Source organism: Capra hircus, chromosome 3 (genome assembly GCF_001704415.2).
Source record: "Capra hircus breed San Clemente chromosome 3, ASM170441v1, whole genome shotgun sequence".
NCBI classification, from domain to species: Eukaryota; Metazoa; Chordata; class Mammalia; order Artiodactyla; family Bovidae; genus Capra; species Capra hircus.
The window spans coordinates 17412430-17556608 of record NC_030810.1 but is presented as its reverse complement, the minus strand read 5'-3'; the positions used below and the strand labels follow the sequence as shown (position 1 = coordinate 17556608).

The following is a 144179-nucleotide window of genomic DNA, read 5'->3' as shown; positions in this document are numbered from 1 at the left end:
TGCTGAGCTAGACTCCAGGTCTCCTGATGCTAGAGCCATCAGACAGGACTTCTTACCTGCTTTCCATGCTTGGGCACAGCCTGGTGCTATTTCTCTCACCTCTTCAGATGCAAAACCCGGCTTCTGCCACAGCTGAAATGTGCTCAACATGACTTTCCCACCTCCCTGAGAACTGACTTGCTGAAAATCCAAAGATCCAAAGAAATCCCTCCATGGGGCTCGGAAACTTCCTTCTCCCCATCATCACCCCTGAACTTTCCGTCGGTCATGTTTATCAAGAGAAGGGTGAAACCACCCTCTGGGCATCCCTAGTGACCAGGGAGGCAGGTTTCTGGCTTTCTGTACCTTGCCACTTCATTTTTTTCTTTCTTGCAATGAATACTTCTGCTCTTGTTTCTATAGCTTTTGCTTGAACAAGGAAGGCTTATTTGTTTAAATCTTGGTGGATACATAGAGAAGGAATAATAATACCTCTTCGTAGGAGTTGTTGGGAAGATTAAACAGGACGCTGTCCCAGCACAAGTAGATGCTTGATTAATGCCAGATTGTTTCCAAAGTCTAAAAAGCTATGTAAACACAAGGAGTTACTTTCTAGGCAAGGAGCATTTACAGACTGTTCCTTTTAAAAATGTGTGTCTAGGCCTTCTGAGGAAAGGAGGCAGAGTCCCTTTTAATAAGAGTTCCCCTGAGGTTGGCTAGGCTGAGAAGTGTTAGGTGTTTTTTTTTTCTATTCTTTGCAAAATAATGTATATTCCCAGGTAAGACATGAAAGCAAGCAAACGAAGTAGAGATGAACAGGTAAACAGGGTTGATTGATACTAACACCAGTTCCCAAAGAGACAAAGAAACAGAGGTGCCTGCTGTGTTCACTGCATTCCTCTGAGGCTCCTGGATTTATCTCTTATCCCAGGCTAGTAGAGAGGACGCAAACAGATGGACTCTGTGCCTCTAAGCAAAGCAAGATAGAGAACAGATAAAATTCCTCCCAGATAGACTCAGATAAGCAGCTAGTAAGAGATTTAACCACCACCCACCATCCACCCCGGGGTGGGAAAGAGGGGGATGCAAGAGGGCTCTTCTCCCTCCTCAAGTGCCTCTCAGAAAACCAAACAAAGAACTGTGATTTCCCACCTGAGAAGGAACAGCGGTTAGATTTCAGCCTCAACCCTCGAATTTGCCATGGAGATGCAGCCTAACCTGCAAGGGGCCTGTGGGTTTGCAGTCGCAAGTTCAAAGCTGCCTGTGATTCTTCCAAATCAAAACTAACGGCGCATCTCTTTACGCTATGCTGATGGAAAATTCCAGTCCCGTTATCAGTGGGAAGGTCTTCCCTGTTGTAAGGAGGCACAAGGGTCTGAAAGGCTTAGGTTATGTCCAGAAAACAAGGGAACAACCTCTGGAGCTCTTTGTAGCTCCAAGTGTAGTCTGAGGACAGGCCTTATCAGAGTCCCAGGGCGCCTGTTAGAAGAGCAAAGTCTCAGGATCCACTCCAGGCCTGCTGAATCGGAATCTGTGTTATATCAAGATCCCCAGGTGATTCACATGAACGTTAATGTTTGAGAAGCACTGCAGACTATCTCCAAATACCCACCAGAGGCTGACAGCACTGTGGTTTTGGTGGATCAAAGGAACGTGGATGCCTGGGGCTGGGCCTCCTTAAGGGAACACCACAGCAGACACTGCCCTCCCTAATTCTGCTGGTTCCTCATTCCTCCCAGAACCTACCCAACCACCTCCCTTTCACTCCTCCTTCCCTGTCTTTCATCACAGCCCTCTCCCTAATCTCAGGCTTTCAATCAACAAAAGCCTGAAAGACCAGTTATCTACTGGGGACTTGGAACTGCAGCTTCACCAACACCCCCTGAGGTGATGGAGCATAGAGGCACTGGCTCTCTGCTCTCTGCCTGGCAGGGAGGATGGCCGGATAGGGAGGAGGGACGAGGAGAAGAAAAACCACCAATACAAATAACACCTCAATCCATTATCCTGCCAGCCTTGTCATTCTTTAACTCTCGCTCTCAATTATATCTAGATTTAAGAGTATAAAACAAAGGCTTATGCTGTAATTTTACTGGACTTGTTTTTAAGGGAAAAAATGAGTCCCAGAATCCTAGAAATGATTACTTCTAAGACTCACAGGGACTTAATGTGCTCCTAGTTTAAAGATTAAAAAAAATTTTTTAGCATCATTGGAACGTGTCTCCTGCCCTTCTTCTCTTTCATGCAGAGAATCCCACTGTGTAAAGCAGAGATGGAGTTGCTTTAGCTGTCAGGTGGGGAGTACAGAACCCCAGCTAGATGGTTTCTTCTCCCACAGTCCCAGCAGCCCTTGCAGCAAGGAAAACAGACCACAGGATCCATGGAGCAAGGGCTGAAGAACCAACCTCAGCCCTCCCTCTACCCAACGCTGGAAGTCCCCTTATGGCCCCATTCCTCCCACCTCCACTCACTCACAGAGAAAAGCCTCACAGGCAGCCAGACCCAATGCCCAGCTGTATCCACTTCCTAAGTGATACCCCAGTTCACTTCTCTGTCACTTTCACCCAGAAATCCCAATTCTGCTTAGGGGACTGCAAGGAAAAGGTCTAGTTCCTCTCTCATATGATTTACAGAGCAAATCTCTCCTGGAGTCTCCTAACCAGATGAAACAGGTGCTTAAACCTATGATAAATGGGCCAATGGATGAAGAAATAACCAAATGACAGAGTGGATTGGAGGTTGGAAAAGGAAGAAAGAGAAAGAACAGCGGAATGAAATACCCTCCCCATTCTCTTTTAGACATCCTGTCACTTGAAAACAGTCCTCTTAAAACGTGACATACATAAGAAAAGTACAGCTTTGGGATCTGAACACAATACTCCAGAAAGACCTTAACCCAGTGTTTTTCAAATCCGTGTAACTAGTGAAAATCAATTTAATGGTTCTCAATCTTCAGTTTGTTTAACGGAAGAACAGAATGGAAAAGAGAATACCATAAATCATCAACTTTTTCCATTTATACATACACGTGTGTGTGTGTGTGTGTGTGTATGTGTGTGTGTAGGAATGTGTGTACTGGGTCATGATGTAGAATGTATTTCTTACTGTCGGTCACAAGTCAAAACTAAAATGAAAACCAGCGCTCTAACTCCATGAGTGTGTGTGTGTGCTCAGTCTGACTTTTTGTGACCTCATGGACTGTAGCCCACCAGGCTCCTCTGGAATCTTCCAGGCAATAATACTGGTGCCAGATGCCGTTTCCTACTCCAGGGGATTTTCCCAACCCAGGGATCGAACCTGCGTCTCTTGCATCTCCTGCACTGGCCGGCAGATTCTTTTACTACTGTGCCACCTGAGAAGCCCCAACTCCATGAATAAGGCATCACAATGATCCCCATTTTCAGATGGGAAAAACTGAGACACAGGTCAATTACTAACTTGCCTAAGGTCACCCAGCCAGTAAATGGCAGAGCTGAGACTGAAACAGGATGGGAGGGTGAAGGTTAAGAGGCGGTGTGATCCCAGAGCATGAACTTGGAACCTCTCCACTCCATGGGCTCCAGAACAGGGACAAGCATGCCTGGGGGAGGATGCAGTCAGGGGGAGGATCGTGCAGGAGCAAGCTTGGACCAGGGGCACCTAGAAGGACTTTCCTCTCACACACTAGACTCACATTCTCTTCCTCTGCTTGGGGCACTTGTAGACACCAGTGAGCTCTGTTGGAAGGACCATACTGCTGATACTCCGGGTCATAAGAGGCAGTGTCCTACCTCACAGAATCAACCTGTTCCTTCGACCCTGGGCAGAGGGCTTCAACCAGCCATGTGAAGGCTGAGTTACCCTACGATTTGGTCCATGTTCCTCCACTGACTGGCAAAGATATGTGTGGAAGGCATTTCAAAAGCCTCATCAACAGCAAAGTTGACCTCAGTGCTACTGGTACCTGACGAGAAAATCGGCTCCTCCATAATCCATGTCCCATATTCTAAGGGATTCTTGATGCTTTAGTCTCATGGACATGCTAAGACTTTCTAGATCGTAAGCACTCTATCAGACAAACACTGTAACTGTCTCTCAAATGCATGTTACCGACAATCATCATCTCAGAACGTCTCAACTTCTTCACTCGTGTGTCCCAAGGCCCCTCCTCCGTTGTCAACCACGAGATAAATTTTAACAGCACTTGAATCTACTCCGCTATAAAGAGAAGCCTACGATTTCAATGTATAAGGAAATGGGGTGCGGTAGATTCCAGACCCCGGCTGATGAACTCTTTTTTTCTTCCTCAATGCAGTTCTTATAACAGCAAAGTCTTATTTTAAGATTCTGTGTCTGTGGTGCTTTTCCCGCAGTGTGCTCGGAGAGTCCTTCCTAGAGGGGAAATCTGGAGAGTTAGGTATGCCTTGACCTACACGAACCCATGTTGGCTTCCAATAATCCCTTCTTAGAAAAGGAACTTCTGGAATTTTGCCTAGGATTATCATAAGCTCAATGTACCATATTTTTCCCATGCTCAAATTGAGGCAGCATTTTTTTTTAAATTCCTTCCTGGAAACTCTCACCTCCCCAGAAGGGCCCCTAGAATGACCCATCTCTGCCCAGAGGGGCCTGGAACAAAGCAAAGGAAGCTGGGGGGTAGCTAAATCTTGAACTTACTGGTAGCCGGGATTGTTCAGCTTCTCTGGTTTGAAGAGTGTTTTTCTTCATAGAGAAGGCAGGGCCCACTGGGTTCTGTTCTCTTCTGTAAAGATTAAGCCTGAGCCTTTTTTTTTTTTTCTTTTCCTCTCTCTTGTTCCCAACAGGGTTCAGAAAGCCTCTTCCATCTTCTTTAGGTCTCAGTGGTTCAGGGAGATGGGCCTCAGCTATACCTAGGAAGGGTTTATCATTTCCATAGTCTAAGCCCCAAATCTGGGGCTGGCTCTGAGGAGCCCGAGCAAGGGAGGAGTGGGAGCCAGACAGGCACCTGGCCGTGGCACGGCCCGCTGGGGAGAGGGCCCGTCAGTCTTTATCAGGGGGAGATGCAGAGCTGCATCAAGGGAAGTGCGTGAGGGGCATCCCTCGTGGGCCAGAGGGTGAGAACCTGCCTTGCAATGCAGGGAATGCTGATTCGATCCCTGGTCCGGGAACTAAGATCCCACATGCCTCAGGGCAGCTAAGCCCATGTGCCACAACTAGACAGCCTGCGTGACACAACGAAGATCCTGCATGTTACAACTAATACCTGAAGCGGCCAAATAAATAAGTATTAAAAAAAAACAACAGGAAAGTCCATGAGCTTTGGAGCCACACAGGCCCAGACAAATAATTTGGGATAACAGTGTCTCCGCTCTCAGAATTGCTGGGAGGGTTAAATGACATCTTGTTTGTTAACCCTACACACAGTAAGGATTTAACAAATTGCAGTTGATCTTGTTTTAATTATTTTTGCTGTGATTTAAAGAGCTCTGATTATCCCAAACTCTCCAGCAAGCCTTCCGGGCCTACTGTGACTTTCCTGACCCCAAGATCTCCTCCCTCTGTCTCCTCCAGCACATAAACACCACAAGCCAGAGCAGGCTGGGCTCATGATGGCCCTGGCTCCCAAGTTCCCTAGTGATGAATCAGGCTTCTCAGATCTCTGTCCTTGCAGATTTGGGCAGGGACCTCATCCAGCCATACTTGTATTATAGGAAGAGCATTGGGCTCGGGGGACAATGGACTAGGGGCCCATCCTGACTTTCCACTAAGCCTCAGTGTGCTCAAAATAACAGACCCCACTTCACTGGGTTCCTATGAAAGTTATTAAGGGAAAGCACCCAGCTCAGGATCTGATACAAAGTGGGAACTCAGGAAAGCTGGCTGCTTCAACCTTGATGTCTGAGTGCCTGGCATCCTTCTGAGAATTATAGGAGGCAGGTATTCTGAGCTGTGGGATGGGGAGGGGTGTGTGTGTATGGAGATGAGGGGGCAGAGAGAAAGTGAGTGGTCTTGGAAATAGAGACTTTTCCTCAATAACTCACTGGCAGTTCCTGGCAGAAAATCTGCCCCTAAGGGACTCTATCTGGGCCTGTGATGTGGATGAGAAAGAGAGGGGAATTGAGAGATGATAAAGATGAGGCCTCTTCAGGAAGCCCAGAGACCAAAGCTCCATGACCTGTCAATGAAGAAGATGGGATTGGAGCCCAAGTACGTCTGTCTAAAGTCCATGCCCTTTTAACTTCCAGAGGCTGTTCAGGCAGAAGGTGTGGCCTTTCCAAGGGAGCCAAGGACAACTCTCTTACTGTCCAGATACATCAGTGGACACCAAAAACCCAGGTTGGCTGCTGTGATCGCAGACCTTACAAGTTACTCAGGCTGCTCTCAGACTGTGATGCAAACAACGCCAACACGATGGGGAGCTCCCGAGCAAAGACTGCCCATTAAAAAGAGTCCCACATTGGGTAGAAATGGCCAGATCCTAGAACCCACGTGCTTCTCATTGGCTTAGATCTGCCCAGAGAGCACAGCTTCAGCCTGAAGTCTCCACAGCTGGAAGCTGTCACCTCTCGCTCCCCTCGCAGTTCAATGGCATGTTCTTCACTGTAGGGAGGTCTGTGTACGGCACCCCACTGGCTCACTCAGTCCACCTTTTCCCTGCAGGGGATACACTTCTCCAAGCTTCCCGTGGACCGCTCCTCCTGAAGGGGAGAGACTTGGGAAAGGGAGGTTAGTGGAACAAACTTCAGCTCCCATCATTAGAGCTGATCTTAGAGCTTCAACTGGTGCTCATCATCTCCCTCCTACAATGCCCATTTTGAATTCCCTCTCCCCTCCCCTGAGCTATCACCTTGAGTGACCCAAGCCCTCCACCCTCATCCCAGGGCCTGTATTGGGATTCTTCTTCTGGGGCTCACCATAAACTTCACACCGCCTCTTTTTCTACACTGGCACCTCCAGCAGCAGATCTGCTAGATTACATGGCCCAAGTGGCTGAGCTGCTCACCCTGCAGCTTTGCTGCAGAGCCCTCTCCAGCTCTGGGCCCCACGCAAAGCTGGGAGCCTTTCATGTCACTCCGTATATGGATTGGAGCAGGATCTCCAGGTATGGAAAGTGTGCCTCCAGAGCCCAAAATGGCCTAACTGGCACTGTGCTTCCTTCTTTATAGTAAAAAGCAAAAGGCAGCCATTCATGAATCTTTGCAAGGCTTGTCTCCCACTTTCTAGAACAACAGCCTCCAGTGTACGAGCCACCTCTTGCTCATCCTCCTGGTTAGTATGACGTCGCAATCTCACAGGTCAATGTGATGCTCTGCAGGGTGCCCCAGTGGTCCACAGCGCTTTGGACTATACTGTGATAAGGAGCAAGAGAATTAACATGGCCCTGGGATAAAACTACGAATGCATATTCTTGTCTATCCCATGTGAATGTGGACTGTTCCTGATCTTCTTTTCTGATTGGAATCGAAAATAACACATTGATCAAGTCAACAGCAGCACGCCATGAACCTGAAGCCATGTTAATCTCCTGGAGCAAAGACTCCAGTTGAGCACAGCAGCGGCATTTGTAGCTACTGTTTAGCAGCACTTCCAGTTGTCTACAGTCATACTTGAGGATCCATCTGGTTTCTGCCAGGACTAGACTGATAAATTAAGCACAGAAATTGTAGGGACCACCACTCCTATATCTTGAGATACCTAAGTGATAGCATTAATATCTGCCACCTCCCCTGGGATACAATATTGATTTTGATTTACTCTCTTGGTGGGGAGTTGGGTATGGAGAAGAAGGAGGACAGATTCAGAGGCTTCCACTTGGCCTTCTCCACTGTGATAACTCTTACTCCACAGGTCAAAGGCCTCATGTAAGAATTACATTATATACCAAGTATGTCAAGCCTGGTTAAACATTCAGAGATCAGAGAATTGAGTGGTCAGTGGTCTCACATCCCAGCAGGTCTACTCTAAGCTGGACCCTGATGAGGACTCCATTATTACTTGACCTTCAGAGTAGGTCCATAGTGACACTTCCAGTTTCTGGGTGTCAGTGTCGACTCAGACTCTGGGCCCAATAGTCCTAGAAGTGTCTGGGTATTCTCATTTCAACTGTAAATTGATTCTGAGTAAATAGCCATCAGTCTCTCTAGGGAAGGACTGGGGAGATCCTTAGAGGACGTGCTTGCCGTTCAATCCTCATTTGGATCATAAATTATTGCTGCTCTCCCTCTGCAGGAAATAAAGACTTATTTGTAAACCACCCAAAAGCCCATCATGCTTCATTTTTGTTTTTTAAGTTTTTTAAGCCATCAACTTTTCATGGTCTCTCTGAAGGGTCAAGATAACTTAGTACAACCAATTAATTCCTCCTGAGGCACAATACGTTCTTCCTTCTACTAACATAAAAATTTAAAATCTGGATCAGGCCCAAAACTGGGCAAAGGATTGTGACATTTTATTGGAGCAACCTTAGACCTACTGCTTAAACACTTGCATTCCTTTGATGATACTCTTACTGATTACTCATCTATTTTGCCTGTCAGGTAACTTATTCCATTAACTGTCTCCGCAGCTTCCTGCAAGTCAAGCTCTGTTGGCTACCACTCTAAGTATGCTAGTTTAACAATAATTGGGACCTTCTGGCTTTTGTAGGAGTCATCACCCCCATTGCTCCCCAAAGGCTGAGCTCCAGGACAGTCTCTACCATCAACTCCTCTTGCAAAGGAGAGAGCCGTCATTGAGCTTAGTGACACTGGTGCCCTCCCACCAACACACTCCCAGTGAACTTGAAGGATCATGTCTCCTCTTGGTCTGCCTGTGGGCTATCATCCTCCGATGGGTCTTCTGACATCACATAATATATTCAGTCTAGCACATCTGCTTCCCTGGGACTTTAAATCCCTTTTTCCTCCATTTGTGCTTGACAACTCAAGCATTTCAATTCTGTTTGACATACACCATCGTTTTCTCCAAGTTTCCAGGAGTTTCTCAAGCAGCAAACTTGCACTCTCCCCTCAGGTCACCTTGCCAGAGAGTTAAATCCCGTACCCCAAGTAAATACACTTCCTTCCCTAGTCATCTGTTCAGCACCCTTAAAATACAGCCTATTGTATACTTCCTATAATTATTCTGGGGTATAGTCCCTTTCCTCCCATATAAGACTGGTGGGTCATGGGTATAGTCCCTTTCCTCCCATATAAGACTCTGGTGGGTCATGATGCAACTTGGTTCTGATTATCAGCCTGGCAACCAGGGAAGGAGCTAGAGGAAGAGTCTGGAGAAGACCTCTATTGCAGGGTTTGGGGAGAAACCTCTGCTGTGTCTTCCTGTATGTGGGGAGGGCTCCCTCTTATTTGAGAGGAGTGGGCCAACTCTGCACGCTCTGACAGTGCAGAGTCTAGGGAACCAGAATACACAGGTGTCCCCAACCCAGGTGTCAGGCCCCAGGTTTTCCCAACTAGGGCCCTGACCTTAGTGTAGAGACTTGCCTCAGCTAAGCATTCTTCATCTTGGAAGCTCCATACTATTCAATCCTGATTTGGATCATAAATTCTTGCTGCTCTCTCCCTGTAGGAAATAAAGGCTTATTTGTAAACCACCCAAAAGTCCCTTCATCTTCATTTTCGTTTTTCAAGTGCCCTCAACTTTTCATGATTTCTCTTAAAGGTCGAGATAACTTGTATAAGTTAATACAACCAATTAATTCCATTGTCTTTGTATGTATTGCCCCTGTGCTTTTCAAACCCCTGCATCATTGCATGGCCAGGCTGTCCCCTCTGCTGGAACATTCTTCCAAGTCATTACCAATGAAAGCTTTAGCAACTGAGCTGCCATCTTGTACCAGGGACTATTGTGCCTCCCATACCCCTGGGAGGGGCAGCATCCTCAGCAGCAAGGGATCCAGTAAACTAATCCATCTCACCTCTGAGCCAGTTTTGGTCCTTCAGCAAACACACACCGTGATGCAGCAAGGAGTCAGAATACTTACTGGGAGACAATGCCTGTGAAAGATGAAAGGAAAAGAATGGTATCAGGCTTTCTGATTGTGCTGCAGACCTGATAAGGCCTCTTCCCACTGGCTGAGAGCTGCCCAGGGAAAGTGCATCTACCCAAAAGTGCTGCAGTAAGGGGGGATCCACTAACTGTACTCCTGGTAGCTTGACATGGGTTGAACTATGTCTCCCAACCCCTCCACAGAGATGTGCTGAAGTCCAAACTCCTTGAATGTGACTTGATTTGGAAAGTGTTGCAGATGTAATTAAGAGGTCACGTGGGAGTCAGATGGGTCCCCAGCCTACTATGAAGACAGGGGCACACAAGGCACTCAAGGAGAGCGCCTCATGAAGACAGGGCATTGGAATAATGCAACCACAAGCCTAGAAGTGCCTGAAGCTTCCAGAAGGTAGGAGAGAGACTACATCCTTCCCTGGCGCCTTCAGGGAAACGTGGCTCTGGTGAGCCCTTCATTTCAGACTTCAAGCCTCCAGAACGGTGAAAAAGTAAACTACTGTTATTTAAGCCACCCAGTCTGTGATACTTCATTATGGCAGCCTTAGGAAATTCATACATAGCTGACTAGCAGGTTATCTTTTGAAGGGCAAGCTGAAAGACTTCCCTGGTAGTTAAGAATCTGCCTTCCAAAGCAGGGGACCTAAATCTGACCCCTTTTGGGGAACTAAGATCCCACACGCCGTGGAGCAAGTTCACTTACGCCACAACTACTAACCCTGTGCCCTCATGAGCCAGCATACCGCAACTGGATAGGAGCCCGCCTGCAGCGATGAAGCCCCATTGCAGCCAAATAAAAAAGCAAAAATAAAAAGAGAGCTGAGTGACGCATCTTCATGGTTGACACAAATCTTAAACTGGCTCCAAAGCCCACATTCTTTACCTTCCCTGAGGGGCCCGTGAACTGGGGGAAGTGAAGGTCAAGGCCCTAGGCTTTTGTATGAAAGCCCTCCCACCACCACTTCCCCTCCACAATGGTCCTCTGCTGTGTGGACTCAAAGACTGGGTGCTAGCAACTTAGGGCAGCCATCGTGGACAAGAGAGCTCAGGCTCTAAGAGGCCTGAGCCCCATCAAGACCACAGCTGCTCACCTGGCCCCATCCCTCAGGAGACAGGAAGGAGTCTGTTCAGCCACCTCTCACCTTGGGGTGTCTGTCTCCTGTGAGTGAGTGAAGTGTAAGTGAAAGTCACTCAGTCATGTCCAGCTCTTTGCGACCCCATGGACTGTAGCCCACCAGGCTCCTCTGTCCATGGGATTCTCCGGGCAAGAGTACTGGCATGGGTTGCCATTCCCTTTTCATCTCCTGTGAGGTTGGCCCCCAATTCCTCTGAAGTTGGAGACAGACACTGAGGGGAGGACAAATGGGTGCAGAGAGTGCCCATTCCAGACCCAGCACTTCTACAGAAGAGCTTGCTATGGTCCTTTAGCTGACATACATGTAATTTCTGAGGAGGTTTCTCAAAGACGTCTCTGATCAACCCCTCAAAGGTAGGAACCCCTGGCTTATTCCATATCCTCCTCTCAACCACATCTCTTCTGAGCTCTGTGCTTGGCTCACTGAATTCCCACCCCCGCTACCCCAGCTCCAGAGACCTGCTGTCTGGTGACACCATGGGGCCAGGTTCCATTTTTCTCCAAAGAAGACCTTGGCCACAGGCTTTTCCTGGTGCCTTTGGAGGTCTCCACAGACAAAACTCCACTTGGGGTTTCAAGGGTCTGGAAATGCCAAGTGACCAAAATGGGCAGCTTCTGCAACTGACATGACTTGAGTTGCCTTTGGGGATAGTTTTTAGAAGTGGAGAAGGAAGTCCCCATGTCCTGAGTTCCCACTTTGCGCCAGGCCTGGTGCCAGTCCTTTGCCTTCTGCAGCCTCATGTTATTGGCCCCATCGTGTAAGTCAGAAACCATTGGCTCAGAGAGAAGGGAATGGACCAACACCACCCAATGACAGAGCTGTGAAGCTGGACCTGACCCAGATCTGCTTCCTGACTTGACAGCATGCTGCCCTCTCTGGAATCATCCATAAGGAGAAAAGGGTAGAGCTCTGCAATGATAGGTCTTCCCTGGTGGCTCAGACTAAAGAATCTGCCTGCAATGCAGAGACCCAGGTTTGATCCCTGGGTTGGGAAGATCCCCTGGAGAGGGGAATGGCTACCTACTCCAGTATTCTTACCTAAGAAGTCCATGGACAGAGGAGCCTGGCAGGCTACAGTCCATGGGGTCGCAAAGAGTTGGACACAACTGAGCAACTAACGCTTTTACTTTCTTTCTGCAATGATTCATCTCCCAATCTGATGCAAATACAATCGAATTTTTCATAAAGTTCTTTGGATGCATGGGCCAAACTTATTTTTCTGATGTCAGAGCAAGCTGTTAGAAAGGCTTTGACATGGGCGTAGAAGACGACTGGGTATCCTATCCAGAGTCCTCTTCCAGGTTATTGTCACATTTTATTATCCTTGAGATAGCCTATAACTCTCTAAGTAGTAGAGAATTGATCATGCAAATTATTCTTTTCCATGGAAATGCAAAGAAATTGCATCCAGTGAAATGACTGCTCCATGGATAAACCAATTTTGTAAACATTTTAAAATATACTGGCATTCTTATAACGTATGTGTGTAAGTTCTCTTAATTTCCCTTTGAGCCAGTGGTACCATCTTACTGGTTCCCTCATTAGTGGGTTAACTGTTACATGTTCACCACGTATCTGTAAGTGGCTAGGAAATTCATGCGTATTGGGTGACTGCCTCTTGACTCAAATCTGCTACTCGTCACCTGTTATTCATCACCTGACGTGTGATAAGCTTCAAGAGGCTGGACTTTCTGTTACTCAGAACTCGCTTTTTAAGATCTCTTCCAGAATTCATAAAGAGACATTCTCTTCCTTTTCGTTCTTTGTTTTTGTTACAGTTTCCTGACTTCTTAGTATTTATTCTTGTGTGTATCATAGGAAGAGCCACAAGCACAAGTCTACCTGCGTCTCTTAGTGGGAAGGCATGTGTGCTCGCCAAGGCCACATGGGAGACATTTATTGACACTGTCACCTCCTCTGTTTACTCTCACTCCGAAGACAGACTGTAACCCAGCAGGATGGGAAGGGGCAGGAGGTTCACACTCCTTCTTACACACTTGGGCTCTGATAACAGGAAAGGCTGTTGGAGGCTACAGTACTGATAACCTCCTGGGCCAGCGGGAGCCAGACAGTCCAGGAGCTGGGGAGACCACACAGCTCTGACTAAGCTGAGGATCCACCAGCGCCTGAAAGATGATGCTTTTGGTCCCCTGCAGGGGCCCAGCTTGAGCTGAGCCCCAGAGCAGGAAGGAAGTCATCCTGAAAGGCCAAGTTCAGGATGGTTCCCCTGAGCTGTGGTCTCCTACCCTCTTTGATCTCATACCATTCCTGGTTAAAAATAATCTAAGCATGCTGTTTCAAATATGTGTGTATTTTATTTTGAAATATTATATTTGTTTATCTCTATATTAAACAGTGATAAAGCTTCCCTCATAGCTCAGTCGGTAAAGAATCTGCCTGTAGTGCAGGAGACCTTGGTTCGATTCCTGGGTTGGGAAGATCCCTGGTGAAGGAAATGGCAACCCACTCCAGTATTCTTGCCTGGAGAATCTCATGGATAGAGGAGCCTGGCAGGCTACAGTCCATGGGATCACAAGAGTGGGACACAACTTAGCTACTAAACCACTACTACCGCCAAACAGCGATAAAACTTAATGACTTTTTTGTTTTTAAAAATGCATATAAAGAGAAGTTCTCTGCAGCCCAGAGAACTGGCCTGCTCTCTCTTCGGAATCCGCACTGCCCCAGAGCAAGCCCTTCTCCACAGCACAGAACAGTGCGGAGTATGTAGGGAACTCACAGCCTGGCTTTATTGATGACTTAAGACAAGCTGTGTCTCCTCTCTGGGCCTGAGTTCCCCCATCGATTTAAAGTCAGGATTACAGTACCCACCACCATCACTGTCATGCCCCCTCTTACAGTTGTAATAGAAACACCAGCGTATGTGAAAAATGTAAGTGAAGTCGCTCAGTCGTGTCCGAAAAGTCGTGAAAAATGTAAAGTACTATAATTATCTATTGTGAACTGTCATTTCCAGGAGCCTGAAAGTCTCATGCTTTTTGGTTTTGGTTTTGTTTTTTTAACAGCACACAAAACCTTTGTGCAAGAATGAAAGCTCAGGTCTAAACAAGGAATACCCCCTGAGGGTGGCACCTGGACGCACAAGCTCACCAGAGCAAAGCCACACTAAATTACCATAAACAGATCCTCTTCCAAGGGGGAGGGACTGCCGGAAAAGCAAAGGGGACGTCATGGGAGCCACAGAGTTAACATTATTGACTTCACTTCTTTACCCCCAGCAACAGCTACAACTTTGCACTGACATTATTTGCTAAAAGTAGTAACAGTAACTGCAATTTACTGAGCACTCAGGATCCTAAGTGCTTTGCAGGTATTATTTCATCTTTTTTGGAAATAATACAAGGGGTAAGGCATGATTACCCCACTTTACCAATCGGGAGGCTGAGACTCAGAGACATGGAGTCGGTTGGCCAGAGTCACCTGGTTCTCAAGTCTGAGACTGAGGTCCTCTGTCCCCAAGGCCACCTTCACCACCATGCTCCAGCACATCACACTGCCTTCCGTGCTGGGAGCCTCCATTTTTGGAGAGGCCTGGATGATGCCCTTCTAGCAGTTTCCCTTTGTTTATTTATTTATTTTTGGCTCTGCTGGGTCTTTGTGGCTGCGCTGGCTTTTCTTTAGTTGTGGCGAGTAGGGGCTACTCCCTAGTTGCGGGATTTGGGGGAGCGGGGTACATGTGTTACCATCTGAATTTTCATCTGGATAGCTCTGTTAACAAGCCTTTGGGAAGTCACTTCACGTACGTTTCCTCCTATTTGCGAAGAGAGGGCTGGCTTAGTTATTTGATAAAGCCCCTTCCAGGCCTGAATTCCTTGACTACGATTTACTGTAGTGTCTTAACACTCTTTCATGGCACAGTTGTGAAGAGCATTAGAGAAAAGCCTAGGCTTTTAGTCGATAATGAGCCATCTTATCAGTGAGACTCCACGTGGACCCTATCATACGGCATGTGGGATCTTCCCAAATTGGGGATCAAGCCAGTGTCTCCCACATTGACAGGAGGATTCTTTAGCACTGAGCCACCAGGGAAGTCCCAGTTTCCCTGTAGACTCTGCATTAGAGATGGGGGCGAAGTGAGCCACCGGCAGCAGCCCAAGGCCGACAGAGCCCTGATTGCAGCTGCTGCAGAGCTTGCAATGGGGAGGAGGGGGGCATTTAAACTTTGGACTTTAAACTGGGACTTTAAACTGGGCATTTAAACTGGGACTTTTGGACTCCCAGCCACTGTTTGACTGACCTCTCAGACTGAGGCCCACGTAGGCAAAGCACCCTACTTGGGAACCGCCACTCTGGGGTTGGCAGGTTAAAGAAGGCAGACGCTGCCTCCTTTGTTAGCAGCACTGGCCTTACCACATGGTCACTATGCCCTTCTGAGCAAGGAGCTTCATCTCTGAGAACCTTGGTTTCCCTATTGGTAAGATAATACCTGCCTCATGATTGCTTTGCAACTTGTTCTTTTATTCATTCAACTAATATTAGGTTGAACCACTTGAAATTGCTGATATTTAATACTTTTCTTAGTTTCAAAGGCATTCATTTCATGTGGTTCAATTCTAGTATTTTTTGCATGCTGTATCAATTAAGATTCTACAGAGAAACAGAACCAACAGGTTTCAAATAGAGAGACAGATTTTAAGAAATTGGCAAACTCCCCTTCTTTTAAGGGGCTGGCAAATCTGAAATCTGTAGAACAAGCTAGAAGTCTGGATATTTAGGCAAGAATTGAGATAGCAGTCTTGAGACCAAATTTTGCCAGGAGGTGGGAAATTCAAGCAGGGATTTTGTGTGACAGCCTTGGGGAAGTTCCTGCTTCAGGGAACCTGAGTCTTTGATCTTAAGGCCATTAACTGATTGGATGAAGCTCATCCATATGTGATGAAGAGTAATCTGCTTTATGGACCATCAACCAAGTATAAATATGAACCATATCTACGAATACCTTCACAGCAACATCTAGACTAGTGTTTGACCAAACAGCTGTATCCCATAGCCCAGCCAAGTTGATATAACATTAACTTTGCAAGTGCCAATTATGTACTAGGCTCTGCTGTGCTGGAAAAAAAAAACTCTTGAGAGTGCCTAGGAGAGCAAGGAGACTAGTCAACCCTAAAGGAAATCAACCCTGAATATTCACTGGAAGGACTGATGCTGAAGCTGAAGCTCCAATACTTTGGCCACCTGATGAGAAGAGCTGACTCATTGGAAAAGACCCTGATGCTGGGAAAGACTGAAGACAGGAGAAGAAGGTGACAGAGGATGAGATGGTTTGATGGCATCACTGACTCAATGGACACGATTTTGAACAAGCTCCGGGAGATGGTGAAGAACAGGGAGGCCTGATGTGCTGCAGTCCATGGGGCTGCAAAGAGTCAGACGTGATTTAGTGACTAAACAACAAGGGTTCACAAGCTGATAAAACTGACAAAGGTGCCTGACCCAGCAGAGCTTACATTCTAGTTGAGAGACAGAAAGTCAATAACCAGAACAATAAACAAGTAACTGAGTATTATGTTAAGAGGGAAAAAAGTGGGCTAAGGAAGGCGAATGTTTGGGAACTGGCAGGAATGGCTTGCAGAGTGGTCAGGGGAGGTAGGCCTCACTGAGAGCCACGGCATGAAGGAGTGAGGGGTCAGCCACGCCAGAGCATTCTGGGCAGAGGGACTGCCAATGCGGAAGTGTTAAGGGCAGAGCATGCTGGCGTGTTCTGGAACTGAAAGGAAGCCAAGGTAGCTGCAGCAGAGAGTGACAGGAGGGGGCTTCAGAGAGATCCTGTGGGGCTTTAGAGGTTATTGTCAACTGAGAAAGTGACGATTAACTCAGAGACACCTGCATGTCACACACCCAGCACAGTGTCTGGTCTAGAAAACCTAGGTCCTTGAGTGCAGGCCACTGGACTCTGGGTGAGAGCTTTTTCTTCCCCACCTCTTGGATTCTCTGTCCCAGACTTCACATTTTACCCACCTCCTTCCTAAACAGCTATTTCAGGAGCCAGTGGACCACCATGACACCTGAAGTTCTAACAGCACCTGCCATGTACGTGGGAGCCAGGACCCACTGTGAGAGGAGGCCAGAAACACCCTGTATGATCCAGGCTGAAGAGGGCTGGTCCGAGACACACGGACCACTTCCCCTACTGGCATCCCAGCCCTGACCTATCCACCCGGCCCGGCCTGCAGCCCTGGCCAGCTCTGTCCCGGGCTTTGTTCCTGAGTTTCCAAGTCCCCTCTTCCTGCCAAACAAAGCCCCCAGCCCCCGCCTGCCGCCCAACAGGCACCTGGGGCCTCCGGGCCTGGGAATCAAAGCCTGTTTTGCAAAGGAGGCCCTGTGTTTGGAGAAACACCCATCCCCTGCTGCCCAACCCTTCAAAGAGCTCACATTGTTCTGCGCTGAGAAGGCGCCTCCTGACGCGAGGGCAGGGCCGGGGCTGACGCGGGTGGACCTCTGATCTCAGGCCAGGCCCCCCACACCACTCAGGGGGGACGCAGGGGCCAAGCCAGGGGCGGTCTGTCTCATGGCACTGTGCCCCCTCCAGTCTTCTGCCCACCTGAGCCCCCAGCCCTTGCTTCCCCACCGAGGCCAAGACCCTTCCATCTCCCCAGACAGCAAGGTGGACTGAGAGGGCCATCAGGACAAGAACTGAGGTAGGCCTCCCAGGGGAGTGCCCGGGCGCGCGTGTCAGATGCCGCATGAAAGATGCCCTCATTTCACAGATGGCGAGAGAGGCCAGAGATGAGATGGCACTGCATCTGGGGGCCCAGCTACAGCTGGAGGAGACTGGCTTCACTCCACACCCTCGGTAAGGAGGCCCAGGCCAAAACACAGACCTTCTGACACAAAGCCAGGTGCTTTTTTTTTTTAAAGAAATATTTCACATGTACTTTTTTTCCCCAACCAGCATTGTTTTTATTACAACTTAACTTCAGGTAGAAGTAAACTTTAGATAAATCCTCTTAACACAGATTGGGCCCAGGCGGCTCCCGATCACTCACTCGGCCCTTGGAGGTGTTCTCCTGCACCTGCTTTCCTTCTCCTGACGTTGACACACAGCCCAGAGGTGGCTGTGGGGCCTCTTAGTGTCACCCCTGTCGTGCTGAGGTCTCTCAAGACCGGAGAGGTTAAGTCATCTGCCTAAGGTCATCCAGGAAACCAGGAACAAGCCACAGCTCAGAAGCCCATTTCAGGGGCTTCTTCCGTATTCCTTTTTCCTCCAACTGCACTTGTGAAGCTGTGGCATCCCACGTCCCTTCGCCACAGTGTCCCCAGTACCCATGTTTGACTTTGCAGTCCTGGATACTCACTAAGATCAAGGGCACTACAGTCAGACAGAAATGAGGTCCAGCCATGGCCCCATCGCTTAAGCAAACCACTTGCTCATTCTGAGCCTCAGTTTCCTCCTCTGTTCAACAGAACAATGACAGCCCCGCTCCTTAGAGGCTACTGCAGAGACGGTTGTAAGTGGAACGTGTGAAAAGCCCCTAGCACATGATAAATAATAAACACTCAATAAGTGTTATTGTGATCATTATTATTCCTCCTACTTCCACTATTTGGAGTAGAGGGAAAAAACGAGAGCCCAGGGAAAGGTGTGGCACTGTCTCTTTGTGTGAGCTCTTCCTGAAGCAAACAGCAGCAGCCCCTTCCTGCCCCCTTCCTGCTGGGCTAAAGGGAGAGGGAAGGGCCGGGAAGGACAGGGGGTGGAGGTTGCAGAGACAGACTTCTGATCTCCAGCCTAGGATTCTTGCACTTCACCTACTCGCCCTTCTGGGCCCCCAAGTGTGATCTTCTGACAGTCAGGATATTGCTGTCCTGGTCATCTTCCTCCAGTGTCTAACAACCCGGGAGGTCACTTCCAGCCCCAGATTCCTGGAAAATTCCACAGGATTATTTGGAGGAGGTAGTCTGGCTGAGTAAAAACACCTTGAGCAAGCCACTTCCGAGACTTGCTTGAAAGGCTGGGAAGCACTGGAGGTTCCAGTCCTGGCCTTGTTATTTGCTCACTGTGTGAACTTGCGAAAGTCCCTCAACTTCTATGGGTCTCAAGTTCTCTTCCACCAAACAAGGACAACAATATCCATGCAATAGTGTGATTTAGGATATTCTATGTGCCATATTTGCAGGACCCTAAATGAAGCAAGGGGACATCATCCAAAATTATGCAAAATGCCCACTGTCGTACGTCGTATCTTAAAGATGTTAAATGGATTCTAGTTCATTTTGAAGCCAGAATTTAGATTATCCTGAAGTGTGTTAATAAGCAAGTCATTTCAGCTATTTGTGAGGTGATCCCTCATCGATCAGTTGGAGCTAAGCATTACTTCCTTACTATATTAAGAATAATAGCTACCATTTGTTGACTATGTACTTCATGTCAGGCATTCTTCGTGCTTGGCACTTTTCATATATTAATCATCTTCCTGACAAGTTCATAAAAATGTATTTTTGTCCCCGTTTTACAGATGGGGAAACTGAGGAGTGTCTGCTGGGCATCCTGAGGGTATCCTGTGGGCATCCTGGGGGCATCCACAGGCAGCCTGATGTCAGAGCAGCCCGGCTCTCTGCTACCATACATACCACCTGTTGCTCAGCACCTATGGGGCGGGTCAAAGAGGGGCTTGTGTGTAAAGTGACATGGCGTCCACCAATGCTATTGCCCTCTGGCTTTGCTAGAAACCAAATCAAATACTGAGGAGACAGAGCTAGAGATTCAGGTTGGAAAGGATTTTTTAATGTTTGCTTTTTAAATGATAGGGCTTCCCTGAAGGCTCGGCTGGTAAAGAATCCGCCTGCAATGCGGAAGACCTGGGTTCAATCCCTGGGTTGGGAAGATCCCCTGAAGGAGCGCATGGCAATCCACTCCAGTATTCTTGCCTGGAGAACCCCCACGGACAGAAGAGCCTGGAGGGCTACAGTCCATGGGGTCGCAAAGAGTCGGACACAACTGAGTGACTAAGCACCGTACTGCACATGGAATATTCACACAATGCAACATCACACAAATAGTAAATCCAAAGATTTCTCACGAGAATCCACAATGACACGGAGAGACATCCACAACATTCCAAGGTGGAAAGAAAAATAAAGCCAGTTCTCAAAATATGAAATTCCCACAACAACTGATATTGGAATGCGATTGCTTGGAAGAATGCCTGGAAGGCTCTATACAGTTATTAACACCAGTAGGTATGGCTGGACAGTAGGATTGCACAGGGTTATTATTTTTTCCTTTTTGATCAGCTGTATTTTCTAATTTTTTTTTTCTAGAAGCAACAGGCCTTTCTTTTGTAATTTAAAAATAATCACAAATGCAAGATGAATAGTGACTTAGGCTTACTAGTTTAAAAAAAAAAAGACTGAGTTTTATTCTGTCACATTCATTTATTCATTCAATAAATATTCACTTACATACTAGGTGCTTCTGTTCAGCAGCAAGTTCAACCAGTCCAGAACATCATTATGAAGGGGAAGATGGTGGGAGGCTCCGGGTAACGGGCCTCAGAAGACAGGTGGGGGCCAGCCTCGTGCTATAAAGGACACGAGGCCTTCCTTGTGACGGCCCAGCAAACCTGCACTTCTTCCTCCACAGTTACGTACCTCCATGTCAACCAAGGGAATCAGACCTCCCTCCTGAATGACTCGTTGAGAGGGAGACACGGGAGCTCATACCACATGGGAAAGGACCAAGAACAAACCTCTGTTGAGGATCTGTCACCATGCTGGAGGCTTCCAAGCCACCCAGTGAGTCCTCCCAATTACCTTGCATCTCCATTTCGGCAGATGAGGACAGAGAGGCTCAGAAAAGTAAAGTTGCTTATCCAAGGAGACCAGACTGTCAGAGAATGAGCTGGGATTTGAAGCCAGCTCCTACCCACTGAGATGCCATTACCCTTCTACTTCAGGACCCGCAGCCTCCCCCCACCTCCTTCACCATCATCAGCATTCTGGACACCAAGTTCTGGCACCCTGCTAAGGGTATTGTCTCAGATATCAGTGATCTCATTTACTCTTCCTCTGAGGTAGAGGCAGGAGGTAGATGATGTATTTACCAATGAGGAATCCCAGGCTCAGACAGGTCACTACCTGCCCCATCACATAGCACTGGAGTAGTGGAGCTGAGATTCGGAATCTGTGCCTAGAAAATTCTACGAACAGAGGAGCCTGGCAGGTTAGAGTCCATGGGGTCCCAAAGAGTCAGACATGACTGAACACGCGCGCATGCAGCCCTGCTGGGCTCCAGAGCTCTGGCCTTAAACACCTGCACGCCCCACTCTCCTCCTATCCTAGGTTAGACTCCTGTGAACAGTGTGGAACACCTTGGGGATAGCACTAGTGAACATAAACAAATGCCAGGTCTTCTTTTCTTTCTTCTTGCTTTTAAACATTCGGGAAGTGTGTAAATGGAAGGGAAAAGCAGGTAGAGGAGTACTGAAAGAGGGAAGACGTAAGAGAAATGTTTGACAATTTGGCACGCTGTAAAAACCAGCTGAGCTATTGAAAATCCTGAAAGATAATGCCGTTAAAGTGCTGCACTTAATATGTCAGCAAATTTGGGAAACTCAGCAGTGACTGGAAAAGGTCAGTTTTCATTCCAATCCCAAAGAAGTTCAGTTCAGTTCAGTTTAGTGGCTCAGTCGTGTCCAACTCTTTGCAACCCCATGAATAGCAGCACACCAGGCCTCCCTGTCCATCACCAACTCCCGGAGTTCACTCAGACTCACATCCATCTAGTCGGTGATGCCATCCAGCCATCTCATCCTCTGTCGTCCCCTTCTCCTCCTGCCCCCAATCCCTCCCAGCATCAGTCTTTTCCAATGAGTCAACTCTTCACATGAGGTGGCCAAAGTACTGGAGTTTCAGCTTTAGCATCATTTCTTCCAAAGAACACCTAGGACTGATCTCCTTTAGGATGGCCTGGTTGGATCTCCTTGCAGTCCAAGGGACTCTCAAGAGTCTTCTGCAACATCACAGTTCAAAAGCATTAATTCTTCAGCGCTCAGCTTTCTTCACAGTCCAATTCTCACATCCATACATGACCACAGGAAAAACCATAGCCTTGACTAGACGGACCTTTGTTGGCAAAGTAATGTCTCTACTTTTTAATATGCTCTCTAGGTTGGTCATAACTTTCCTTCCAAGGGGTAAGCATCTTTTAATTTCATGGCTGCAATCACCCTCTGCAGTGATTTTGGAGCCCCCCAAAATAAAGTCTGACACTGTTTCCACTGTTTCCCTGTCTATTTCCCATGAAGTGATGGGACCGGATGCCATGATCTTGGTTTTCTGAATGTTGAACTTTAAGCCAACTTTTTCACTCACCTCTTTCACTTTTATCAAGAGGCTTTTTAGTTCCTCTTTACTTTCTGCTATAAGGGTGGTGTCATCTGCATATCTGAGGTTACTGATATTTCTCCCGGCAATCTGGATTCCAGCTTGTGCTTCTTCCAGTCCAGCGTTTCTCATGATGTACTCTGCATATAAGTTAAATAAGCAGGGTGACAATATACAGCCTTGATGTACTCCTTTTCCTGTTTGGAACCAGTCTGTTGTTCCATGTCCAGTTCTAACTGTTGCTTCCTGACCTGCATACAGGTTTCTCAAAAGGCAGGTCAGGTGGTCTGGTATTCCCATCTCAAAATTTTCCACAGTTTATTGTGATCCACACAGTCAAAGGCTTTGGCATAGTCAATAAAGCAGAAATAGATGTTTTTCTGGAACTCTCTTGCTTTTTCGATGATCCAGCGGATGTTGGCAATTTGATCTCTGGTTCCTCTGCCTTTTCTGAAACCAGCTTGAATATCTGGAAGTTCGTGGTTCACTTATTGCTGAAGCCTGGCTTGGAGAAATTTGAGCATTACTTTACTCGCGTGTGAGATGAGTGCAATTGTGCAGTAGTTTGAGCATTCTTTGGCATTGCCTTTCTTTGGAATTGGAATGAAAACTGACCTTTTCCAGTCCTGTGGCCACTGCTGAGTTTTCCAAATTTGCTGGCATATTGAGTGCAACACTTTCACAGCATCATCTTTCAGGATTTGAAATAGCTCAACTGGAATTCCATCACCTCCACTAGCTTTGTTCGTAGTGATGCTTTCTAAGGCCCACTTGACTTCACATTCCAGAATGTCTGGCTCTAGGTGAGTGATCACACCATTGTGATTATCTGGATCGTGAAGATCTTTTTTGTATAGTTCTGTGTATTCTTGCCATGTCTTCTTAATATCTTCTGCTTCTGTTAGGTCCATACCATTTCTGTCCTTTATTGATCCATCTTTGCATGAAATGTTCCCTTGGTGTCTCTAATTTTCTTGAAGAGCTCTCTAGTCTTTCCCATTCTGTTGTTTTCCTCTATTTCTTTGCATTGATCGCTGAGGAAGGCTTCTTGCTATTGTTTGGAACTCTGCATTCAGATGCTTATATCTTTCCTTTTCTCCTTTGCTTTTCACTTCTTTTCTTTTCACAGCTATTTGCAAGAGAATATTCTACACATGGACATCACCAGATAGTCAACACCGAAATCAGATTGATTATGTTCTTTGCAGCCAAAGATGGAGAAGCTCTATGCAGTCAGCAAAAACAAGACTGGAAGCTGACTGTGGCTCAGATCATGAACTCCTTATTGCCAAATTCAGACTTAAATTGAAGAAAGCAGGGGAAACCATTAGACCATTCAGGTATGACCTAAATCAAATTCCTTATGATTATACAGTGGAAGTGAGAAATAGATTTAAGGGACTAGATCTGATAGATAGAGTGCCTGATGAACCACGGAATGAGGTTCATGACATTGTACAGGAGACAGGGATCAAGACCATCCCCATGGAAAAGAAATCCCAAAGAAGAGCAATGCCAAAAAATGCCCAAACTACCATCAGTTGTGCTCATTTCACACGCTGGCAAGATTATGCTCAAAATCCTTCAAGCTAGGCTTTAGTAGTATATGAACTGAGAACTTCCAGATGTACAAGCAGGATTTAGAAAAGGCAGAGAAAAAAGAGGTCAAATTGCCAACATTCAATAAATCATAGAGAAAACAAGAGAATTCCAGAAAGACATCAATTTTGCTTCATTGACTATGCTAAAGCCTTTGAATGTGTGGATCAAACAAACTGTGGAAAATTCTTAAAGAGATGGGAATACCAGACCACTTTACCTGTCTCCTAAAAAGTCTGTATGCAGGTCAGGAAGCAACAGTTAGAACCAGACAAGGAACAATGGACAGGTTCAAAATGAGAAAGGAATACAGTAAGGCTGTACTTTGTCACCCTGCTTATTCCTCTTCTATGCAGAGTACATCATGTGTAATGTCAACCTGGAGGAAAAACAAGCTGAAATCAAGATTGCCAGGAGAAATATCAACAACCTCAGATATGCAGATGATATCTGTCTAATAGCAGAAAGTGTAGAAGAACTAAAGACCTTCTTGATGAGGGTGAAAGAAGAGAGTGAAAAAGCTGGTTTGAAACTCAACATTAAAAAAATAAGATTATGGCATCCAGTCCCATCACTTCATGCAAATAAAAGAAGAAAAAGTGGAAGCAGTGGTGGATTTTAATTTGAGGGGCTCCAAAATCACTGCAGACAGTGACTGCAGCCATAAAATTAAAAGATGCTTTCTCCTTGGAAGGAAAGCTATGACTAACCTAGACAGCATACTAAAAAGCAGAGACATCACTTTGCCAACAAAGGTCCATATAGTCAAAGCTATGGTTTTTCCAGTAGTCATTTACAGATGTGAGAGTTGGTCCATAAAGAAGGCTGAGTGCTGAAGAATTGCTTTCAAATTGTGGTGCTGGAGAAGACTCTTGAGAGTCCTTAGGACTGAAAGGAGATCAAACCAGTCAATCCTAAAGGAAATCAACCATAAATATTCATTGGAAGGACTGATGCTGAAGATGAAGCTCGAACACTTTGGCCATCTGATGTGAAAAGCTGACTCATTAGAAAATCTTTCCCTGATGCTGGGAAAGATTGGAGGCAAAAGAAAAAGGGGGCAGCAGAGGATAAGATGGTTAGATAGCATCAGCAACTCAATAGTTATGAATTTGAGCAAACTCCCAGAGGTCATGGAGAACAGAGGAGTCTAGCTTGCTGCAGTCTTTAGGGTCCCAAAGAGTCAGACACAACTTAACAACTGAACAAAAACAACAAGAACCAACACCTCATTCTTCAATAGAAACAAAGTTTTAGTTTCTGAAAAACGAGCGTGGAAGCATGGTGGGGAAAGAGAAGGGACAAAAGGCTTGAAAACAAGTTCTTGGAGGTATAGTTAAAGGAACTGGAAATGCTTGACCTGGAGAAAAGTAGTTTTGAACATTCAACTAGAAAACATGTGAAAAGCTTCTCCTCTGGGGCAAGCAGTGTACAAGGTGCTGAGGGCAAGCAAAAAAAAAAAAAAACAGGACAGATATGGCCTCTGTCCCCATGGAAACCTGAAATGGTTGGGATGGTTGAGGCCTCTGCCTGCAGATATCTGAAGCGGTACTGGGGAAGAGTGAGTGGCCTTGTTCTGTGAGGGGCCCACGGACAGAGCTGGGATTGTTCTGTGGATGCCTTGGTGGGTAGATTTCCTCCCTGAAGATGCAGGAACTTACCCACAGGCAGATGGATGGCTGCCTCAGGGGACAGAAAACTCGCCATCACAAGGGGAAAGGAGGTGTGAGCACTTTGAAAGGATACAGAAGAGGGGCTGTATCTGTCTGCCCAAGTTGCCGCCACAAAATGCCACCAAGTGGCTTAAACAGTAGACATTTATTCAGCACAGCTCTGGAGGCTGAGAAGTCCAAGATCAATGTGCCAACCAGTTTGGTTTCTGGTGAGCCCTCTTTTCCTGACTTGCAAAGGGTGACCTTCTCACTGTGTTCTCAGATGGCCTGTCCTCAGTGCATGTGTATGGAGAGAGAGAGAACTCTCACTATTGTGTTTCCTCCCACAAGGGCACTAATTCCATCAGAAGGGCCCCACCCTCATAATCTCATCTAACTCTAATGACCTCCCAAGGGCCTCATCTTCAAATGCCTTTACCTTGCGGGTTAGGGCTTCAACATATGAATTTGGGGTAGGGGGGAAACATAAACATTCAACCCAGAACAGGGCCTCAGCATGAGCAGGGCAGCTGGACTACTCATTGCCGAGTCCTTCTAAACTTAGCGCTCTGCTTCTGTACAAGCTGAGGGCACGTGGACCCTGTGCTGAGGGCCAGCTGTGACTTAGGCAGCTGAACCTGGGCAGGGTGAGGAGTTGGGAACCAGATAGAATGCCTGGGTGGTACACACATCAGCCCCCTCTGCTCTGGGAGTAGAGATGCTAAGATGAGCAAAACCTCTACTCGTGGTGACTCAGTTCTGGGCAAGGCACTTGCCCTCTTGTAGTCTTAACTTCTTCATCTGATAAAGAGGGTGTGATAGTACCACACACCCAAAAAACTATTGTGAAATGGGGATGAAGTATGGAAATGTGTGGTCCAGCCCAGCACAGAGCACGATGCATAAGCAATTGGTAGATGTGAGCTGCCATTTATGATTGTTAATAAGAACAAGTGCCTGCCATGGGGTTTCAACCAGAGTGGGGAACAAACAGGAATACAGATGAGGAGATTATTTTGTGTGTGTGGGGTGGGGGGGGGGGTCCCTTTACTTCAGGTGTTTAATTCTCACAAGTATTGCTCCTGGAGTAGGAATCAGGAAATACTTCTTAGTGGAAGGGACAATGGGAGCTGAAACATGAAGAAAGATTGAAGAAGTTGAGGGGTTTGGGGCCAGGATATTTTGAATCAAAGGATGAAAAAAAGAAGACAGGCTGCTGGGCTAACTGGAGAAAGAAAATGGCTCAGGTGACCACATACCTGTATTCACTCGTTCACCTGCCATATCATTCACCACTTCCAACAGCCCCACCTGCCACAACCGTAATAGTTTCAGCTCTAAAAGATCACCACTCAAGCATCCCACCACCTGATCACAACCTCCAGTCTTCCACTACATGATGTACTACATAGGTCCCCTCCACCTGCTCATCACTGGCTTCTCTAGCCCCTGGTACTCTATTTTCTTTCAGTCCATCACCCTCTTCTTCCTCATGTCTTTCTTCTTCTCTTCCTCCTAGCCCCTCACAAGCACTTTTCTACTGCTTTAATATTTTGACTTTGTTGTTTTATTCTATTTTTAGATTACTCACATAAGTGATACTGTGGAATAATTGTCTCTTCCTGACATTTCATTTAACATGATGACCTCAAAGACCATCCATTGCCATCACAAATGGCAGGATTTCCTTCTTTTTCATGGCTGAGTCATATTCCGCTGTATATATACCACATTTTCTCTATCTATTCATCCACTGACAGGCACTTACCCTGTTTCCATATCTTGGTTATTGTGAATACTGATGCGCAAACATAGGAGTGAAGATATCTCTAAGATCTTGGTTTTGTTTCCTTTGGATATACACCCAGCAACAAGATAGCTGGATCATATGGCTGATCTATTCTTAATTTTTTGAGGAACCTCCACACTATTCTCCATAGTGGCTATGCCAATTTACATTTCCATCAAGAGTGGACAAGTGTTCCCTTTTCTCCACTTCCTCACCAACATGTGTTGTCTTTTATCTATTTGATCATAAATTCTAGTAGATGTGAGTCATGTCCTTTATTACAGCTCAGATGGTGATCCAGCATTTTAGTAACAGCTTATTGTTGCTACGAATTCTCTTGCTCGTTGGTCTTGAGATCTCACTGGTTGAGCAAACCTCTCCCTTCTGTTCCTGCGGTTTCCTTCCTGTACCTAGCAGCCAAACGCTGTTGAGAACAGCATACCACAGGGCAGAGGGCTTCCCCTGACTCTAGGTGTTCACTTCAAATGGGCCTTGAACACTGCCCATAACCATCCACCCTCCGTGGCCACTTCATGCTTTCATCATGCTCCTCAAACCTGCTTCCTCATTCTCAGCCATGACCCCACCTTCTCCTTTACAGAGAAAGAAAATACCGCCCCTTATCTTCACACACACACACACACACACACACACATGCACACACAACCCCACACCCATCCTCTTCCCTTTCCCCTTCTATTTCAACACAGGAACTAGTATTCTCACCTAAGGCCAGTTCAGAGAAGGTGATGGCACCCCGCTCCAGAACTCTTGCCTGGAAAATCCCATGGATGGAGGAGCCTGGTAGGCTGCAGTCCATGGGGTCACTAGGAGTCAGACACAACTGAGCGACTTCGCTTTCACTTTTCACTTTCATGCATTGGAGAAGGAAATGGCAACCCACTCCAGTGTTCTTGCCTGGAGAATCCCAGGGACAGGGGAGCCTGGTGGGCTGCCGTCTATGGGGTCACACAGAGTCAGACACGACTGAAGCGACGCAGCAGCAAGGCAAGTTCTCCACCTAGATTTTGGTGCCCTGCCTTCTCCCCTTCTCAGGAATCTTGTATTTTTCAATTAATTTTTTAATGGAGTACAGTTGCTTTACAATGTTGTGTTAGATTCTGCTAAACAGCAAAGTGAATCGGCCATACATATACATATATCCACTCCTTTTTGGACTTCCTTCCCATTTGGGCCCCCACAGAGCATTAAGCAGAGTCCCTGTGCTAAGCAGTATGTTCTCGTTAGTTACCTATTTCATACATAGTGTTTTTAGTGTACGTGTGTTAATCCTAATCTTCCAATTCCTCCCACCCCTTCCCTTTCCTTCTATCCACACATTTGTTCTTTACATTTGTCTCTATTTCTGCTTTGCAAATGCGATCATCTATACTATTTTTCTAGATTCCACATTTATGCATTAAATTTACAATACTTGGTTTTCTTTCTGACTTACTTCACTTTGTATGACATACTGTAGGTTCATCCACTTCTCTACAAATGACCCAATTTCATTTCTTTTTATGGCTGAGTAATAGTCCATTGTGTACATGTATCACAGCTTCTTTATCCATCCCTGAGTCGGACACGACTGAAGTGACTTGGCAGCAGCTGGACATTTAGGTTGCTTCAATGTCTTGGCTATTGGAAATACTGCTGCTATGAACATTGGGGTATATGTATCTGTTTGAATTATGATTTTCCCAGGATATATACCCAGAAGTGGAATTACTGGGTCATATGTAAATCCCATGGACGGAGGAGCCTCATGAGCTACAGTCCATGAGGTTGCAAAGAGTCAGACACAATTAAAGCACACTATCTGTATCTGTATGTTAGTTCTAAATTTTAGGGACTTTTGTCACTTTATTTTTTAATTGAAGGACAGTTGCTTTACAAAGTTTTTCTTTCTGTCAAACATTAACAAGAATCAGCCTTAGGTACACTCATGTCCCCTCCCTCTTGAATCTCCCTCCCATCCCTCTCCCCATCCCATCCTTCTAGATTGTCACAGAGCCCCTGTTTCAGTTCCCTGAGTCATACAGCAAATTCCCATTGGCTGTCTATTTTATATATGGCTATATTTTCGTTTTTAAAGAACCTCGACACTATTCTCATAGTGTATCACTCTACATTCCCACCAACAGTGTAGAGGGTTCCATTTCTCCACACCCTCTCCAGCATTTATTGTTTGCAGATTTTTTGATGATGGCCATTCTGAATGGTGTGAGGTGATAACTCACTGTAGTTTTGATTTGCATATCTCTAATAATCAGTGATGTTAAGCATCTTTTCATGTGTTTGTTGGACATCTGTATGTCTTCTTTAGAGAAATGTCTATTTAGGTCTCCTGCCCATTTTTTAAATTGGGTTGTCTGTTTTTTTGATATTTAGCTGCATTAGCTGCTTGTATATTTTTGGAGATAAATCCTTTGCCAGTTGCTTCGATTGCAAATATTTTCTCCTATTCTGAAGGTTGTCTTTTGCAAATCTTGTAATTTTTTTTATCCTATCTTCCCCTTGGGTTTTTTTTTTTTTTTTTTTTTTTTGGCCACACCACATGGCTTGAAGAATCTTAGTTCCCCAATCAGGGATCAAAACTGTGCCCCTTGCGGTGCAAACATGGAGTCCTAACCATTGGACCACAAGGGAATTCCCTAGCTCTGCTTCTCCATCACATCTTTCCTGTTAGCTTTTGAACAAGATCAAATCGCCTGCTGAACAAAGAGAAAAGCCAACATCCTCAGCCTCACATCTCCTCCTGCACGCACCCTCAGCCTTTCCTGCTGAACTTCTCAAGGAGGCTGCCCGCACTTCGCCTCACATCCTCACTCCACTCACCTTTTCGACAGCTTCTGAGATATAGCTGACCTGCTATAAACTGCACTTACTGAAAGTGTGCAACTTGGTAAGTTTCATGTCTACGCCCATGGAACCACCACCACAATGAAGAGAATAAACATCTCCATCACCATCACGAGTCTCTCTGTGCCCCTTGACAAGCTTCTTGCTCCATCAATCACTGAAAATGCTCTTGATAAATGTGCGTGTGAGCTGCATCTCACTAGATGCAGTGAAAAATGGTAACTGCTTCTTAGACGTCTCAGAAATACCTCAAATACAACCTATCCAAAACCAGACTCAAGGGCTTACTCCTTCAAACCAGCTGCTCTTCTGGTAGTACCATTCAAGTGCGCATGCAAGCCAGGAGTCTAGATGTGTTCTTGACACATGTGGGCAACACTGCACCAAGTACTGCCCATTTCTAACCCTTGATTACCTCTGCGCTCTCCTCTCTGTCTCTGTCATCACCGCCTTAGTACAAGATTCCTTCCTCAGTTCCACACCATAGCAAGGGTTCCCCAACAGGCAACACTATCCATTTCAGTGCTCGTACTTCACTTCCCAGCTGCAGCCAGAGGGATCTTTTTTGAAAACAAGAATGAGGTTCTGGAGTAGAACCAAGAGCCTGGGGCTGTGGAGCTGCATGGGCCTGACCCTCGCTGTCCGCCCTCTGGTAGGTGGGAGAGGCACGTCAGCTGCAGCAGCCTGCACTAAGGGTGGGGCTCCTAGGAAGAGCTCCCTTGCCAGCAGATGACAAAACCCTGAGTGGCAGGATGGACAGTCAGCCTCCCAGGGCCTCCCTGTGAAGGACCCGCTAGCACCACCACGGTTTCCTTCGCTCTTGTCTTAATACAAGAAATAACCAAGGACATTTCTCCAAGGAAGACAATGTTGTTGTTGATGTTTATCACTGTCATGTCTAACTCTATCGTGACTCCATGCACTGTATTCCGCCATGCTCCTCTGTCCATGCGATTTCCCAAGCAAGAGTACTGAAGTGGGTAGCCATTTCCTTCCCCCACAGGATCTTCACAACCCAGGGATGGAACTCTCATTTCCTGCATTGGCAGGCAGATTCTGTACCACGAGAAACCAGGCAGATGGCCAACAGGCACATGAAAAGATGTTCAACATTGCTAATTACTAGCTAAATAAAAATCAAAACTGCAATGAGGTATCGCCTCACACTGGTCAGAATGGCCATCATCAAAAAGCCTACAAATAATAAATCCTGGAAAGGGTGTGGAGAAAAGAAAATCCTCCTACTCTGTTGGTGAGAATGTAAACTGGTGCAGCCATGGTAGAGAACAGTATGTAGGTTTCTTAAAAAACAAAAAAATAGAACTACTGTGTGACCCAGCAATCTCACTCCTGGGCATATATCCAGAAGAAAACAGAATTCGAAAAGATACATGCATCTCAGTGTTCACTATAGCCTGTTTCAGATAGCCAAGACAGGGAAGCGACCTAACTGTCCACTGACAGAGGGATGGGTAAAGAAAACGTGGTACAGATACATGATGGAGTATTACTCAGCCATTAAAGAGAATGAAATAATGCCATTTGCAGCAACATGGAAAGAGAGTATCATCTTGAGTGAAGTAAGATAGAGAAGGAGAAATATCATATGATATCCCTTACATGTGGAGTCTAAAAAGAAATGGTACAAATGAACTTCCTTACAAAGCAGAAACAGACTCCAGACTTAGAGAGCTGAACTTAGGGTTGCTAAGGGGAAGGATGAGGGGAAGGGATAGTTAGGGAGCTTGTGTGTCAGTACGCACTGACATATTTAAAATGTAACCACCAAGGACCTACTGTAGAGCTCATGGAACTGTACTCAATGTTATGTGGCAGCCTGGATGGGAGGGAAGTTTGGGGGAGAATGCATATGGCTGAGTCCCTTCACTGTTTGCCTGAAACTATCATAACATTATTTGTTAATCAGCTATACCCCAATACAAAATAAAACTTTTAAAAAAAGATAACAAAGATCCATGCACTCCAATGTTCATAGCAGCACTACTTCCCAAAGCCAAGATATAGAAGCAACCTAAATGCCCACTGGCAGAAGAATGGATAAAGAAGCTGTGGTACGTATATACAAGGGGATATTATTCAGCCATGAAAGAGTGAAATACAGTAATGCCACTTGCAGCAACATGGATGGACCTAGAAGTTATCATACTAAATGAAGCAAGCCAGAGAAAGAAAAATGTCATATTATATCACTTAAATAGTAAAACCACAAAAAGATACAAATGAACCTATTTACAACACAGAAAAAGACTCATAGACTTCAAAAACAAACTTATGGTTACCAATGTGGAGGTGGGGAAAGTGGGATAAATTAGGAATTGGGGATTAAAATATACACACTACTATATATTATATTAGTATTATAATATAAAATAGATAACCAACAAGGACCTACTATTTAGCACAGGGAACTATACTCAATATCTTGTCATAACCTATAAACGGAAGAGGATGCAAAATATTTTTTTAAAAAGAGATGACCAAAAAACAAACAAACAACACAGAGAGAGAGAGATAACCAGATAGAACTACACTTCTCAAATTATTTACAACATATCTCAGACCTATCTTTTTGTATGACCACACTTGGATGTCAAATTGTTGCAAAATTTTTCTAAATGCTTACTCAGAATGTTGTTACTTAACACACAATGGACTGGTAACAAAGAGTTTGCAGACCCAGCACAGTTTGTGGACCACACTTTGAGCAGCACTGGAATAGAGGACCCATTATGGGCTAAGATCTGGAGGGGGCATGCAGGGTGAGATCCCAAGAATGAGAAAGACCCTGCCCACTGACATGGAGGAACACAGATACAGAGAAAATTCTGGGTTCAAATTCTGCCATACCAGACGTAGAATAAACTTTGGCAAGGCACTTTGTTGTTGTTGTTGTTGTTTTTTGTTTTGTTTGTTTGTTTGTTTGTTTTTTGCAGAGCCTCCGTTTCTTTACCTGGAAAATGGATAGTGGGGGGCTAGGATAGAAGATGTCTGTTTTTTCTTTTTGTTCCATGTCCAGAAAAAAGATAGCATCTGACTTCCCTTTGGGTTTGGATGGGCTTACCTCTTCTCTTAGTTTCAAGGCTGGGTACATAACCTAAATGTGACCCATTACCAGGTTCAATCACCCTACATATGATAGGCTTGGTCCAGAGATGGGCACATAACCCACCTGAGCTACTGAAAGTCTATCTTGGACCCCTTGCTGGATGTGTTAGGGGAAAATTATCTTTTTGTGTGAGCTGCTAAGTACAAAGGGAACCCCCTGAAAATGAAACCAATACCGAAGGGAGCTGAGACAAAAATTGGAGAGAAAAGCTTCTGATAACAGTGTTTGAGTGCCTGGTCCCAGGTCAGCTTCCACCCCCTCCCTCCTCTCCTTCTCCCAGTCACTGTCCTTGGTCAGACTCCACTGGCTCTCCCTCCCTTCTCTGACCTCCCTGCTGACCTGTGCGTCCAGGATGGGAAAGGTCCAAGAATGCGATTCGGGTTAAGAGGCAGAGACTAGCTATGTGACCGAGAAGCCACTTCATGTCTCTGGACCTTGGCCTTCCCATCTGTCCAATGGGGATGGTTGTCTGTCTCAGACTCTCAAAGTTCTCTCTGTGACCTGGCACACTCCTGAGCAAACATGATCTGGAAGCGTAAAGTGCTGCTGGTTTCACTCATTTCCCTGAGGCCAAGTGTCATGCGCAGATAGATGAGGTATAGAGAAAGGGCTTTGGCGAAAAGGTTGGTCCCCACTTACTAGCTGTGCGGCAGGTGTGAAAGGGGCACGTCATGTATGTGCCCATGACGCAGCTTCTCCAGGGCTTTGTTTACCCGCTTACTAAATGAGATGACGGTACCTATCTGCCAGTATATCTGTGAGGCAAGAGCGACGATATAGACAGAGTGCGTCAGTTCAGTTCAGTCACTCCGTCACGTCTGACTCTGTGTGACCCCATGGACTGCAGCATGCCAGGCCTCCCTGTCCAGCTCCAGCAACAACTCCTAGAGTTTACCGAAACCCATCCAACCATCTCATCCTCTGTCGTCCCCTTCTCCTCCTGCCTTCAGTCTTTCCCAGCATCAGGGTCTTCTCAAATGAGTCAGTTCTCTGCATCAGGTGGTCAAAGTATTGGAGTTTCAGCTTCAGGATCAGTCCTTCCAATGAATATTCAGGACTGATTTCCTTTAAGATGGAGTGGTTGGATCTCCTTGCAGTCCGAGGGACTTTCAAAGGACTTCTCCAACACCACAAAAGCATCAATTCTTTGGCACTCAGCTTTCTTTATAGTCCAACTCTCACATCCCTACATGACTATTAGAAAAACCATATCTTTGAATAGACAGACCTTTGTTGGCAAAGTAATGTCTCTGCTTTTTAATATATGGCACATAGAAATTACTTTTAAAATGGACTTTTAGGGACTTCCCTGACGGTGTAGTGAATAAGAGTCCATCTGCCATGCAGGAGACACAGGTTCAATCTCTGGTCCTCAGAGCGACTAAGCTTGTAGTGACAACTACTGAGCCTGTGCTCTAGAGCCCACAAGCTGCAACTATTGAGCCCAGGAGCGGCACCTACTGAAGCCTGCATGCCCTAGCGCCTGTGCTCTACAAAAGAAGCCACTGCAACGAGAAGCCCATGCACCACAATGGAGAGTAGCCCCTTCGCCACAACTAGAGAAAGCCCGAGCAAAGCAATGAAGATTCTGCACAGCCAAAAATACTTTTTTATCTTCTTAAATAAAAAACAAATGAACTTTTAAAATTAAAAAATGTTAAGGATGCCAAATATAGGTGGAACCCAGCTGACTACCTCAAGAGAGGACTCAGAATATTCCCCTGGCTTGCTATTGCCTAACAAGTAAACAGCAAATCTCTAACAGGGAATGCGAGGCTCCCATGAACTCTTTTCAGCTTTCCTTTCTACATCAGATGCTACCGGCACACCCCGCCCCCACACCCCCACCTCCCCCACCACCACCACCTGTATCCCTTTAGTGCACCTTGAACATCACCTACAGATTTGGGGAGGAGTTCCTGTACACACTGGTGGTTCCTACCCCAAGCACCTACACTTCTTTGTCCAAAAGTTTTCTGTGGTGGGTTCACCCATCTCGGCAGGACAGCGAAATTGATCAGATTTGATGGACAAATACTCCAGCTTTCTTGTCGCTCTGTGAGACATTTCTTCCTTTTCTTCTCCTTCTACTTGGCCTCACTGTGTGACTTAAAGGATCTTAGTTCCCCACCAGGCTGGGGCCCTCGGCAGTGAAAGTTCAGAGCCCTAACCACTGAACTGTCAGGGAATTTCCTATGGGACGTTTCTGATGTGTGTCCTACACAGTCTTTCAGGAGGCTCCCCAGTGGTATTAAGCCCCAGTTCCCAAAAAGTAACATTCTCATCTTTTATTGGTTTTCCTCTCTTTTCTTTCTCCTCCACCACTTCACTATGCTTCCTGGGGACATCCTCTCAAATAAAGTACTTACACCTAAATCCTTGATCCAGCATCAGCTTTGGAGCATACCCAAATTAGGACATTTTCAAAGCTCAAGTCCCATCACACCCTACTATGCACCCTTAACTCTAGCCAACTTAAACTACAAACCAGATGCCCACGCCTTCCCTCTCCCACGCCTTCCCTCTTTCTGGGCCTGTTACCCAGAAGCCCTTCTTACTTTTGCATCTGTCATCCCCTATTTTTCAAGAACCAGCTCAGGTTTCACTGATTTCACGATAAGCACAAAGAATGATTGCTTACCCTCTGAATTCCTGAGCAGACTCTCAGGTCCCTTGGAATGCAATTTGCCCTCCAGGTTTCTTAACCTAGCCTAGTGTACTCACAGTCTCCCCACCCCCTCTACCCCCTACCTCCACTGCCCCAGTTTGGTTCAATGGCTTACTCCCATGGCCACAACTAGACCTTTTCATCACCCAGCACTGCACAGGCTCGGTTCAGTTCAGTTCAGTCGCTCAGTCGTGTCCGACTCTTTGCGACCCCATGAATCGCAGCACGCCAGGCCTCCCTGTTCATCACCATCTCCCGAAGTTCACTCAGACTCATGTCCATCGAGTCCGTGATGCCATCCAGCCATCTCATCCTCTGTCGTCCCCTTCTCCTCCTGCCCCCAATCCCTCCCAGCATCAGAGTCTTTTCCAATGAGTCAAATCTTCCCATGATGTGGCCAAAGTACTGGAGTTTCAGCTTCAGCATCATTTCCTACAAAGAAATCCCAGGGTTGATCTCCTTCAGAATGGACTGGTTGGATCTCCTTGCAGTCCAAGGGACTCTCAAGAATCTTTTCCAACACCACAGTTCAAAAGCATCAATTCTTCAGCCCTCAGCCTTCTTCACAGTCCAACTCTCACATCCATACATGACCACAGGAAAAACCATAGCCTTGACTAAACGGACCTTAGTCAGCAAAGTAATGTCTCTGCTTTTGAATATGCTATATAGGTTGGTCATAATTTTTCTTCCAAGGAGTAAGCGTCTTTTAATTTCATGGCTGCAGTCACCATCTGCAGTGATTTTGGAGCCCCCCAAAATAAAGTCTGACACTGTTTCCACTGTTTCCCTGTCTATTTCCCATGAAGTGATGGGACCGGATGCCATGATCTTGGTTTTCTGAATGTTGAGCTTGAAGCCAACTTTTTCACTCTCCTCTTTCACTTTCATCAAGAGGCTTTTTTGTTCCTCTTCACTTTCTGCCATAAGGGCGGTGTCATCTGCATATCTGAGGTTATTGATATTTCTCCCGGCAATCTGGATTCCAGCTTGTGTTTCTTCCAGTCCAGCGCTTCTCATGATGTACTCTGCATAGAAGTTAAATAAGCAGGGTGACAATATACAGCCTTGACGTACACCTTTTCCTATTTGGAACCAGTCTGTTGTTCCATGTCCAGTTCTAACTGTTGCTTCCTGACCTGCATACAGGTTTCTCAAGAGGCAGGTCAGGTAGTCTGGTATTCCCATCTCTTTCAGAATTTTCCACAGTTTATTGTGATCCACACAGTCAAAGGCTTTGGCATAGTCAATAAAGCAGAAATAGATGTTTTTCTGGAACTCTCTTGCTTTTTCCATGATCCAGTGGATGTTGGCAATTTGATCTCTGGTTCCTCTGCCTTTTCTAAAACCAGCTTGAACATCAGGGAGTTCACAGTTCACGTATTGCTGAAGCCTGGCTTGGAGAATTTTGAGCACAGGCTCAGGGACCTTAAATTCCAGTGTCCCCAGGGTGACCACAGACGCTTCTCACACTCTTGCTTCAGAGGCATCTGCTGTATGAGGTTATCAAGATCTCCAATCTCCTCTTCCCTGTCTCTCCATTCCTCCAAGCCACACAGACCCTGCCAGCCCCATAGATCTTTCCACAAACTCACCAATCCCTTGACCCTTACACCATTCCAACTATACAAAATCCAGTTCTGGGTCAGTTTACCCCTGAGCCTTCCTGGATCCTTCTCCCTCAGTGGACTGAGAAGAGGGGCAAAGTGGTTAAGAATACCCACAGGAATCATCAGGGTTGCAATCTTGGCTCTACTACACGCTTATTGTGTAACCTTGGGCAAATTGCCTAAGTTTTTGGTCTGCAGGCTCTTCATCTATAAAAGAGAAAAGTAATAAAACATACTCCTCAGGTGGAAGGTTCAATTTTTAAATGCCAGAGACATGGCAAAGCCTCAGTATCTGGTTACATGTTAATACTGCTTTTTATTACTGTACATCTCCTTCACTGGGAGGAGAAAGTCAATGAAGCAATGCACGAAGGCACTGAGGACCATGCCAGGCCCAGGATAGGCACCCCATAAGGTTGGGGGCTATTATTATTACTGAACTGAGTTTCCTTCTTTAAAACTTTTGCCTGCACTGGATCTTCACTGTTGTGTGAAGACTTCCTCTAGCTGAGGCAGGTGGGGGCTACTCTCTCTTTGTGGTGAGCAGGCTTCTCATTGTGATGGCTTCTCATTGTGAAGGTTTCTCTTGCTTCAGAGCACAGGCTCTAAGCGCGCGCTCAGTAATTGCAGTTGGGGGGCTTTAGAGAGTGGGCTCAGTTGTTGTAGTGAGTGGGCTTAGCTGCCCCGAGGGATGTGCGATCTTCCCAGACCAGGGATCGAACCCGTGTCCTTTGCATTGGCAGGTGGATTCTTTACCACTGGGAAGTCCTGAACTGGTGGGACTGCTGTCATAAATCACCACAACTAGGAAGCTTAAAACAATAGCAGTGTACTGTCTCACAGCTCTAGAGGCCAAAGTCTAACGCATGAAGGCGTCTTCCAGGTTGGCTCCTTCTAAGCCTGAGCCCATCCCCTCATGCCTTTCTCCTTGCTTCTTACAGCAGCTGGCAATCCTTGGTGTTTCTTGGTTTCTGGGTGTGAAAGTCCACTCTGTATCTCTGCACTCATATGGCCTTCCTGTCTATGTCCCAGTCTCATAACTCCCCTTGACCTTCTCTTGTAAAGATACCTGTTGTTGTATGTAGGGTCCACCCTAAATCCAGGCTGATCTCCTCTTGAGGGCCTTCACTTAACTGTATCTGCAAAGACCCTTTTTATTCCAAGTATGTTCACGTTCACAGGCTCCAAAGGTTGGGAGTTGGACATATCATGTCAGGGGCCAGCATTCAACCTTCCACAGTGATCTTTATGCAGTTTCAGGAGAGGGGTGGGAGTGGAAGCCAGGTTGCAAAGAATTAAGAGACAAAGAGGAAAGGAAGAGAAGAGGGAAAAAATTCTTTTAAAAAGGACAGTGGGGAGGTAAAGAAATGTAGATAATTATTGACAGAGATTTGGTGAAGGATAAACAGAGAGGAAGCTGGAGGGGGAGAAAGTAGAAGAGGAATTTTTGTTCCTATTTTAAAATACTGTAGAAACTTGAGTCTCTTGGGGGCCAGGTGAGTAACTAAGGAAGGGAAGATCTTGAAGATCCAGGAAAGAGAGCATTCGTGGCAGTCTTGTGGTTAAGAATTCGACTGCCAATGCAGGAGATATGGGTTTGATCCCTGGTCCAGGAAAACCCCACATCCCACGTGCCACAGGACGACTATGCCCACGTGCCACAAATACTAATCCAGCGCTCTAGAGCCTGTGAGCCTCAACTTCTGAGCCCGGGTGCTACAACTCCTGAAGCCTGGGCTCCCTGGAATCCAAGCTCCGCAACAAGAGAAGTCACCTCAATGAGAAGCCCACACACCACAACAGAAATCTCACCACAGCTAGAGAAAGACCATGAGCAGCAGGAAAGAACAGCAAAAAATAAAAAAGATCTTAAAATGTTTAAAAAAAAAAAAAAAAGAAGATGCAGGAAAGAGAGAGGAGGAGGAGGAGAGCAAGGAGCAGGCCCCAGAGCAGGGTCACCTTCAACACATCAGGGCTAACGTGGATGACTCAGTAAAGCCAGAGATAGGTCAATCACAGACCAAGAGCAGTCATAGAACAAGTCAGAACAGACATATCGCTGGAGGAGAAAAAAGCTGAGCCAAGGAGCTCTGTAGAGACAAGAGAAAACAACCACTGAGCCTCTGGAAGAGCCTAAAACATAAAGGGACTGAGTCAGAGATGATGGTGGGGTGGTTGATGAAGCACTTTCTCCTGCTTTTTCTCTTCTGAAGCTCTGTCTACTGCTGGAGGGCAGGCAGAATTATGATGCCCCTTGGGTGGAGAAAGAAACCAAGACTCAGAAAGCCCTTGGGGTTACTGAAGGACATACAGGTACTTGGGGTTACCAAAGGACACACAGACGTCCTGAGTGAGGAGGCAGGGGGCCCAGAGAGGGTCTGGGGGAGTCTCCACCTGCACATAGGAAGAGACATCCTTGAGGCCTGCCCAGAAGTGGGCACCATCTTATATACTTGCCTGTACTCTCCTTCCACCCTCCTCCCTGGGCTGATCTTCCTAGCTTCCTACCTCTTGGATCTTTCTCAAGGGACTTTCCAGCATACCTCTTCTTCCTCCAACCCTTTATAGATCTAAAACTGGACCTACCTTTTTCCCTCTAAACTGACTCCTCCTTCTATATTCCCTACTTGGCAGTTGGCACCACCAGCCACAAATCTGCCTCTCTGTAACATCCAACCAATCACCAAGTGCGGTGTCTTCTGCCTCCTAAATATCTCGTGAGCCTACCTGCTCTCTCTCTCCCCAGGCCTTGTCTCCCTGTCTTGCCTTAACCCTACCACCTACCACAGGCTCCCACCTGATCTCCCTGTCTCTTGGCCTCCCCAGTCCATCCTTCAAACTGCTACAGCCCAAGCTTTGAGAACCATAAAGATGATGTTCTTGCTCAGGCATTTAAAGAGCTCTGCTCACTTCCCACCTCTGCTGGGTAAAGCACAAATTAGTATTCAAAGCACTTTATGATTTTGCCCCTGCCAGATTCTCCAGCCTCAATGACTGGAGAATCTGAGCATACTCCACCCTCCAGTCACACCTACAATCTGATGTTTTTCAAATGCTCCTCACCTTTGTCTAGGTTAAATCTGTACTGCCTGGAAAGTCCTCCTTCCCAGCACCATCTGCCAAAGCCAGCTCAGGTATCTGCTCTGCTAAGAAGCTCTCCTGCCCCTCCATCCCGTGGGGTTCACCCTCCCATGTGCACTTTCCCTCACTCCCCTCATCACACGTCTCACCTTATACAAAATTGTTTCCCTGCCTGTCTACCCATCAGATGAGATGGAGATTCCCAGGTGGCCCGGGGAGGCTTCAGGGGCTGACACATGCTGGTGCTCAGTCATGATTTGCTGGACCGCGCTGATGGCCACAGCGTCCACCAATCCACCAGAGTTTGCCGTTTACTTAGTCATTGTCCCATTATTGCCACTCCTCCCCATGATGCATAGTCAGCTCAAAACATCTTTACAAATAAGAGTTTCTTTCCCTTTCCATTATTCATTTGGAATACATTCTGCAAACTGCTTTTATTGGCCAAAGTTTATACTTGTGTGTGGCTTTTAATAGGCATGGCCAAATAGTTCTCTAGAAAGACAGTGTTGATTACATCACTACCACATAGTGCATGGATCTCTGTAACACTGACAGCACTGGCTTTCACCATTTTCATTCAGATTTGCCACTTGAACAGGTATGATTGGTGATGGTCTCTTCCTTCAAGGAGGCTTCTCTAGTTCTAGAGAGGCAGTTATAACACCATGAGAGAGGGTAGCTGAGGGCACTGTGTGAGCCTGGATGGAGTGGAGGTTCAGTGAAAACCTCCTAAAGGAGATGACATCTAACTGGGACCCAACCAGTTGATGTTTCCTGTTGGCATGCCGTCCGTGACATCTTCCCCTGCACTGGCTTTCTCAACCTCATCTTCACCCATCTTCATTCATCTCCTGCTAAGAGGTTCTCAAGTCCCAGAATCAGTAAAGTATAATAGGTCAGTGGGAATAGATGTTTCTTCCATCTCACAAATGAGGATACTGAGGTTCACGGGGATCACACAGCTAGTGAGTGAAAGGACTAGAACTTGAACCAAGCCCCCTGGCTGTCTCTGTGCCCATGCTCACCCAGCTACCTCCACTGAGAAGGGGGAAAGAGGACATTTCCTGGAAAGACCATGTGCTAGGCCCCATGGAAGCCGCTTCTCATCTATCACTCCATTCACAACGGCCCTGTCAAGTAAGAAAATACCAGCCACAGTCTACAAGGGAGCAAAGTGAAACCCAATGATAACCCTTCCAAGGTCGCACAACAGGGCAAGTTCAGTGGGACCCAGAATGTCCAAGAGCATAGCCTCTTCCTCCTAGGGACAGTCTCCCCTACCCCCACATCCCAGCCACACTGATCTCAGAGGGAACACACCAGTTCAAGGGTTACAGGTTAAATTGTGTCCCCCCATCCCCAAATTCATGTGTTCAAGTCCTAACCCCTTGCACCTGAAACTGTGGCCTTATTTGAAGGCAGTGTCTTTATAGAGGTGACCAACTTTAATGCAGTCATTGGGTTGGGCCCTAATTCAATTTGACTGGTGTCCTTATAAAAACAGGGCATCTGGACAGAGACAGACATTGCCGGAGAGAAGATGATGTAAAGTCATACAGGGAGACGCTAGACAAAGAACACCAGAAGCTACCAGAAACCAAGAGACAGACCTGGAACCCATCCTGCCCTCACAACTCTGAGAAGGAATCAAGCCAGCCAACACCCTGATTTCAGACTTCTGGCCTCCAGAACTGTGGAACAACAAATTTGGTGTGTTCGTTTTTTAAAGCCACTGTTGGCAATGTTTGTTACAGCAGCTCCGGAAAATGAACACAAAAACTGCTACCCGTCCCCAAAAGAAGAGATCCTGAAGATGTTTTTGAACACATGATCTTTGTGATTTTAAAATTTCCAATGTTTTTATTATTCTTATATTTTTATTGAAGAAAATTTGGAAAGGATGAGACAGTATAAAGAAGAAAATTAAAGACCCATGCCCTCTTTGGAAGTGAATTCTTGGGACAGGTGTGCAGGAGCTGAATGGAGAACTGCACGCCCTCTTCTTTCACTGTTGACATTTTAGAGAATTTCCTTTTAATCTGTTTTTTTTCTCCCCTTGCAGTTATTAGAATCTCCCTTGCAAAGCTGCATGGTGCTTGACTGAGAGGCTGAGTGAAATTCTTAGCACAGGGTTGAGCACTAACAACAGTAGATACTGGGACTTCCCTGGTGGTACAGTGGTTAAGCCTTCGCCTTCCCATGCAGGGGTACAGGTTTAATTCCTGATCAGGGAGCTAAGATTCCACATCTTACAGCCCCAAATCCAAAACATAAAAGAAAAATCTGTATTGTAACAATTTTAATAAAGACCATTAAAATGGTCCACATCCAAAAAAACAGATATTGTGCATATTTATGTAGACATTGGATAAAACTGGAGTCATGCTGGTTTATAACCTCCCATCTCCAGTGTTTCCTCATATCTTTAATGTCCTTCAACAGCATGATATTTAATTTCTGTACAACCTTCCACCTATGAATGTAGCATCTATTTACCCAATTCTCTGTCACTGAACATTGAATTTCCCATTTTTCCCTTTTATAAATAAGATTGGGGTGAAAATCTTTAATTTTAAGGTACATCCTGCTAGTAGAATGGTTAAATCAAAGCATAACCCTTTTAAAAAGCTTTCGTGCAGACCCACACATACAAAAAAAAAAAGTGCAAAAATTCCTGAAGAAACACAGTACAGTTTACTTCCTCAGTAGAGAAAAAGGCACTGACTTCCCCACGCTTTACCGACATCTGGTGTTTTCATTATTGTTTTTATCTTGACCAATTCTATAGGTAAGAAAAGCCGGAATCCTTTTCATTTGTACTTTGGGATTTCTAACATTTTCATAAGGTTTTTGTATTTCCTCGGCAAATTACGTTAATCATCCTTTGCTTCTGGTGTCCCAGGTCAGTTCCTTTCATTGTTACGAGTTTAGCAGGACTTGAAAGGGCTGCTGCAGATGAGGCCCCAAGAGCAGCTTCCTCCCCGCCCTACTGACCCTCCTCTCCCCACATTCCCACCCTCAGAGTGAGCTTTCCTCTGCCCCACCCCCCAGCCCCGGGGAATCTTTGTCATTCAGACTAGCCCATGCTTTTCCCAGGGCTCTGGGAAAGCAACTCCACCACCTTTTGCTGCCTCCCCCTCCCCCCTCAACCCCACATTCCTGCGGCTCCCACCTCCCTCTCACCACACCCTACACTTTCACCCCTGAAATTCCTCAAGAAAGCCCCAAACCACAAGGGACCCAGACTGACCTAGCGCTAGAGCAAGCATCCCAGCCCTGCCCGGCTCAGGTCTGAAAGGGGGAGAAGGTGGTGACCTGGGGAGTGGTTCAGAGAAACAGTTGTCCCCAGAGGAAGGCCTGGGGGTGCCAGGCAACAGTGCAGGGTGGGAGAAAGCATGTTTGGCGTGTTGTTTGGTGTATGATGTCTTTCCAGCGCGAAGCTCAAACCCCAGCTCAGCCACTTGCAGGCTGTTCCCTCTATCTCTCTTGCAGGGTCACCAGGAGGGGGAAATGCCACATGCTGGGCACAGCACCAGGCACACTAGTCGGGTGCACCTATGACAAAGCCCCAGGGATCAGGTACTACTTCTGCTGGAGAGATGGGTCTTGGAAGGGTCGGATTTGCACTTGTGGCTGAGGGAGACAGAAGGAACAGCTTGAGCAAAGACTGGGAGACCAGAGGCATGGTTGAGCATGTCGTGTAAATGGGGGGTACGGAGGAGGCCCCAGGGTCAGTGGTCAGGGCTGACAGGGAAGCTCGGACCTCAGCTCTGGCCATGGACGGGCCCACGCTGGGCTCCTTCCTGCCGGCCTCCAGCTTCTCTCCCTCACTCCCTCGGGAAGACACTTGTGCGGACGGCGGTCAGGCCTGTGCGGGGCAATGCTCTGGGCCCCACCCTGGATCTTGAGAGCAGGCGAGCCTCGACTGGAGGGATCAGGGCTCTGGGGGCTCGCCGAGGACAGTGACTAACACTGAAGAGTCTGAGCGGGCTTCCCGGAAGCAGCGTTGGAGCCGGGCCTGGGGGGTGCGAGTTGGCTAAGCGCTGGGAGGGGGAGACGAGGCGGGCACCGCGTGCAGAAGGGTCGCTGGAACCCCGACTGGCCGGCAAAGCCTGGCTCAGGTGATGGTCTGTGAGCTCCACGAGAGTGGTGCGCGGGCGAGGAACGGAATACAGCTGGTACCCAGAGACGCCCTGGAGGCCCCAAGCCGGCGAGGTGGAGGAGGTGGGGTGAAGGGGAGGTGGAGGGGGCCCGGCGCCCCCCGCCCCGCCCCGGCGGGCTGCAGCACGTAGCGCTCGTAGCTCGGCGGCTGCTGGTCCCGGCAGGTACAAAGGAGGAGTGCAGAGGGGCGTGGCCTCCCCGCTACCTGCCGCGCCGCCGCCGCCTCCATTCCCTCCGGGGTTGGGGGGTGTGCCCCAAGAAACGGAGCGGGGGTGGGGTGGGCTGGGGCCCAAGGGCACCCTGTCATTGCCTGGGCGGTCTCCTCCACCCGCAGCTTCCCCGCCCTTCGGCCCGAGAAGGAGGCGGGGTCCCTGTGTGGCCGCCTGGAAGTCTAGGGCCCAGACAAAGGAAGGGGCTGCCCCAGTTCCACAGGGATTGGGGGCAAGGGGACTTACAAAAAGTTCCATCCGGTGTTTTGCCGGAGAGAAGAGAGGCCAGGGTCCCCTTTTCACTTGGGCTGACCTCCCTCCTACCCCCGGTCTGAGGCCGGGGACTGTGCCCCAGGCCCTCTAAGGGAGCATTTGACGTACAAGAACCCTCAAGTATACTGGTCTGCGCTCCGGAATGTCTTATCTAGGAGTCAACCTAGATGGACCTGTCTCTAAGCAGCTCTTTACCCAAGATTGTCCAGTCCACATCAAAGGAAGCGAGAGGCGCCGATAGAGGTTAGAGGGAGACCAAAGTCTTCTCTAGCCCATCCTTAGCTCCACTTCTGCACGTACCCATGCCCAGTGGATGCCCTCGTGGGGACTCATAATCCCGCAAATACGCAGATAACCACGCACGCGGATGCGCCGGTGTGTTGTTCCACAGACCCCGCGTTCCCATGATTTCATACATGCACGTGTGGGTTCCGGCTCCCCACGAGCCACTCAACAGATTCTGACAGTCAGGGAGGGCTGCAGAATGAACCCTAACTGATACTTTGGGATTATCCTTCCTATTCGCTTCCCCGCCCCTCACCTCGCAGCACTTTGTTCCTCCGTGCTGGGCAATTCTGGAACAGGTGGGGGAGGAGAATTGGGCCAGGCTTGTTGGAAATCAAAAGAGGGAAAGTCCTCTGGATGGGAGCGGCTGCCCTCCCCCACCACACCCTCAGACCAGCCCAGTGCAGAGGGACTTCGCATTCCTCATCAAAGCAGGCCAGGGGACCACCCAAGATAGGTGTGCAGGCCGCGGGAGAGCAGGGAGCCAAGAGACTAGGGCCCCTGCCAGTTGGAGGGGCGGGGAGGGAGTGGCTGCCTCAGCTTTCTAATCACTACAGTGGGGGAAGCCAGCTGTTCCCCGTGATTGGGGCCCCTCCAGTTCTGCCCTTCTGCTCTGGAGTTGATCATCAGACCTAGGGAGTGGGGCTCTTGTGCTCACACGCATCTCCACCCCCACCCCTGCAAGCTGGCCTAGAGCCCCTATTCCTGGAGGAGGAACCCTGGGAGCAGCAGACAGAAACTCTGAGCAAGGCGCCAGCTAGCCCCGTACAGTCTCCCCTTTGTCAACTAGAGAGGAGTGAGACCAGGCCCCTGCCCTGCGGGTATCTAGACCGTGAGTAACAGTCACGTACACGCAGGCAGGCACGGGACTGCAGTCCAGGTGCCGAGGGCTCAGGACTGGTGTTCAGAAAGGGAGGGAAGCCAGGGTTGGGAATGCAGATGTCCTCAACACTATCTGGTTTCTGAATGAAAAAACAAATGAGTGGATGCATTCAGTGGATAAATGAATGAATGTCCGAGGCCATGAGTGCATTTGGGTGGAAAATCCTCAGCCTGCCCAGGCTAGGAATTCTTGTGGATTGTCACTAGTGTGTGTCATCACCCCAGCAGGCTGCAGCTCCCCAAGAGCCAAGGCAAGGAACACCTGCAGCAACCAGAGGGTAGGAGTAGATTCTTCCCCAGAATCTGGGGTGAGGAAGTGGGTGGGGGTGGGAATGGGGGTTGGCCACAGTGGCAGCGGAGCCTGTTGACAACTTGCTTTCAGACTTCTAGTCTCCAAAACTGTGAGAGCACATTTCTGTTGTTTCAAGCTACCCAGCTTATGATAATTGCTTACAGCAGCCACAGGTTACTGCTGCTGCTACTAGGATAGGTTTATTGGTTCTAGCTTCAACTTAGCCAGTCTCCTGCCTCTGTACCTCTCACCTCCTAGCCACATCTGGACCTGGACCCCCGGGCACTTGCACATTAAGCCATAAAGCCCAGTCCTAAGTGGGATGAGACACCTGCCACCCACAACCTAAGCAGAGTCATAACTGCCACCTGCCTCTGCTGGACTCAGCACCAGTCTCTCTGCCCCATTAGACCCCAGTGGGAATGGGAGGTGTTTTGCCTCCTGGGGTCAAGTACAGGTTAATAGGGAAAATATACCAACTTGGGAAAATCAGGAGGTCTATATTTAAATTTAGACCTCTCTATGAACTTGAGCAAGTCACCTGAGCTCTGCAGACCACAATTTTCTCACCTGCCAGATAAACTGCATGACTTTTCTGGGTACATGAAGGAGCAGAGAAAGGGGTAGGAGGGCTTGGGAGGGGGGAGGAAGATAACCAGTGCTGAGCATAAATGTGTTCGAGTCTATGAATGAGGTTTGGCTTCTCTCATGGATTGGATGAGAAGCAGTGTCACACAGGGATTCAAGGCGTGGGGTTGGAGGTCTGCATTAGAAGAGTTCATCACAGGCCAACCCAGTCACACCCCTTTCCAGGGAGACTCCTCTGTCTCCAACCCCCCAGCCCAAGTGGGTACATTTAGACCGTGGAACTTTGTCTCTTGTGGACAGAATCAACCTGAAGAATCAACTGGAAGAAAGGGGGACCTGCCTGGCAATCAATGACATGGAGGGAAAAGATGAGATAGGCCACCACATTTTCACACTTGACTGGAAAACATAATAAGAAAATAGAGACGAAGAAGTTCACAATATGGAGAAGAGCAGAGATCCAAGCCTGATCAAGCCAGTGACTGAAAAGAAAAATTAAAAGAAGTGAGTTAGTAGCTAGCTGGAGAAGGAAATGGCAACCCACTCCAGTATTCTTGCCTGGAAAACCCCATGGACAGAGGAGCCTGATAGGCTGCAGTCCATGGAGTCGCACAGAGTTGGACACAACTGAAGCGACATAGCAGCAGTAGCTAGCAGAATGAGGTGAGGCAGCCTAGGATGGTAGTCAAATAGTGTTAATGTTGAGCTATAGAAGTCTATGCAGTCCCACTGCTGGAGGTCCTAACATGTCCTAAAGCATCTGCAGGGAAAGGCCCCAGACTTAGAATTAGTAAGCACTCAAAATTTATTAAAAATGCTCTGCAGGAAAGGAGGAAAAAATGCTCACCAACCAGGAACTAAGGACTACCATGCTAGCTTGTTTTTCTTCTTTCTTTGGTTGAGCCACACAGCTTGTTGGTTCTTAGTTCTCCATCCAAGGAATGAACCTGGGCACTTGGCAGTGAGTATAATACAGTATAGTATAGCCAAAGCTATGGTTTTTCCAGTAGTCATGTACAGATGTGAGAGTTGTACCTTAAAGAAAGCTGAGTGCTGAAGAACTGATGCTTTTGAAATTTATTGCTGGAGAAGACTCTTAAGAGTCCCTTGGACAGCAGGAAGATCAAATCAGTCAATCCTAAAGGAAATCAATGCTGAATATTTATTGGAAGTACTGATGCTAAAGGTGAAGCTCCACTCTGGCCACCTGATGTGAAGAGCTGACTCACTGGAAAAGACCCTGATGCTGGGAAAGATTGAAAGCAGGAGGAGAAGGGAGCAACAGAGGATGAGATGGTTGGACGGCATCATCAACTCAATGGATATGAGTTTGAGCCAACTCCAGGAGATAGTGAAGGGCAGGGAAGCCTGACATGGTGCAGTCCATGGGGTCACAAAGAGTCAGACAGAACTAAGCAACTGAACAAGAACAACTTGGCAGTGAAAGTGCAGCGTCCTAACCACTGGACCATCAGGGAATTCCCATCCATGCTGTTTTCTTAACCTATCAAATCTACAGACTTCTAAGTTCAGCAAGGTAACAGGATATAATATCAACATTCTAAATTCAATTATACTACTATCGACTACCAATAAGCAATTGGAAACTGAAATTTTAAAAACGTCTTTTTAAATGACATCAAAAACCATTAAAGACTAGGTGATACATTTATCAAGACAGAAGTAAGACATATATGCATGCGTGCTCAGTCCTGTCCAACTCTGTGACCCCATGGACTGTAGCCCTCCAGCCTCCTCTGTACATGGAATTTTCCAGGCAAGAACACTAGAGTGAGTTGCTATTTCCTACTCCAGGGGATCTTCCCAGCCCAGGGATCAAACCCTCATCTCTTGTGTCTCCTGAATTGGCAGGGGGATTCTTTACCAACATGCCACCAGTTATCTATTGCTATATAACAAACTACTCCAAACTCAGTGGTTTAAAACACTAAACTTTTCCTATGTCAATTTCCAGCGATCAGTTTAGCCGCTGGATGATTCTGGCTAAGGGTCTCTCAGGAGGTTGCAACCTAGATGTTGGCCAGAGCTTCAGACATCTGAAGGCTTGATATGGCTTTTAGCAGGAAGCCTCAGTTTTGCATCACATGAAACGCTCCATAGGATTGCTCACAACATGACAGATGGCTTCTTCCAGAATGAATAATCCAAGAGAGAAAGGGCAACCCAGTTAGAGAGCCACAGTGCTTTTTATGACCTACTCGCCAAAGTTCCACAGTCACTTCCGCTTTCTTCTCTTAGAGCAAGTCTAAGTCTAGCCCATACTCCAGGAGAGGGACAGTCATCTCCACCTCTGAAAGGGAGGTACCTCAAATAATCTGTGAATGTATTTTTACAATCACCATAATCAGTACACTGGAAACAATAAAACATTGCTGAGAGAAATTTTTAAATGAAAAGATAAGGCAAGCTCATGGATGGGAAGAGAATATTGTTAAGACATCACTTCTCAGATTGATCCATAGATTCAACATAATCTCAATCAAAACACCAGCAGGATATTTTTATAGAAATTAACAAGCTAATTGCCAAATTTATATGAAAATGGGAAGGTCTTCACATAACCAAATGAATTTTGTAAAGGAAGAAAAGTTTGAGGATTAGGCTACTTGATTTCAAGACTTAATATAAAGCTACAGTGGTCACTTTAATCTAGGGATAGACGTTGATGGGATGTAAGGATAGATATGTAACTCAATGGACTGAAACAGAGTCCAGAAATAAATCCACACATATGTAGTCAATATGTTGTGTTTTTATAAAAGGGCCAAGGCTCCAAAACCACTGCAGATGGTGACTGTAGCCATGAAATTAAAAGACACTTGCTCCTTGGAAGAAAAGCTATGACAAACCTAGACAGTGTATTAAAAAGCAGAGACATCACTTTGCCAACAAAGATCCATATAGTCAAAGTTACGGTTTTTGCAGTAGTCATGTACAGATGTGAGAGCTGGACCATGAAGAAGGCTGAGTACCAAAGAATTGATGCTTTTGAATTGTGGTGCTGGAGAAGACTGTTGAGAGCTCCTTGGACAGCAAGGAAATCAAACCAGTCGATCCTAAAGGAGATTGGCCCTGAATATTCTTTGGAAGGACTAATGCTGAAGCTCCAAAACTTTGGCCAGTTGATACAAAAAGCTCACTCATTGGAAAAGACCCTGATGCTGGGAAAGACTGAAGACAAAAGAAGAAGAGGGCAGCAGAGGATGAGATGGTTAGACAGCATCACCAACTCAATGAACATAAATCTGAGCAAACTCTGGAAGATAGTGGAGGACAGAGGAGCCTGGCAGCTGCAGTCCATGGAGTTGCAAAGAGTCAGACACGATTCAGCAAATGAACAAAAACAACAAGAGAATTCAATGGGGAAAGGATAGTCTTATCAACAAATGGGGCTAAAACAATTAAGTATCCACATTCAGCAAAACGAATCTCAACCATCACGTCAAATGCAAAAATTAACTCAAAATATGTCACATAAGTCATATGAAGTTTCTAGAAAAAATGTAGGAGAATGTAGGAAATGTAGGATTCTAGAAGAAATGTAGGAAATGTAGGAGAAATGTAGGAAATGTTTTATCTTAGTTTATGCAACTGTTTCTTAACTTGGGGCAATTTCCCCCTGGGGGACACTTGGCAATGTCTAGAGACGTTTTTAATTGTCACAACTGGACGGGCGATGCTACTGAGTTAATGGGTAAAGGCCAGGAACGCTGCTAAACATTCTACAACACACAGGATAGCCTCCTACAACAAAACATTTTCTGGCCCAAAAATAACAACAGTATTGAAATTAAGAAACCTTGAGCTAAAGGAAAGATTTGTTTTAAGGCACGAAAGTCAGAAACCAGAGAATTTTTTAAATGCATAAATTAAACTTTACCTAAAAAGCCAACTTTGGCTCTTTGAAAGACACCATTAAAAAGGCAAAAGGCAAGTCACAGATGTGTGAAAGTATTTGCAAAATTTATTTCTGACAAAGGTCTTTTATCCAGAATATGCAAAGAACTCTTACAAATATGCAAAGAACTCTTACATAAGAAGACGACCAATTTTTTAATGGCTGAAAGATTTGAACAATATCTTGCCAAAGAAGCTGTATGAATGGCCGAGAAGTACACAAAAAGATATGAGTCATTAGAGAAATCCAAACTTAGATCACAATGAAATACACACATCCATTAGCATGACTGAACTTTTCTAAAACTTGACCATACCAACATTGGCAAGGATGTGGAGCAACTGGAAGTCTCATACACTGCTGGTGGAGACATAAAATGACACAACTTTGGAAAACATTTTGGCAGTTGCCAGTAAAGATAAACTATACATGTACATTACAACCCAGGACTCCCGTTTTTAGGTATTTACACAAGAGCTACTTACCAAGAGAAGGATTTACCTAGACTTACAAGTGAATGTTGATAGTAACTTTATTCCTAACAGCCCAAAACTGAAAGCAACCTAAATGCCAATTAAGTGGGAAGTAGGTTAACAATCTGTACTACATCCATACGTTGAAATTTACTCAGCAATGAACAGAAACAAACTACTAATATACACACGAATATAAATGAATCTCAAAATCATTATGCTGGGTTAAAGAAACCAGACCCACACAAGAATGCGTATGGTATAATTCCTTTTATAAGAAGTTCCAGGAAATTCAAAATTACAGTGATAGATTAGTAGTTGCCAGGGGCTGAGAAGAGGAAGAGAGAAGTAACTTCAAAGGGACACAGGAACATTTTTCTATATCTTGATTGTGGAAGGGTTACACAACCACACACATTTGTCAAGACATCATATTTTATACTTGAAACTGGGGACTTTTTATCTATATAAGTTTTATCTAAATAAAAACTGTTTTTTAAAACTACAGGCTTCTTTTTAATACCTTCTCCAGATTGGCCTTGTGGTCAGCAGTGGAGGAGGAGCTTTATAATACTGAGGTAGGAAAAATGACAACTTGGGAAATTTAGCTAAGAAAAAGAAAGTGTTTTTAGCACTTTATCAAAATTTTTACATATGAAAGTAGTTCTCTTATATTGTACATTTGAAAAAGTTTACTGTTTTTTTCCAGTAAAATATGTATTGGTTATAGTTATTTGTCCAGTGGAGATTACTTACTAAAGATCTATAGAGGGGATCATAGATCTTTTGTCCAGGGAATGAATCAACTAAGGATCTCTTTGTTCACTGAGATTTTGGACATTTACCACCTGACAGGAAGTTCTTCAATGAGAGAGGGCCTGCATTCCTCACCTTTAGGGGCCCACCTCCATGTAGATCGCCAGAAGCCCATAGTATAGGGTCTTTGCAACAGTCATGGGATTTCACTTACTGCACCTTACATACTCTTATTATACAAATGCCCCTTTGTCCTTTGTTTCTTGACACTAAAAGCTTGTCACTAGAAAAGGGATCAGAGTTCTAATCTATGACTAAGGATCAGGTTAAGATTAAATTGAGGATTATGCTCATGGAAAATCTAATTGATGTTGCTCCTAAAACTGTGCCCAACACATAGTGCCAAGTATAAATGAGTCACATAAATAAATGAATGAAAACTGGTTTAAAAAAAAATCTGTTAGTTGGCTTTAGGTGACTCCAATAATATCACTAAGAATGAGGAAGGGTCTCTCCCTCTTTCTGCACTCATCTCTGCAGTGTCAGTCAACAAATCTTCCCACCACCCACCATCATTCTGCTAAAAGCCTCCTGTGTGTGGGTGCTACGTCGCTTCAGTTGTGTCCAGCTCTTTGCGATTCTCTGGGCAAGAATACTGGAGTGGGTTTTCATACCCTTCTCCAGGAGATCTTCCTGACCCAGGGATCGAACCCACATCTCTTCCATCTCCTGCATTGGCAGGTGAGTTCTTTACCACTAGCGCCACCTGAGGTTAGTAAAAGTTGCACAGGGGTTGACTGAAAGTGGGCTTCCGTTGTGGCTCAGCTGGTAAAGAATCCACCTGCAAGGCAAGAGACCTGGGTTCAGTCCCTGGGTTGGGAAGCTCCCCTTGAGAAGAGAACAGCTACCCACTCCAGTATTCTGGCCTGGAGAATTCCGTGGACTGTATAGTTCATGGGGTCACAACACGACTGAGCGGCTTTCACTTTTGCTTGACTGAAAGTAATTTAAATGTTTAAATTTTGTTTTGCACAAATATCAAATGTTGGTATAATTATATAAGAACCAAGCAGAACGGACTTTGAATTAGATTAGGAGTAAATAAATGCTGGGGCTTGGACTCAGTCAGATGACACGTCCTTGGAGAATAGTTTAACCGCTCTGAGTTTCAGTTTCCTTGTACGTAGAACAGAGTTAGTGATGGTAGCATCACTTCACAAGACTATTGGGAGGATTAAATTAAAAATTCCATATAGGGGCTTCCCTGGTGACTCACTGGTAAAGAATCCACCTGCCAATGCAGGGGACGTGTCTTGCAGGAGACGTGTCTTCGATCCCTGATCCAGGAAGATCCCACATGCTGCAGCCCACATGCCCTAGAGTCTGTGCTCTGCAACAAGAGACGCCACCGCAAAGAGTAGCCCCCCTCACTGCAACTAGAGAAAAGCCTGTGCAGCAAAGAAATCAAAAATAAATCAACATTTTAAAAATTCTGTATAGTGTTTAGCCACAGTACCTTGTACCTCATAGTAACCATCCAATGTGCACTTGCAGTTACGATGAAGACATGGGGAGAGGGATGCTGTGTAAAGACCAGACTAGCCGTGACGACTCAGGACTGCCATCAGATTCTTTTAAACAGCGTCATCAATGTATAATTGACGTACAATAAAGCAGGTTCAAATTATACAATTTGGCCAGCTTTAACACATGTATGCACACTTGAAACCATCACCACCACCACCAAGATAATGAACCTATCTGGCACCTCCAAAAGTGCCCTTTCTTCCCTCCACCACCCCTATCCCAGGGAACCCCTCATCTGCTCTCTGTCACTGGAGATTAGTTGGCATTTCCTAGAATTTCATATAAATCGAGCACACACCTTACGTGCTCTGTTTTTTGTGTGTTTTTTTCGGTCTGACTTCTTTCATCCAGCTTGTTTTGAGGTCCTTCTGTGTCACTGCAGGTATGAACAGCTCCTTCTCCTTCATTGCTGAGAAGTACCTCGTTACACAGATATATCACAATGAATTTATCCAGTCAGTTGGTGAACACAAGGATTACCTCCAAGTTTTAGTTATTACAAATAGAGCTCTCAAGTTTGCTTTAACATGTCTTAGGGAAATACCTATGAGTAGAATTGCTGAGTTATAGTGTTAAGTAAATATCTCTATAAGAAAGCTCCCGGCAGTAAATGTGAAGTTTCTTTGGAGAGGGGTGGGAGGTTGGGGATCAGGGTCAGGGGTCTCTTACACCTCCTTCCCATCTTCTCAAGCTCTCTGCTCAAATCCAGTATTCCACTAGGGCCTTTCCCTGCTCAGAGACACGCTGTCCTAACAGCAGGAGCTCCCATACCTGGGTGAGTATCAGAATCTCCTGGGGAGCTTTAAACAGCATAGGTTCCTGGGTTCCACCTGAAACCTATCACTCAGAATATTGCCTGTTGGGACCAGGAATCTGTTTTCTTTTATGGTTTTTTGTTTTAATCTCTCAGATAATTCTTCCATGTAAACACGTCCAGGAACTTCCCTTCTACTGGAATGAGTTTAAACCTCAGACAAGACATTCATGCTTCGCCTCTCACCTAAGACATGCAGCCTAAAGAAGAGGGCCCCAGACATGCTCAGGCTCTCTTACCACCAAGCTTTCAAGCTTTCACTCAAGTTCACCTCTCTACCTTCCCCCTTCTCCACCCAGGGGACTTCTACTAGTCCTTGGAGACGCAGAGAAGACCATTTCCTCCTACCTCAAGCTTTCCACCCCCATCCCCTAGCCAGCCAGAAATTTCATCATCTTCTTGAGTCTCCCAGCACCATCATGACCTATATATCACAGCATCTGTCCTTGTGCCCCGTAATTACAGTTAGCCTTCCAGTCCACGGACTCTGCATCCACGGCTCAACCAACCACGGATCAAAAATATTGGAAAATAAAAACTCCAGAAAAGTCCAAAAGGCAAAACTTGGATTTGTCATACACTGGCAACTATTTACATACATTCACATTGTATTAGGCATTATAAGTAATCCAGAGATGATTTAAAGTATAAGGGAGGATGTGCAAATAGGTAATCTGCAAACACTATGCTATTTTATAATACATAAGAGACTTGAGTAGGAAATAGATGGGGAAACAGTGGAAACAGTATCAGACTTTATTTTGGGGGGCTCCAAAATCACTGCAGATAGTGATTGCAGCCATGAAATTAAAAGATGCTTACTCCTTGGAAGGAAAGTTATGACCAACCTAGATAGCATATTCAAAAGCAGAGACATTTCTTTGCCAACAAAGAAGGTCCATCTAGTCAAGGCTATGGTTTTTCCAGTGGTCATGTATGGATGTGAGAGTTGGACTGTGAAGAAAGCTGAGCACCGAAGAATTGATGCTTTTGAACTGTGGTGTTGGAGAAGACTCTTGAGGGTCCCTTGGACTGCAAGGAGATCCAACCAGTCCATTCTGAAGGAGATCAGTCCTGGCTTTCTTTGGAAGGAATGATGCTAAGGCTGAAACTCCAGTACTTTGGCCACGTCATGGGAAGAGTTGACTCATTGGAAAAGACTCTGATGCTGGGAGGGATTGAGGGCAGGAGAAGAAGGGGACGACAGAGGATGAGATGGCTGGACGGCATCACGGACTCGATGGACGTGAGTCTGAGTGAACTCTGGGAGTTGGTGATGGACAGGGAGGCCTGGCGTGCTGCAGGTCATGGGGTCACAAAGAGCCAGATATGACTGAGCAATTGAACTGAACTGAAGAGACTTGAGCATCCTCTGATTTTGGTACCCACAAGGGTCCTGGAACCAATCTGCTGCTGATACCAAGGGAGGATGGCTCTAATAATGCCTCTGCCAGACAGTTGGCATCAGCAGCCTTGTTTAAACTTTCTAAGAATTCTTTGAAAGGTCATGGTGATGACGATGCAGAGACAGATTAGGTGAAAAGTCTGCTGCAATCCTTCTACATGTGCTGCTAGGCTCTTAAACCCTCACAGCAGACAGGTGAGGTAGGTACTGTTATCATCGGATCCATGTTAAAATGAGGAAACTGAGGCCCCGAGAGGCAAATGGTAGAGGATCTAACTCAGGAAATGCTCCAGCCCTTTCACAGAGAGGGCCACTGACACTTGGGGAAATAATTTGCCGCAATTCACCATTTTCTTAAGATGCACAGTCATGCTTTCCACCCAAGAGTCACTGATCCCACAAGGCCCTTGTTTAAACCTTCCACGAAACAATCCACAAGCCAAGCCCTTCTTCCTTGGCCCTGTGACAAGGATTGTTTTCAGTCTGGGGCTATTACAAACAGGGTTGTTACGAATATTCATGTACAAGTTCTTGCATTTCTCTTGAGTAAATAACTGAAAGAAGAATGGCTGGATTATATGGTAGGTGTAATTTTAACTTTTAAAGAAACTGTTTTTCCAAAGTGGTTTTAATCATTCTACACTCCCACCAACAACAGAGAGTGTTCTAGTTGCTCGGCATCTTCACCGGCACTTGGTATGGTCAATCTTTTTTAATTTATTTTTTAATTGGAGCATAATTGCCTTACAATGTTGTATTAGTTTCTGCTGAACAACAGTGTAGATCAGCTATAAGTATACATATGTTCCCCCCCATTCTTGGGAAGATGCAAATATCCAGCCGCCTCCATCCCACCCCTCTACGTCATCACAGAGCGCCGATACGAGCTCCCTGTGCCCTTAAGAGATGCCCACTCGCTATGTGTTCATACAAGGCAGTATATACATGTCAGAGCTACGCTCTCAGTTCGTCCCAACCTCTCCTCCCTCCGCCTCCCCTGTCTACAGTTCTGTTCTCTACGTCTGCATCTTTATTCCTGCCCTGCAAATAGGTCAGTCTTTTAAATTCTAGCCGTTCTAAAAGATCTGTAATGGTATCGTATTGTACTTCAATTTGCATTTTCCTAGTGACTGCGATATTGAGTTTCTTTTCAGATATTCATTAGCAATGACATATTTTATTTGGTGCAACGTCTGTCCAAATTTTTGCCCGTCTTTTAATTTTTGTTTTCTTGGTGCTGATTTGTGAGAGTTCTTCATATATTCTGCAAACAGGTCTCTTGCCAGATATGCAGTCTTGTTCTCACAGTCTGTGGGTTATCTTTTCATTTGCTTAACCATGTCTTTCTAAGAGTGGTGAAAGTGAGTGAAAGTGAAGTCGCTCAGTCGAGTCCGACTCTTTGCGACCCCGTGGACTGTAGCCCACCAGCCTCTTTCCTCCATGGGATTCTCCAGGCAAGAATACTGGAGTGGGTTGCCATTTCCTTCTCCAGGGGAACTTCCTGACCCAGGGACCGAACCCTCGTCTCCCGCATTGCAGGCAGATGCTTTAACCTCTGAGCCACCAGGGAAGCCCCTCTAAGAGTGGTAAGTTTTAATTTTGATAAGTCAAATTTATCAGTTTTTTAATGGATGGTACTAATTTATCTCAGCAATATTTTATCATTTTTAATGTATAGATCTTAACCTAAATATTCTCATATGTTGATTCCACTGCAATTTTTTAAATATCTATTTCAGACTACTTGTTGCTAGTATGTAGAAAAATAACTGATTTTCATATGTTGATATTGTAGCCTACATTCTAGCTAAACTCACTTATTAGTTTTAGTGCTTTTTTTTTTTTTTTGGTAGATTCATAGGATTTTTCACACAGGCAATCTTATTGTCTATAAACAGTTGTACTTCTTCCCTTCGATATTATTTGCTTTCTTTTTTTCTAACTTTATTTAAACTAGCTATTTGCCTGCTGAAGTTGTCCCACCGTTCGCCAAAATCTTGGGTTTTCAGTATTTCTTCTCTGCGTCTCATTTTGCCTAGTTTCTATAACTATGTCTTCAAGTTTACCATCTGCTCTTCTGCAATGACTGATCTGCCATTATTTCCTTCCAGTGTATTTTACATCTCTGACATTGTAGTTTCTATCTATAGAAGTTTTATTTGGATCTTTTTGAAAATTAAAAATTGCTTAATTTAAAATTAGAAGTGCTACCTTTTTGTTTTTGTTTTTTTAAGTTGATGCATGTCTCTACCTAGTTAACCTTTCTTCTGGTTAAACACATGAAATACACCTGTAATAGCTGCTTTGGTGTTATTCTCTATTAATTCTACCGTCGTTGTCATTCCGGGTCAGTACCAATCGATTGATCATCTGTTCCTTATGGGTGGTGTTTTCCTGCTTCTTTGCATGCCTAGTAATTATTGACTGGATGCTAGACTTTTACCTTTTGGGATTCTGTGTATTTTTTTATTTCTAGAAATAATCTTGACTTTGGTTCTTGGAAGTAATTATGTTACTTGGAAATAGTTTGATCTTTTTGTTAGGTGGGACCAGAAATGTGTTTTGTTAGGATTACTTTGTCCCCAGTACTCATCCAAGACCCTTCTTAGTACTCTAAAATGGATGTCCTTAGAATTATGAGACTTCCCACTCAGGCTATCAGGCACAGGCTCTATTTCCCAGGCTTGTGTGAGCTCTGAGCACTATTACCTCTTATCCTTGTGGGTGGTTCTCTCCCCAGCCTCAGGTAATATCTAGTTGATTAACACTCAGTTGAACAGTGGAGGGGTACCCTCTGCAGATTTCCAGAGCTCCTACTCTGCATCGCTCTTCTTACAAACTCTAGCCTCTTTGGCTTCCCCCAGATTCCCAGCTATGTCTCCTTAATTGAAAAGACTGCCAGGCTCTGCCTGAATTAGACTATACCTGTGTCGTGGCTTGGGAACTTTCTCCAAGCAGAATGTCGAGTCAGTCATAGAACTCACCTTATTTTTCTTCCATTCTTTCAGTGATCACTGTTTGTCATCACCTGATGGGCAGTGTCTTGAGTGTCCCTTTTTGTGTGTGTTTTGTTGTTGTTATTTCAGATGGGAGGATAAATCTAGTCTCTGTTACTCCATCTTAACCAGAAGCAGAAATTCCTGTCGTCAGAGTTGGCCTTGGAATTGGTCAGGGTCAGCTCTGAGCTGGATCTAGGAGGTTTTTCCTTCCTTACACCAGGTGAGACAGCTGGCCCCAGGGAAGGGCTAATCCTACTATGCTCGCCAGCTCTTGGGCCCTGGAGACCAACCAGAGCAGTTAGCCAGAGAGAGGAGGTAACCAGCACGCCCCGTGGGAAGTCGAGCTGGGGTATCTCACTGTACTCTGTCAACAGAACGATTCCTCACTGAGAACTCCAGGGCCTTCCCTCCCTCTCACCATCCCAACCGTAGTCTCTGGCAACTCTGACCTCTTCTCTGGTTACTGGCCTCACCTGGCCAGGGCAGGAAAGGATTGGCACCTGCAGCCTCCCAGCTGGCAACATTAACTACTACCTAGCAACAACAGGAAGAACTTCCTTTTTAGAGCAGCTGCCATTTTCCTGATCCAGGGCTGCTTAGTAAGAATGTGAGGCCGGAGGGGGTAAAGTGACTCCCCTAAGGTCCCAGAGCTGGAAAGGACAGAATTGGGGTTTAGCACTTGCTTCTAGAGACCTGATGTCTTCCCTGCTAGGAAAGAGCCCTGAGAACTTTCTTAGCCTCTGGGTCTCCCACTTCATTTTGGCTTGGGCTCCTGTGTCCAGTTCTGACTTGTGTCTGCCTCTGGTCCTGAAGCCCCATCTGGAATCTGCTTAGTTATGGAAGATGACATGGGGGGAAGCATGACCGGATACATACTGGCTTTGTAATCAGACATACCCAAGTTCAAATCCTACTTTCTAATGATGTGAACTTAAGGGAGTCACGTACTCTTGCTAAACCACAATAACGGCTTCTACAGAATCAAATAATGGTATTACTTCACAGTGTTGAGGTAAAGATTAAATGAGATCATATCTAAAAAGTGCTTACTGGAGTTCCCTGGTGACCTAGTGGTTAAGATTTGGCCCTTTCACTGCCATGGCCCAGGTTCAATCCCTGGTTAGAAACTGAGATCCTGAAAGCCACAGTGTGGCCAAAAAACAAAACAAAACAAAACAGATGTGCAATATACGCAGAGTTGGAATTCCTAAGAACCAAAAAAGCAATGCTAGAATCAAAACCACTATAACGAAAATGAAGAATGCCTTTGATGAGCTCATTAGCTGGCTCGGCATAGCTGAGGAAAGAATCTCTGAGCCTGAGAATATTTCCATAGAAACTTTAAAGACTGAAAGGCAAAATGAAAAGGGACTGGGAGAAAATGGGCAGAACAGCCAAGAACGCAAAGAGTCGGACACGACTGAGCGACTGAACTAACTAGCTAACTCAGAGACAACGACAAAAAGTGTAACGTGCATGTACTAGGAATACCTGAGGGAGAAGGAGAGAGAGAAAAAGAAGCAGTAATAGAAGGACTAAGGATTGAGAGTTTTCCCAGATTAATGTCAGACACCAAGCCACAGATCCAGAAAGCTCAGAGAACACCAAGCCCAATAACTCGCCCCCCAACCCCCCCCCCGCCCCCACCCCCAAATCCCTGCACCTATTGTATTCAAACTACAGAAAATCAAAAATAAAGGAAAAAGTCTTGAAAGAAGCCAAAGGAAAACAACACCCTATCTGCAGGGGAGCCAAGATAAGAATTACATCCAAATTCTCCCCAGAAACCAGGCAAGGAAGAAGAGAATGAGGTGAAACAGAGGGCTGGAGGGAAAAACCCACACACTAGAATCTGTATCCTGTGAAATTTCCTTCAAAGCAAAGGAGAAATAATGACTTTCTTAGACAAACAAACACTGACAGTCTTTGTGGCCAGTAGACCTGTCCTGCAAAAAATGTTAAAAGAACTTCAGAGAAAAGGAAAATGATACAGGTTAGAAATTTGGACCTGCATTAAAAAAGGAAGAGTATCAGAGAAGGAATAAGTGAAAATTTAATTAAATTTAAATTTATCTCTTTTTAATTGATCTTAACAGGTAACAGTTTCAAAATGAAAACAGTAACAATGTATTTGATGATAATAACATGTATAGATGAAATGAATGACAGCAATGATACAAGGGATGGTAAGGAAGAATTAGGAATATTTGCTATTATAAGGTGCTTGCACTACTGTAAAGTGTTATGTGAAGCAGTCTTGGATTAATTGTAAATGTATATTGCAAGCTCTAGGGCAACCACTAAGAATATTTTAAAAAATTATAATTGATATGCTAAGAAAGGAAAAGGCAGAAAAAGAGTGGAAGACATAAATAGGAACAAAAGACAGGAAATAAATAAAAGTAACAAATATGGTAGATATTCATCCAACTATATCAATAATAACCTTCATATTAAAAGTCTAAATATATCAGTTGAAAGAGACTGTGAGAGTAGATCAAAAAAGAAGACCCAACTACACGCTGCCTTCAAGAAACCCACTTTAAATATAAAGATATGTATAAATTAAAAGTAAAGGTTAGAGAAAGATATTCCATGCTCACACTAATCAAAAGCAAGCTCGAGCAGTTATATTGATTTCAGCCAGAGGTGATTTTAGAGCAAGAAAAGTTATCAGGGATGAAGAGGGGCATTACATTGTGATAAAGGAGTCCATTCTCCAGGAAAACATAATAATCTTTCATGTGTACGTACTTAACTACAGGGCATCAAAATGCATGAGGCAAAAACTGAAAGAACTGCAAAGAGGACTAGATAACTCCACTATTACAAATGACGACTCATCACCCCTCCATCAGAAATGGATGCATCCAGTACGCAGAGAACCAGGAAGGACAAAACTGAACTGCAAAACATCATCAGTCAGCTGAATATAATTGATATCTATCAACGGCTTCACCCAACGAGAGTAGAATACACATCCTCCCAAAACTCACACGGAGCATTCACCAATATAGTCCACACCCTGCCCCCGTGAAACATACCATCACAAATTTAAAGCAATAGAAGTCAAATAAGACCCACTCTCAGGCAACAATGGGATTAAACTAGCAACCAATAAGAGAAAGGTAGCTGGAAAATCCCAAACTACTTGGATATTAAACAACACTTCTAAACAACACATGGGTCAAACAAGAAATCTTGAGCAAAATTTTAAAATATTTTGAAATAAGTGAGAATACAACTTATCAATACGTGATAGTCATCAGCACTACAGTCATTCTCTGGCTGCAGCCCTGCGCCAGTCATAGCTGGGCTCACCGTGACTGTCATGCATTGGATCACTCAGGTCCCAGCTCCCAGGTTGAGCTAGTTCACTGCATCTTGGTCTTCTCAATTGTCACTGCTTTCAAAACTCAGCACACCTCGGGCTGGAGTCCACCTGTGCTATCACAGGTGGAGAAGAAAGTTAAGGACCTCCTTACTGCAAGCGTTTCTACAGACAGTTGATGTCGTAATCTAACAATGTAATGGGCCACCTGGTCCAGAGAGTAAGCGCTGTGTTCTGGTAGAGGTGGCAGAGCAGTCTGAACAGCTGCCAGCCACTCAGTTAAGGAGGGGATGCGGCATTGAATGAGGCGTGGACTGTGATCCTCTGTGGCTTTCCTTCCAATTGTAAGAAGCAGGGGGTTCTAAAATTCTCCATGATTCTTAGAATTTACCATCCTTACACTTGATTATTCCAAGAATCTTCTAAGATTATTAACTTCTAATGTTCTCTGAGTCTCGGGTTTCATAAGCGGTACTAAATGTAATAATGTATTCAAAAATTATTACTTAACACATGGCCCAGAATTCTTCTTGGGAAGAGGAGGAACTATGTTTCTGGGGAAATGATTTAATAAGGGCTTTGAGGAGAGACCCCATAGAGAGCCTGGACTTCTGAGGAATGAACTGGAAGGAAGCAAGGGAGGGAGAGAGGGTGGGGGAGAGATGCCAGGTGGGTGGGGAAGCACGTAACCCATAGTACTCTCTAGACGCCAGTGGGCTGAACTCCATATGATGTGGAAGATTCCAAATCCTCTGTACTTGGGAAGAGTGATTTTATTTTTCATACGAAACCTAAATAAAATTCTGGGTCTCATCACATTCCAGTTAGTGTTGTCCAGGACAAAGCCAGCATGCTTTGCTGGAGGCAGAGATAACAGGGGTGAGTGTGAACCCCCTGGAGTTTAGCAGGCCTCTCTAGAGAAGGTGGGGCCTCTCTGTGTGGTGGGGTAGCCATCTAGGGGACTCCGTTCCTATCAAAGATTATGTGGACAGCTCTCTCTAGAAGCACAGAGTGCACAGCCTGAACAGCTGAATGTGACGGCCCTGGCCGGAGACATTAAAGGAAATTTCACCTCCATCTAAAGAAACAAAGAGACCGGCCCAGCTAGTATTCAGGCTCTATGTTTTCTTTGGAACTTTCCTGGTGGCTCAGCAGTAAAGAATCCACCTGCAATGCAGGAGACATGGGTTCGATTCCTGGGTCTGGCAGATCCCCTGGAGAAGGAAGTGGCAACCCACTCCAGTATTCTGGCCTGGGAAATCACGTGGACAGAGGAGCCTGGAAGGCTACAGTCCATGGGATTTTAAAAGAGCTGGAGAGGACTTAGCGACTAAACACCACCACCACTACCAACAGGTTTTCTTTAGGCTCTAGTTTTAAGGTTGTTAGATCCTGCGGTTCTATGACTCCAAGAATCTGAGAATACAATACAGTTTACAATTCTAAGGCAACAACCACTCACCACCACAACCAGGGCTACCACGCTGTTGTTCTGTTGCTCAGATGTATCTGACTCTTTGTGACCCCATGGACTGCAGCACTCCAGGCTTCCATGTCTTTCTTTGCTCAGATTCATGTTCACTGAGTCTGTGATACCATCCAACCATCTCATCCTCTGTCGTCCCTTTCTCCTCCTGCCTTCGATCTTTCCCAGCATCAGGGTCTTTTCCAATGAGTCGGCTCTTTGAATCAGGTGGCCAAAGTAGTGGAGTTTCAGCTTCATCATGAGTCCTTCCAATCATTATTCAAGGTTAATTCCTTTAGGATTGACTGGTTTGATTTCCTTGCAGTACAAGGGACTCTCAAGAGTCTTCTCCAGACAATGTGCCAGGCACTTAATCTGCATTGTCTCAATTAACCCTCAGACCCTATGAGATACACATTACTGTCTCCAATTTGCAGATGTGGCAACTGAAGCACAGAGTTAAGTCATCAGTCCTGGACCACAGTGGCAGGACTGAAGCCAGGTGTTCTGACCATGGAGCCACCTTACCTCTCTGCCCTCTACTGCTAGCATTACTACAGGCAACTTTTGTCCCCCACAGCCCTTTTGTCTGTGAGGTGAGCTTTTTTCCAGATCTTGCCCCAGAGATCTGGAACACAGACCTGAGGTCTGAAGCGTGTTGTGTTGAGCTGAGTCCTATTGAGTTGTGTTGTCGTGTTGTAATAGGTGGCATTGCATTGAATGTGTTTGTCCCCATTGGACTTTGACCCCTCCAGGACAAAGACTGAATCTGATTCAATTTGGGGACTGGTGCTTAGGTAAATGTCCATAATACGAGTGACTAATTAGCTCAGTAGGCTCTGGAAGTGAATGCTTCCGGCCAATTACCCTGAGATCATCGTCCTGTGAGCGTATCTGGACAGGGGCTGGTGAGGTGGGTGCACTCCCAAAAGCACCTGAACGGGTGAAGCCAAGCCAGAATTCATCCTCAAAGGACCTTGGAAAAAGAGGCAGGACAGACCCTTGAAGACTTCGCGTCTCCAGGTCAGGAGTAGATAGAGGGTAACTGGAATCAAGTTGAGGAGGGAGCTCGCTGAGCTTTCCCTGGCAGTCCAGTAGACTGAGCTCCATGTCTGCACTGCAGTGGTACAGGTTGCGTATCTGGTTGAGGAACTAAGATCCCTCTTGCCACATGGTGTGACAAGGAGCCTGAGGGGAGCCTCATGTCAGGGGAGGTTGGGCAAGAAAATAGCCCCAAGTGCCCCTGTAGCCCATCTTTACAGATAGCCAGAGAAAGGAGGTTTCCAGAATGTGAAGGTGCTGGAGCCAGTTGTCCTCTCTTCCTTGCCTGTAGCTTCTTCTCCCTTTAGGGCCAGGGGACCATCTAACGCCCAGCCTGGCTCATGGGAACTCTTCTCTAGGGCTGGACTGGCCCTGACTCCTCTGCGTGGACTGGAGTCCTGCCATGGACCTCCTGAGTCTCTAGACACACCCTAGTTGCATCTGCTGAACTTCAGCCTGCTCCAGATCAAAACCCAGGAGCTCCTGAAGTTCCTGCCTGCCTCAGCCTCTCTTTGACCTTGAGTCCTGGAAATGCCCAGCTGCCCTGAGTGGAGCCAGCTCTGCAGCCCATCTGCCCTGTGCCCACCTCAGTTCTTCTACCCAAAGATGCTTGCACCTGCCGAGCCACCTGCTCTTGCCCTAGGTTCAGTTCAGTTCAGTTCAGTCGCTCAGTCATGAGGCAACTCCTCCCTGGACTACGTCTGGTCCTCTTCACTGGACGCTCTGCCTGGCCTCTCTGACACCAGCACATTCCCCCACACCAGCTTCCACACCATGTACTCAGATGCAGATCTGACTATGTCCCTCTCCTGCTCACTTCCCAATGGCTCCCCATTACCTATGACAGAAAGTTCTATTTCCTTAGCCCAGCATTCAAGGCCCTCCATTCTCTCTGTCCCTTGACCCTTCTCTGTGCTACAGCCATTGCGAACTTCTTTTCACGCCTTCTTTACACTTGTTCTCACTGCCTGGCACATTTTCCTTAAGTTCCTACTCATTCATTAAGCATCAGTCCTACTCTGGTTCCCCTCCTAAGTTTACAACACCCTGCACACAACTCCGCAGTGGCCATAATCACATTGTATTAGAGCTTTTCATCGTGTCTGCTTCCCCAAGCACTGGGAGTTCTATGGGAAGCCTTATTTTGCCAACAGCTTCACCCTTGCTGTCTGGCGCCTGGTACGCACATGCTGAATGAATGAGGGAAGAAATGAATGGATGGCAGTGAGTGACAGTGACACCCACCCTGGTGATGGTGTGGGTGGGATGGAGTGAGCAAGGGAGAGTGGTGAAACAAAAGGACAGGACCAAAGCATGAAGCCAAGGAGGTCGTGGCGACACCAGCACCGTTCTAAATCCATCTCTCTGCAGGGGTCCCTCCTGTATGGGTAGCTGTGAGCTCTGAAATCCCAGGAATCCCTGTAATTTCCTCCTGTTTGTTATTTCTGCTGCCCCTGTGAGGAGATGCCCAGGGCTTACCCAAGGATGTTGCCTTCTTTGTGGGCGGCAGGGTGGGACGCAGGGGGACATCACATAGATTCCCCCTCTCCTCAGCACCATGACCCTCCCAGCAGGGGCCACCCAGGGACGGCTGGGAGATGGGCAAGCAAGGTCTGAGCCACATGGGAGAGGAGACTGGGCCTGTGGGACAGGGGGAACCAGGAAGCTGTGGGATTTGGAGGATGCAACCACCACTGCTTCTGTCTGAGCCCATGGGTGGGTCTCCTGTCCAAGCTCTCTTGTAGTTAGCCACATTCCCAATGCACTCTAAGCTCCGTCAGCTGAGGGAGTCAGAACAGATGGAAAGTTCTCTAGGAGGACACAGAGTGTCCACTTTATTCCCTATATCTCCAGGACGCAGCATCATACCTGGCAAATGGTAGGGTTCAGTTCAGTTCAGTCACTCAGTCATGTCTGACTGCAACCCCATGAACCGCAGCATGCCAGGCCTCCCTGTCCATCACTAACTCCCGGAGTCCACCCAAACCCACGTCCGTCGAGTCAGTGATGCCATCCAACTATCTCATCCTCTATTGTCCCCTTCTCCTCCTGCCCTCAATCTTTCCCAGCATCAGGGTCTTTTCAAATGAGTCAGCTCTTCGCATCAGGTGGCCAAAGTATTGCAGTTTCAGCTTCAACATTAGTCCTTCCAATGAACACCCAGGACTGATCTCCTTCAGAATGGACGGGTTGGATCTCCTTGCAGTCCAAGGGACTCTCAAGAGTTTTCCAATACCACAGTTCAAAAGCATCAATTCTTTGGCACTCAGCTTTCTTCACAGTCCAATTCTCACATCCATACATGACCACTGGAAAAACCATAGCCTTGATTAGACAGACCTTTGTTGGCAAAGTAATGTCTCTGCTTTTTAATATGCTGTCTAGGTTGGTCATAACTTTCCTTCCAAGGAGTAAGCATCTTTTAATTTCATGGCTGCAATCACCCTCTGCAGTGATTTTGGAGCCCCCCCAAAATAAAGTCTGACACTGTTTCCACTGTTTCCCCATCTATTTGCCATGAAGTGATGGGACCGGATGCCATGATCTTCGTTTTCTGAATGTTGAGCTTTAAGCCAACTTTTTCAGTCTCCTCTTCCACTTTCATCAAGAGGCTCTTTAGTTCTTCTTCACTTTCTGCCATAAGGGTGGTGTCATCTGCATATCTGAGGTTATTGATATTTCTCCCAGCAATCTTGATTCCAGCTTGTGCTTCCTCCAGCCCAGCGTTCCTCACGATGTACTCTGCACAGAAGTTAAATAAGCAGGGTGACAATGTACAGCCTTGACTCACTCCTTTTCCTATTTGGAACCAGTCTGTTGTTCCATGTCCAGTTCTAACTGTTGCTTTCCTGAGCTGCATATAGGTTTCTCAAGAGGCAGGTCAGGTGGTCTGGTATTCCCATCTCTCTCAGAATTTTCCACAGTTTATTGTGATCCACACAGTCAAAGGCTTTGGCATAGTCAGTAAAGCAGAAATGGATGTTTTTCTGGAACTCTCTTGCTTTTTCCATGATCCAGTGGATGTTGGCAATTTGATCTCTGGTTCCTCTGCCTTTTCTAAAACCAGCTTAAACATCTGGAAGTTCATGGTTCACATATTGCTGAAGCCTGGCTTGGAGAATTTTAAGTATTACTTTACTAGCATGTGAGATGAGTGCAATTGTAGGGTGGGAAGCTCAAATACTGTGTTGAACGGGTGGATGGATGGACAGATAAATGAATGGACAGAGAGAAGGAAGGTTGTCTTTCCTGAAACCAGAGGGCTATAGGGCAGTGGCATCTCCAAGGTCCATCTCTGGTTGCAAATGTGAGCATCAGAGCATGGATGTCCTTGGGAAGGAGTGAGAGGCTGGGGATCAAAGTCAGGGGTCGCTTGCACACACACACACACACACACACACACACACACACACCATCCTCTCAAGTTCTCTGCTCAAATCTAGCATTTCAATAGTGCCTTTACATGCTTGGAGACACCCCTTTCCTTGGCTGGGGTTCCCATAACTGGGTGGGCATTCGAATTTCCTGAGGAGCTTTAAACAGTACAGATTTCTGAGCCCCACCTGAAACCTACCACTCAGAATATTGCCTGGTGGGACCAGGAATCTGTTTGTTTGGTTTTTGTTTGTTTGCTTGTTTGGCCATGCCTCAAGACTTGCAGGATCTTAGTTCCCCAAACAGAGATTGACCCTGGGCCTTTGGCAGTGAAAGCACAGAGCCCTAGCTACTAGCCAGCCAGGGAATTTCTGGATTCTGTGCTTTTAAAACATCTCAGGTGATTCTGCCAAGTAGACAGGTATAAGAACTTCCCAGCTACTAGTGTGAGTTTAAACCCCAGGCAAGGCATCCTGCACCTGGCACCTCCCCTCCCCCAGGGCAGCCTCATGCCTTGCCCTCCACCCCAGATATGCAGCCTAATGAAAAGGCTTCACATTCCCAGGCATACTCAGGTTCTCTCACCACCAAGCTTTCACTCAAGTTCATCTCTCTGCCTTTCCCTTCCTCCACCTGAGAACTTCTACACATCCTTCCTTTGAGGTTCAGAAAATGCCACTTCTTCCCAGAAGCCTTCCACACCTATTTCCCAGCCAGTCAGAACTTTCATCTTAAAAAAAAAAAAAAGAACTTTCATCTTCTTCCTGAGTCTCACAGCACCACCCATACCATCAGAACACTGTCACTCTGCCCCGGAATTACAGTCAACCCTCCAATCCACGAGTTACACATCCATGGCTCAACCAATGTATTTCACGGAAAAAAAGAAAATGGCAGAAAGTTCCAAAAAGCAAAATTTGAATTTGCCGCATGCTAGCAACTATTTGCATAGCATTTACATTGTATTAGGTATTATAAGTAATATAGAGATGATTTACTACATCTGGGAAGACATGTGTAAGTCATATGCAAATATTATGCCAGTTTATATAAGGTACTTGAGCATCCTCTGATTTTGGAATCCACAGGGATCCTGGAACCAATCCCCTGTGGATACTGAGGGATGTTGTATCCAATAATGCTCCTGGAAAACTGTTTGCATCTATAGCCTTGATGAAGCCTCCCAGGAACCCTTTGAGGTAGATGATGACAATGACGATGGCAGCAAAAACTGATTTTGTGAAATGCTTAGCACCTTCTACATATGCGGCTAGACCTTGGAAGTTTCACAACAACTGGGTGAGCAGCTACCATTATTATCAGGCCCATCTTACAGATCGCGGAACAGAGGCCCAGAGAGGTGAATTCACTTGCCCTGGGTCACACTGGTAAGTGGTGGAACCAGGATCTAACCCAGGAAATGCTCCAACCCTTTTACAAATGAGGACACTGGCGCTCAGGGAACTATTTGTCCAAACACACCATTCTCATAAGTGGTGCCAAGTTGCTTCAGCCGTGTCCAACTCTGTGCGACCCCATGGACTATAGCTCTGTCCATGAGATTCTCCAGGCAAGAATACCAGAGTGGGTTGCCGTGTCTTCCTCCAGGGAATCTTCCCGACCCAGGGATCAAACCTGTGACTCTTAAGTATCTCCTGCATTAGCAGGTGGGTTATTTACCACTAGCGCTGCCTGCACAGTCATAATTTGCACCCAGTAGCCTCTGATCCCAGAGCTCCACAATCCCATGTGGCCCCAGTTTAAACTCTGCTAAGCCATCCCCAGATCAACCCTATTCTTGGCCTGTTCCAGGCTCTCTTCCTCTTTCCACAACCCCTCACCCTTGAGACCTGCCCTCTCCTCTTCCCGGCCTGATCTGCCCTCTGATCTCATTTCTAGCCAGCCTGCCCCACCTCGAGTTCTCTGGAAGGAACACCCAGCCCTTGCAAAGGCCACAGCTCAGCTGGCAGGCACAAGTCCAGTGCCGCTAGCAAGCTTTTCCCTGTCACTTCCCCCTCCACATTCCAGCTGGGGAAGGCTGAGGCAGGTGTGGGGAGTAAGCATCCTCCTCTCCCTGGGTCTCAGTTTCTCCATCTGTCGGGCAGATAATGGCAGGGCTAAAAGAAGACTGATGACCACGGGGTAAAAGGCATTGTAAACTCTGGTGGTCTAGGCCTGAGCATCTCACTCCCAGGGCCTGGTCAGGAGGGTGGGATCCTCAGTCTGCCTGGAACCCAACTTTGCCGCCCTGGCTGGCTGTTACCTGCCCACCTAACGTCCCCGCAGCCTGCATAACAAACAGGATCACAACCAAAGCATAAACATAAAACATACTTTGCAAAGTAATACTCCATAAGTAAATTATAGCAGTTACTAAATGAAGGGCCCTGCCTCCCTCTGTGGAGACAGCAGACTAAAGCCGACGCGTAGCTGTACAATCAGGTACCTTTCTGGTGGGAAACTTGGCTCTCTCAGGTAGGTCTCCAGCATAGCCATCCCACCCACTGAGAAGGACCCAAACCATCTAGAGGGTGACTGCTGGTTGTAACTGTAGCTATTCTGGACACATGTTGCAAAACTCTTTCCCATACATGTTTCTCCTCCAACCCTTTACAAAATCTATAAAAGTTGCTGATACGCGCTTTGTTTTCAGGCTGGCTTGAGCTCATTTCCAGCTCTGCCACTTATTTGCTGCGTGATCTTTGGCAAGTCATTTCTTTCCTCTCTGCCCCACTTACATCTGCAAAGTGGGCAGAATACACATTTATACTTATTTAATACCCATAATACTACAAAGTGGGCATAATACCTAATATACATAATAACCTTTGAGGGTTCCATGAGAGTTACAAGGATCAGACATAGAGGAAGTAAATTATAATCCTTAAAGCTCTATTACCCTCATGTTCTAGGTGAAGAAACTGAGGCTCCGAAGCCCTATTACTTGCTCCACAGCTAGTAAGAAGCAGGGCTGCCTTAGAGTCCAGGACTCCTGTTTCCACACAGGAAGGTGTGCCTCAGTTCATGAATTTTTGAGGCCAGGAGGTAAGGCTCGGGATGCTCCAGGCCAAGGACTGATCTCTTTATACACCTTTCCTTACAACCCTCCTTAGTCATAGCTGGCCAGGTCCCAGATCTCAGCTTCAGGTCCTCCAGAGTGGGTCAGAGTGGACAGGGTCAGTCAGGATGGGCTAGGCAGGTGCAGCGGGTGGGGCCCTGTGCCCTGTGTGCACCGGAAACCCTGCAGACACAGGACAGGAAAGCAGCAGGCTTGTTGCAATTGATCTGCCCATGATGATGCGGCAAACTCACCTCCACAGTCGGGAGCTCAGCTGTCAGCCCTGTGTTCCTTTTTACAGCCTGAGTCAGCAGGCAGAGACACACTACATGGCCCTGCCTTCAAGCCTGTGGATTTATTAGGGCTGCTTCCCAGAGAAAGATAAGAACTCTTCCTAAGGATCTGGCTCTGGGCGATTTACTTTTAATTTTTGCTTTGAAGACAATGATGAGATACCATTTCTCACTCATCCAACTGACAGAGATTAGAAAGATAAACCACACCCGGGATTGACCAGAGGATGGTGAAGAGACTGGTACTTTACAGTCAATGGAAATGCAACATGTACTACATTTTTGAGTTAGACAAGGCTGTGGTCCTAGTGTGATTAGATTGACTAGTTTTCTGTGAGTATGGTTTCAGTGTGTCTGCCCTCTGATGCCCTCTTGCAACACCTACCATCTTACTTGGGTTTCTCTTACCTTGGGCGTGGGGTATCACTTCACGGCTGCTCCAGCAAAGCGCAGCCGCTGCTCCTTACCTTGGATGAAGGGTATCTCCTCACCGCCGCCCTTCCTGACCTTCAACGTGGGATGGCTCCTCTAGGCCCTCCTGCGCCAGAGCAGCCACCACTCCTTGGACATGGGTTGATTTTCCCGGCCGCCGCCCCTGGCCTCAGGCGCGGGGTGGCTCCTCCAGACCGTTGCCCCTGACCTCGGACGCGGGGTGGCTCCTCTCCTGCCACGGCCAGTGCACTCAGCGCTAGCGGCTGCGACGGCCGGCACACTGGAAAAGGTCAGTTTTCATTCCAATCCCAAAGAAAGGCAATGCCAAAGAATGCTCAAACTACTGCACAATTGCACTCATCTCACACGTTAGTAAAGTAATGCTCAAAATTCTCCATGCCAGGCTTCAACAATATGTGAACCGTGAACTTCCTGATGTTCAAGCTGGTTTTAGAAAAGGCAGAGGAACCAGAGATCAAATTGTCAACATCCGCTGGATCATCGAAAAAGCAAGAGTTCCAAAAAAACATCTATTTCTGCTTTATTGACTATGCCAAAGCCTTTGACTGTGTGGATCACAATAAACTGTGGAAAATTCTGAGAGAAATGGGAATACCAGACCATCTGAACTGCCTCTTGAGAAATCTGTATGCAGGTCAGGAAGCAACAGTTAGAACTGGACATGGAACAACAGACTGGTTCCAAATAGGAAAAGGAGTGCATCAAGGCTGTATATTGTCACCCTGCTTATTTAACTTATATGCAGAGTACATCATGAGAAACGCTGGACTGGAAGAAACACAAGCTGGAATCAAGATTGCCAGGAGAAATATCTATAACCTCAGATATGCAGATGACTCCACCCTTATGGCAGAAAGTGAAGAGGGACAAAAAAGCCTCTTGATGAAAGTGAAAGAGGACAGTGAAAAAGTTGGCTTAAAGCTCAACATTCAGAAAACCAAGATCATGGCATCCGGTCCCATCACTTCATGGCAAATAGATGGGGAAACAGTGTCAGACTTTATTTTGGGGGGCTCCAAAATCACTGCAGATGGTGACTGCAGCCATGAAATTAAAAGACGCTTCCTCCTTGGAAGGAAAGTTATGACCAACCTAGACAGTATATTCAAAAGTAGAGACATTACTTTGCCGACTAAGGTCCGTCTAGTCAAGGCCATGGTTTTTCCAGTGGTCATGTATGGATGTGAGAGTTGGACTGTGAAGAAAGCTGAGCGCTGAAGAATTAATGCTTTTGAACTGTGGTGTTGGAGAAGACTCTTGAGAGTCCCTTGGACTGCAAGGAGATCCAACCAGTCCATTCTAAAGGAGATCAGCCCTGGGATTTCTTTGGAAGGAATGATGCTAAAGCTGAAGCTCCAGTACTTTGGCCACCTCATGTGAAGAGTTGACTCACTGGAGAAGACTCTGATGCTGGGAAGGATTGGGGGCAGGAGGATAAGGGGACAACAAAGGATGAGATGGCTGGATGGCATCACTGACTCGATGGACGTGAGTCTGAGTGAACTCTGGGAGTTGGTGATGGACAGGGAAGCCTGGTGTGCTGCGATTCATGGGGTCGCAAAGAGTTGGACACGACTGAGCGACTGAACTGAACTGAACTGAACTACGTTTTCGAAGGGCAATTTGGCAAAACTTGAAAAATTTCCCCCTCCTTTGACCCTGTAATCCCCTTCCTACAAGGATTTGTACCTAGTTTTAGGTACTAAGTCGACCTTCACAGAGATGTTTATAACTGCTCCAAAAATGAAAGCAATTAAATATTCATCAGTTGGGGATTGGTTAAATCAATGATGGGCTATCAGTGAGTCATTAAAAATCAGGCTGGGGAAAATATTTACTCACAGAGAAAATGCTCATTACAGATTAAGAGACAAAGCAAGTCATATCTAGAATGATTTGCACTGATATGAGCAGGCATGATAAATTTTTCTACACCTGGACATGCTCTTTCAAAATGCTCCCTCTTGGCCCCGGCCGTCATGCTGTAAAGGAAGTCCAGGTTATCCTGCTGGATACGGAGGATGCAACACTGTGTGTGAAGAATGGGCCTAGCCAAGTACCCCACTGAATGCAACTGCATGAATAATCTCGGCTGGTCATGGGGAACAGAAGTGCCCAATTCCCTGTATCAAGAAAGATAACACATCATTGCTGTTTTATGCCACTGTGTTTTGGAGCGCTAATTCTATAGCAACAGATAGCTGAAACACCCTGTCTTTCATTTCCTAGATTTTCAAAATGTGTACAGATCGCTAGAACAGAAGCACCTGTGTCTGAGCACCCAGACTACTGTGCAAACTTTGAAGGCAGAGCCTTAGGGAACCCCAATGACTGAACCTCTACTGCTGGCCAGTCACCTGCAGCTTTCACAAGCATTGTCACGCACTAGGTGCTTAATAAATATTTATTAAATAAGTCAATAAATGTTTTAGTTAACACACACTGCAGCCAAGTGCGGTAAGAATGATCGTTTTATTATTACTCAACTGATACTCATTCATGCGAGAAAAATCAGAAAAACGCAGATATTACAAAAGAAGAAACGAAAAATTACCCCTAATTCTCCTACCCATAATTTCAATGAACATTTATCATCTCTGTAGGAAAGTCAGTCACATTGCATATGCATGTTTACTTTTTAAACTGTGATACACATACTCTTTTGTGACCCACTTTTTCCATTCAAAAATATCTTGACTGTCTTTCCATGTCAATGAACATATATCCCTGTTTCACAGCATTTTTAACAGATGCATGTGTTTGCCTGTGGGAGTCACACACCCTTCCTCTGCCCCACCCTCCCACAACCTGAGTCCTGCCAGCCTCGTACATTCCCTATGGCACCATCACCTAACCATAGCCAACAGGACCCAGGACGAACATCTCATCCAAACTGACCCCGTCTACTTTCCTTGTCTAGAAACTTAGAATCAAGACCAGGAGAGAGTTGAGCCAGCCTTGAAATGGTCCCAGGTAAATTCTGGCATTGTGTGGTGGTCATATTCTGCCATGTGGAACAGGACATGCCTGTCTGTGAAGAGAAAGAGAAATAAAGCAATAAGGAGGGATGCCGACCATCCTGGCAGCAGTGTACTCTGAGTCCCAATCTCAGTCAGCATCTGACTGCACCCCACCACTGTTTGTGGGACACCTCTGTATCCCTTAATAAAGTCTCCTTCATTACCTGAAGTTGCCTTAAATATATTGACTCTGGCAACCAAAAATTTCCTAGCAATCATTACTCTAAGGAAACAAGGAAGATGGGACTCTCAGCCACAAGACCAGGTCTCTGGAAACCAATAAAAAGAATACACAAGATAGAAGACGATTGCCCCAGCACCTTCTATAAGCTACTTTACAAGTTGGGGGACACAGACTGGAATGCCAACTGCTCGAGGGGAGGGCTCCATAGCCGAGCAGTCAGGGCCTCCACTGAGACCACGGCCCCCACCTTCCAACCTCAGCAGCTAGCATCTGTTGGGCACCTTCCATATGCAGGGCATGTGCGTGTGGGACATAGATGCACGTGGATGTGTAAAGTTCCATAGGTGGCTTTAGGCAAGTCACAACCACCTCTCCAGGCTTCAGTCTTCTCATCTGTAAGAGGGTTGAACAGCACAACTCTAAAATCTCTCCAGCTCTCACATCTACTGATCTAAGCCCATCCCAGCACTCCAGGAAGAGGGCATATATGACAAGCCGCAGAAGTGGCATTAGACTTTCCAAACACCTATCCACTGTCTTCTGTGAGCCTGCCAAAAGCCCTGCAGGGCTAGACTCAGTAGGCCACTCGTTGGGATGTGGAAATGAAGAGGCAGAGAGGTTAAGCAATCTTCCTGAGGATATACAGCTGTTGAATGGAAGAACTGGAACTTAAAATCCAATTCAAAGCCAGCTGCCCACAACTGAAGGATTATTTGACCTTTGCTCTCATGGTTTTGTTGTTGTCATAATTTTAAAGACAAGGAAAGCTTATATTTGGTACCGAGAGTCGTCAAATTCATAGTGACAGAAAGGAGAATGGTGTTTGCCAGAGGGCTGGGGAGATGGACAGTGGAGAGTTACTGCTTAATGAATAAGGAATTTGGGCTTGGAAAGATGAAAAATTTTCATAGATGGATGGTGGTGATGGTTACACAGCAGTGTGAATGGATCTCATGCCACTGAATTACTATATGCTTAAAAATGGTTAAAATGGTAAATTTCACGTTATATATACTTTGCCACAATTTTTTAAATGAGGAAACCGAGCTCTAGCAGGATAAAATAAGTAAGAATAAACCCACTTATGCGAGTTCTGTGGACAGACGGGGTTAAATTCTCAGATCTGCTATTGGCTTACTTGCTTGACCTGGGGCAAATTTCTCTGAAACTGTGCCTTGGTTTCCTCCTTTATGAAGTGGGATAGAGGCAATATTTCTAGGACTTGTGATGAGGGTTAAAAGTGACAATTTTACATCAGTTACTCAGCTCTGCCCCTGGCACACAGCAAACTGTTGACACACACCACTTATCATGACAAGGCTTCTCAACCCAGAGCTAGAAGGGCCTTGGAAGTCACCTGTTGCAACCCCTTCATTATGAAACCAAAGAGACTGAGGCTTAGAAAAGGACAATGACTTGCCTGAAGTCACCCAGCAAGCCTGTAACCTCCCTGAGTGGAGTGAACCACTGCCCCCTGAGTTCAGGGATGTCCGCCTCCAGGCAGACCACAGTGCTTTTTCTTTCTTAAGAGCTAAACTGCCGTGGGTTTGGGACATTAATTTAAAGCCTCATGAGGAAGGGAGAGCTTCTCCAGGTTTTCAGGTTCTCACTTTCCATGTTCTAAAGTGTGAGTCAGCTCCGGTCTAATAGGGTGAGTCAGCCAGCTCCTCGGTGATGAATGTACGTGTGACTGCCAGGTGGCATCCAGGTGGGGCTGGGGGTGGGGGAAGCAGGCACAGCCATACGTCAGTCGGGCCATAGCCGCTCACTCAGGAGGTGAGCTCTCTGCTTTCTTTTGGATCCAAATTGCTGCATGGTGGTGGTGAAGAGGTCCAGGTCTCACGCCTTCCATTTGCTACCCAATTCCTCCTTTGGTGTAATTTCAAGCAAATGGCTTTAACCTTGGTATGCCTCAGTCTATTCACCTGTGCCATGGGTACATGAATAAATCTGGTCTTGACCTCCCCATGAGGTGTGAGGAGGACCCAAGGAATGACATTCGAGAAGGTGTTTGGCACAGTTAAAAAGTTGCACCAGCATAAATGGTATTATTTCACTGGGAGTAATAAGGTTCTAAGACCAAAACAGAGCCCAGCCAGGCTATTTGTTTTTCCCATCAGTCCTTAGATTTTCCAGAGTCTCGAAGAGCCTCCAGTCTCCTGGCTCTTCCCCAGGGTGCCAACCTTAAAGGAACATGCACTGTGGGCTAGACTTAGAGACTCTGGGGAATCCTCCCCAGAGCCCCACAAGGTAAAGATGATTCTGAGCCCCATTGGACAGAGAGGAAAGTGAGGCTCACAAAGAAGCAACTCATCACAGATGACACCACCAGCAGGATGGAGTTGGGCTACCAGACTTCTGGACAATTTCAGCACTGGTCTTCTCTGTGGGCTCAAGGAGGAAAGCTCCTGGGGAACCGCATCAGGTCCCCTCCTTCCAACTCCAGAGACCCCCAAGAAAGTAATACATGGAAATCGAAAGAGGTAGATCCCTGACACCCTGCAGTAAATCAGACTTTGAGAATGTGAACCACTGGAAAGAATACTACTACAGTTTTATTATCCACGTGTTATATACCAGTCACCCCAACGATCATTTCCTCATTTCATATTTTCATTACATTTTTGAGGTAAGTACTGATATTATTCCCATTTTTACAGTTGGGGCAACTGGTGCTCAGAAAGACTGAGTAACAAGCCCAAAGACACACAGCTAGCAGATTTTCCTCCCCAACCTGTGCTCCACTCACTGCCTATCACTGTCCGCCTCCTCATTCATTCATTCTTTGCTCTGCTCATTTATTAAATATTCAGAGCCTCTTCCCTGTCCTAAGTAACTAGCTGGACAGAGAGAAGACAGGTATGCCTGAGCCCTTATCCCAAGGAGGTCATCATCTGCAGAGAGATATGGCTCAAAGAATTTAATCTCAGGGATAAAAGCCAGGCCCTGGCGCACCACTTGTGCCTGTGCTGGATCAGGTGCCCGAGCAGGTGCTACAGGTCGGAGTTTTTGTTGATTTTTTTTTTTAATCGAGGTGCTAGAACTCACACCTACTACCTGTGTCAACTTGAGCAAATCATTTCACTTCCCTTAAATCTCAGTTTTCTCCTTTAGAAAATGGAGTGAAAAAAAGACTCATTTCACTGAATTCTTGTTGGGATTAAATTAACTGGAAGAATATTGTACTCATTCATTCAACAACTATGTATCACATCCCAGAGTGTGTCAGGTATCATCTTGGGTCCTGGGGATGCTAGAAGAAGCAGAAAACAGTCATTTCCTTGGAATCACGGAAAGGTCTTTTCAAGTTAAAAAAAAATTTTTTTTAATTGAAGCATAATGTGCATAATGTAAAAATTGGAACTGTCCAACCTGATGAGTTGTAACAAACTGAACACACATATGGAACCTGCACCCATTGCAAAACACCACCGGCAGGGTCAGGACTAGGGCAAGTGAGACACTCATCTCCTGAGTAAAATGTAAGGGGGTGCCAAAAAGCTCAGTCATCAAGACAAATAACGTTTTAATGCAATATTTTTTAAAAATCAAAACTAATGCCAAAAAATTTCATGATGACAGAATATCAAAATGTTAGGTAAAGACAGGATTAGTAACAATGCTGTGATGAGTCACACGAAAGCTTAGGGCAAAGGGAAATATCTGTAAGGCCGATCCTGCCTCATTTGCCTCACCATAGCCCCAGCCCTGATCACCAGCCCCGCTCATGGTCACTACCATCCCTCCAAGGGTACCTATTATCCAGACCCCTAATCTGCAGATAAGTTTTGCCTGTTTTTGAACTTTGCATGCACTAAACCGCACTCCTTTGCATTTGGCTTCTTTCACATCTGTGAGCTGAAGCCACATTCTTGCATGCCAGGGAAAGATGCTTAAAAAGGGAAATGATGCGCTGGCTGAGTGTTTGAGAGACCAGAGAGGTGGCAGGTGGGAGGACGAACAAGCAGAGCTATAGCCGGGCCAGTGGGATGAAAGAAGGGGATGGAGTCCAGTGCCTGTTTTGGAAGGGTTGAGTCCACAGGGTTGACTGGGTATTGAGGAGGAGGGAGAAAGAAGTTTCGAGGAAGATGTCAGATCTCTGGCTTGGCCTATTTGGTGGATAGAGGAAACGTCTCTGCGGTGGGGACCGGGAGAGATGGGAGAGGGTGATGATTTTAGACTTAATCATGGTGAAGGCTAGGAACCTGTGGGGCATTCAAAGGGCTGTCTTGGAGGCATCTGGACAGACAAGCCTGGTGCGGGAGACAACGGGGGGAGTGTTTCCTCAATATCCCCCAGCACTGGGGGGTAGGGTGGTGGCCCTGCCGAGAGCAGAGGGCTGGGGAGAGGCACGTGAAAGGATAGAGAAGGAGGAGCTGCAAAGTGCTCTGCGAGCAGGCGGTATGAACAGGTGCGCAAGTCAGAATGAAAATAGTAAACACGCCAGACGGTCCTGCCTGGCGCATCAGGCCTTCCAGGAGTCCAGCACAGTGTTTACCTGCAGCCTGGGAGGATCGGGGTTGCAGGACATCCCGCGGATTGGGGGCTCTCCCGTCCCAGCCCCTGGCAGCCCCACTTGCGTCAGCGGCAGCTGACTCAGCAAAAGCCGCCAAGGACGCTTGCCTTTAAAGGCAAAAAAAAAAAAAAAAAAAGCGTCTTTCCCCGGGCAGCCTTACTCAGTCCTGACTCCGGAGTTGCTCAGACCGCCCCCGCACAGCGGTCAGCGCGGCTGTGGCCCCGGAGCGCGCTAGCGTGCTCGCAGGCACGCACTAGGCCGCCCCGCCAGTCTCAGGGAGCCTTTTTCCTCCGACTGGCTAGGACTAGAACTGCCTGGAATCCAAAAGTTCGAGTTCCTTCCAGGGCTAAATGCACCCTCCTGCGAACAAAGCTGCCAGTGTGAGAGTAGCTTGGGGAGGGGTTACTTGGTCCTTCCAAGCGAAGCCCTAGGGCTTCACCGCCTCCTTACACTCCCCTTTAAATCTTTGGAGTAGGCTTGAGAAAGGGCTGAGACTTCCTCAGGTCCTTCCCTGCTCAAAAACCCTCGATAGCTCCCCACTCCCCGCTGAATAAAGCCCTAACTCCTATGCCTAGCATTTGACCCCGCCTCTTCAGCTTCTCCCACTCAGATTCCGCGAACTTCATCCCCTTCTCGCTCCCAACCCTCTGCACGCCCGCCGCAGGGGCTGCTTAGCCTGGCCCCTCTGCCCTAAGCTGCACCTCCAGGACCTGGTGATGGGCATTTGCTCGGTCTCCCCCGGCAACCCATCCCTCCAGGCTCACTTTCTTAGGCTTTCTCTGATGTTCCCTCCCTGGCTGGAGTTAAATCTGGTCGCGGAGGACTCAGCCATCCAAAAACTGAACTAGTCTACCTGCGAATCTAATATCTGGCCAGTGTCAATAGCGTCTGATGAGTTCACCTCTACACAGTACCTTCTAGGGATCATAAAGCTTTTACAATGAGAACATTTAGAAATGGAATTTCAAGCAAATGATAGGGCAAGTATGATGGGGTAGGGTGAAGGCAAAGCTGTTTTTCTAGCTACTCTGCTCTGTCTTCAAGTTCCACCCTGACCATAGCAAGGCAGTTTGAATTTCTGACACCACAAATTGTGTGTGTGTGTGTTAGTCACTCAGTCATGTCCGACTCTTTGCGACGCCATGAACTGTAGCCTGCCAGGCTTCTCTCTCCATGGAATTCTCCAGGCAAGAATACTGGAGTGGACTGCCATTTCCTTCTCCAGAGAAACTTCCCAACCCAGGGATCGAACCCTGGTCTCCTGCCTCGCAGGCAGATTCTTTATCATTTGAGCTACAGGGAAGTCATACATTATTTGGATAAACTTTTGTACATAATCTGTTTTTCCTCTGGCCAACTCAGGAGAGGATTGTTACGCCCATTTTACAGATGTAGGCCTTGAGGTTACAGAGAGAAGGGATTTGTTCAGTGATGTTTGGCAGGTAAACAGCAGAACTGGGACTCAGGAAACCGAATCCAGGGCTCCACCACCAGGCATGTGGTCAAGAGATTCTTTCTTCCCTTTAGCATTTATCCTTTGTCTGTCTCCTCTTTTTGCAGGTGATTTTCCCCTTGCCAAAAATGGCCTTCCCTCTGACCCACCTGCTGAACTCATATTTAGCCTACTAAACCCTGCTCAGCCTGCCTTCTCCCTATCCTGAAGCTCTCTCTACTCCCTCTCCTTCCTTTGCGGTACAAGATCTGCTCCAATACACACTCTTAGCCATGCACACCCAACTCAGTATTGTTGCTGTGCACCTCCCCTCTTCATTCTCTCCAGTCTGGGGAATCCATAAGGTTAGCAACTGTCCCTGGAGAAGCAGCCACCACAGACAGGGCTGGACTGGAGAAGGAAAGAGAGCTTGATAGTGAGGGCACCCCGTGAGCTAGGTGGGGCACAGCCACAGCTGGGAAGAGGTATACACAGTAGACTGAATGTATTCGGCAACAGGGAGCAATGGAGAGACTTGGAGCAGGGAAATGGCAAAACCCAAAAGGTACTTCAGGGAACACTTGTGTTGGCAAGAAACAAGCAGACTAGCTGCTCACGTGTTCATTCATTTCTGCTTTCTTTCTTCACCTCTGTGTCTCAGCTATAGAAGCCATCCTCAAGGTGCTTAGTCTGGAAGAAGAGAAAAAGCACAGCAGCACATTAAGAAACATCAAAAGGTAAAAGGGAGAACAACTCCCTCGTGGAGGACTCAGGCACGCCTCCTGTAAGGGGCCCCTTCTAGAGGTGCTTTGTGCCATCAGAAGCACTTTGGCTTGATGAGGTGGGGGTGGAGGGAGTCAGGCAGAGGAAACAATCAGCAAAGGTACAGATGTGGCGAGTGCAAGTGTGAGGGGTGAGGCTAAGCCTGTAAACTAACGCCCTGAAGGCCGTGCTAGCCAGGCTGGACCTTGCTGCCTCTACGGCAACATGGGACATACAAGCAGAAGAAAGAGGGTCAGCACTAGAGGATGAGGACCAGAGGTGCCGGAAGCCCTGCAGGCAGCAGAAGGGAGGGAGGATGAGGTGGTACAGAAAGGTGAAATCGACGGGCCTTAGGGGCTTGGGCACCAGATGAAGAGAGAGGTGGCCCCAAGCTTTCCAGGCTGCGCAACTGGGAGACCACAGAAATAGGAGCCACGGGCAGAGGTGCACCAACGGGGCCTGCCTTCCCTGCCAGGGCTTCTCCAGACAGGGAGCCCCCTCCCTTGGCCAGCACTGGACCCACAGCCCAGACAAAGGACTCCAGGGGTCATGCCCAGGCTCCTCCTTCCCAACAGAAAATAGCCCCTGCTGACCCCTTTCCTAGAGAAAGGGACCCTCAGGTTAACCTCAGGATTTTGTCCAGACCTTTGTCCAGACCTTTGGACTAGGGGTCTTTCCCTTCACTGTGTCTCAAGTAAGACACGAGTCCAGAAGAAGAAATAAGGTGAAATCAGATGAAATAAGGTGAAAAAATACCATTACTACTAAAGGGGGCCTTACGTGCAAGTCAACATGTGCTAAGTACTTCATGGGCAGATCTGGACATTGTATGTCTCATGTTAGCACCTGAAGTTGGTGGTCATGTTCATTCCGGGTTAACCAGAAGAAAGCAGAGCCTCACAGGCTTGCACCTTGCCTAGGATCATACCGGGGCTGGTCTACAGCGGAGTTGGTTCAAATCCAAGTTCTCCTATGTTCTTATCACTCATATTTTTCACACTTACCTGTCACCATAGAGTCACATGTACTGTCAGGAGTAGAGAAAAGCTTCACAGAGGAGGTGATATTAAAGTCCTAGATGAGGTGGGCATAGATTTTCAGGCAGAGGGCCCAGCCCGTGCTAAAGCCAGGCTTGGTTCACAAACAGGAATGTGGGGTTAGAGAGGGGAAGGGAGAAAATCACAGAGCGAGGCCTCCTGTAGTCTAACAAATACTTAAATACCACTTACCACATAACAGAGGCTGCTCTAAACACTTTTCAAATATTAACTCACTTAATCTTCATAACACACCTATGAGGTGGTACAATCATTACAACTAGTTTCCTGAAGTTATCCCTTGGCGGAGTGAGGACTCCAGTCCTCACTCTCACGCGCGACCTTGTGCGGCTCCGAGTTTGGTCTCACAGCCGGTAATAGCTCCTCCATTTTGCTACTGGCCGCTGAAGCCCAGAGAGGTGCGCACACTTGCAGAGAGTCACACAGCCAGAGAATTCTCAGGACTCAGGGAGAAGTGGAGATCCGCAGCCAGAACAAGGTACCCAGCGGGCGCCCTCCCTCCCCACCCCTCACTCGCCTGGACGGCGACCTGGGCCCCCTCCTCGGGGAACCCCGCCCCGGACATGCCTCAGTCCCCGCCCCCGGGCTCTGCCCACCCCTCCGCCCCGCCCCCCCAGCTTCACTAGCCAATGGCTGGGGTCCTATAAAGGCGACGGTCGGAGTGCTCAAAGGTAACCAAAGCGAGAATTCAGACAGTGGGCCGCAGGTCTCAGCAGCTAGCTCGCTAGGCAGAGGGAGGCCAAGCGAGTCGCAGACGGGGTCTCGAGACCAAAGCCGAAGCGGGATCCACACAGCGCAGCCCGCCCGCGCACCCGGTGCCGCGAAAGCCTCCGGCGCAGCGCGGCCATGGAGCCCACCAGCAAGGTGAGTCCGCGCGCCTGCGGGCCCTCCCTGCCGGGAACAAAGGCGCGGACCCCCGCTGATCGCTCCGCCGGCCTGGGCCTCTCCCTCGGGCCGGGGGACAGTGACAGGGATGGGCTCGGGATCTGGCGGGCGCGAGGGCGCCGCGTGCGTAGGTGGCGCCCCCGCTGAGTAATTGGCTTCCTTCCGGGGAACCGCGAGGTCCACGCGGCCCCGCGCGGCCAGGGGATCCAGGGCCCGGGCGCGGCACGTCGCTCACGATCCTCCCCGGCTGCGGCCCCGCGCCGGCTCCTCCCGGGGCGGGGGAGGGGTCCGAGCGCGGCACCCATTGGCTGAGCGGGCCGAGCCCCCGGCCGGGCCCCGGCCCTTGAGCGCGGAGGAGGAGGGACCCGCCCCCGCTCGGCAGGCTGGGAACCGCTGCTCTCATTTCCCGGGCGCCACACTGGGCGCGCGGCCTGGTGTTGGGCGTTTTCCGCCGCCCCGCGCGGTCCCCGCGCCAGCCCTCTGGGGCTCCGAGGCAGAGAGCAGTCTGTTAAGGCCGGGGCTTCAACCCCAGGATGTCTAGTTGCAGGGCTGAGGCGAAAAGCCCGCATACGAGGCTCTTCTTTCCGCGTAGGGCAGGCCCCAGAGCTTTAGCCAAGTGGGGCGATGTGCTCCGAGGTGGCACGTTTCCCTGTTCAGGAGGGGCTGATGAGGGCCGCGCGGAGAGTGTACACCGGGGGCAGCCGCCGCGATCCCGGGGAGGACAGGGGTTCGGGAAGGGGGCCCGGGCTTGAGTGGAAGGAGCTCGCGCCAGGGAGCTGCGGGACACGGGACTGTGAATAGTTTGCTTCCCGTGGGAGCAAACTGCCTCGATACGATCTCTTTTTTTTCCCCCTGTAGGACTTGCCCTAGAGGGGATCTTTGTGACTTTCCCAGAATGACTCCTTTCCAACAAGTATTTACTGGGCCCCACCTTTTGTGTAGGGCCTTATTTCTTTCCTCCCTCCTTCCCCCTTCTATAGGATATTTCAAGTCCCTTTTTTTCGGGCAGGGAAGGCGCGAGGGTGTACGTTTTTTCACCTGGTATGGGTTAGCACTGAATTGCGCACTACCCTTCCTATGGGCGCTGGAGGTGTCCTGTGGAACTGAGCAAGGTTTTGACTGGGCAGAGAGGTGCGTGACAGTGTGGCCAAGCTGTACCCTCAGCGGGAAAAGGCGTCTTTGTGCCTGAGGAATCCAGACAACTTGCTTCACCAGCCCGCCCTGGCCTGAAGGGAGACCCTGAGCCCAGAACACATTTCCCGACAGTCATAGGTGAGCCGTTATGCTGCGGTATAACAAAATACAAATGAAATGAGAAGTTCTTTTAGCTAATGGTAAGCTTGCTATGTTAGCTCAGGGCTCTAGCAGGTCACTTAACCTCTCTGGGCTTCAGTTTCACTGTCTGTAAGAGAAGGATAACTTTTTCACTCCTTCAAGGGAAAGAAATGTCTGTTCAGCATATGATGCAGGACCTGGGTGTTTATTTGTTGAGTGGATAAGTGAATATTCTGAGTGGAGAAAAAAGTGGAGGAGAAATTCAACAGCTGCTTAATAGTTTATTAGGCTCTGGGCTCAAATGCTTTTCAGTATCACTGACCCTCCATATGGTTCAGGGAGGGAGCTCAGAGAAGAGAAGTAACTTTCCTGAAGTCAAACATCTAGTAAGTGGCTGAACTGGATTTGAACCCCAGCTAATCAGAAAGGGCTTTCAGTCTACACTGTCCCTTTTCACCATGAGCCTTTCTTGAATTTTGAATGGAGGGGAGAGAGTTTAACTGACTTCCAGGGCTGTCCATGTGCCAGCCAGTTCTAAATGCTGTAGCAGGTGGGTGTTTTTTATGCAGTACCCTCCAAACTCTTGATTACCTGCTCCATCAGTAAATAATTTTGGAGTGCCTCCTTTCCAGGGGTTTGTCTACATTTATTCTTGCCTGAGAAATCCCATGGATAGAGGATCTTGGCGGGCTATAGACCATGGGGTCACAAAGAGTCAGACATGACTGAGCATGCACACATAAATTCATATACAGGCACTGTTATAATAATTGATTGTATGAGTACATAAAGTAGAAATTTCAAAAGGCAAATACAGATAGCAGTTATAGTAAAAAAAAATTTTCTTTTTTTTTTTTTTCGATAAACCTTCTATAGACCATCCTGTATACATTCTAGAAAAAAGCCCTTCCCTTTGGACCTGTTGACTCAATCAGCACGCCCCATCCTTTTGTGCAGGAGGTTAAACTGAGGCCTGGAGAGGTTATATCACTTGCCCAAGGTCTTAAAACCAGGGGTGTCTGATTCTGAAGTTTGCTTTGCTATGTTCCTCCTCATCTCCTTAGAACTGGGAACTGACTCATCTGACTTCCCTGCACTTTGTGGTGCTTCTCTGTGGCTCATTGTGATGTTTACCTGAGTGAAAAGTAGGGAGGAGACAAGTTGAAGACCCTCTTGTTCCAGCCGGGGGAGTTTGCTCACACTCCCTACTGGGCAGCAGACAAGGGTGAGTCCTGCCCCGAGATGTCTTGCCCAGCCCTTTGTGAAGACTCCTCAACTAGTCCTTCCTGGCACCCTAATCACACCCCAGGACCTCTGCCAACTCCATCCTCCATACAAAGGAGAAATGAGAAATCTGCGGGGTTCCTCAACAGTACAAAGAGCATAGGCTTTTGAAGTCCTGCATTTGTGGTTTTGAATTCCAGCTTTAGCTCAGTTACCGCGTCCGCAGAATGATGTCATTTTCATCATTAGAGTGTCTGCAGGAACTCGGAAATAAATGTGTCTGTCTGTCCCCATGGATGCTCCATAAATATCCCTTGCTTCTCTGGACTCCCATGATGCATTGCACTTACCTGGGCCCTAGGTGACCTGGGGTTACCTAGGTTGCAGCCTCTATACAGAAGAAGTCTGGCAGTCTGGCAATGGGAGCCTTTGGGGAGCCCCAGCATACCAGGGCTGTATCACTTGTTCAGGCAAATCCTTAAAGTTCCAACTGGCCAGTTCTCCACTTGGGATTTGTCAGGAAGCTGGTTTGCAGAGCAGAACATGGGTGAGAGTGCCAAGCCCCTAGATGGGTCCACTGATGGGGCTGCCCTGCCTTCCCTGTGAGGGTGATACCAAGACATGATGACATCACGGTTCAATGGAAAATGACTTTTCCAAGGTCATAAACTAGCCTCCCAGCACAAAACACACTGCCAGCCTTTCTGGGATGGCCCAAGAAGATGATAAAGGAAAGTCCCCAGCAGGGACCTTCCAGTGCATGGCCCAACCCTCCGTTTGACAGATGAAAACGGAGGCCAGAGAAGGAAAAAAGCTTAACCAAGATACAGCTGTCCAAAAATTTGAAATGTTTTTCGCTATTTTCTTTAAACACTTCCTCTTCCACACCGCTTTTCTGTGTCACCCTCCGTTCACCCCAAATGAACAGGAATTCTCAGACTCCAGGACTTTGCAGGCTCTTTCTGGGTGCAGTCTAGTAGTTGGGTTAGATATAATTTGACCTGAAAGCCTTCTGTGAAAGGAAACAAGACATCCTCACAACACTATGCCTTGGGGATGTGACTCTCCTCAGCCTTGGTTTTCTTCTCCATAAAATGGAGGTTCACTCCCCATGGTTCTTGTGGTGAGACCGGTCCTGTGCCCTAAACCAGGGTGGTGGCTGTTTTAAATGGAAGGACCCTTTGCACGTTCAGTTTGGGTGTGCAGACATTGTAAACATCTCTATAATGATCCTTGTCCCATGCTGAGCCGTTTCGGGACCAACCCTAACTGGCCTGGAGCTGGGTCAACCCCAAATCCCCCCATAATCAGCTTGTGACTCCAAGGAGCTCAGCTTTACCCCATCCCTCCTGATCAGGCACTGACAGGATGTCAGAGCCTAGAGCTCTGCTCCAGCTCCAGGGATACAGTCGTCCAGTTCTCCCCCAACCCACCCCACCCTAGCTGGCAGAGCTGGGGAGGCCTAGGACAAAGGAGAACTGTGCAGCATTGGCTTGGGACCTGCAACCTCACCCTTCCCCCACCTCACTCCTGGGCAGAGAGGTAACAGAGTCACTCAGCGTCCCCAGGATTGTGGAGGCTGAGAAGCCTCCTGGTTGGACTTCTGGGCTCAGAGAGGCTGTGTCTAGGCCTGGCCACCACAACAAACCTCCAACTGTTACCCACCTCATCCATGGGAGGAGTGGAGTGGAGCCTAAGGCTCTACTGTCCGACCTCCAGGCCAGGGAGGCAGTAGGTAATGCATAAACACTGGGGTTCTGCAGTAACTGAGCAAGGCTCCCATACCTTGAACTCTGGTAGACTGAGGACAGTTGACCCTTTCTAAGACTTCAGCACCAACACTTTGCTGGCTTTTGCTTCCCAAGGGCCTTGGCACCCTGGAAGGGGAGAGAGCTCTTGCCAGACCCCAGCTTAGAGAACCTTTGCCTACTGAGGCCTCTGCTGGATAGGACATCTGCCCAAATCACCTAGCCCAGAGCTCACTGGGGAGTGAGGAGGAAAGGGCTCCACTGGAAACAGCTCCACCATTTCACCCCAGGCCAGCCATGCCTCTTGCTGGAGCTTTTTTCCCCAACTGTAACTGGCTCAGTGGTAAAGAATCTGCCCACCAATACACATTTCACCCCAGGCCAGCCATGCCTCTTGCTGGAGCTTTTTTCCCCAACTGTAACTGGCTCAGTGGTAAAGAATCTGCCCACCAATACAGGACTCACGGGTTCAATCCCTGGGTCAGGAAGATCCCCCGGAGAAGGATATGGCAACCCACTGCCGTATTCTTGCCTGGGAAATCCCATGGACAGAGGAACATGGTGGGCTACAGTTCGTGGGGTCTCAAAGAATTGGACACAACTTGGCGACTAAACAACAGAAATAATACCTACCTCTCTAGGTCAGGTTGCAAGGGGTTTTTTTTTAAGTTACAAAAGTAATGGAGCCAAATATAGAGAAGCATGCAAAGTAAGAGTGAACATCTTCTCCCAGTTGTAATCATTGGGTATTTACCCCTCACAGACCTCTTTTTGTGCATGTGTATACATGTGCCTATAAATGGAGTTTAGAGTAATTGGATCACGCTTTCTGCATAGTTCTGTGCAGCCCTGTGCATTCCCTCCTGCTCACCCACCAATGCCTATGGTGTTTGTCTCTGCACATTTAAGCACTTGCCGTGATAGAAAGTGATTGTCTCCTCCTTCCTTTCACACAGTGTGCATTCTATACATTGCTTACTGCTTTTCTTTTCTCCCTGGCACTCTTTTCATATCAAGTACATATAGGTGTGTTTTATTCTTTCCAACAGGTGCATAATATTCCATTACAAGATGTCCTGCCCGATTAAGAATTAAGTGATTGTCCCCATCACTCTCTTTCTTCATGCCACTCACCACGTGATATGTTTTAGGTATATCAAGGTTCTACCTTCCCACTCCCCACACTGCTGCCCCATCTAAAATATCAAGTTCCATGAAGCAGGGATTCAGTTTAGTTTGTTGCTGAATCTCCATTGACCAGAACAGTGTTGGGGACCTGCACTCAAGTACTGCCTTTCCTTAGTAACATAACTTCTTATTCTTAGGAAGCCTCTTTTATGGAGAACAGATCTTAGGGGAAGGAATTTTTCCAAGGTCATACAAGTAGGGGAGCTGGGACTTAACCTTGTCAGCTGAGAGGGTTGGGGTTGCATATTCCCATAGTCTTATCAAGTTAATCTTTTCATAGTCAAATAGGGGCGCACCTCCCCACTGAACAGATCCCTCTCTGGGGTGTTGGCTTCTCCACATGCCCAGGTGCTGGCTCAAGGAGTCAGTTGTTTGTTTGCAATTAACATCTTTTTGAAAGGTGATTTGGTTTTGCCTGGAAGGCTTTGAAAAATCCTGTGCAGCTATCATATGTTGGGTTTGCACACCGCCATTCAGAGCACCTGGGACTTAAAGTAGAGACTGGCAAATTTTTTCTGTAATGGGCCAAATAGTAAGTAAATATTGTCAGCTCTGTGGGCCGCATGGCCTGCTGTTGTAGCACAAGGGGAACCATAACAATACAGTCTTCACAAACAAGTGTGGCTGTGTTACAATCAAATGTTATTAACGGTAACTGAAATTTGAACTTTTTTTTTTTTGGTTGTGCCGTGTGGCTTGCAGAATCTTGTTCTCCAGCCAGGGATTGAACCCCAGGTGCACAGCAGTGAAAGTGCTGAGTCCTAAGCACTGGACCACCAGAGAACTCCCCTGAAATTTGAATTTAATATAATTTTCATGTATCACAAAGTTTTGGTCTTCTCTCCCCGCCCCCCACCCCCAGCCACTTAAAAATGTAAAACCCATTCTTAGCTGGCAGGCTGGATTTGACCATGACCACGGGCCATAGTTGACTAACCTGGGCTTAGAGCAAAATCAACCCAAGTGGCCAAGAGGTTTCTGAGTGTGGGTCTGGGCTGTCCTGGCTCAGACAGGGCAAGGCACAGCAAGTTGCTGGGATGAAATGTGACCTACATAGGAAGGAAGTACCAGGTAGAAACCTTGTTTCCTTTCGGGCACCAGTACCCGGAAGCAGAGGGAAGACATGAGCAGGAAGGATTTGGCAGCAGAAACCCCTCGAAATGAGGCTTCGCAGCAGCCAAAGGCCTTCTGGCCATCCGCTTTTCCCTCTCTGAGCCTCCAGGCTCTCCTCCGAAGCGAGAGCAATCTCTCCCCCAAAGCCTGGTGGTGGTGGTTAAATCAGGATGTGGAAGCAGCCCTGGCATGCTGCCCGGGGCCTGGCTGGTGCTGCCAGCGCTGATAAAAGTGGCAGCTCCCTCCTCTACTCTCTGTTTTAAAGATTGATGTGCACCTTCTTGCTTCTAGGGCCACCACGGGGTGCAGGGGTAGCTCAGCTATGCAGAAGTCCTGACGTCCCTGGAAGGTTTGAAGAAAAGGGCTTGGAGAAGAGTAAATAAATGCCTCAGGTCACCTGAAGGTGATGCTTCCCAGGGTTATCACACTTCTTGAAAAGACCTGGAAGGCTGGAAGAGTTCAAAGAGTGAAATGTCTGTCCAGGAATCCAAAGAACTCAAGTCCCAGGACTGGCTTCTGTTTGCTGAGTATCCTGGCCCCTATCTTCTGGCCTTAGGCTCCCCATCTATCATGGGAGAGCATTACAGCAATTCTGCAGTTTCTTGGGCTTCTTTTTGTACTGACCAGAATTTTGTTCAAATGAAATCTTAGAAGAGAAATGTACACAAAATAAATTAAAAAGGAGCTGTCATCGATCCGATAAGCCCCTGCCCCATCCTTCTTAGAACTGGGGGCCATGCAGTCCTTGTTCCTTGTTCTGATGTACCCCAGGGCCATGTGGGAGCTGTGGAAGGAGGAAGGGATGCGAGCCACCTGTGGCTCATCCCGGCTCAGGGACCCTCTCCCCAGACCCTCCTCCCACAGGGAGTGACCTACCTCAATGGTGTGGCCATATGCCCTCCCTCTGCCAGTACTGACCAGGAGAGCCCAGGGCTGGAGTGTCAAAAGGCTACACATGATGTTTGGCAAGTTATGTGACCTGGCCAGGCCCCCCAGCATCTCCATGTGTGGGAGGAGAGGTCCCAAAGCTGGCAGGTACCTCATGGGTGGCTTCCTGGGAGAGGGAGAGCTCTCAGTGGGCCTCAGGACCCCCACACTTGGGGTGGGGGTGGCGAGGGATGGGGGCATGAGAGCTGCCTCTGTGCAGGGCCCTGAGCCCAGGCATTTGCCTGGGGCACCCCTCAGAGAATCAGGGTTTGAACTCAGAGGCCTTTACCTCCCTGTGGGGTGGGGTGGAGGCTGGAGAGTTACTATTAGGCTTTTTTCAGCCCTCAGAGCTGATGTTCCAGTCCTCATCAGGGGTTTGTTACATGACCAAGTTGGAATCTTAGGATGAGTGCTGGGCTGGGGGGAATAGATACTCACAGAGCCAATTTTGCCCAAAACACTAATTTCAAAAGTGACCGGTTACCTTTGTACAAACATTCAGCGCTGCATCCTACTCTGGGCACTCTAGGTCCCATTCAGTTCCCAGTGTGGTGGGGGAACAGCAGTTGGGTATTCCCCAACTGCTTGGAGCAGAAGCTGAGACTATAGAGGACACGGCAAGGGCAAAGGTCTGGAATGGCAAGGGGTGTTCTAGAAGGTAGCCCCATCCCCATAGGTGGTCATAGGTAGCCAGGGCTCTCAGATTCTGGGCTCTCCATTGCTCCTCCACCTGTATAAAAGGCTTCCATGAGAAAGCCATGAGCTGTGGAACTTGGAACCCTTCTCATCAACTAGTCTATCAGCTTGGCACATAAATAAATACACGCTGAATGAATGGACTGCATTGCTGCCTTTCAGTTCCAGCCACAGGGCTGGTGGAGGCAGATGGCTTCCCATCCCTCCCTGATTCAGCAGACACCTGTCAAGTGAACTCTGCCGGCTCCATGATGGGCATTGACCCAGAACTCAGCAAGCCTTCAGGGAAGACACTCTTACCCCATTTCCCATGTGAGGAAACTGAGACCCAGAGTCAAAGCCACCACAAAGACCAATTTCAAGGTGAAGGGAAATGGCACTCTGCCTTTCAGCCTGGGTCTCCTGGTTCCTAGTCCAGTAGTGATCACGCTGGGTGTGGTGGGAGCAACAGGGGCAGAGATGGGCGCTGTGTGCCTACCCAGGAGCAGGACCATGCTCCTCCCCTGCATCAAGCATCCAGCCACACTGAGCATGAATCCGACTGTGCTGGGCCCCCCAGCCTCCCCCTGCACATACTGTTCTATCTACCTGGAATGCAGTCTTGCCGCCGCTTCTCCCCTTGGCAGACTCCCTGCATGTCCTTCACGGCCCAACTCCAGTGTCACCTCCCAGGAACCCACCTTTGATTGATCATCCCAGGTGAAATTAGAAGTTTGTCCCTGCAGGGCTCCCATAGTGCCCTGGATGAAGCTCAGATCACACCAGTTTCCCCCTTCTCAATGGACCGAATGCTTTCCCTTGATGTCAGGAAAGGGCTGGGAGCATGAATCACTAAGCCTTTTAGTAGGTCGTGATGCAACAGCCTGCCTGGGTGGAGTGCATATAACCCCGTGGTTGGGTGGGCAGGTTTTCTAAAGCAGAGTTTGACCTTGACAGGTGGCAGCCCCCACTCCCAGAGGCACAGCTGCTCAGCAGGGCCCCCAAGACTGACTTCAGAGGCCCAGAGACCCCTGGTACATCAGAGCCAGACTGAGACAGAGCCTGTAGTAATAGTACTGATCCCCCACAGAGCCCCTCCTGCGGTGTCATTCAGGCAAGGGCGCGATTTTTAGCAGATCCGCATATCATCTGTATCATTTTTCACTTAGGTTTGTTTAAATTGCTGTGTTCTAAATAATATGAAACCACAAGACGTGTAAAAAATATTTTTGAATAGGTGATACATTCATGTGATACAAAATGACAAAATGTACAAAAGGATGGAAAATGAGATTTTTTCCATCTACCCTGCCTCTGCCACCCAGATCCCCAAGGTACACTGCTACCTTTCTTGTACATTCTTTTAAGTAAATAGGTGTGTATATTCTCCCCAACCCCAGCCTTTTTTTCCTCCACACAAAAGGTAGCATACAACACACAACATTCTGAAGCCTTGGTTCTTACTTAATTATAACAGGAGGATTATGCCAAATCTCTACCTAAAGAGCTTTCTATTTTAGGCACCCTATTATATAGCCATGCCACATTTCTTCAAATCATAGGTTTGCGTTGCTAGTTTTCTGTTTATTCTTGTGTGTACCAGGAAAATACATATCTTGAATACCATTAGTATCAGATGATGGCCAACCCCAAGGCCAGCCCCAAGCTGACGCCTGTGACTCAGAGGCAGAAAGCTCCCGTGTGTAGGGCTCAACAGCCACTGTCAAGCCCTCCTGTCCTTGGGATATCTTCCTCTTACTTGGTCCCAGTGGTCGCCCTGGGAGTTGGGCTAGGCCAGGCCTCTTCCCAAAGGAGGTCTGTCGGGCATTCACCACCCACCTGGAACCGACAGTCCGGGGTCTGAAGACTCCCCAGGCAGTTGCAAGGAGGCTCTGGGAGTGCTAGGGTATGCTGGGCAGGGTGGGCCGTGAGGGGCCGGATTGAAAAGGAGTGCAGCCTGCCGGGAGGAAAGCCCCACCGTCTAGGATGAGTGGCCAGAGTTTGGCCAGAAAGGGGCCATGGGGAGGAAGGACCCAGCTTCTCCCCTGCCGCCCCAACAAGAAATGGGCTCTGAACTCCGGCCGGCTGAAACCTCCTTCCTCTTTCTCAGCCTCTGACGTGAGAACCTTGGCTTTTGCAATCGTTGGTCTGACGGCTTCCAGAGAATGAAAAGACGATACTAGGAACGTGTCTAATTAACACCTAAACCCAGCAATACCTGTGAGGATCTTGAAGTCAGGGCTGCTTCTGGGTTCTGGGGGGAGGAAGGAGGGGAGGCTGAGGCCCATAGCAAGGCCGTGGCCAAGCTGAGGCTCTCCCCACCACGGGCAGGTGTGGCTCCAGATCCACACCTCCACCCCTCCCCTCCAATGTCAAGTTTGGTGTGTGATGCACCTGGTGAATACCTGTTGTTTCTTTGGCGTCCCACCCCCAGGCTCCATTCTCTCAGTCAGATAAGAGCCTGCCTTAACTGGCTTCTTCATTTTACAGGGGGAAAAAAGAGTTCTCTCCCTTTCTCTAGCAAGGCACCTCACTCACCCAGGCCCTCTGCCGGCTGGCCTCCTCCCTGCCTGCTGCCTTCCTGTCCTTGCCTTCCAGGAGACACAAAACCCCGCCCTTTTTCTGCCCCAGCCCCAAACAACCCGGGAAGCTCGTGGTCTCGGGATGGTTGTCTTGAGCTTCAGCCTGGTTCTCTGCAACCCCCTGAGTGAGTTGGAACTGATCTCCACCTTGGTGTCCGCCCTGTGACTGGAGGCAAGGGTTTGCAGCAAACAGGGCCCCGGAGGAGCAGGGACAGGGATCTACCTGGTGGAATTCACAGCACAAGGAAGTCAGGGGGCTGGAAGTAGAAGCCTGCATCCTCATCTCCAGATCCAGGGTACTTCCCCCACCCATCTATGCTGCTCTTCCCACATCATTCGGCACCCCCTTGCATTGGTTCCTGGGCCTCCTAATCAGAATCTGGGTCTACCTCAACCCCAGGATTCACCAGGGCAATGAGATGAATGCCAGGCCCTGGCTACAGAGAGGGAGAAGACCCTAATTCCCCTCTCCCCAGGAATGAGTCTGGCCAGCCCCGTGTCTAGAAGTTGGCAGGGCTGGTTTGGGCACCTGAGGTCAGGAAGTGGCCAAGTTTCTTGGGAGAAGAGCTGGTGTGGTGCCAGGAGGCAGGCAAGATAACTGAATGGGAACCTGCCAGCCAAGCCCTGCCCTCTAGTAACCTGGGCCCCGACATGCCTGTAACAGTGTGGGTTTTTTTTTTCCTCTGTAGAAGCTGACGGGCCGCCTCATGCTGGCCGTGGGAGGGGCAGTGCTCGGCTCCCTGCAGTTTGGCTACAACACTGGCGTCATCAATGCCCCCCAGAAGGTGAGTGCCATCCCGTCCTTGGCTTCTCAACACCAGCAGACTCTGCTGTGCACCCTCACCACACCCCACCCACATACACGCTCACCCCGCCTCTCGGATGTTGGAGACATCACCAGCGAATACTCTGACCCTGATCGGGTTAGACACTAGTAGCTCTGGCCTTGGAATCTTAAGGCCCACAGAGTTGCGGGATCGTTACAGATCACCTCGACCAACCTCCCACCCGGCACAGCCATGCTCCGCGTAGTGCTGCATTCACGCGGCCCTTGGGTTACAGAGGCTGCCTTCTCTCACCTGCTGCTCACACCGCACTGTAAGGCAGGCAGGCGGGTAGCCATGCCCACTCCTACCCTGCAGGTGTGGGGAATGGCCAGAGCCTGCCCGGGATCACCAGCTACTAAGAGATGGAGCCGGGAGGCAACATCAGTCTGCCTCAGTGGCCTCCACGCCAGATGGTCCCTGAACCCATGCTCTCACCCATCCACACGTGGCACACTCCCTTGTAAGGGTGCCCACTCTAGGCTGAAACTGCCTGTCTCCTTGCAGGCCCTAGGGCCAGGCAAAGCAAAAATGGCTTCTTGTCCTAGGAACCAGGGCGGGGTACATATCTGTTTACTCCCTTCTCCCCACAACACACCCCAGATCTGTTCTCACTTGTTCTCCTGAGTGTCTGGACAGGGAGGGACCCCAGTGAGCACCTCCAGCCTAGCCAGCCCACTGCTTTAGGGAGAAGGGGAAAGGAAGGGGGCAGGAGAGGAGACTGTGGCAAGTCCCTCCTCTATACCAGGCCTGCTGTGTGCATTCATAACATTGGGCTGTGGTTTCCACTTTATAGACCTGAACATCTCGGCTCAGGGCAGATGAAATGACCAGCGGGCTCAAGGTCACATAGCTAGGGGATGTGGAGTCAGAAGCCAAACTCTCTTGTTTACACAATCTCGGGCCTTCTTCCTGACCAACCACCTTGTCAGCTTAAAAGTCCATACCTTCCCCAGGCAGGACAAAGTGAGAGTGGACAAGTCCTCTGAACACATTCACTGTCCAGACGGGTGAGGCCAGAAAGTGAGTGTGGCTGGCTCCCAAGGATCCGGGCCTGTCTGGGGGAGTGGGGTGGCAACCAGCAGTCAGAGTGGGGCCTCCTCCAAAGAGCCGGAGGGTGGCAGTGGGGGCCACGCCCAAAGCTGGGGAGCAGGTCACCAGGAACTCTGGGCCTGCTGAGTCACGCTCAGCTGCAGTGGAAGTGATGGGGCTTTTCCATGGGCGACCTCGGGCCCATGCTTGGAATAGTCCCAAGCCTGCTTTTGCTAAGTGCTCTGAGCAGATCTGCCGAGGTTTGTGCCCCAGAGTCAGCTCCCTTTGGGAATCCTTTCAGATACAAAGTGTGTACTGTCTTAAGAGGGAGGTTGAGTTCTTCACTTGACTGCACACTGGAGTCCCCTGACACTCACCGTCTGATCTCATTGGTCTGGGATGCTGTCTGGGCATCAAATTTTTAAAGCTCCCCAGCTGTTTCTCGTGTACAGTCAGAGATGAGCAGTACTGGGTTAAGTGGTCACACCATGTCAGAAGTGATCACTTGACTGTGATCACACAGGGAGTTACATGGAGTGACAGAACTAGGGCTCTGGGAGCAAGATAGAGGAGTTTTCCAGAAACAGAACAGGGTTGTAGTAAGCAGGGGCCCACAAAGGTGGGAAGAAAGTGCCCAGAGGAGAGAAAGTCTGTGTGTCACTAGGGTAGAATGAGAGGAGGCAGAAGGATGGGAGGCTAACGAGGTGAGCCAGAAGCAGACAACAGAGGGCCCTTGTGGTCGGCAGTTTCATATGCAGAATCTCCAGCCCCCGGCAGGGCGGGGCAGGGCACAGTGAGAACGGGCATGTGGGCACCAGTGCAGAGGCCGAGCTGGGAGGATGGCCTTCAGGGTGAGAACAATAGGGTCCCATTGAAGAGGACAGAGCGGGTCAGATTTGCATTTTAGGGAAATGATTGAGGCGTCTGGTGCAGTGGGCTGGGTCTGAGAATGTGAGGCTGGAGACGAGGGAACAGTGAGAAGGCAGCTGTTGTAAGAAGGTTAGAAAAACAAACACTGAGTAGGAGCTGGTCATCGGTTCAGCCTGAGGATGAGACAGTGGGGTTTAAAACTGGCTTCGAGTTTTGACTGATGTTGGGGCTGGAGAAAGAGAAGGTAGGGGCTGTGGGACATGCAGGAACTGAGGTTTGGTGACACAGCATTCAAACACCTGGACACGGGGGTCTGCTTCTTCGGAGGGTAGCCAGGGGAAGAAAGCCAACAGCTGGGTCACTGGTGTCCAACTAGTGGTAGACAAGGATCTGCTGGAGAGACTGTTAGTAGAAAAAAGAAGTGAAGGTCAAGCCCTGGATAGCACCCCCACTGATAGAAGGTCCTGGGAAGGAGGAGGAAGAGAGCGGGCCCCTCTAAGCTGGGAGACAAGACCCTCCTGAGCCAGAGAAAGAATGGAAGCGCCTGAGGGCAAGGGTCCACGGTCCCTAGAGCAGTACCCATCGGTAAGAACAGGCACTCGGATGTGGACAACTGAAGGAATGCTGTTGGACTCCAGAGGCTGACCCGGGCACAGCAGCCCAGTATGGCTGAATTTAGAAGACCCGATGGTGACCGTGCATTGCCAAGGCTGATGGAGCGGAGTCCTGTGGGTAGAAGCCCCCTGCAATGGGCTGAAGAGGGAGAAGGGAGGTGGGAAGAGCAGAGACGGCCCTTCCCAGGGACTGGTGGAGAAGGAGGAAGGGAGCGGTCGCCAGAGGGTTGTGGGGCTAGGAATTTTTTCTTTTTTAATACAAAAACTTCATTTTTAAAGGGGTTGTCAGGAATCATCAGAGGAGAGGGTGAAGCTGGGGCAGGGGTTGGGGAGTCCTTAAGGACGCAGGTGGTGGTGGAGCAGAGGCTGTGGGGACAAACTTCCGAGGGTGCAGGCGTGGACAAACCCAGACTGACGACCTCCAGTTCTCGGGGCCGCCCATCTAATCAGCTACTGGTGAAAGGTGAGAATTTCACTGGCAGATGGGCGGGGAATCTGGAAGCCTAATGGGCAGCACAGAGGCCCAGTTGTAAACGTTCAGAGGAGCATTTGCGGGCACCTGTCCAAAGGTCACTTGGGCAGCCAACCTCTGGGGACCCAGGAGAGAGACCTGCATGGTGTTCCCAGGGGGCGTGCTCTTGGGCATTCTGCCTGTTTACTCTCGCGCTTTACAAACAACTTCTCATAAGCCTGGCCATAGGTTTTCTCAACCAGGAGCAAATGTGATAAACTTAACAAGTGAAGAGGGGAGAGGATGACACCAGAGTGAGAGACGACAGTGGGGCTCAGAGGCAATGGTCCCGCTTCAGGAGGCACCAGAGCCATCATCCTAGGACGGCACAGTGCTTCTGCCAACATCTTCATTCCACAGGGACGAACCAGGCAGTGTTCTAGACTTGAGGCGGGATGAGCTGTGAACACAGCAGAGACCTCCCAGCCCTCAGGAAGCTGCCTGACACACGGTCAGAGCTGGGCCCTGTCCTGCCCTCCAAAACCATCCAGAGGGCGGGGGTGGGGTGGGGAGGGGAGACTCCTTGGGAACAGCGAGAGTATTAATAGTGGAGGGCTCCTCGGTGCTATGGGAACAGAAAAGAATGACTAATGCTGGGAGCAGGGCTGACGGGAGAGACAGGAAGGGCTTAGCCAAGGAGTTGGCAGCTGTGCTAGGCCTTGGAGGGCAAACCAGCTCCAGGGGACAGTTGGGCGGAATCGCAGGCCTGTGCAGAGATGCGGCGGCTGAGGTGTCCCGCTGACGGCCCACGCCACGAGGCCGGCCACTTGTTGTAGAAGCGCCTCTCTTAGGAAACTGCTGCGCTGGCCGGGGTGGCCTGCTCACCAGAGGAGACCTTGCCCCAGCAGAGGTGAAAGTGCCAGGGCTGCTGTCAATTACCAGGAGCTCCGTCTCCCCCATAAAACAGGCCCCAGAGGGCTTCCTCCTGGAAGTGGTTAATTAATCATAACATTATCTTGAATGTTTACAAAGCACCTCCTCATAAATTATCTCCCCACAGAAGCCCCACATGGTGGGTGAGGCCAAGGTTATCTTCTTGCTCATAAAGGAGGCCTGGAGGCTGGGTTGGAGGCACCCAGGGAGTGAGAGGCTGAGCTGCAGATGGACGCCAGGCCTCCTGTCTCTGCTGGGGCAGACGGGAGCGCAGCCACACAGAGAGCAAACGAGCAAGGGCATCCTGACCACCGCGCTGGGTGGAGAGAACCGCCTCTCGCCTCCCCACATGGCTGAGCTGCCAACAGGGGTGACTAAGGGCCATTGAGGAGCCTCGAGTTCCTGGCCAGGGGACAGTGTCAGGCAGTCTGAGGCACCCTCAGAAACCAGACCGTTTGGGCTGGAAGGGGCCTGACAGGCCGTTGGCTCAACATTCCTTGTTTGCCAAAGGAGGAACTTGGTCTAAAGAGCAGGCGAGGTCTGCCCAGGACAGCCCAGCTTGGTGAGTGAAAGTACTTGGAGGCAAGACGGGCTTCCCAGCCCAGGCCCCAGGCAGCATCTCCTCCTGGATCCAAAGAGTTCTGGGCCCCTCTCCCCTCCGCTCATCTCCACTTATACAGACTCTCACAGCTTACAGCTCACTTACCATTTGCCAAGTGTTGTTCCAAATGCATTAGAAATGGTAATTTAATTGTTACTTACAATAACTCCATTAGGTAGACACAGTAATCCCTGTTTTATAAGAAACTGGGAAACAGAGATGTTAAGCAATTTAACCAAGGACACAGCTAGCGATAGAGCTGGGATTTAAATCCAGGAAGCCTGGCTCCAGCCTGCGTTCTTGACCACCCATAGAAGAAAAGGCATTTGCACTCACAGACGCCGAAACACTCTTACATGCTAACAACTGCTACCCAGCTGCTCCTTCCTGCTCCGACCTCAGGCCGAGTCAAGCGTAGTCACGCACAGACGTCCCACACACAGCTGCACAGCCTCTTACACCATGACACCCTGTCACAGCTCCGTCATCTCTTAAGTCGCTCAGATTCATGGCTTGTTTTTCAATCAGCGGCAGTGCTTTCAACCTCTAGCCCTGTGCTGGGAGCCAGATGAATCAGGCCGTGCCCATGTTGAAACTTAGTGTGGAGGGAGCGCACAGGGCAGCTGTCCTAGTTAGCTGTCCAGGGTAGTGATGGAAATGCAGACAGACTGGTGGAAGCAGACAAGGGGGAGGGAGAGGGCACCTGGCCCTGGGAGCAGGGTTTTTCTCAATACCGTAGACATTTGGGGCCAGATAGCTCTTTGGCATTACAGGGGCTGCCCCATGCACTGTAGGATGTTTAGCAGCATCCCTGGCCTCTATCCCCACCAGGGTGACAACCCAAAATGTCTCCGAACATCTCCCCCTCCCAGGGCGGAGGGGGACCAAGTTGCCCCTGTTTGGGAACCACTGCAATAATGAGGAGGTGATTATGAAGGCTCTCCAGAGGAGGGAAAGTGCCCAACAGCTTACCAGGCAGAAGGCAAAGTAGAGGCGAGGTGAAGGTGCAGAGGTGTGGGGTGCTCAGATGGCACTGCCATGTGGGGGCATGGCCACATGTGGTGGGAAGAGACACTTCGTCCTGAGGGTGTGAGCTCTGAGCAGGGGAGATGAAGATCTTTTTGCAGGGGAGACCCTAGAGGCCAAGGACCAGTGAGGAGGTCAGAGCGAAGGCTTGGGAGAGAAGCCAGGTCAGGACTCTTCCAGAAAAGCAACCTGGGTGGTCCTCTCATCTGCTCTGGGGGTGGAGCCCAGCTTCTAGCTCCATCTGGCTGCCTGGGCCTCTTCCCCAGGCCCCAGGGAGAGGCCCTGGGGGACCCAGAAGCTATCTGTCCAGCCCCATATGGAGCATCTGTCTCTGAACTCCCAGCTGACCCTGGGGCGTGGCTGAGCCGGCTGTGGAGACATCCCCTCTGGGCTGAGGGGTGGGGGCAGCCCCAGATGTGGGGGAGAGGTAGGGAAGGCATGGGAAATCAGGACTGAACTGGACAAGCCAGCCCTTTCTTCTAACTGGAGCTCAAAGACTGAGTGGCTGTTTAACCCCCTCATCCTGACAGTATGTCTAAAAGAGAGAAGAAAGGGGTGAGAGAGCACTGATTTCCCTCTCCGGATGATCTAGAAGACCAGGCCTCTCCAGGGAAAAGTTGAGACCAGCCAGAAATTCCAAAACATATACCCCTTCTCTTGGCAGTAGTCTGGAATTCTAGAACACGGGTTGGCAAGGGGGACAAATCCAGCCAGCAGCCTGTTTTTGGAGGGCCTGTGAGCTAAGAATGATTTTTCCCATGTTTAGAAGTTTGAAGAGAAAAGGAAGAAAAATAAGCTACAGAGGAGAGGCCATATGTAGTCAGCAGACCCTAATATTTTCTATCTAGCCTTTTATATGAGTTGTTTATGCCAATCCCTGATCCAAATTTTGACTTGTATGCTCCCTGCTGACAGGGGACTCGCTACCTGAAAATGGGTAATCTTATCTGAAGCTCTCCTCACCCTCCCCCCACCCCCCCCCATCCCCCATGAAGTCTGTGCCCTGGGGCTCTGCGGACCTGCTGGGTCCCTCAGCCTGGGGCTGCCAGCAAGGTCTGAAGATAGAGCTTTACTCCCCAAGGCAAGCGCCTAGTTATTCAAGTTCTTTCTCGTACTGTGCGTTCCTCAGGATAATGCTTTGTTTTTCAGCAATTTGAAAATGGAAAACTCTGTCCCTAATGCTCCTCTCAAGGAGGTGTCTTCTTTGAGACAACAGTGACATGCGGAACAGCTTACTCCAAATGCCAGACAGTGGGTTCTGCCTCACGCCCAGAGCCTCACTACAGACTCTGCCCTGGCACAGAGGAAGTCAGAACTTCACTCTAGACGGGCACCCGTGTGGTCCTTCACCCACAGTTACTCAGGCGTGGAAGGGAGGGGGTGTCAGACGTGATACCAACCTCTTCCCACCCTCACCCCTAGGAGAAGGGCTGGAATGAGGAAAAGCTTGTTAGTGGAAAGGGATGGCAGCTGCCCAGGGCATCCTGCTTCTCCACGCTGGCCCCAACAGTATTGCCGAGTGAGCCCCTGCCCCCTGGCTCCGATGAGGGGATGCCTGGACAGAGAGTCTGGTGCCAGGGCCGACCAGGACCCACCCTTTCTTCTCAGCACAAAGCGGGAAAGGACTGGGAACAAGCTGGGACGGGGAGCAGAGACAAGGAGGGCTGAGCCTGGTCCACTTGATGTCCAGGGCTTGACTGCCAAGTCTGGGAGTAATGGTGGGAATCGGAATCTGGCTTCAGTGGATAGGAAGAGTCAGGAGCGGAATCCAGGTGAGACCTAGGACAGGTGCTGCATGGGTAGAGAGGAGGACAGGTTAGGAGGTGAATTTGAGGGACGGGACCTGCTGAATGACTGGATGTGGGGCAGTGGCAGGACCAAGGGTATCTCCCTGGCTCATAACCAGAATGTGAGGCTGGAGCATTCAGAAGATGTACACGTGGGCCAGGGCTGAGGAGGCTGCCAGGAGCCTCAATGTGGAGACTGGGTCTGTGGGATCCAGTTAAGGAAGCAGTAAGGAGGCTCTCAGACAGCAAAGAATCTGCCTGCAATGCAGGAGACCCAGGTTCAATCCCTGGGTTGGGAAAGATTCCCCTGGAGAAGGAAATGGCAACCCTCTCCAGTATTTTTGCCTGGAGAATTCCATGGACAGAGGAGCCTGGTAGGCTACCATCCATGGAGTTGCAAAGAGTCAGATAGAACTGAGTGATTAACGCTGAGGAGGCTCTTCTTCCCTGAGGGCCACCCAGCCATTGCTGGATGATGCTGAGGGCAGTGGCTGGGTGGGAGAGGTGACCCTAGAACTTCTCCCTGTGTAGGGTTCTTCTGTTTTTGAGGGATCCTCTGCCTTTCCTGAGCCAAGGGTCAGCCTCACCCCCGACACAGGGCATGGACCCCCAGCAGGGGAGGAAGAGAGCCTACACACCACTTGCAGGAAAGGGAATCCTCACTTGGCTTCTTCCCACAAATCTCAAGCACCGGGTCCAGAGGCAAAAACCTGCCAGGCAGCCTCCACTCGGCCAAGAGGCGCTGCTGGGGGTGAAGAGGATGAACCTGGACCCAGGGTGGAGGGGGCTGGCTGCTCAGCCTCCCTCAACCCCATACAGTGGTCAAAGCAGCAAGGGGCTCAAGAACCAAGGAAGAGCAAGCCAGGACAGGGCTTGGTCCCTCTGACTTGTCACCACGTTCGAGAGATGTAACTGGGGAGACTCTGGCGACACCTCACTTACACATGGGTCCTCAACATCTCCAGCCAAACCCCAAGAAGGTTAAAGACCTCAGCCTCATGCCCTTAAACCCATTTAGGTAGTAAGCACTCAGTACTCAAATACTATACATATTCACTCTTTACGCACAATTCAAATGAGCTTCATTAACTGGCTTGGCAGATTTTAAGACAGATGTGTGGAGAGCTCTGTGAGACAAACATCTGAACCACAGAGGTTGGGGGTAAACTACAGAGTGCAAAAATTAAATGCCCCCTGGAGCAAACATCTCACCTTGGCCCTGCAGAGCCGCAGGTCAGGAGTGCCCTTGAGCCCTGCTTGTACGTCCCTCAGGGCAGCAGAGGGTAAGGGATAGGAGGGAGAAAGATTTCCACCCAGACAGTGGGCCCCCCCCCAAGGGGTGAGGGTCACTTATCTGGGCAGTTCCCTTATCCAGGACAGCTCGCTCTCTGCAGAGCCTGATAAATGGAGCGTTGCTGTGCCCAGCAGTCCTCCTCTGGGGTTGGCTTTGTCCCTTGAAGAACACAAGCACTTTGTGTGTGTTTGGTTGAAATCTGCTTTCTGTGCCCCTGGTGGAAGTAAGGGCTTCTAGCAGGAGAGCCTGAGCCCTTTCATGGCTTCCTTCATCCTGCGTGAGCCCTGGGACAGGCCCTGGGGAGAATCCACTGGGGTCCCCACCCTCAGGGAGGACGGACTCGTGCAACCCTCTGAGCTGGATTTCAAAAGGTTTCCGCGTGGTGAGGCAGGGCAGGTGCTCAGGGGGAGTAACCGCGGAAGGTGGGGAAACAGCGCATAGGCCAAAGGCAGAGCCACCACCAGGAGCCGTGAGTCTGACCCATGGGCAGGCTCCGTCAGCCTGTCAGTGGCCTGCGCTGCCCTTGAGTCAGAACCGAAACGTGGCGGGCTCCTCGGCTCTGCGGTGGTCCCAAGCACGGTGAGAGCACTGCAAGTGTGTTTCATTCATTCCCCACAGCACTATGAAGTGGGTATTGCTAATGTCATCATTCGAGGTACAGACACTTGCCCTGGAGATGAGGGGTAGAGCTGAGTCTGAACTTGGTTGAGTCCAGCTTCCCTGGACAGACAAATAGATCACTGAGTGGGCATTCCTGGGACCGTGGGGCTTGGGAATGTTAGGGACAGTCAAAGAGCAGTGTCGACGGGAATCGTACTGTGTGAGAGACTGCATACTGCCCAGTGTACCCGACCTTGAGGTGGGAAGGGGTGCGCCTGGCATGGGCTGGTGTGGAGTTGAGTTTGAGCTGCAGGTGGTGAGGGCCGCAGGGGTATGCAGGTTTGTGACTTGCTGAAGCCAGGAATACTCAGATCATGTGAGCACGAGTGTGTGTGTGTGTGTGTGTGTGTGTGTGTGTGTGTGTGTGTGATGGCACTGGTACACAGGAAGTTGTTTCTGGGTACACTGGGCCTGTGCCCAGCTCCACACGTGGCTGGGCGGGTCTGGCCCGTCTTGAGGCACTGGGCACGTATCTGCGTCAGCTGAGAGTAGAGTGAGTGAGCGCAGGCGGAACCGGTGCTGCCCGCCTGCCATATCCTGGGCCTGAGCGGCCAGGCCCTCCCCTTGGTGGCGGCAGGGCCAGCGGGCGGGCCTGCTCTAGGACAGGTGTCTCCAGTTCCTGGAGCTGCTTCCTTGTTTGTAGCTTTTCCCCGAACCTCCCAGCTGCTCAGCTGGGAGAGGACGAGGCCGTGGGTCCTTCGGGGGGGATCTCCCAGGCCAGCCAGGAGGGGCTGGGCCTGGTGGATAGAAAGCAGCAGCTGGGTGTCACGAGCATTTGGGTGCAAGGTGCTCACACCAGGCCCTAGGTGCAAAGTGAGCCTGCTCTTCCCTTCCTCCCAGGGCCTCTGTTCAGCTGTATTTCCTCCCCAGGAAGGGGGGTTGGGGAGAGAGCCAGAGTGGCCAGTGGCCTTTGGCACCTTGAAGGAAAAGGGGGCATGCAGGCAGAAGCGCTGTCTCTGAGCCCCTCTGCACTGCCTGAACTCCCAGTGCTGGTCACCTGCCATCGTCCCCAGAAAGTCCTGTTGAGCACCGGAAACCACAGGGCCCTGGAACCTGCACCTGGGGGAGGTGTGAGAGCTGGCACCACTCTCCCTGGCAGGCAGAGTCCAGCCCCTTGTTTCTCATGAGGAGGTGGGGGTGGGGGGACCGAAGCCCACAGAAGGGGAGGGACCAGGGGCTGGGCCTGGTGCTGGGGCCCTGGGCCCCTTCCAGCATCCTGGGGTAAAATGGTCCTCTTTGAGGAGGCGTGTGAGAGAAGAGGACGCCTGGGTCCTGGCCTCACCCACCAGGCTGCTGCTTCTCCTGCAGGTGATTGAAGAGTTCTACAACCAGACGTGGATGCAGCGCTATGGGGAGCCCATCCCGCCCGCCACACTGACCACACTCTGGTCCCTGTCCGTGGCCATCTTCTCGGTGGGAGGCATGATTGGTTCCTTCTCCGTGGGCCTTTTTGTTAACCGTTTCGGCCGGTGAGCAGAAGGGGTTCTGGCCCTGCCCATGGAGTCCCAGCTTGGAGTTGGGGTGAGGGGGCCCTCCCTGCCTGTCCTAGGGAATTATCTACGACCCAGCCCCTGGGGTTTCCAGGGACCTGCCTGACCTGTGACCTCCTCCACTCCAGGCGAAATTCAATGCTGATGATGAACCTACTGGCCTTCGTGTCTGCTGTGCTCATGGGCTTCTCAAAACTGGGCAAGTCCTTTGAGATGCTGATCCTGGGTCGCTTCATCATCGGTGTGTACTGCGGCCTGACCACTGGCTTTGTGCCCATGTATGTGGGGGAGGTGTCCCCCACGGAGCTTCGGGGGGCCCTGGGCACCCTGCACCAGCTAGGCATCGTCGTCGGCATCCTCATCGCCCAGGTAAGCACCCACCCATGGCTCCGTCCCCTGGGTGTGTGTACAGATTCGACTCCTAGCCCAGCCTTCCGCAGCCCTGCAGAGCACAGCCTCGTGGACACATCCGAGGCACAGGTCCCAAGAACACACCACGTTCATCACTCTCCCCGCTTCCCCATTCCTGGTGGGAGAGCAAGGCCAGTTGCCTTGGCCCTTCTCATCCCCGCCCAGGCAGCCTTGCATCCTTTCTTCTCACCCTGGGGACCCAAGCACAGGGCAGCCCACTGGTTTCTCAACATGCCATCTCTCTCACACCTCCGGGCCCTGATACCTGTATATATGTACGCACTCCCCTCTCAGGGCTCTCCCTTCTCCATCCCCAAACCATCTTGTGGCAGAGTAGCAGTCCCCCTGCCCCCTGCCAGACACATTTGCCATCCTGCTATCTTATCCCACCGGGCCCCACCCCCACCCCCACCCCCACCCCCACCCCCAATGCTGTTAAGCAGGTCCTGCTTCCCCCTTGTCACAGATGAGGAAACCAAGGTTCAGAGATGTTAAGTGAAAGTGAAAGTCACTCAGTTGGGTCCGACTCCTTGCGACCCCATGGTCTATGCAGTCCATGAAATTCTCCAGGCCCAAATACTGGAGTGGGTAGCCTTTCCCTTCTCCTGGGGATCTTCCCAACCCAGGGATCAAACCCAGGTCTTCTGCATTGCAGGCAGATTCTTTACCAGCTGAGCCACAAGGGAAGCCCAAGAATACTGGAGTGGGTAGCCTATCCCTTCTCCAGCAGATCTTCCCGACCCAGGAGTCGAACCGGGGTCTCCTGCATTGCAGGTGGATTCTTTACCAACTGAGCTATGAGGGAATCCCCTCAGAGAGGTTAAGCCTCACATTAGTTGCACAGCTAGACTCAGAACTAGAGCCCTCTCTCTAAAGCAGGGAAAGGCCCCTGGGCGAGCGGAGCAGGAGCGAGCCCTGAGCCGATCCCTCACAGCCGCTGCTCCGGCCCTGCCTCCCCCAGGTGTTCGGCCTGGACTCCATCATGGGCAACCAGGAACTGTGGCCCCTGCTGCTGAGCGTCATCTTCATCCCGGCCCTGTTGCAGTGCGTCCTGCTGCCCTTCTGCCCCGAGAGCCCCCGCTTCCTGCTCATTAACCGCAACGAGGAGAACCGGGCCAAGAGCGGTACGGTGGGCCCTGCCCCTCCCCGCCCCCGGCCCCGGCCTCCTCCCCGCGCTGAGCCGCCCCCGCCTTCCCTCCGGCCCCCTCAGTGCTGAAGAAGCTGCGTGGGACCGCAGACGTGACCCGCGACCTGCAGGAGATGAAGGAGGAGAGCCGGCAGATGATGCGAGAGAAGAAGGTCACCATCCTGGAGCTGTTCCGCTCGGCCGCCTACCGCCAGCCCATCCTCATTGCCGTGGTGCTGCAGCTGTCCCAGCAGCTGTCCGGCATCAACGCTGTGAGTGCCCCGTACCCATCCTCTCCTGTGCCCCCCGCCAATCCCTGGAGCCCGAGGCGTGCTGTGGACAGATCCCACACCTGAAACAGCAGACGGACCCCTGCCAGAGGAGCAGCTCTCCTTTAGAGCCCAAACTCAGAAGGGCCCTGGGGCAGTGTCCTCTTCATGCTTTACTGACTGTGTGTCCTGCCCCCACTGGGACAGAGGCCGGGGAAGAGCCATAGCACCCCGCTGAGCCCCGACTGCCTCTGTGTCCCGTAGGTTTTCTATTACTCTACAAGCATCTTCGAGAAGGCGGGGGTGCAGCAGCCTGTGTACGCCACCATTGGCTCCGGCATCGTCAACACAGCCTTCACTGTCGTGTCGGTGAGTCTTCCGTGTCGTTGCCCACAGCCAGCCAGCAGCTGGGGTCCAGCCTGTGGTCTCAGGGCCTCGGGGCCTCGTGACCAGACAGCAGTCTTTACTGCGAGCTAGGCAGGCATCACGTGCTCCCTAAGTGCTCTCTCATTTCATCTTCAACAACTTGTCAAGTTCATTACTGGGATCAAACAGTTGACACTGATGTTCAGAGAAGTGCAGCGGCTGGCCCAAGGCCACAGCCGGAATGCTCAGCTGTCTGACTCTCGCAGGCAGCTCTCACCCCCTGGGATCCTATGTAGTCCCCGAACCCCGCCCCAGGGAAGAGGCGATCCATCTGCCACTCCATCTCTGCAGGGTCCTGTGGCTTTCCCAGCACTTGGGGGGACCCTCCTGGAGGAAGGGGTGTGTTCAGAGGGGCACCAGGAGGGGAGGCACTGACGCACTCTGTGCCCACAGCTGTTTGTGGTGGAGCGAGCCGGCCGGCGGACCCTGCACCTCATAGGCCTGGCCGGCATGGCTGGCTGTGCGGTGCTCATGACCATCGCGCTGGCGCTGCTGGTGAGTTGCCGTGCTCTGGGGGTGGGGGGCGGCAGTGGGGAGGGGGAGAGGAGGGGGAAGGGGGAGCTCATGTGGGCATCCCAAGGTGCTCATCTCAGCCCCAGGCTGGCCGGCGGCATCCAGACCCCAGGTGGGGCTGCCCTCCCCCTCGTTCTGCCCCACCCACAGCCCCAGGCTTGGGCCAGACCCTCAGCTTCCTTGGGCTGTCTCTTTCCACTCTTATCTGAACCAGCTCCTCCCTGCCGGGTGCTTTCTCACCACCACACCTCCAGCCCTGCAAGTTCCCTTGCTCCTGGAGCTGCTCTGCAGTCTTCCTTCGCAGCCCCAGTTCTTCTTGTAAACAGCCCTAGAAAGCAATGCCCTCCTTACCACAGAGGCGTGGAAACATGCCTTATCTCACTCAGTCCTCAGGACACACAGGAGTAGTTCAGTCAATATTTCCACTTCTCCAGTGAGGAAAGGTCCCCCCACCCCCTTTCCTGGTGAGGTTCATAATGCAGCAGAAAAAGCCAGGAATCGACCTCAGGTCTGCTGGCCCCAAGCCTGTGACTATAACCTCTATGATAACCTTATCCCAGGCACTTCACACACCACTCGCTTATCCAGTGTTTGGGCAAGGAGAACACCAGGACACTCATTTTACAGCTGCACCAAGGCTTAGAGAGTACACTGACGACTGAGAGGCCCAGCATGCCCCAGGTGATAAGCAGGGGATCTGGGATCTGGAACAAAACTCTTCTGCTGTGGTCTCCTCGAGAATGGCTCTCTGTGGAACTTCATGCCTGCCCAATGCTGGTCCAGAGCTGGGTACCTTACAAGCCTCTGACAGCCACCCCCAGGAATGTTCTTCCACATCCTCCAGCCATAAGCAGACTGCTCCACAGCCAAAGCCAGGGGACCACAGGGACCTCTTTTTAGCACCTCCTGCGTGCAACCACGTGACCGTTCCTGGAGGCAGTTGCAAGCTCACAACCACCATGCAGGGCTTCACCTGTTTTGTTCAGATGAGAACACTGAGACCTGGCCCCGGTACCTAAGTCACACAGCAAATCCAGGGCCAGCCCGAGGCCTCCTGCCTGCCAGAGTTCTTAGCCTGCCCTGGGCTGCCCCTGGAGTTGGTTTCCTCTGAGGACCCAGCGCAGCCCAGCCTAACTTTCCTTCCCTCTCTCATCCTCAACAGGAGCAACTGCCCTGGATGTCCTACCTGAGCATCGTGGCCATCTTTGGCTTTGTGGCCTTTTTCGAAGTGGGCCCAGGCCCCATCCCATGGTTCATTGTGGCTGAACTCTTCAGCCAGGGCCCTCGCCCCGCTGCCATTGCCGTTGCCGGCTTCTCCAACTGGACCTCGAATTTCATTGTGGGCATGTGCTTCCAGTATGTGGAGGTAAGAACCCCAGAGTCCTCACACTTCAGCGTTTCTCTCCTGCACACAGGACCCCATAGCGCTGTGCAAAATGCTGTCCCTGGTGTTCTTACTGGAATCACACTGGGGAGGAAACAGGCTCAGAAGGCCAGGTTATGGGCTCAGAACCCTGACCTCCACTCCAGGGTTCTTCCCTTAGCTTTGAATTGTCTATTCTGTTCTGCCATCAGAATCTGCTTCTACCACATGCCAGGTGCAGCAGAGTCCTGGGTTGTACATGGGTGTTCCCTTTTTCAGATCAAGGACCCAAAGGTAAAGTTATCATCCATCCTAAGGGCAGGATGTAGGGTCAGGTCTCCAACCAAGTGTTTCTATGTGTCTTTCAGCAACTGTGTGGACCCTATGTCTTCATCATCTTCACCGTGCTCCTGGTTCTGTTCTTCATCTTCACCTACTTCAAAGTTCCCGAGACAAAAGGCCGGACCTTCGATGAGATTGCTTCTGGCTTCCGACAGGGAGGAGCAAGCCAAAGTGACAAGACACCTGAGGAGCTGTTCCACCCCCTGGGAGCTGATTCCCAAGTGTGAGGTGCCCCACACTGCCAGCCCGGTCTGCTCCCAGTGGCCCAAGGATCTCTCAGAGCGCAGGCAGCTGGATGAGACTCTCAAACTGATAGATCTCAGCAGACCCGGGCCTGGGGCTCCTTCCTTCAGCCAGCAGTGATGTCCAGAAGAATATTCAGGACATTAACGGCTCCAGGATTTTAACAAAAGACTGTTGCTCAGATCTATTCAGACAAGCAACAGGTTTTATAATTTTTTATTACTGATTTTGTTATTATTTTTTTATCAGCCAGAGTCTCCTTCACCCACATCCCTGGCTTCACCCTAAATGGCTCAGTGCCTGAGGGTGGGGACCAAGCCCTGCCTAGACACTTGCCTTCTTTGCCAAGCTAATCTGTAGGGCCGGACCTATGACCTAAGGACACACTAATCAAACTGCAAACTATGAGTCTTCTACCCCAAGAGGTGGCTATGGCCACCCCTTCTGTGGGCCTGGGTCTCCCAAACCTAGGGGTCAGGCTCCGTTAGGTTTTGCCTATTCCCATCTCTTCCTACCCAACCACTCAAATTAATCTTCCCTTGCCTGAGACCAGTTGGGAGCACTGGAGTGCAGGGAGGAGAGGGGAAGGGCCAGACTGCACTGCCAGGTGCTAGTCTCCTTTGCACTGAGGGCCAGATGATCACCATGAGAGGAGGAGGGCCATGGGAAACTGAGAACTCACTATTCAAGAAGACCTGGGCACTCCTGCCCTGCTGTGTATAGTTAGAAGATATTTATATATATTTTTTGGTTGTCAATATTAAATACAGACACTAAGTTATAGTATATCTGGACAAACCAACTTGTAAATACACCACCTTACTCCCTCTGTAACTTACCTAAGCAGATATAAATGGCTGGTTTTTAGAAACGTGGTTTTGAAATGTGTGTGGATTGAGGGTAGGCAGATTTGGATGGGAATGGGAGAGAAGCCACTCTTAGAACGGCTTCAGACTTTCTGACTCCAAGATCCAGTTATTTCCAAGCACCGTTGGTAAACAACTTCTACTGCTTAAAAATCTATTTGATCTCTATTACCTAGAGATTACCTGAAAATTGTGGCATTTGTGGCATTCCCATTTTTCTTCACAAATGATAGCTGGTATTCAAAAGAATGACAGCTATGTGCTGACCTTGATGCTCAGGCCTTGATATGCATTATCTTGAAAGTGAGGTAGGTACTATCTCTATGTTTTTGACAGGCTCAAAGAGGTTAAGGTGCCTGAAGTTTCACAGTAAATATGCTAAAACCCCTGCTTTTAAGTTATACTGCAGGAATTCCCTGATGCTTTCACTGTGGTGGCCCAGGTTCAGTCCTCGGTCAGGGGAACTAAGATCCTGCAAGCCACACGGTGTGGAAAAAAAAAAAAAATTATACTGCACACCCCCTCCGCTATACCTCAATCCTCCCCTCAAACTCCCATCCCCTTCAATGAACCATGTTCACTGCATGGGCCGAGTGAGCTGTTAAGCTGCCTTTTTCCATCTGTTTAATTCAGAATGCCCTGTATGATACAGCGTATAGGCTACTGCACACTCTGAAAAGATTTTTCATGCCCTTCTCCCAATCCCTGAATTTCAAGAGCACTTTGTTTCTTTCCTGTGGCACCATATCTTTATCACAAGCTCCTATTTCGTCCACTAGCCTCAATTTCACAGAAAGAAGTCAATTTGATTCTTCTGGGTCTCCAGTACTAAATACAGTCCTTGGCACAAAGCAGGTAGTCAGAAGACAGTTAATGAAACAGAAGCACCAAAGATATTTGTCCCTAGAGGTTCATCTGACAAAATCTTGTGGGGAGTTGGGGGGGGGGGGGCAGATATAGCTGTGGAAGCTTTCATAACTGCACACAGGTGAAACTGAAATCTGCTTGGCATGAAGAGGGGTTGTAAGGAGAGGGCAAAAAGGGAAAAAGTACATCCTAGTTGGCCGAGCCTATCTGTATTATCATTAGGTATAAAGAATCTGAAGAGTTAGCCATCATCTCACAAAGAGGGAAGTTCAGAGAAGGGGTGTGCTTTACCTGAGCAGGGGGGCAGGGTGGTGAACCTATGAAGGGCAGGGGCCAGGTGCGTTGAAGGAGGACTTATCACATGTCCATGTCCTCAAAAGTCTTCTGTTGAAAGGAGTTAGTTCGCAGGGGTGACCCCTGCTTCCAGGTGTGCACTCAGGGCTCTTAAAAACCTATGGTGACACTGGCTGTCCCACCGGATGGAAGGACTCGGGGTGGGGTTAGGGCCGAAGAGGCACGAGCGGCCAGAACTTAGGGATGCAAAGCAGATGGCGCCGAAATAGGGCAGAGCCCGGAAACACTCTAGCCCCGCCACAGCCCAGGGCTCCAGACCTTGTTTGAAAAGGTCCGAGAATCCACTCCCGGGTTCCCGCTCTTCACAAGGCTTGCACCAACGTGCTGGATGCCACCATTTCCCAAACTGCGAGGTGCACGCAGGCGCCTGGAGTTCCGGCCCGCCCCAGCCTGGGTCCACAATTCTTAAGGAGGCACAGTTTCTGGTCCCTTGCCGCCTGTTCTCTAGAGGCCGCAGTCCATCGCGAGTGTAGAAGATTTGGTGCCAGGGCGATCTTTCATCTTCACCATAGACCCCTAACACTGGTGCTTCAGGGCTGGCTGGGCACTCGCGCACCCACGTGGTTAGCCTCCATTGTCTACTCGCGGGGAGGGCGGGGCCACGCAGTGTCTTCACCAATCACTACTGCAATGTTGGGCTGGTGAGGGGCGGGCCTCAGGCTCACACCAATCACAGCCTGGCTGCTCCGGGCGGTGGTCCAGGACCATGTTAGGGACTCTGGTTCTATGTCTTCAGGGAGGTGCGTTTGCTTTAAGAGCTGGCCACCGTGGCTGGGTTAGCGCTGGCATCCTGAGGAATGTAGCTCACCTGGGATACCTCACAGCACAAAAGGTGACGCCTTGTGACGAAAAGGGGTAAATAGGTAACGGGGCTCCTCCCAAACTCCCTTCTTTTCCAGTGCTTAGCTTACAGTTTTGTGAGAACCTTTATCTGATATCTCAGGCTCAAAACCCTATTCTCCCTGGACCCCTGAATCAGGTTCCCCCGCTGGACCCCACAGCGTCCTGTATTTCCTTCAGCAAAGCCCCCTCCACGCTGTGCAGGAGTTGACTTATTCCCGCAGACTGGGGAGGCAACTGCTAAGTCATTCCTTGGTTGCCAGTTCCCACCACAGACTGATGAGAATTGCTGGGTGAATTTAGACCTAAAGGAAGTTCCACGATCTGAGTTCTCTCAATGCAGTTTTAGGGAGAAAATCCAACAATTCAGAATGAGTTCTTAATGGGGAGAGAATATTCATTCTCTTTTGTGAAAACTACATTTTGATGCCCTCTTTCTCATTCTATGGTTTTTATGCAAGTCTCTTACAAATCTGACCTGTTCTGTCCACTGACATTGCTGGCCCTGGTTCAGACCACTCTTCTCTACACAGATCGCTGCGGCACCTCCTCACTGCTCTCTTTACTTCCTGTCTCTTTCCCTTCATTCTCCACACAGCAATCTTTGTAATCTTTCTAAAAGGCAAATCTCGGCATGTTTCTCTTCTACTTAAAACCCTTCCTGAGCTCCCATTTCCCTCAGGGTAACATTCAGCTTTCTTAGCCTGGAAACTCGAGGCCATTTGCAATGTTTCTAGCTCTCAGATGTAGACTCCTCTTTCTCCACTGCCTCCAGCCCCACCCCCTACCCCTGCCCCACCGCAACCATCCTTCAGGCATTGATCACTCTGTCCTCTAACCTCCACATACTCCTTGCCCTATGTGCCTTTGGGGTTCCCTCCACAAAGACTGATCGCCCACTTACTCTGTGTTCCACCATATCCCAGGACAGCCCAAGGAGTTGGCTGAGGAAGCTGCTGCTTGCGGGGGCTGGCTCACTGATTTCTTGGAACATTGCTGCCAACTAGTGGCTATTGTGTGAATGTGTAGGTGGGGGCTGATTTTAACCTCAACTTCTCATGGATTGAGAGAATTGATTTCTTTGGCAATAACCCTTCACAGCTGCGGCTCCTGCTGCTCAGTCACTTCAGTCGTGCCCGAGTCTATGTGACCCCATAGACGGCAGCCCAGCAGGCTCCCTCGTCCCACAGAGACTATTACAAAAGATGCTTTTTCAACCCAGAATGACTTCCTAGAGCAGTGTCTGACCGTATTACAGCTTAATGCTCCCTATTGTCTTGTGGTAAAGCTCAAATTCCATAACCAAGCAGTCAAGATCTTTCACATTCAGGTCCTTGGAGACCTGATCTTCCCAAATGCTCCTTCAACACTTTAAGACCCAGCTAAGCTGAGATACTCAGTGTTCCCTGGACAGCCCTTCACCTCACTGCCTAATCTTAAAACGGTCTGTCCAAGCTTCTTTCTCTTGGTTTGCTTTGGTCTCTCCATAACTCTGTTTGATCTCAAAAAAGACCAAATGAACAATCACCTCCTCTAGGAAGCATTTTTTCATTCCTTCAACAGTTACTTAACTGAACAAATACTCTTTGCCAAACTTTCTCCTCAGCCGTGTGGTGTCTTGGAAAGAACATGGTTTCTAGAGTCAGATAGCGCTGATTTCAGATTCCGGCCCTGCTACTTAGCTGAAAATCTTTGGGTAAGTCACCTCACCTTTCTGATCTTCAATTTCCTCATCTGTTGTGATACTAAGATGGAATAAGACGATGTGTGTATGAGACAGGTGTCCGTTAGAGTTCCACTCCTTTCGAAAGTCTGGTACTCATCCCAAGGTTTCTGTGAATCCCCAGGGATTTCAAGGTCATGTCTGGCCCTATGATCTGCAGCTCCTAAACTGCCTGGTACAGAGTTCCCAGTGCAAGCTCTTTCCTGTCATGGAACCCAGATCTTTTGATTAGTTTCACTTCATTCATTTACTGAGTACCTGCTGGGCACCAGGCATTGTTCTAGTGCTGGGGATACAGCAGTAAACAAAACCAAGATTCACTTTCATGGAGCTTACATTCTGGTAGGGGAAACCAGCAATCAACAATCAACAGGTATATAATAAAGTATCAGATGGTGGTTTGTGTTATGGGGAAGAAAAGGCAAACCAAAGAATAGAAGATAATAGATGTGAGCATGGGGTGGGTGGGTCAATTTTAGATGAGATAATTTGAAGGTCGCCCTGAAGGAGTGATAAGTGATAATAAATTGGAATGAAGAAGTGATAACAAACTTGAATGAAGTAAGGGAGCAAATCAGACCCTTAATTTGGGGGAGAGGCTTTTCTAAGCCAATAGAACAGCAAGTCCAAAGGTACAAAGGCAGGACCATGTCTGGTGTGTTAAAGGACCAGCAGGGAGGTCAGGACAGCTGGACCAGGGCAGCAGGGAGATAAGGGCAAAGAGGTGGTGGCAGGACACTAGACCCTGTAGGGCCTCATATGTCACTTGGGGACTTTGGGTTTCGTTTTGGGGGTTTTTTTTTAATATAAAAAGAAACTTCCCAGTTTTGATATTTTGTTTGCATGCATTATAATATGCAGTTATGCTCAGCAGGTTAGTTATCATAGGGTTAGTGAGCAAATCCATCTTCCTATGACCTACTTTACGACTTTGGAGAGGACCTACATTGTAACGCGTTTAGTTTTCTAAAACAAAGATATAGTTGGAAGGTGAAACAAACCCATAAGGATAATTATGAAAACAAACCTCTGACTCTTACAGAAAATTCATTGGCATTTCCAGTAAGAAGTCTTAGAAATTTCAATTAATTTATCTTAGCTCTCCAAGATAGAAAGAAGTATGAAAAATAAGCACAGACTCCTATCTGGGTACCAGCTCCCTACTGCTCTGTGCATCAGGCCAGAGGAAGAGGATCAGGTCTGCAGGGTTAAGTGGTGTGGCAGGGCACTCATGAGAATCAGAGGAGCAGGAGACACTGAGGATAGGCCCAGAAAACGAAGGAAGGGAACAGCCCATGCAGAATGGAGAGGAAGACTGTCCTTAGGGCAGGGGCTAGGGCCACCAGCCAGCAGGAAATAACAGAGGACAGGCTTGCCAGCTTGCCCCTAATTTCCAACGGACCATACCCAATGATGATGGAGATAGAGATGATATGGAAATATTCAAAGCAGAGATGAGAAAATTAAGGGAGCTGCAGCTGAGGAAGTGTCTGCGTATCCTTATGGGGCAGCTCTCTAATCACCCTGACCACCATGAGGAATGTTGCCTTTGGCCTTGACTCCTGCCATGTTCCGTGAGATTAATAGTGTGATTCCCACTGTGGTCCTCTTTTTCCTTGCATTTTCCTGATACACCTTTACTGATACATTGGCTGTGAACCTTATGTAATTTCTAAGTGTCAGGTGGGTTCTGTGTGACCAGCTTATAATTGGAGATTGCCGTGGCACTCTTAAGTTTCTGTCAACAGTAGAGTTTCACCATTTGCATGGAAAAATGTAAAGTTAATAAAGCAATTGAAAAACAGCAACAGCAAAAAAGAATAAGTATAAATTTAACCTAAACTTTATAAAAACTGGGAGGTAGATATTTTTCCTCCTCCTTCCTTTCTTTCTAGACAGAGAGTACAAATCTGTTGGTGTTTTGAACTTTCAAATGCACTTGTGTCAACAGGCTTCACTCAGAGTTTCTCAGACAGTACCATTGATTCGTGTGGCCTAGGGTTTAAAATCCAATTTTAAAGAAGGGAACTCAAAGTATTTGGGGGGACTCAAAGTATTTCCACAAACCTGTGATGTAATTATGGTGTGTCATATTGCCCAGGCAGGAATCCTTATCACTTTTTTTTTTTTTAGTTTTAAAATGAATTTCTTAAAGAATGGTCTTAGGAAGGCAACAATGTTTGATTTGTCATTTTAACAAAAATTCTACTTCTTCATGCTGTATAATAAAGGTAATATAAGAGGGTACAGAGTGATAAGCTTCTTTCTACTGGAATTATCTGATAGTATGGCACAGTATAGTCATTTCCTCAATGCTAGGATACATTTTTTTTTTTTACGTTTTCTATGCTTTTCTTCAAAAAGCCATGAACGATAAAAGGATGTCATTAAAAAGCCATTTCTCCCTATTCATTCTGTAGTACTGGAGCAGTGTTTTTACCATTACAGGCTACAATTTTCACTTTATCCAATTTAATAAATTCTGTCGCCTCTCTGAATTCAACATCATTCAGTTCAAAAGCCTACACATTATTGCAGAATCTGTGAGTATTTAGAGAGCCCTTCAGTCCTGCAGGTAATGTCTCAGATGTTTGAAATCTCTGTAACTCCTCAGGGAAGGGAGCCAAACGTACGTAGGCCTGAAACTGACTCTGACGTTTTGTGCATTGTTGAATTTACAGCTTTATCAAACTGAAATAGAACTTGAAGGGCAAGTTGGGGGGTTATATGTCTAGACAGTATGAGCTCATTGAGGCTCTCCTGAAGACAGCTTCCCATACTGGTATTTTTCTATAGCTGATGTGCCATGGCTTAGGAGGGAGAAATTATTTTTCTTATTCAGGCTTGCACTGATGTCCTTGGAAAAGGCACTTACTGCCTGGGAGTGTAGAAAAGCAGTGCAGCCAGGAACCCCGCAGGAACCCCAGCCCACCTCCCACCCCCCACCCCTCACCTCCCCCATCACTTCCTATTATCTTTCCACAGAGGTGGAAGTGGAAATTGATAAGGGCAAGTTACTAAAACCTACCCGAACAGAACTGCGAGGATTAGGCAAGACCAAGTTGGGATACTCTTAATGTGATACTTGATTATAGAAATGGTAAAGATTAGGAGCTATTATTATTTTCTGATAACCTTATTTCTCTATCCTTGTCATATTCTTTGAGCTCTGCTTACCATTGGCCAAGATTATAGCTAGCCAATCATCCTGACTAAATGCCTACTGAGAAAAAGCCAGGGTGAGAGGGGACTTCTCCCCTATTTCTGCTTGGTGGTTATGTTATGTTTATGGCCACAGGGATCCCTGGTAGCCAAGTTTCTATTTTTAATACCAACAATGGTTAATATCTAGATAGTGAGTGCTATTTGTCAAGCACTGTCCTAAATCTATGACATATATTAGTACACTAGGTCCTTAGCAACACCCTAGGAGGTGGGTACTATTATTATTATACCCACTGTATAGATGAGGCAACTTCAGTTGGGCCACCAACATGAACCACACTCTGTAAGTGGCCTCTAATTTCCATTCACGGCTATGAACTGACATGGCCTAGCTGCCTTCTTTGCAATCAAACCAAGAGGGAAAACCAGTCTTATCTCCCATTACTCTGCCTGATAAAGAGGCAGCTATTATGTACACTTGTTGCTGAGCGAATCAAACATAAAGAAGTCAAGCAGTTCTTTTTCGTCACGTCATCATCCTTGGGGGTAGTGCTGTACGCTCCTGCCAAGCACAAGTGCTTAGGTACATGAATTGCAGTGGGTAAAGATGTGATTTTGAAATAAGAAGCACAGCACTTTAACCCAAGCGATGCTGTGTATTGACTCAGGCCTATCTTAGACTTGGTTTCCTTATCTATGAAATGAGGATAATAAGTGAATCTTCGTCATTGGGTTGCTGTGAGTATTGAAAAAGGAAAGACTATGGTACCTGGCTCATAGCAAGCACTCATTCAGTGGTTACTATAATTTTTTTGTTATTTGTTTTTTCTTCCCTGTGGCTCAGCTGGTAAAATATTCCTAATATTCTCGCCTGCCATGTGGGAGACCTGGTTTCGATTCCTGGGTTGGGAAGATCCCCTGGAGAAAGGAAAGGCTACCCATTCCAGTATTCTGGCCTGGAGAATTCCATGGACTGTATAGTCCATGGGGTCGCAATGAGTCAGACACGACTGAGCGGCTTTCACTTTTACTTTATTTGTTTTTAATTCTTTTTGTAAATTGAGGTATGTTTGATTTATAGTGTTTGTATTAGTTTTGTGATTATTATATTGTCACACAGCCAAACTATGCTGGTTCTCTTAAAAACCAATTAGATTCAAAGCAACTTGGTCAAAATCTATAAATTTGTTTTTTCTTTTATTTTGGGGCAATAGGTTCTGGAACTTAGGCAAACTTTAGCCTTTCATCATATACTTTCAAAAATCATGTCTAACTCTGAGACATATCTTCAGAGGCAGGCCCTATTAGGAATATTTTATATCAGGACATTTATGGGAAAAGGTATATTGTTCTCTGAGTAAACTGAAATATCTCAACCAAATTCACTTTCTCAGTGCTCTTCCCATTTCATTCTTCACGCTCAGGTCTGGGATTAAAGCCCCTCCTTGGTGGATGACCTTAGTGACTGCACACTGCAGAAAGAATACCTCAGTTCAGTTCAGTTGCTCAGTTGTGTCCGACTCTTTGCAACCCCATGGACCGCACCACTCCAGGCCTCCCTGTCCATCACCATCTCCCAGAGTTTACCCAAACTTATGTCCATTGAGTCAGTGATGCCATCCAACCAGCTTGTCCTCCGTTGTCCCCTTTACCTCATGCCCTCAATCTCTCCCAGCATCAGGGTCTTTTCAAATGAGTCAGCTCTTTGCATCAGGTGGCCAAAGTACTAGAGTTTCAGCTTCAGCCTCAGCCCTTCCAATGAACACCCAGGACTGATCTCCTTTAGGATGGACTGGTTGGACCTCCTTGCCTACCATTTAAAACTCTGTACTCTCTGGCCTGCTTTTTCATACACTCTACCTCTGTGGTGTTGGTGAAGACTCTTGAGAGTCCCTTGGACTGCAAGAAGATCAAGCCAGTCCATCCTAAAGGAAATCAGTCCTGAATATTCATTGGGAGGACTGAGGCTGAAGCTGAAGCTCCAATACTTTGACCACCTGATGCAAAGAACTGACTCATTGGAAAAGACCTGGATGCTGGGAAAGATTGAAGTCAGGAAGAAAGGGGACAACAGAGGATGAGATAGTTGGATGGCATCATCGACTCAATGGATATAAGTTTGAGCAAGCTCCAGCAGTTGGTGATGGACAGGGTGGCCTGGCATGCTGCAGTCCGTGGGGTCACAAAGAGTTGGACAGGACTGAGCGACTGAACTGAACCGAACCTCTGGTAAAACCCCTAGTTACCTGTAACCTTTTTTGACTAAAAGTCTATTTTGTCTGATATTAGGATAGCTTCCTTTGCTCTCTTTTGGTTACTATTTCCTTGGACTATCTTTTTCCATCCTTTACTTTCAATCTATTTGTGTCCTTGCATCTAAATGAATCTTTTGTAGATAACATTTATTGAATTATGTGTTTTCTATCCATTCTGCCAATCTGTTTTTTGATTAGAGAACTTAATCCATTTACATTTAAAGTAATTCCTGGTGAAAGTGAAAGTCACTCAGTCATATCTGACTATTTGTGACCCCATGGACTATACAGTCCATGGAATTCTCCAGGCCAGAATACTGGAGTGGGTAGCCTTTCCCTTCTCCCAGGGGATCTTCCCAACCCAGGGATCAAACCCAGGTCTCCCACATTGCAGGTGGATTCTTTACCAGCTGAGCCACCAGGGAAGCCCAAGAATACTGGAGTGGGTAGACTATCCCTTCTCCAGCGGATCTTCCCGACCCAGGAATCAAACTGGGGTCTCTTGCATTGCAGGCTGATTCTTTACCAACTGAGCTATGAGGGAAGCCCAATTCCTAGTAAGGAGGGACTTACTTTTATCGTTGTACTATTTGTTTACTATATGCTCCCAGAGCTTTTTTCTCCCTCACTTCCTGTGTTACTGTCTTCTTTTTTGTTTACTTGATTTTTTGTAGAAAAACATTTGCATTCCTTTCTCATTTTTCTTTGTTTATATTCCATAGTTCTCTTCTTTGTGATTAGCATGGGAACTACATTTAACATCCTAAACTTATAACATTCTAATTTGAATGTATTACAGCTTAATTTCAATAAGATACAAAAAGTCTGCTCCTTTATATCTCCATCCCCACCCCTTTTGTGTTCTGATGCCACAGAATTGTAGAATTGTGGCCCCAAACATAAATTGATAATCCTTTTAAGTTCATTCAGTTCAGTTCAGTCGCTCAGTCATGTCCGACTCTTTGTGACCCCATGAACTGCAGCACGCCAGGCTTCCCTGTCCATCACCAACTCCCGGAGTCCACCCAAACCCATGTCCATTGAGTCGGTGATACCATCCAACCATCTCATCCTCTGTGGTCACCTTTTCCTCCTGCCCTCAATCTTTCCCAGCATCAAGGTCTTTTCAAATGAGTCAGCTCCTCGCATCAGGTGGCCAAAGTATTGGAGTTTCAGCTTCAATATCAGTCCTTCCAATGAATACCCACGACTGATCTCCTTTAGGATGGACTGGTTGGATCTCCTTGCAGTCCAGGGGACTCTCAAGAGTCTTCTCCAACGCCACAGTTCAAAAGCATCAATTCTTCTGTGCTCAGCTTTCTTTATAGTCCAACTCTCACATCCATACATGACCACTGGAAAAACCAGAAACTAAGTTCATTAGTGTCTCAAATGATGTCAAAAACAAAATTTGGAGTTACAAACCAAAGTTAGAACAGTACTAGCTTTTAGACTAATAAATGGTTTTTTTTTTTCCTTTAAGTATGTTGAAGGTGAAGGTGAAGTCGCTCAGTCGTGTCCGATTCTTTGCGACCCCGTGGAATGTAACCTATTAGACTTCTCCGTTCATGGGATTCTCCAGGCAAGGATACTGGAGTGAATTGCCATTTCCTTCTCCAGGGGATCTTCCTGACCCAGGGATCGAACCCAGGTCTCCCACATTGGAGGCAGACGCTTTAACCTCTGAGCCACTGGGAAGCCCACTTAAATATGGTAGTCTCTCAAATCAAATATGCAGTTACAAACCGTCGTTACAATAATGCTAGCTTTCATAATTGCCCGTGTGTTGTGCTCCAGGTTACTGTCTAATGTTGTTTCCTTTCATATTGCAGGACTCCCTTGAGAATTTCTTGCAGGTCAAGTCTATAGATCACAAATTCCTTCAGCTTTTGTTTGTTGGAGAATATCTTGATTTCCCCCTCACTTTTGACGGACAGTTTTGCCAGCTGTAAGATTCTGGTTCACAATATTTTTCCTTGAACTCTTTGAATATGTTGGCCCACTGCCTTCTGGCCTCCAAAGTTTTTCATGAGAAATAGGTCAGAAATCTTATTGAGGATCCCTTGTGTGTAATAATTTGTTTCTGTCCCACTGCTTTTGTATCTCAACATGAATCTCTTTGAGTTCATCTTACCTGAAATTGATGAAGCTTCCTAGATGTTTATATTCATATTTTTCATCAAATTTGGAAAGTTCTCCAACATTCTTCAGATAATTCTGCCCTTTTCTCTCTCTCCTCATTCTGGGACTCTCATGATGCATACTTGATGTTGTCTCACAGGTTCCTTAAGCTCCATTCACTTTTCTTTCATCTTTTTTCTTTCTGTTCCTCAGACTTCATAATTTCTATTGTCCTATCTTCAAGTTCGCTGATTCTTTCCACCTGCTCCAATCTGCCTTTGAATCCTCTAATGAATTTTTCATTTCACTCATTGTACCTTCTAGCTCCAGAATTTCTTTTTTGCTTCTTTCTAGGTTTTCTCTCCCATTACTGATATTTCTGTTTTGTTCATACATTATTTTCTTGACTTTCTCCACATCTTCCTTTAAGCATCTTTAAAACAGTGGTTGTAAGGGTTTTCTGGTAGAGTTGTCATCGGACTCTTCTCAGGGATAGTTTCTGTTAGTTTATTTATTTATTAAGTGGGCCATAGTTTCCTGTTTCTTTGTAAGCTTTGTGATTTGTTGTTGTTGTTGAAAACCGGACATTTAAATCTAATAATGTATTAACTTTGGAAATCATATTCTCCCCCTTCCCAGGACTTGCTCCTTTCTTTGTTTCATTGTTATAGGCTGTCTCTCTACCAAATGTCAGCCTGAGATATAAATCTAAGGTCTCCTCAGGTCTTTTCTGGGCCTTCATCTTTCCCTGGGTATGTGCAGTCACATTCTAATTTCCCCATATATGCAGTTGTTTTTGAATGTCCTAGTCTTTACTGTTTTGGCCCCGAAAGGAGAGAAAGAAAAATGGTGTGAAAAAGAGTACTGGTCCTTTAAATCCCCTGGGAGACATTTGAGCCAGAGGGAGAATGGCTTGTAACGGTAAGGGAAGAAGCAACAAAAGCTGCCCTCTTTGCACCTTTGTGAGCAGAAACTGCAATCAAATGCCATTTGCAGCAACATGGATGGCCCTAAAGATTGTCATACTGAATGAAGTAAGTCAGACAGAGAAAGACAAATATCATGACATTGCTATAGGTGGAATCTAAAAAAGTAAAAATGATACAAATGATTTTATTCACAAAACAGAAATAGGGTCACAGGCATAGAAAACAAATTTATGGTTATGGGGGTAAAGGAGGAGGAGGGATACGTTGGGAGATTGAGATTGACGTATACACACTACTGATATAAAACAGGACCTACTGTATAACACAAGGAACTCTACTCCATACTATGCAATGACCTATATGGGAAAAGCATCCAAAAAAAGAGTGGATATATATCGAGATAGATAGATATGTATAACTGATTCACTTTGCTCTATACTTGAAACTAACACAACACTGTAAATCAACTATAATACAAATTAAAAGAAGCAGCAGCAATCAGAGCACAGATCCCCAATATTTGGAGGACAGTATCCTTTTTGCTCACCATGGCTCCCACTCGCTTGTGTGTAGGTTGCTCAAGAAATGTGTGTGTTGCCTGCCACGAGGCTAGAGTGGAGGATGAGAACCTGCTGCTGTACGAGAGCTGAAACTGACTGAAATTAACTATTTATCACCTAAGCCTTCCCATGGAAGTTGCAAGCCTTCAGTAGACTCCAGGTCTCCCCAATATAAAGTTACATCAGACAGATTCTGCCAGTTTGATTGTTGTCTTGGTGGGGATACAGATTCCAGGTGCTTCCTATTCTGCCATCTTCCCAGAATCCTCCCTCTGTAACTCTTTTTATACATCGCTGGATTCTATTTACTAATATTTTCTTGAGAATTTTCGGATCTATGTTCATGAGATATTTTTCAGTAGTTGTCTCTGTTTGTGAGGCCTTTGTCTAGTTTTGGTGTTAGTTTAATGATGACATCATAGAATGAGTTAGGAAATAGTCCTTCTTGACTGTATCTTCTGGAAGAAATTGTAGAAAATCGATATAATTTCTTCCTTAAATATTTGATAGACTTCACCAGTGAAGCCATCTGGATCTAATGCTTTCTGTTTGGGGAAGCTATTAAATTCTTTAATAACTATAAACCTGTTCACATTGTCTGTTTTTTCCTTACATGAGTTTTGATAGCTTATGTCCTTCAGAGAATTGGTCCATTTCTTCTGTTAATGAATTTGTGGGCATAGGGTTGCTCATGATATTTCTTTATTATCCTTTAGTGTCCATGAGATCAGATGTCCCTGTTTTCACTTCTGATATTAGTAATTTATGTCTTCTATTTTATTAGTTATCATTATTTATTACTAGCGAGAGGTTTATCAATTTTATTCATCTTTTCAAAGAATCAGCTTTTGGCTCTGTTAATTTTTTTCTGTTGATATCCCTTTTTCAATTTCATGCTCTAATTTTTCTGCTTACTTTGGATTTAATTTTCTCTTCCTTTTCTAATTTCCAAAGGTGGAACTTAGACTATTGAGTCTTTTCCTCTTTTCAATGCCATCAAAGCATTGCTTTTGCTACATCTCCCAAATTGTGATTAGTTGCGTTTTTCACTTGCTTCAAAATATTTTTAAGTTTTTCTTGATATTTCTTCTTTGGCCCACATTAGAGGTTTTGTGTTATTTAAAGTTTATTTAATACTTTAACTTCCATGTATTTGGGGATTGTCTAGCTATTTTTCTGTTGTTGATTTCTAGTTTAATTCCACTGTGGTCTGAGAGCACCCACTCCATGATTTCTGTTCTGCTCCTGAGTGTCCTAAGCTGTGCCAGCTTGGGAAAAGGGCTATTGTGAATGAAATGAAATGGTTCCTCTTATCTGTTTCAATGCAGCTGTTCTTGGCTTTTAGTTTGCCTGGGTACTGTGACTTCTTAACTGGTTTCTAGAATTCTCATAAAGGCTTTTTAGACTGAATACTGTTGTTAAGTCAGTGTCTCTGTTGGGGAAGAAAGAATGGGCTCCCAGTTATACCATCTTGCTAACATCACCCCTGTTAGATTAATTTTTGTAAAGAGTACACTTGGAAGCTGAGGATCTTTACACTGATTCCCTTTAAACTAAATATGCTCACATCCTCATGGAAAGTTTTTGTGAACCACCAGGGGTATACCAAGTCTGAAGACCACTTTTCTGGAGGGTCCAGATTAATATTCCTCTGCTTCCTTTGTTTTGCTTTCTAACTCTGCCTCTGATATGCCAACAGGGTGCCAGCTCCCTATCCAGGGTCTCTTCCATCCTCCGCCTGGGGCATCTGGATCAAGGGCAGTGTCTGGCAGCTCTTGAGTGATGAGTGTTGGGTAGCTGTCCTGGGCTCATGTGTAGCAACAGCAGGGTTTCCATTTGACCTGGAGGACAGACTATTCCCTCTTCTCAAGAAGCCCTCCATGTTTATTTCAGACCCACGTACACTGAGAAATGAGTATCATGGTAGGCCTTTTATCACTAGCCTCTCCCTCCAGGAAAGTAAGAGGGAAAAGGAATGGGCTATGCTCTCATAGAGCCTAATGACTCCTTCTCCAGCTCTGCTCCTGTTTTCCCACACTTCCTAAACAAGCCTTGGCTTCTGAAAGACATAGACAAGTTTTCGGAATGGGTGCAGTTTAACAAAGATGCCCTTCCTCTGAACAGCCAAGGTGAGACGTGTGATCAACTGCATTTCACAGAGTCTCAAGCTCAGGCACCCTGCACCCCTTCCCTCTGGAACTAGTAGGTACTATTTTTTATACATGCCATCTCTGGGGCAATGCTCCATTCCCATGGGTGTCTGGAAGCATGGTCTCTGCTTTGCCCAATTTGCTCCCTATGTCTGTGGTTTTGTGGGTATCTGGGTCTATTTATGGCTAGGTTCTTCACACTGTGAAGTGGTAGTTTTAACCCTAAGCCAGGGTCTGGGCCTATTCTGGGAGATTTCTGACCTGCCTACCCCCAAGTGTCAGGCCTTGGATAGCAGGAACTTGATAGGGGGGCTCAATAAATGGAAACTAAAAACCTTAAACCCAACCAACATTACACATGATAACCCCAATCCATTACCAAGGGCTCTGTGGCAGCCCATTCTAACCTGGATCTGGAAAACCAATCACAGTAACCAACACTCTCCACGTGTCTCTTTCTCTAGCCTGGTTGCTCCTTGAGGGCCACTGGAACACTGTCCCCAGTAGGAATCAGCCTAACACAAAGAAGGTATCAGTAACTGTTTGGTGAATTTGACCTACCTTCCTTATACTACTGTCTGACCCACCAGGGAAGCCGACCCACCAGGGAAGCCACCCCACAATACCATAAAAACATGTTACCATCTTCCTTATTTCTTTTCTGGGGTAGCAAACCCAGGCTTCTGTAATCTGGGTTTCATTCATTTAGACAAGTCCCTGGACAGCTTTAATGTCAGTCACTGAAGAAAGGCAAGACAGAGATCCCTGCCCACAAACTGAAATCATGGGCAGAATAAAGGATGCCCAGTTAAGTTATAGTGTTGTATCATGATTCCTGGTTGAAAGGAAGTCTATGTCAGCAGTAGCTCTGAATGCTATAGTGAGGTATTAACTAAGAGAGAAGATGCCTTGGTGGACATCTGTTTTTGCTGCCTGTCATCCATTCAGCCTTCTTGAGGAGGACTGCCCCTTCCCTACTCTTAGCCCACATATTTGTGGTGGATCTGACTCCACCTCCAACTCTTGTGGTCAACCTGAGACCTCAGACATAGTCAGTTAAACCATCACATTTCTTCAGGCACAGTGATTAGTTCCAGAATAGCTATGAGCTAATCGGAGTCAGTGAGATGCAGCAGTTCCTTTGTGGGAACATTGGAAGAGAGGCAGCCACGTTTTCTAGCTGTCCTTGAGCCCAGAGGTACAATGCCAGTCATCTTGCACAATGAGGGAAAAGAGCCTGTGTCTGAAAGGAGCCAACACAGACAGATGGACAGAGAGAAGCAAGGTTTGAGTCTGTAGCAGCCCTGCCTGAAGCCAGAATTTTCTGTCATATGAGCCAGTAAAGTCTCTTTCCTTGATCTGAAATCGTGTGAAGTCGACCTAAAACGCACATAAGCAGACACCGATTAAGTCACACCTGACTTTTTAGGAGGTTGGTCCATCAGGAAACCACATGCATACTGGTTAAGAGCACAGGTTTTTAAAGACACACATGCATGGAGTTGATCCCTTGTTTCTTAACCTTTCTGAGCTTCCATTTCTCCATCACTTAAATGCAGATAATAATAGTGTTGATATGTTTTTTCCATGTCTAAGGGCAGATTTTGTGAGCCACAAAAGACTACAGCATCTTGAATTTAAATCAATATTAAATTTTTCATCTGTAAACTCAAAACTTTGGTTTTGTTTAAGACTTGAAAGTTCAACTTATAAATGTATTATTCTACTTATAAATTGATTCTATTTATATAAAACTAATGATTAGGCCTAAGAGGATGTTATTGTTCAGAGAACTCAGGCAGAATATAAACTGTCTTAAACAATTAATCCCATTTTAAAATTTATAAAATATAATTTCATTAAGTATTGTAAACAAATATAAATTTCATATATTCTCTTTTCATTTTATACCTATCATATCAATCAAGTTTCATTTCTAATAAGCAAATTCTTCCCAAGTACTTAACAAAAATTTGTTACATGTATATAAATAACACATATACTTGATATAGTAGATCTAGTATTCTAATATTAATTATATGGGAGCTCCCTGGTTGTCCAGTGATTAGGACTCTGTGCTCTCACTGCCAAGGACCCAGGTTCAATCCCTGGTCAGGGAACTAAGATTCCACAAGCCATGTGGAGTGGCCAAAAAAAAAAATAGTTTTAATAATATTATTTACAAACAATTAAATTCACTTATATTTAATAAATCTAATCTATCAAATTAGGTTAACCTCTCAGACTTTTCAATATGTCATATTATTTCAAAATTACATTGTAAGTACCAGACAGTCAGAATTATTTTAAACACAGAAGTATTTATATGATGGGTTTGATTTATTTATCATGTCTAAATTTAATTCTAAACCTTTTCAGACTTGAAAAGCCACTTACTCACCAAGAAAGAAGTTCTAACATCTCTAGGGAGTTCAGATTACTGAGTCAACAATTCACAATCATGATAGAGTTACCATCTAGCAGGGCGGCATTGAGGTGACTGGCTCAACAATCCAGGCCATGATATAGTTACCTTCTTAGGATCCGGCTGAGGTTGACACCTTAATTGGGTTGACAATTTATTAGGCCAATAAGGTCATTATCAGTCGGAGATTCGACCCTGGGGGCTATAACCTAAGCTTCACCTGCTTCCAGGATGACTCCACCTGGCCACATATGGATACAGTGAGCCCTTTTTATAGTCTCCACTACAGCAGGGCACTTTGAGTCCCTGTCCTTCTCCTGGGTTCAAATCACACCCCTCTGTAATTCATCTGCTTGGAGTATGCAACTTCACCCAGGGTGCAAGAAAGGAAACTTACACCACAGTTGGAGTGGATTCTTGAGTTCTCTTAAGACATGTTACTGCAGGTGTTCTTTAAAACTCCTGAGACTTCACCATTCTTTCAAGATTCATTCGTAATTGGTCTGGGTGCAGCCTGAACATCAGGATTTTTCAAAGCTCTCCGAATGATTCTAATATGCAGCCAACGTTGAAAATCACTGTTGCACCTTCTCTCCCAGCTATGAAGACATGTTAATTTTATCATATTGGTTCTTGAATACCTCTCTCTGTCTGTCACAACAGACAGACAGACTGCTTAGGTTGACCTTGAGTGAATTTCTTACCTTCTCTATGCCTTAGTATCACTATCTGTAAATGGGGATAATAGTTATACCTATCTCCTAGGGTTGTTTTAAAGTAGGGTGAAGTGGCATTTATGCAGGTAATGCTTACTGAACAGCTTCTGCATATATTAAGTGCTCAATGCATGTTAGCTATTCTTATCATTATTTTTATGCAAATAATCATATAAGCTGCAAATATATCTCTCTCTTTCCAGTCCTCATAGTTACTCCTTCATTTTCCGGTCTTATATCGGTCAGGGCCTCCAACATCATGCATTAGTGGTGATAGAGGTACCCCGCACCTTATTGGTCTCCTTCATTACCAGTGTTAAAGGAAATGCCTCTGAGGTCCATAAGGATACTCGTACTTTAACATATGAGGTTTGATAGAGGTTGTGCTGTCAGGCTGTTTCTCACATTAAGAAAGTTAGTTTCTTACTTTTGAGAAGGCATGGAAGTTTATTGCATGCTTTCCTTGCATGGAGGGTAACAATCATACAATTTTCTTCCCTTAAGCTATTAGGGGCTTCCCTGGTGGCTCAGCTGGTAAAGAATCCATCTGCAATGCAGGAGGCCTGGGTTCGAACCCTGGGTTAGGAAGATCCCCTGGAGAAGGGAAAGGCTACCCACTCCGGTATTCTGGCCTGGAGAATTCCATGGACTATATAGTCCATGTGGTCCGCTGGAGAAGGGAATGGCAAACCGCTTCAGTATTCTTGCCTTGAGAACCCCATGAACAGTATGAAAAGGCAAAATGATAGGATGCTGAAAGAGGTACTCCCCAGGTCGGTAGGTGCCCAATACGCTACTGGAGATCAGGGGAGAAATAACTCCAGAAAGAATGAAGGGATGGAGTCAAAGCAAAAACAACACCCAGTTGTGGATGTGACTGATGATAGAAGCAAGGTCCAATGCTGTAAAGAGCAATATTGCATACGAACCTAGAATGTTAGTTCCATGAATCAAGGCAAATTGGAAGGGGTCAAACAGGAGATGGCAAGAGTGAACGTCGACATTCTAGCAATCAGCGAACTAAAATGGACTGGAATGCGTGAATTTAACTCAGATGACCATTACATCTACTACTGCAGGCAGGAATCACTTAGAAGAAATGGAGTAGTCATCATGGTCAACAAAAGAGTCTGAAATGCAGTACTTGGATGCAATCTCAAAGACGACAGAATGATCTCTGTTCGTTTCCAAGGCAAACCATTCAATATCTTCAATTTAAGTCAATATCACGGTAATCCAAGTGCCGCGGCCAGCACAAGCAAGAGTCGCACCTGCACAGGGAGAGAACGGAGCGTCCCCGCTAAGAAAAATAAGAGAGAGACAAAAGATGGGGTTGAGAGGATCAGACCAAAATGGCTGATGCCTTTCTTTATTGTGCTGCAGTATATATAGGATAAAGTACGTGACTTCTGACATTCACAAGATTGTTCTTAATCTCCAAATACAATCACAAGACCCTTACCGTTGTGTACATCACAAATAGATAATCTATCTTCTATCAATAAGCTAATCTATCTTCTATGAAATGTTGCAAGAACCAAACGTCCTGGAGCCTTAAGGGTAATAAATTCTTCAGGGGGGCGGGACAGGGAGCTTAGGAACATGTCCTAGGGCTCTGCATAACGCCGAGCAGCTCCCAAGACTTAACCCTTCACGGGCAGTCCCCCGCATCTCCCCTCTCTTTATTTGTTAAAAGCTCCATAAGATGTCGGTGTTGCAACATTTTTTTTATGTATTAAAACTCTCATATGTAGAAATTCTTTAACAATACTACGAATAAGACAAGGAGCTAAACAAATTATGATAAGCACAACAGTCAGAACCGCGCCCACAGCAATTATGCTTCGCCACAGTGAATGAAGGTTAGGGAAGTTAGAAAATAAATTTTGTAAAAAATTATCAACAATATCAGCTATATTCAAAGTAGCTTTTGGAGAATTTTCAATATTAAGAATTTCATTATGCAATTGCAATAGATCTAAAGACACATTAGTATTAAACCATACTCCTTGTAGATGTTTTTTCACCTTATCCCACGGGAAATCAGATGCATTATAAGCCTTTTTTGTAACACAAATCCACTTATAATTAGCATGACATTGGGATTTTCATGCGGAAACTAATGCTCTGAACTTGTTCTCCTAGAACTCTAACCACATCATATAAAGCTGATAATCTATCTTCTATTTTTCTATCTATATCTTCTTGTGTTCCCATTACTTTAGTAACATTATATGACAAGGAATCTACAGTATGAGCAGCTTGAATGGATTGTGCTAAAGATACAGAAGCGGTGACAGCATTTGCTATAGGCTCACACTTCTTTCAGTGCGGCTAAGAGCCGTGTTAATGCGTTGTAGCAATTCTAAAGCAGTCTCGTCATACCAAGCTTCAGTTATTTCAACAGGTAACATTACAAAAGCAGGTTGTTTTACTATTATAACTTGTTCTCCTTTAGCAACACCTCTTATGCAATTGGTAAGTATGCAATTAGAACAATTTAAATGATAAATATTCAATGACAGTGTTATTTCCACATGGCCTTGTATCAGCATGAATGGATAAGGGACACAAGCTCTGGGATATAAAAACCCTGTAACTCCTACATTACCATATTTACTCCCACTAATATTGGATTGTAAATATAGACTATTGCCATGACCAAAAGCAGCCAAAAGTTTCCACAGTTCTGTTTGATATACTTGAGCAGTGTTTACAGAGAAAATGGGTGGATGCTGTCCTCGATTTTCAGGGAAATCAGGTTTTCCTCCAGGTGCCCAATCCCATAAAAGGGTGGCATCGGCGTTGTTGATGTTGTACACTGACGCAACCCGGGCTCGACATAAAGTCCAAGGAGTGTCTATTCCTATGCCGATGCTTAGATGTTTGTCGCAAAACGGAATGTCGAGAGGTCCGGTTCCGTCACGGTACGATCTTTTTCCGGTTTTTTCATCAATGCCAGAAATAGTCACTCGAGGATAAGATATATCAGCTGACACCTGTATACAGTGAGGATGTTGTGATTGATAAGAAAACATAGGATATTGTGTAGTAAGACCATAAAAAGAGATATTAGCTTGCTGGGGAGAAATATGAATATCTGATTTTCCTCCCAAAAGACTTGTATCATTGACATAGACAGGTACTACTTCTTTATCCCAACCTAATGATTGAATCGTAGGTGGATCGGGAATGTATGCCCAAAAAGCCGCAGCCGCCCCGTTTTGTATCCGCTGTAACAATAATAATAACATGATCAGTATATTGGTAGGCGTCACCGGAGGTTGTACATGAGCCTCATTCTGAGCATATCGCATCAACGCCTCAATCTGCCTTTGGGTAGGCAGCTCACTCGTGGGCTCGCTCAGTGTCATGTGGTGCATTTGATGTGTCAGGGAGTTCCTCCGCCGCGCGTACCAGCCTCTCCGGGATCCAGCGCGGCGCTTCGGCATCCTGTGGAAAAACACAAACATGCTCGCGTCCCCATATTAATACAGGGTCTGGCCCATACCACAGATTGGTAAGTGGATCTTTCCATCGTACGAGTGGTTTTTTGCATGAGGACTGTTCTCCCCAAAAACGTTGGGCTGCTGAATTGCCTTCTGCGTCTAGAGTTAAAAAATTTAGAACATAAAGAGCATGATTCAAGGCATTATGCGGTGAGGGGCTATACAAGTCATTCCCCTTTTTTTGTTTTAATAGTTGATGTTTGAGACGCTGATGGGCTCGTTCCACAATACCTTGTCCCTGTGGGTTATAGGGAATTCCTGTTTTATGATGGATTTGGAAGGAAAGACAAAAATGTTGAAAAGAACGGCTAGTATAACCGGGTCCATTATCTGTTTTAAGGGTGTGTGGGATTCCTGAAATAGAGAAGCAAAAGAGCAAATGTTGAATACAATGATGAGTTGATTCTCCAGTATGAAGGGAGGCCATGAGAAAATGGGAAAAGGTGTCAATAGAGACATGAACATATTTAAGACGCCCAAATTGAGGAATGTGAGTGACATCTGTTTGCCAGAGATGATTAGGGCGTAAACCTCGAGGGTTAATACCATATTGAGGGAGAACAAAGAATTGAGGACAGGTAGAGCAAGATTTTACGATTTGTCGTGCAGCTTCACGGGAGATCTTAAATTGTAACCGTAAAGAATGACTATTTTGATGATGTAAGTTATGAGATTTTTGGGCTGCATCGATAGCTGATTGAAAAAACACCTGTTTAGTAAGAACGTCCGCAGTGTGATTGCCTTGTACTAAGGCACCAGGAAGGGTGGAATGCGCACGAATATGCCCAAAGAAACACGGGTATTGACGACGGTGGAGGGCCTGTTGAATTAATTTAAATAAGTTAAGAACTTCAGGAGAGGTTGTGCCGATAATTGGAACAGTTTCAATCATCTGTAGGGCACCGACCACATAGGAGCTGTCTGTAAATAAATTGAAGGAAGTGGATACAGTTAGCAATGCTTGATGGACTGCAAATAATTCCACAACCTGGGCAGAAGAGAAACTGGTATGTGCATAATAAGTTTGATGGTTAATAATTAAAGCTGCAGTACCATTAGAAGATCCATCTGTAAATATAAGTGTCGCTTCGGGAATGGGTTGTCGGCGAACTATTTTTGGAAAAATAAAGGCATGAGAGCTAGCAAATTGTAACAATTTATCAGAAGGATAATGATGAGTAATCCGTCCTGGGTAGTTTGCAAAAGCTATAGACCAATTATCTGAAAATTGAAAAAGCCAATCTTGTTGTTCTAAAGCATAAGGAATACAAATGAAAGGGGGTTCCATACCAAAATATTGGATGGCCTCATGACGTCCTTTTGCTACAGTTTTTGCAACGAGCTCATAGTAAGGGAGCAGATGTTTGGTTGGAGTAGCAGATAGATATATCCATCGCAAAGGTTTATCTTGATAAAGAACCCCTGTGGGTGCTCGAGGGGTAGGAAGTATATACAAACCCCATGATCGTTGGTAATCACAATAAGTAATCTGTTGTTGTCTAATAGCTTCTTCTATTGATTGTAAGGCTGATTGTCCTTCTAAAGAAAGTGTTCGGGGTGACGCAGGGTCAGAGTCACCTTTAAGGATATCAAATAAAGGCTGCAAGGTATAAGTGGGTAGTTTTAAATAAGGGCGTATCCAATTAATGTCTCCTAGAAGTTTTTGGAAATCATTTAGAGTTTTTAAATGGTCAGTCTGTAATTTTACTAATTGGGTATTATAAACGCGAGGATATAAGGAGAAACCCAAATAATTATAGGGAAAATGAGTTTGAATTTTTTCATCAGCTATGACAAGACCATTAAGACTCAAGTGTTTCTTTAGAATAGAAAAAGCTTGATACGATAGCTGTTCGTCAGCATGAGCTAGTAATATATCGTCCATATAATGAACTAAATATAACTGAGGAAAACGATGACGAACGGGAGCTAATGCTGTAGCAACAAATTTTTGACATAACGTAGGGCTATTAGTCATTCCTTGTGGGAGGACTCTCCATTGATAGCGTTGCATAGGTTCTTTAAAATTAACAGAGGGCAAACTAAAGGCAAATCTTTTACAATCTTGAGGTGCAAGAGGAATAGTGTAAAAACAATCTTTTAAATCTATAATAATGATATAGGATTTGTCAGGTATAGCGGAAGGAGTGGGCAACCCAGGTTGTAGGGCTCCCATATGCATCATCGTTTCATTTACCTTACGAAGGTCTTGTAGCAATCTCCATTTTCCCGACTTCTTTTTAATAACAAAAATTGGGGAATTCCACGCAGAGGTAGAGGGTTCAATATGTCCAAGCCTCAGCTGTTCCTGCACCAGCATCAAGGCGTAGCTCAAGTTCTGGTCGTGCCTCGGTAACATTTTGCACCCAATAGGCGTCAGAGGACCCGAAGCCTCTTTCTTGATGATCTCGGTTAATTGTTTTTCCTTGTATAACTAATGGAACTAAAAGAAGTTGAGCTATACGTTGTCCTGCATTAATCACAATAATTTTGTTAGGAGCGGAGGCTAATATTTTTATCTCTCCTGTATAATCAGAGTCAATCACACCAGGATGAATAAGTATTCCTTTTAAAGACGCACTGCTGCGCCCTAAAAGCAATCCAGCAGTTCCTGGAGGTAAAGACCCAAACACTCCTGTGGCAAGGGTTTGAACCCCCATCTCGGGTGTTAATACTGTGTAGGAGGTGGCACAGAGGTCCAATCCTGCGCTGCCTCTTGTGGCTCGACAGAGGTCTGCAATGGTTCTTTTGGAACCTGCAGTGTTGCCCCATAACATTGTTTCGGGGCCAGGGGCTGGCCCCTCACCCAGTTTCCCGAAACCGGGGGTAAAGGATTACCTTGAACATCCGTTTTGGAACGACAATCCCGTGCCCAATGCTTTCCTTTTTTATATCGTGGGCACAAATTAGGAGTGTTAGCAGGGATTTGTTGTTTTTGAGGGCACACTACAGCCCGATGGCCAGGTTGACCACAAACAAAGCAACCCGAATTACCTGACTTTTGATATCCTTTCTTGTTCTTGGCTTGTTGCTGAAAAAGTACCTCTTTAATGCTTTTTCCTTGTAATGCCGCTGCCATAGCAATACCTTGCATGTAGGAGGGTCCAATGTCAGCACAAATGCGAATAAAATCAGACAGATCTCCCTTTTTTCTATAAGGTCATAAAGCAGCTTGACAGGCAGAGTTAGCGTTTTCAAAAGCCAATTGTTTTGCAAATACCATCCCAGCCTTTTCATCTGACATTATCTTACCTATAGCGTCTAAGAGCCGTGCCACGAAGTCCTGATAAGGCTCATCAGGTCCCTGTCGGACTTTTGAGAGATCTTCTGTCTTAATACTAGAGTTAGGAAGTTTTTTCCATGCCTGTCGAGCCGCATTTGATATTTGTGGATATGCACCAGGTAAAAAGTTAAGTTGAGTATTAGTAGCCTGGAAAGCACCTTCACCAGCCAACATTTCGTAGGAAGTCTGTATACCTTGTTGCTGATTGACATCGGCTATACGAGCACACTGTTCAGCATATTCAGATTTCCATAGTAAATAATCTCCTCCCGAAAGACAGGCCCTAGCTATTTGTTTCCAATCATTTGGGGGTAGATTTTGAGTACCCAAACTTTCTATCATAGCAATAGTGAATGGAGCGGTAGGACCGTATTGTGAGCAAGCAATCTTTAACTCTTTTAATTGTTTAAAAGGCAGCGCTTCATAAAAACGCTGGTTGTTATTTTCAAAGACAGCAAAAGAAAAGTCGGAGACGACCTCACCAAGTCGTTGTGCTTGTTTCAATGCCTTTTGCAGCAGAGACACAATCTCAGATGGAGGAGGGGGAGGAGGAGGCCCCGGAGGGGGATCGAGACCTGCTATAATGGAAGGAGCATAGGCAGGGGGAAGAGGCGGAGCAGAAGGAGATTTAGAGTTGTTACTAGGAAGCTTAATTCCTGAACTCTGTAAAGCAACAGTGAGGTTTTTTAAACATTCAACCAATTCATCTTTAGATGTTGACGCCCCCTTTTCTCGTGCCAAAAAACCCCAATCTTCTTGATGGTATTTAGCAGCTTCTTCGTCTAATTCCGCCTCATCTGTGGATGAAAGTGAATCATCATTATCTGAAGGACGCGATAATTTAGAAAACGGAGGGTCACCTTCAACTCCCTTGGGAACAGCATACCTGGGTTCCGGATCAGGAACATGTAGAGGATTTTCTTCCTGTTTCAATAAATTTTCTAAACGTTTTAATTCATCATTATCAAAGTCCAGACAATCACGAATTAGTGTCCAAAAGGATAAAGTTTCAACAGGCACCTTTTCAGGGCCATGTAGAGTATAATGAGCCCGAATTTGTTCCCCTACCTTTTTCCATGTTTCTAAATTTACTGTACCTTCTCTGGGGAACCAAGGGCAAACTTCCTCAATAAATGAAAGAAAATTGATTAATTTAGGTTTGGAAACAGTAATTCCCCGATGTTTCAACATTACAGATAACATATGTACAAACAATTGACGACTATGCGTCTGTCCCATATTTATACTCTCAACTATATACCTTACTACTCCTCAATTTAAATTCACTTGTATACGTATATACTCACTCTTTTTAGCTAATAAGAGTAGTGGCGAGGAAAACTGTCGAAATCGAGCCCCACGTTGGGCGCCACCTGCCGCGGCCAGCACAAGCAAGAGTCGCACCTGCACAGGGAGAGAACGGAGCGTCCCCGCTAAGAAAAATAAGAGAGAGACAAAAGATGGGGTTGAGAGGATCAGACCAAAATGGCTGATGCCTTTCTTTATTGTGCTGCAGTATATATAGGATAAAGTACGTGACTTCTGACATTCACAAGATTGTTCTTAATCTCCAAATACAATCACAAGACCCTTACCGTTGTGTACATCACAAATAGATAATCTATCTTCTATCAATAAGCTAATCTATCTTCTATGAAATGTTGCAAGAACCAAACGTCCTGGAGCCTTAAGGGTAATAAATTCTTCAGGGGGGCGGGACAGGGAGCTTAGGAACATGTCCTAGGGCTCTGCATAACGCCGAGCAGCTCCCAAGACTTAACCCTTCACGGGCAGTCCCCCGCATCCAAGCCTATGCCCCAACCAGTAACACTGAAGAAGCTGAAGTTGAACAGTTCTATGAAGACCTACAAGACCTTTGAGAACTAACACCCCCAAAAGATGTCCTTTTCATTATAGGGGACTGGAATGCAAAAGTAGAAAGTCAAGAAACACCTGGAGTAACGGGCAAATTTGGCCTTGGAATATGGAATGAAGCAGGCAAAGGCTAATAGAGTTTTGCCCAGAGAAAACACTGGTCATAGCAAACACCCTCTTCCAACAACGCAAGAGAAGACTCTACACATGGACATCACCAGATGGTCAACACTGAAATCAAATTGATTATATTCTTTGCAGCCAAAGATGGAGAAGCTCTATACAGTCAGCAAAAACAAGACCAGGAGCTGACTGTGGCTCAGATCATGAACTCCTTGTTGCCAAATTCAGACTTAAATTGAAGAAAGTAGGGGAAACCACTAGAACATTCATATAATCCCTTATGATTATACAGTGGAAGTGAGAAATAGATTTAAGGGACTAGATCTGATAGACAAGAGTGCCTGATGAACTATGGACTGCGGTTCATGAGACTGTACAGGAGACAGGCATCAAGACCATCCCCATGGAAAAGAAATGCAAAAAAGCAAAATGGGTGTGGCCTTACAAATAGCTGTGAAAAGAAGAGAAGTGAAAAGCAAAGGAGAAAAGGAAAGATATTCTCATTTGAATGCAGAGTTCCAAAGAATAGCAAGAAGAGATAAGAAAGCCTTCCTCCGCAAAGAAATAGAGGAAAACAACAGAATGGGAAAGACCAGAGTTCTCTTCAAGAAAATTAGAGACACCAAGGGAACATTTTATGCAAAGATGGGCTCGATAAAGGACAGAAATGGTATGGACCTAACAGAAGCAGAAGATATTAAGAAGAGGTGGCAAGAATACACAGAAGAACTGTACAAAAAAGATCTTCATGACCAAGATAATCACAATGGTGTGATCACTCACCTTGAGCCAGACATTCTGGAATGTGAAGTCAAATGGGCCTTAGAAAGCATCCCTACAAACAAAGCTAGTGGAGGTGATGGAATTCCAGTTGAGCTATTTCAAATCCTGAAAGATGATGCTGTGAAAGTGCTGCACTCAATATGCCAGCAAATTTGGAAAACTCAGCAGTGGCCGCAGGACTGGAAAAGGTCAATTTTCATTCCCATCCCAAAGAAAGGCAATGCCAAAGAATGCTCAAACTACTGCACAATTGCACTCATCTCACACACAAGTAAAGTAATGCTCAAAATTCTCCAAGCCAGGCTTGACAGTGAACTGTGAACTTCCAGATGTTCAAGCTGGTTTTAGAAAAGGCAGAGGAACCAGAGATCACATTGCCAACATCCGCTGGATCATGGAAAAGGCAAGAGAGTTCAGAAAAACATCTATTTCTGCTTTATTGACTATGCCAAAGCCTTTGACTGTGTGGATCACAATAAACTGTGGAAAATTCTGAGAGAGATGGGAATACCAGACCACCTGACCTGCCTTTTGAGAAACCTATATGCAGATCAGGAAGCAACAGTTAGAACTAGACACGGAACAACAGACTGGTTCCAAATAGGGAAAGGAGTACATCAAGGCTATATATTGTCACCCTGCTTATTTAACTTATATGCAGAGTACATCATGAGAAACGCTGGGCTGGAAGAAGCACAAGCTGGAATCAAGATTGCCAGGAGAAATATCAATAACCTCAGATATGCAGATGACACCACCCTTATAGCAGAAAGTGAAGAGGAACTCAAAAGCCTCTTGATGAAAGCGAAAGAGGAGAGTGAAAAAGTTGGCTTAACCCTCAACATTCAGAAAAAGAAGATCATGGCATCTGGTCCCACCACTTCGTGGGAAATAGATGGGGAAACAGTGGAAACAGTGTCAGACTTTATTTTGGGGGGCTCCAAAATCACTGCAGATGGTGACTGCAGCCATGAAATTAAAAGACCCTTACTCCTTGGAAGGAAAGTTATGACCAACCTAGATAGCATATTCAAAAGCAGAGACATTACTTTGCCAACAAAGGTCCGTTTAGTCAAGGCTATGGTTTTTCCAGTGGTCATGTATGGATGTGAGAGTTGGACTGTGAAGAAAGCTGAGCACTGAGGAATTGATACTTTTGAACTGTGGTGCTAGAGAAGACTCTTGAGAGTCCCTTGGAATACAAGGAGATCCAGCCAGTCCATCCTAAAGGAGATCAGTCCTGGGTGTTCACTGGAAGGACTGATGCTGAAGCTGAAACTCTTAATACTTTGGCCACCTCAAATGAAGAGTTGACTCATTTGAAAAGACCTTGATGCTGGGAGGGATTGGGGGCAGGATAAGGGGATGACAGAGGATGAGATGGCTGGATGGCATCACCAACTCGATGGACATGGGTTTGGGTGGACTCCTGGACTTGGTGATGGACAGGGAGGCCTGGGGTGCTGTGGTTCTTGGGATCACAAAGAGTCAGACACAACTGAGTGATTGAACTGAGCTGAAGATATTAAGGTGAATTCCACTTTTTGAAAGGACAACATTGATTAATGAGGGGAACTGAAGAGGGGAATTTTTTGTATAAGAGGTGGGAAAGGCAAGTTTAACTTGGAAGAAATAATTCACTAAGTAAATTCAGGAGAAGCTATTCATATGAGTCAGACCTTATGAGGGGAGAGGAGAAAAACAACAAGTATGAAATGTTTCGACTTTTGTGACCACAAAAGTGAAGGTTTTAAGAACACAGTGGATGATTAACCAAGTAAGATTCAATTTCTGTAATTTAGCACTGCACATCCTTTCTTCCTTGAAGCCCTTGCCTTTTTCCAACTGTAGTAGGTGCCTTTTTTTTTTTTGATGTTTTCTTTTTGCTTTTACCCCAAATTTTTATTTTGAAAAATAATCCCCAGAAAAGGTGAATTTATGGTATTAATATAATGAATTAATAGTTGATCCATTACCTAGATTCATCAGTTATTAACATTTGGCCACATTTTATTTATCTAAGATGTATCTGCGGAGAAGGCAATGGCACCCCGCTCTTGTACTCTTGCCTGGAAAATCCCATGGATGGAGGAGCCTGGTAGGCTGCAGTCCATGGGGTCACGAAGTCGGATAAGACTGAGTGACTTCACTTTCACTTTTCACTTTCATGCATTGGAGAAGGAAATGGCAACCCACTCCAGTGTTCTTGCCTGGAGAATCCCAGGGACGGGGGAGCCTGGTGGGCTGCCATCTATGGAGTCGCACAGAGTCGGACACGACTGAAGTGACTTAGCAGCAGTAGCAGCAAGGTACATCTGTGTATTTTTTTTTCTTTTTTTTTTGCTGAGCCATTTGAATGTTTCAGACATGACGAGACTTTTTGCCTGTATAGTTCAGCACATAGCTTTTTACAGAACATTCTTCTAAATATCTGCAAAGCCATTATCACATCCAGGGAATTTAACGTTAATATATTTAATATACAGTAACATAGTAAAACTTCATCATTACCGCCAGTTTCCTTTAGAACCTTTTACGTATTTGATCTAGGATCTAGTGAAGGGTCCAACGGTGCCTTTGGCTGCCAGTCTTTTGCATACTCTTTAATCTTTATCTGTAATCAAGAACAGTGCACGCAGACATGCATGGTCTCCCATGAATCTACTGGTTTTGAAGAGTCCAGGGAAGTTGTCTTTTAGAATGTCTCACAATTTGGATTTGGTCACCTTCCTCCCACAATTAGGTTTAGGTTAAACATTTTTTGGCAAAAATACTATATGTGTGATATTGTGTACCTTATATCCCATCAAAAGGTACGTCATGTCAATTTGTCTTGTTATTGGTGATGGTAAGTTTGATCATTTGTTTCAGGTGATGTCCATCAGAATTCCATTTTAAAGGTACCTTTTCCTCTTTCTAGTTAATCAAGTAACTTATGGAATGATACTTGGAAACCACGTAAATATTCTGCTCTGTAGCAGTCTTTCACCCAGTGGTTTTAGCATCCACTGATGATCCCTACCTGAATCTGCTCATTACATGATGGCTATAAAAGAGCGATCTTCTAAGGCAATAGTACCACCTGCAAATGGAATAAGTGGAGATGTTATTAGAGGAGACGAAATAAGTTAGAGATGTTAACTCTACCTTGGGGGGAGATCTGGGGAGGCACCTACAGGGGATTTATGTAGAAGATAAAGACATGAGGTCCTGAAAGAAAACATAATCTTGAGCCTTTACACCCAGGAGAGCTTCTGGGTTCTGGATCCATAAGGCAGGTGTTTTTCCTGTCAACTTCAACCTAGTCAGTTTAAGCTAACAAGTCGTGCAGTTGCACATCTGTGTTATCTGTATGTTGAAATCATTAGCCTTGCTGTATGAATGAACCCCAGACATTCATTTTGTCATCCTCCGTATAATTTGGTCTGGATCACAGTAAGTGTAGTGACCTACGGCTTGGATTGTTCTCCTTGCTTGTGCCATTTATTGCCTACAAAGTCATGGGACTAGGTTAGGGAGTCAAAAGCACTGATAGTCTCTAATTTTCAAAAATCCTTATATTTCTAGATTATGCTGTATTCTGATTCTAGTACATTATTTTGAAATTTACTGCTGGATTTAAATTTTAATATTTTATTTAAAATTTTCACACCCATGTTCACAAATGGTCTTAGTATCTGTATTATATTAACCTCTTAAGAATAAGTTGGATAATTTCTCCCAATGAGCTAGATGATTTCACATGGAATAACAAGTAAAAGATAAGAATTATCTGTTCTTTTGAAAACTTGGTAAAGATTCACCAGTAAAACCATCTGGCTTTAGTGCTTTTAATGAAGAGAGTAGTTAAATAAGTTGTGGCGTTCCCTAATACAATAATATTCATACAGTAGAGTGGTGAAAATCAAATACAGCTTCATGGAATAACAGAAAAATCTTAAAACTATGCAGCCATCAGTTTTGCTATTATAGGCAATGCAGCTCTCAACACTCCTGTACGTGTCTCTTGGTGCCAAGCTGCAAGAGCTTCTCTAGGAAATATACCTCAGAGTAGAATTCCTAACTTGCAGAGGATATGCATGGTTCAGCTTATTAAGGTAATAACAGACTGTTTCCCTAGGGAACTGCTCCAGTTTGCACCATTATCAGCAACACGTAAAAGTTCCCATTACTCCATATTCTAGCTAACATTTGGTATTATCTAACTTTTGCATTTAGTGGCTGTGTAATTGAATTTTATTACGATTTCAATGTACACTTCTCTGATATCAAATGAACCAGAAAATTTTTTCATATG

At 47.1% G+C, this 144179-nt stretch overlaps 2 protein-coding genes and 1 pseudogene across 3 annotated transcripts; 2 read left to right on the top strand and 1 right to left on the bottom strand.

The window, feature by feature from the left end:
• Positions 84128-117806, top strand: SLC2A1 (solute carrier family 2 member 1). 2 transcript variants are annotated; one of them, XR_001917157.1, is made up of 11 exons: positions 84128-84310; positions 95753-95848; positions 106464-106624; positions 106774-107014; positions 108018-108180; positions 108267-108454; positions 108716-108820; positions 109271-109372; positions 110553-110756; positions 111122-114257; positions 115872-117806. XR_001917157.1 is itself a non-coding variant. In NM_001314223.1 (10 exon segments), coding segments are annotated over 10 exon segments (1479 nt in total). In that variant the 5' UTR covers positions 84187-84292; the 3' UTR covers positions 111323-111845.
• On the top strand, positions 116637-118235 carry LOC102183480 (protein BEX3-like). The gene is given in 2 exon segments (XM_018046485.1): positions 116637-116667; positions 117225-118235. Coding segments are annotated over 2 exon segments (354 nt in total). The 3' UTR covers positions 117548-118235.
• LOC102183755 lies at positions 118107-118796 on the bottom strand (annotated as a pseudogene).